This window comes from Dipteris shenzhenensis, chromosome 19 (genome assembly GCF_047967505.1).
Source record: "Dipteris shenzhenensis isolate YYH24624 ecotype China chromosome 19, Dip_SZ_1.0, whole genome shotgun sequence".
NCBI classification, from domain to species: Eukaryota; Viridiplantae; Streptophyta; class Polypodiopsida; order Gleicheniales; family Dipteridaceae; genus Dipteris; species Dipteris shenzhenensis.
This window is the reverse complement of record NC_141614.1, coordinates 37,441,484-37,585,662: the sequence shown is the minus strand read 5'-3', so window position 1 is coordinate 37,585,662 and position 144,179 is coordinate 37,441,484. Positions and strand designations below refer to the sequence as shown.

At 42.9% G+C, this 144,179-nt stretch overlaps 4 protein-coding genes across 5 annotated transcripts; 2 read left to right on the top strand and 2 right to left on the bottom strand.

Annotated features, from left to right (window-relative positions):
• The first annotated feature begins 3,882 nt into the window (after positions 1-3,882).
• On the top strand, positions 3,883-9,099 carry LOC147890432 (alpha,alpha-trehalose-phosphate synthase [UDP-forming] 5-like). Of its 2 annotated transcripts, none has more exons than XM_087390194.1 (4): positions 3,883-3,986; positions 4,774-7,824; positions 7,973-8,246; positions 8,361-9,099. In XM_087390194.1, exons 2-4 carry the CDS (start codon positions 5,834-5,836, stop codon positions 8,676-8,678), a joined length of 2,583 nt encoding a protein of 860 aa, XP_087246320.1. In that variant the 5' UTR covers positions 3,883-3,986; positions 4,774-5,833; the 3' UTR covers positions 8,679-9,099. The 2 variants fall into 2 exon arrangements, with proteins under 2 accessions (XP_087246320.1, XP_087246321.1); XM_087390195.1 differs by lacking the exon at positions 3,883-3,986 and adding an exon at positions 4,422-4,549.
• A 61,109-nt stretch (positions 9,100-70,208) lies between these two features.
• On the top strand, positions 70,209-130,730 carry LOC147890430 (V-type proton ATPase subunit d2-like). The gene is made up of 11 exons (XM_087390476.1): positions 70,209-70,440; positions 83,342-83,542; positions 83,729-83,849; positions 84,019-84,126; positions 84,400-84,502; positions 114,368-114,448; positions 114,563-114,648; positions 127,043-127,102; positions 127,238-127,286; positions 130,144-130,278; positions 130,448-130,730. Exons 2-11 carry the CDS (start codon positions 83,362-83,364, stop codon positions 130,577-130,579), a joined length of 1,056 nt encoding a protein of 351 aa, XP_087246602.1. The 5' UTR covers positions 70,209-70,440; positions 83,342-83,361; the 3' UTR covers positions 130,580-130,730.
• On the bottom strand, positions 105,746-108,355 carry LOC147890431 (uncharacterized). Its single transcript, XM_087391012.1, has 6 exons — positions 107,649-108,355; positions 106,899-107,555; positions 106,815-106,830; positions 106,292-106,449; positions 106,133-106,136; positions 105,746-106,042 (listed from the first exon to the last, which is right to left on the bottom strand). The coding sequence occupies exons 1-6, from the start codon at positions 108,353-108,355 to the stop codon at positions 105,746-105,748; spliced, it is 1,839 nt and encodes a 612-aa protein (XP_087247138.1).
• Positions 130,731-138,341: 7,611 nt separating the features above from the next.
• Positions 138,342-142,004, bottom strand: LOC147890429 (Oxidoreductase family protein). The gene is made up of 8 exons (XM_087390651.1): positions 141,621-142,004; positions 141,280-141,525; positions 141,026-141,196; positions 140,768-140,932; positions 140,509-140,673; positions 139,469-139,603; positions 139,130-139,227; positions 138,342-138,709 (listed from the first exon to the last, which is right to left on the bottom strand). The coding sequence occupies exons 2-8, from the start codon at positions 141,475-141,477 to the stop codon at positions 138,508-138,510; spliced, it is 1,134 nt and encodes a 377-aa protein (XP_087246777.1). The 5' UTR covers positions 141,478-141,525; positions 141,621-142,004; the 3' UTR covers positions 138,342-138,507.
• Between the last annotated feature and the right edge of the window lie 2,175 nt (positions 142,005-144,179).

The following is a 144,179-nucleotide window of genomic DNA, read 5'->3' as shown; positions in this document are numbered from 1 at the left end:
AAGTCCACATTTCCACTAACCCTAGCATACGCTATCATGGGACACAAATCCCAAGGTGCAACCATATCGAACAAAGCGCTGCTCATATTTCGAGGAGTGTTTGCCCCTGGCCTAGCATACGTGATGTTGTCCAAAGTGACTGAGAGAATGAGGCTGCGCATACTACATTGCCCACGTCCAGACATATTCAGACCAATTTCACAAGAGTTCTCACAGCCGACAACACAACCACGCACATAAAGGTATTCACTACCAGAGATTGAAAAAGGCAAAGACAAGTCATGAATATGTTACGTCAAACATGCATGCAAGGAAAATGGTTTTAATATCTTGTCTGTTGTCGAGAACAGGTGCAGAGAATCAGAAAGCTCGGGACATTGCAGCATAAGACATGGACACAGACAAGGTAAATTCCACCAGCATGAAAGAATCTTTTTTTCTTGAAGATTTAAAAAGACGGCTCATTTGAAAAGACGGTGTAATAAGTCATGCCTGCAACAGCTATTTGAGCTATACAAAAGCAACGCAAAGGCAACAAAACCTCCACCAGCAAAGAGGAGGTTCTTCCTAACCACAAAGCAATTCCGGCTAGCAAACAATGCAGGAGAACGTCCGGGAGCTTACATCAACGGCTTCAACACGTATGCAGAACTACGCGACTTCATTGACAACTGCAATAGGCGTTTGCCAGCTAAAAGACAGCCGGGAGGCTTGAGATTCGCAAATGGTACGTAATGCTTCCGAAAATTAAAAAAAACCGCAACAATTGAGAAAAACAATTAACGAGTTGCAAGAACAACAAACTCATCATGGATTGCACTTCTCCTGCAGGACTCCTCAAAGAGATCCTTGTCGAGCAGCTTGACATTGAGTTCGATGAGACCGATAGGATGATGGAAATTTTGGAGGGGCAGAAGCTACTAGACACGAAGACGAAAGGGATCACAGCGTATGCGTGCGAGCTGCTGCATTACGGGTACAACGTATCCTTGGAGTTGCTGAGGGACACGACGCGCGATCAAGGAACGGCTATACTCGAACAATTCATGGAACAATTTGGAGGGACGCACGACGCGACGCACCCGGTGACGACAATGGAGAAGCTTACGTATATTTTCGACAGGGACTTATACGAGGAGCGCTTCGGTATTGGAAACGATCCTTTCACGCCAACAGAGAAAAACCAGGGTAAGTAAATAAATGCATTCTATTATGGACCTCAAATGAAAAAAAAAAGACCGAAAACATCGATGACTAACGTAATTGTCAATGTTTACGCAGGTACGACATTGAAAGACACGAGCCTCGAGATGAAGGAGGAGCCTCCACTGAAGCGCCCGCACAAGGGAATCGCGCGAGCCTCGTCGTCTACTGCATCACGTGCAAGCCCAACAACAAAAAATACATAGGGAGCACGACAAACCTGCCGCGGAGGATCAAACAGCACAATAAAAAACCACCGACAAAAATGAAAGAGGACTTGCAGCGTTACAAGCCCTTCGAAGAAAATTTCGAAATCAAAGTTTTGAAAACAACAGACACTGTAGACAAAGCACGAACTTTAGAGCAGTACTACATAAGGAGCCACAACACAGTAGGTCCATTAGGTTACAACACGCTCGAGGGCCATCCGGCTAGAGCGCGGAAGTACTATTTCCTAAAGCATAGGAACATAATTTGACCCAAAAAATAAACATTTGTGCCTTCGAAAAAAGGGATCCAATGAAGTTGCAAATGGTGCTGGAACTTTTGTCATACATGCAATGCAGCTTTGGGTTTGGATTATTCCTGTCACAGTTGCATGCTTCTGTCTCAATTTGGTTTTGATTTATTATTTATACATTTCTGAAATACATCTCCCCGTCGTTCGCTCGAAGTGGAATGACAATAGATTTGCTTACAGTGCAAAGAATAGGAATTAGTCTTCCTCCGAAAAAAAGAAAAACTACGTTTTACTGTCGACATGAACAACATCAAGTGCAAGTAGGACTGGATGATAACGAAATCTCTAGAAAAGGTTGCATGCAATTGAACATCAATCTTCTGCATCATTTCTGACAACGTGACTCATGTGAACCTCAACAAGATAGCAAAAGAGAGAAGTATTCATCAAGAGCCTAGCTGGCCAAGCAATCTAGTTAATCTAAGTTCTAACTTCTTACTTTATAAGGAAACATATATGTTCAAATGAAATGTTTACTCTAGGAGCTTTAAAGAAGTGGCCAATGTTGAAGACGTACTAAGTGGGGTACTAGTAAAGTTTAACGATGGATGAAGTGTGAGCTCTCCCCACGATGTTGCAATGTCAACGTGGGCTTGTATATACTATAGATATGTGGGTAGATATGTGGGCACTGGGCATGATAGGGGGGGACAGAGAGAGAGACGGAGAAGACAAGAGATGTTATCTAGGAACTCTTTAGTGCATGGTTGGGCCCCAAAGTTGCACGCTTGTATGTAGCTAGAGGCCCATGGTGTTTACAGCAAGAGCACATGGGAACTTTCTTGGATTTTTTGAGAGAAGGGATGGAGTAGAGGCTTCAAGCATACAAGAAAAGGCAAGCACAGAAGAAAAGGCATCCATGATCCACAACATGGTAATTGGTGGGCGTGCGCCATTTGAATTTTGGCCGGTATCGCCCACGAAAAGATGAAAACAAGACATGGAGTCGTCCACCAAGGCCCCCCCCCCCGTCATGTTTTGCAACTTTTCATATGTGGACTGTCCTAATCAAGCCACAAAGTGCCTTCCGTGTGGGATTTTAATCAAGCCACAAAGTGCCTTCCGTGTGGGATTTTCTCAAGCTGGAGAGAGACGAGAAGCTGTCAATTGCTGCTGCAAGATGGTCAAGTAAAGTTCCGGAATCCTGTTTAAATGGCAACTAATGGTGAATAAGAAGATGAGAGTCAGGGGAAAAAAACGGATGAAAATGAGAAAGTAGCTTTCAGATGCTGCTTAAAAATCAGAGCCCAGGATGGATAGGAGTCTTAAGGACAGCAACGTTTCCTCCCATGTGCAGGCTACAGATTGAAACTGCTTCCTCGAGAGGGTAGTTTTGTAACGTGGCCAGTGGCCATGTCTTCTAGCTGCTGTATGTACTAGGTACACAATTGGAGGGACGTGGAGCTTGGAGGTGGCCGAACTGGCCCTGTCTTCTTCACCATTACTGCAAGTGTGGTATGGATATATATACTTTAGCTTCACAAAGAAAAAGAAAAATGATTATAGATATTAGATCTATGATCATCCCCCCTTTGCATGAGTAGTACTAATTTTTTTTGGTTGCAATGAGGGGTATGTCCGCCTACTCAACAAAAAAAATGTTTGGCTGCAATGAGGATTTCGATCGAGAATAAGTTTTTTTTGGCTGCAATAAGAGAGTGTCCCCCTTTTCAACAAAAATAAAGTTTTTGGCTGCAATGAGACAATGGGGATGATGTTACTCTTGGAGTATTTGATTCTCTTTTTTATTAATAAGCAACACCTCACCCCGTTCTCCCATGGGACCTTTTCCATTCATTCCATCCTCTGAACAAAAAAAAGTTTATGGCTGCAATGTGGCTGCAATGAGGTACAATGCTGATGATATTAAATCTTGTAGAACATAATTGGAGTATGGGGCGGTACTTAAATCAAGAGTGCTAGAAAGTTCATCTTTGCTGCATTTATTTGATTGGAGGGCGGAAAAGAGGGGGGGAGGGGAGTCCTGATTCCCGAGTCTTCGATTGTGCTGATGAACAGGGAGAAGATAAAAAGGTGAACACATGGGCACCCACAGTAGTAAGACTGCACTGATGATAGAAAGCAGCAGCAGTGACAAGAACCCATCCCAATTACAGGAATATAAACACACAAACTTAAGGAGGGAAGTAAAAATTCAGTCTTATGTTTGCAGCAGCTGCATCTTCTTCCTCTTCATCTTGCTGGCTGTTGTCATTCTCATGGTCAGTCCAATCCTTTGGCTGTATGCAAAGCAGCTAATAAGGTAAGGCAAAAGGACTGTATATCCTCTCTACAACACTCCTTTCTCTCTGTGTCTCTCTCTGCTGGATTATCTTCTTCTTCCTCTTAATCTTGCTGCTTTAGTCCCTCCTCCCTCCCATCTCTCTCTCTCTCTCTCTCTCTCTCTCTCTCGCTGCATCATCTTCTTCTTCCTCTTCATGTTTGCTGCTTCAGCCCTCCCATTTCAATTTCAATCCCCTTTGAAGCCTAAAAACCTATATATTTCCTCTCTCTCTCTCTCGCTCTCTCTCTCTTGACCATCACTACATTTTATGCTTAAACTATTCAAGCTGCCTTCATTTTAGGCTTAGACTATTCAACCTGCTTTATTCTGCTTCTTCTGCACATTAAGCTTGAAACACATCAACCTGTCTTCTTCTGCTGTTGCAACTTCTTGATCTTCCTCTGCTTTTTGTGCAGCCCCACTTCTACTCACTCACTCTGTCTTCGTCCTCTTCTGCAGATTAATAAGCTCAAACAAATCAATCTGGCTTCATTTTCTGTTGCCGGTGCTGCTACTGCTGCTTCCTCTTCCTCTGCTTTTTCGTAAGCACCCCTTTCAATCACTCGCACTCTCTCCCTCTGTCTCTCTCTCTCTCTCTTTGTTGCTTAGCTGCCTGTGCTTTGCGTAATAGTATGTGTTGTCGTTGTTGACAAGGTGGGCAGCAGCAGGCACTGCCCAAGTCTTCTGCGTGTCCCTCCCACCACGTCGCCCCTTTGTCCTCCATCCCTCCTCTCTCGACTAACTGCTTGGCTACTTCTTCTTGCAGACACAAACTCTCTTTAGGAACAAAAGCGCTCCAGCATTTGCTCTGCAACTTCTTGTTGCACACACAATTCCCTCTTTAGGATCAACCATTGGCTTCCCGAATTGGTGCACAAAAGCAACCCATAATCTTTTTCTTCACGAATTCGCTGTCTGTTTCCCTTTTGGGACTGGGAATGAAGACGAGCTGAAACGCCAAAGCTGCAGCAGGCTAGAATTCTGCCGCAGAAAGAAGGCTAAGCTGCACAAATTGCTCTCGTTGGATCCTTTTTGGCGAGAGAAATACGTTATATTGTGCTTCCGAAAGAGAGAGAGAGTGTCAAAAAGTCTCTCGTGCTCCACCCATGCTGTGCCTGCCGAATCAGGCCGCACGAAGGCTGTCCTGTTTTCAGTGGATGCTCGAAATCTGAGAGACAAATCTCTTAGTCTGTGGAATATCAGTCGGACGCGACGCAAGCTTTCTTTTATATCACACAGCGAAAAAGGAGGTGGGGGAGGGAGAGCAGACACGAGACAGTGCTGCAGGATCTGCCGGCGAAAGATCGTCGACAAAGAGAGTGGAGGAGAACCAAAGTTTTGCGCGCTCGACGGAACGTAGTGGAGGGCAAATCATCCGGCGCTTGAATCGGAAATCTATGTCTACTCCGACTTCTTCAATTCATATGTTCACCTGAAGATCTTCCCGTAGCTACTTGACTGTCCAAATCATCCGGCGCTTGAATCGGAAATCTTTGTCTACTCCGACTTCTTCAATTCATCTGTTCACCTGAAGATCTTCGTGTAGCTACTTGATTGTCTATCTTCTCAGCTCGCTCTCCCTGGTGCTTGCTTCGAGCTCTACGTAGGTCACTCTGGCATTTGAGCAGCTTGTTGATTCGTTTGTGCCGGGAATGCCTCCCTTGAGAGCCAAGATCGGCGATCTCCACCGCCTCTGCAATAGCAGGCCGCCTCAGGTTGGAGCTCCCGCAGCTTGCCGGAGGATTTTGACAAAGTGTTGTGATGCCTTCTACAGCTGAGTTACTCAATTCAATCGCCCCGAAACGCACGCCGGAAGCTCCAGCAAGATGTCTTCCCGATCGTATTCCAATCTCTTAGACCTCACATCCGACTTTCCTCCCTCCTTACCTCGAGGAACCAGACGTCTTCCCCGGGTCATGACGGTGCCTGGCATCCTCTCAGAGGTCCGCGACGACGATTACAGCAACAGTCAAACATCGGAGGTCACCTCCTCCGTCGCTCAGGACCGTTGCATCATCGCTGCAAACATTCTGCCTCTCAATGTCCAAAAGCGACCGGACAAGAAAGGTTGGTCTTTCAGTTGGGATTCCGACTCGCTTCTCTTGCAGCTGAAAGATGGACTCCCAGACGACATGGAAGTGGTCTACATCGGTTGCTTGAAGGCTGATATCGAGCCCAGTGAGCAAGACGAGGTGGCTGCACACCTCCTCGAAAATTTCAACTGCGTCCCTGCTTTCATCTCGCCAGACGTCAGAAACCGGTTTTATCACGGCTTCTGCAAACAGCAGCTTTGGCCTCTCTTCCACTACATGCTTCCCCTCACCCCTGACCATGGCGGACGCTTCGATCGCTTCCTCTGGCAAGCGTATGTCAATGTCAACAAGATCTTTGCGGAAAAGGTGATGGAGGTGATTTCTCCAGACGATGACTATGTCTGGGTTCACGATTATCACCTCATGCTTCTTCCGACATTTCTGAGGAAAAAATGGAGCAGGGTCAAACTGGGTTTCTTTCTGCACAGCCCTTTCCCGTCGTCAGAGATATACAGGACTCTTCCTGTTCGTGACGAGATGCTTAGGGCGCTTCTGAATGCAGATGTTATTGGTTTTCATACTTTTGATTATGCACGACATTTTCTTTCTTGCTGTAGAAGAATTCTTGGGCTGGAATACGAATCCAAGAGGGGTTATATAGGTTTGGAATACTATGGCCGCACAGTGAACATCAAGATAATGCCTGTTGGCATACATATGCGCCAATTGCAAGATTATCTGAACCTTCCAGATACACAGAGGAGGATTAGTGAGCTAAACAAGCAGTTCAAGGGGAAACTGGTACTTTTAGGGGTTGATGATATGGATATCTTCAAAGGCATTGGCTTGAAACTCTTAGCTATGGAGCAGTTACTGAAGGATCACTCTGAATGGAGGGGAAAAGTTGTAATGGTGCAAATTGCAAATCCAGCCAGAAGTTACGGCAAGGATGTCTTGGAAGTCAAGGCAGAAACGTATGCAACGGTTGAGAGAATTAACCAACAGTATAGTGGGGAAGGTTATCAGCCTGTTATGCTTATTGAGAGGCATGTTCCTCTTTCAGAGCGTATCGCATACTACACGGTTGCAGAGTGTTGTGTTGTAACAGCGGTGCGAGATGGAATGAATCTAATCCCATATGAGTACATTGTGTGTAGGCAGGGCAGTGCAAGCCTGGATGGTAGTGAGGCAACTTCTGCTGATCCTCCATGGAAAAGCACATTGATTGTATCCGAGTTCATTGGATGCTCACCCTCTCTTAGTGGGGCCATACGGGTGAATCCTTGGAATATAGATAGTCTGGCTGACGCACTGAACACTGCCATTACAATACCTGAGCCTGAGAAGCAGATGCGACATGAAAAGCATTATCGGTATGTGAGTACCCATGACGTGGCATATTGGGCTCAGAGTTTCATGGGAGACTTAGAAAGGACATGTAGGGATCATGCACGGAGGCGGTCATGGGGCATTGGCTTTGGATTAAGTTTCAGAGTCATGGCCTTGGATCCCAACTTTAGGAAGCTCTCACCAGAACATATTGCATCAGCCTACAAGAGAAGTTCACGCCGGGCAATCCTTCTTGACTATGATGGCACAATGATGCCACAGGCATCTATTAACAAAACTCCCAGTCCTGCAGTCCTGCACATACTAAATATACTGTGCAGTGATCCTAAGAATTGTGTTTTCATTGTGAGCGGGAGAAGACGCCAGATTCTCAGTGATTGGTTTTCATCTTGTGAACACCTTGGCATAGCAGCAGAGCATGGTTATTTTTACAGGTGTTATAAAGCATACTTTTGTTTCCTTTTGCAATCCATATGTTGCTAGCTTTTAGACTAGATTTTAATATGTCAATTTTCTGGCATTTCGGCTAAATGTTTGGATTTTACCAGGTCAGTGGGCTAATCGACAGTTTTTGCTGTGCAGATGGCATCGAGACTCTGAATGGGAGACCAGCATACCGGTTACAGATTTCAGCTGGAAAGATGTTGCAGAACCAGTCATGAATTTGTACTCTGAAACGACGGATGGCTCATTCATTGACGTGAAAGAAAGTGCTTTAGTTTGGCATTACAAAGACGCAGATCCTGACTTTGGATCTTGGCAGGCAAAGGAGCTGTTAGATCATCTAGAAAGCGTTCTAGCCAATGAGCCTGTTGCTGTCAAAAGTGGCCAGCACATTGTTGAAGTGAAGCCTCAGGTATCACGCATGCTTGAAACCACTCTTTTTGTGTGCATTCTTTAGTGACAAGTTTTACTGCGCCTCATGGTCTGAGCTTACTCTTAAGATCCAATTCTATTTTCGTTTTTGCAGGGCGTCAGCAAAGGTGTAATGGCTGAAAAGCTGCTATCGTCAATGGTGAGTCAAGGTCCACCCCCAGACTTTGTTCTATGCTGTGGGGATGATAGGTCTGATGAGGACATGTTTGAAAGTATTGCCAGTGCAATGGCAGATCCACCTCAGTCCCCCATGGCAGAAGTCTTTGCTTGTACAGTTGGTCGGAAGCCTAGCAAGGCCAAATATTATCTGGATGATACCATGGAGGTAATTAAAGTGCTAGAAGGTTTAGCTATGGCCTCTCAATCGGCAGCACGGAGTACCGGCCATGTGGTCTTTGAAAGCTCACTTTGATATATGGCCACTAGCATTGCTGTACTAGACAAAAAGATGCTTGTTCGTCTGTACAGTTCATACTTGTGCCACTAGGATTGGAAGGATGCTTGAAGAGTCTGATTTTATCGTGGCTGGAATGAAGGTGCTCTACAGAGTGAGAATATTGGGCTTTTGATGGGGGATTTGTGTATTTCTAACATCTGAAGGCAACCCAAATGTGACTTTCAGTGATGCTACTCTCCTGGGTCCAAGAGAGTGGCACGGTGAAAGGCTAAAGGTTGTCGTTGGGATTGCCTCTCTTCAACATCCAGTTCTGCCAACTATTAAGCACTCTTTCAAGGTTCAAAAATACAGTGAGATTTTAGAGCGGGTTTGCCAAGCATTTATGTACATACTACATAGTTTGATACTTTTATAAAGCTAAGGTTATCTTTTTGTACAGGGCAATCTTTTGGGATACTGAAGATCGCTAGATGAGAAATGGAATCCATTTGATTATATCAAGTAATGGCATTGAAACTTACCTGGCTGTGTTATCAAGGATGTCAATCCTTCTTTTGCAGAAGCAAAGAAGGCTCTATGCGTCAAGTTTCAATTGCTTGATGTCTCTTAGATCTTAGAGGCGTGTGAGACCGCCGTACGAGAAGGTCAGCCTGAGCACTAAAAACATAGTTTTGAACAATTTAGTCAAGCAATCGAGCACATACATCAACCTGATTTTATGGTCTGTGCAGAATGAAGTTTCTTATGGAACAATCAGGGCGTCTTGCTGTAAAGACCGGCATTGCATTTTATGGGGATACCAGAAGAGGAGGTAGGGTGTACTTCAAAGAGTTGTATAGTGAAAGGTTGTAACGATTTCACTCTTTTTTTACATACTAAAGCAAGGGGTCAAATTTTCTGTTTGAAATGCGGTGGCTTTTATCAAAAGGGACTGTCTTCTCTCTCCCGCTTCTCTTCTCCCCCCAAGCCACCCCCTTCCCCCAATTTCATTCCTCATTCCTATACTGCGCCAAGTTCTCCTCGTTAGTCTTTATATTTTTTGGGTTTCCCCCTTTTTTCAATTATAAAGCCGATCTGATTACAGGGGAGGTTAGCCCGGCAAAAAGGACCATATATACAAAATTTGGTCGAGTTACGCACGCTGCACGCAGCCATATATGATCCCCTGCCCGTCACGGACCCTAGGAGGGTACGACTCACGAGGGGATCCTTCGTCAAGGTCACCCAGCTCAGGTCTCTCAGGTTGTTTTTGTCAAGGCCACAATGGCCGATTCCCAGAACCATGTGGCTACCTTTTGCTGAAACACTATCTGATTCCTCACATCCCAAACGGCCATCATGACCGCGGCTCTTATATACGGCCAGAATACTGCCAGCGTGGAGCGCACCATGGAGAGAACGATTCTCCATTGAGATCCCAGGAAGAACTTTCTCATCAAACCCATTGCATTTTCCATCTTGAACCATATCCCTCTTTGACGACACAGTGCCACATCAGGTGGTTAGTGACCTCCGTAGATCTGCTGCATAGAGGGCAACAAGAGTTAATCGGGAGTCTTTTCTAGCTTGCCCCTGAGCGGGAGCCATTCATTAAGCACCTTCCAAAGCAGAAATCGGGCCTTTCCCGCTGCACATTGCTTCCGAATCCCTTTCAGTCTTCCCATTCACCATGTCCTGCCCCTTTGAAGCATCCATTGAGGGGAGATTTTCCGAATGTTTGTTCTTAATCACCCATTGGTTGATTTGCCACGACTCTGAGGGGCAGGTATTAGTTGGCCACGTTGCTGGGATGCTATCTATCACTCCTCTGATAAGTCCGCCTCCCCTTGACTAAGCTTGAAGCGATCACGGACTTGATTGACGGAGAGCCAGTCTGCCGTCTGCTGATCCCACAGATCAACCGTCATACCCGAATCCCTTTCGTCCATCGCCATACCCGAATTCCTCTCCTCCAGACGCTTCTTGCCCTTGCCAGGTCCAGCATGGCGAATGGATTGTTGCTCAAGCGTGAAGCTGTGCTCCACCATATGTTTCCCAGTAAGCTTACGTCCCCTCCCCTAGTGCTTGCCTGGCCCTTCCATGCCATGCTGCTCATACCTGTTTTCCACACGCTTACCAGGCCTGCGATCAAGTCCGATCCCGTTATGGGAACCCTAAGCAGATTTTGTGGTCTCTTTCCAGGCTCCAAACCCTTTGCCTGAGACAAATTCTTTCACTATTCTCGTCCAGTTCAAACGAGGCTCAAACCTCCTCCTCCAACTTCCTTGGGTCCAAACCAAGGCTCTCAGCTAACACCACTGCCAACCCTTAATAGCATGGTTGCTTCTAAGATGTCTATTATCAATAGTGCCAACCTTTAATAGCATGGTTGCTTTTGCTATATCATGATTATGATGTCTATTTCCAGATACCAGCGCGCGCGAGAGATAGGGAGAGAGAGATGAAGGGCGGGGGGCGGCGAGGTGGAGAGGGATGAGCAAGCCAGGCTACATAGAGGGAGTCCAGATGGCAGCGGCAGTCCAGTAGGAGAAAGTTGAGAGAGAGAGAGAGAGAGAGAGAGGTAACGATGAGGAGGGGGAGGGAATGTATTAAAATTGAATTAATTAGAATAAGGGTTAACCTTAGTCTAAAGTTTCAATTAGACTACCAATTATTTTTTTCAGACAATCTTGTAAACTTATCAAGCTCCATAGATCGAATGCAATTTTTGAATGCATAGACAATTGAAAGACAAAATTACAAAGGTGTTGGAACAAATCCTGTGGAAATCTCATGCTTGAATTCTTAGGTAATGAATTTTTCGAATTAGGAGACCCATTAGGAGCAACATTTAAATATCATTAAACCCCCCTTGCACATTCCCCATAGATAGAGAAAAGCCAAAACAATCGCATACGCTTTTGCCTTTGGCATGCTAAAATGTGTCTTGCCACATAGATCCTTGCCCATATGCATCTCTTTTGGTTTTTAGCGCGAACTCCCAACTCTCTCTCTCTCTATCTCTCTCCCCACACTTTTTTTTTTTTGAAATCTCTCTCTTCACCCACACACAAAGTTTGCACATCAATTTGCATTTGCAAGTGGTTGCATCATAGCACTCAAATTTTCCAATGCTTCTATGCATGGGCTTCCATCAAAGTAATCATCCATTCATCTTGACGATTGTTTACGTGGAGCAATATCTAAGGTAGTGCTCACGAGTACATGTACTTGCTCAAGAATGCACTACCTCGAGGATCTACAATGCAATGCAATAAATTGGGGCTTGATTAGGTAAAGATCTAGATTCATTCATAAGGCAATGATATGACTTGAGGACTTGTATTGAGTCATTAAGTTAGGTAAAAGACAATAGCTCATAGGTTAATAAGGGTGTTTACAAACTCTTGGTATTCTTATCTGCGCATGATGCATGCCATTGGTAGGTTGTCAGCGAGTAATCGTGCCCCTCCATGATCCATGGGCATGCCCATGATGGCGCAAGTTTGTAAAGACCCTAATTGTACTTTATTTTTTCTTGCTTTGTGTATTTGTGACAAGGGCAAGTGCAAACACTTTCAAGGAACACCATCAGATTTGTAATGCTAGTTGATATGTGACTATAAGGGGTTATATGTGCTAGCATGCACTCTCAACCTAGGATTGCTTTATTGCTAACGTTGATCCAAGATATATCCATTCAAGGTGTATCCACACCTAATTGTGGCTTATTTTGTGTGTAAGCATAGTGAATCATAATCAACAAGGGGGCATGGGGCTCAAAATCATAATCCCCAAGCAGATTGAAGGTGAAGATAAGAAGGGTACACTTAAAAGCTAGGCGCATAAGAAAGCAGAAGAACAATGTGAGATTGGAACATGGAAGAATGTTGAACATATGTTTATCTTTATCTTCCACTAAAGCTTTGAAAGAGTACATGTACTCACGTAAGGGACACTAGTCTAGATGAATATATTTGTATTCCAATATCATTAAAACTCGTAGCTAGCGTGGTCTAGGATGCATGGAAGGAAGGTTATGCAGCGTTACAATAGATTTGGTCTGTAAAAGGGCCCTAAAGTGTTAGGAATTTAACTTGACCTTACTGCAAACTTAAGCACTAAGCTAATAAGAAGGCTTGGGCATTTATAATTTGTGTGTGTGTTCTAAGAATTTATGCAATTCAATTTGTTTCACTATTTTTCATTTTCTGGTTCATTTTTCTTTGTTAGTGTTTTATTCTATTATCTCATTGTACTTACAGGATTTTAGCGAGTATTGCTTTGTTATTTTTATAGACTTTTCCTTCTAATAAAGTGTCGAGCTACCTATTAAACAAGTCTGTTGAGAACATTATGGGATTTCCATAGAGAAATTGGAAGGTAGTGTTCCCAATCTGTAAGCCTTGTTACAAGAAACATGACAAATGGACTCATGACTTCAAAGGAAGACTGACATTAAAAACACTTGAATAGCTTGTCAGCTGCATCTCAAAGAAGGAAGGCATCAAGTTGTGGCATTGCTTTCCATGGATAATTAAAGGGGAAATCCTAAAACATCAAAATAATGTACCACTACAATGAGACACAATGTTTTAAATCATACCCCAATCAATCGCCAAGGAAATTTAAAAATGAAATTATCTCCACTTGAAATACTAGTTGAGGCAAATACCCTATACTAAAGGGTACCATCCTACAGTCCCTTTGACCTCCCTATTTTTAGCATTGTTAATCACTTGATGCTCTGAGGGAGTCAAGGAGCTCATGAAAGCTTGTGCATTGCACTCACAAATATTGTTATGAACACATCCTTCAAGCATGCTCACTCAACCTACAATCATAAAATTCTGAAACAAATGAATCAACCGAATTGAATGAATACATCAATAACAAATGGAAAATTGAAACAGTCTTCATGATGAAGGGAATTAAAGGTCATTTCTTCCTTTTTAGAAAGAAAGAAATAGAACCCTTTCCTCAAAAATATTACACTTCTTACAACTAGTCCTTTCATTATCTAGTTGGTCCTCAACTAGTTTCCCAAAAAAGTAGTTGGGGTCCAAGGCCAGGGAGAAACCAATTAGAGCATGGGTGGACAACCAGTCAATGAATTTTCAAGCCTTTCTTCATCAAGGTATGTAGCAACCTTACCTTTAGAATATGAGACTTCCTAATCCGAAGATTCCATACCCTCTTGCTAAAATTCTAATGGATGGTTTGGTGATCCAATTCCACCTTGAATGTGGGTTTCTCATCGAGTCTACCTCTTGCTATGTGGGAGCCACCTTTGGGGTTGCCAGTCATCTCTATTCCTCCGATGGGACTTGTGAGTTTTCCTTTGGAATTATTGGCAGAGTCTCAGAGGGGGTCTATGGCATATCCACTTTTACCTTGCCTTTAACGTCTTCTTTCGTTTCAGCAACTACCTCATCCTTTTCTTTTCTATCTCTTTGGCCGAGGTAGTTACCTGAGCTCTCAAAGGAATTTTCTCGAGGTTCTCTTCCTCCTGAGGGATCTCGTGTGTTTCTCTACAAGCCTCCTGGGTAATGGAGGGCTGTTCAAAAACCTTCATACTTTGCAAGGGAGGTTCTCAATCGTTCTTGCTCTTTGCCACTAGGAGCGTTAAGATAACGCTATGTGAAAGGAGGGGTGAAAAGTCCTCCTTTAAAATCTTGAAGAGCCCCTAAGTAAGAGGGCCTTTAGCTCTTACACCTTCTCCTCTACGTAGCTCGTTCCATGCTTCACCTACATAGCTAAAATCCTTTTGAACAAGGAGGAGCTGAGTTCCTTGGACCAAAGAGCTTGGATTACTTTTGGAGCATAGAGTTAGGAATCATTTCTAGTTGCTAACTCTATGCTCCAAACTACATCCAAGATCTTCCAACAGTTGGAGTGTTTGAGTTCAGAGCTCGTAGTGCAACCATGATAGGAATGGCATCCTCAAAAGAATTCCAGAATTATAGGTGGTGACCATATCCTATCTTTCATATCATTGCATTCATCTCTAATTGTTGTATCCTCTAGTTTAGACACCCATCTTTGGAAAATGTTGCAATGGAAGGTGTCAATAAAAAATTTTCTATTTTTAATCAATGATTGCAATGTATGAAAATGTGTGCAAAATCTTGTTCCTGTAGGCAATTGCACATTGTGGGCCCATCTCATGAAGTGTATATTGTCTCAAGCCGTGAGGCGATCGAACAAACTTCACGAGCATCATGTATCTCCTTAAAGCACGGTATTTCGTTGTACCAATGTTTCAACATCAAGATAGAAAAGGATTCTTATGGCTCAAGAGATAAGGGCACAACTCTCACCACAAGTGCCATGGCATAACAATATTGCAAACTTTCCACAAGCAAGATCCACTAGAGGAAATTCCTTACCTAGAGACTTGGCAAAGGTGGTGGAGGTGAAGGTGGAGGTGGAGGTGGAGGTGGAGGTGTTAGAGGGGGAGGGGAAGGGGGAGGTGGAGGAATTCTTGGAGGGAGGTGTCATAGAATGTCAGGAATGAAAGCCCTTTTTTGAGATTAAAAAGTATCAAAAGAGCATAGATCTACTTGCAAGAGATCCATTTGCTCGGTTGGATAGAGAAAAAATGGAGGAATAAAAGGATGGCCAAGGAATACAATCAATAACTCTTTATTCCTACAAGAGGCATGTGAAATGGCTCTAGTACCCCAGCTTGAGGAAACAAACTTATGTGCAATCCATGTTGAGAGGGTTATGTATAAAATACTTTGGTGGTTATGTGCAATCCATGCCAAGTGACGACCCATCTCTAACGCCACAATAATTCATAAAATTTGGTGGCTATAATACACCATTAGATTTCCCCATTGGGTCTAGTCAAGAAGACTATTCTATAGTTTTGGACATTGCTTCCACAATGAAGCAACTAATAGCATTGAGTCCCAAAGTAAGGCGTGATGTGCAGTCAGGGCTTTCTACACAAAGGTCCAAAAACAAGGGAAAGTAAGAGAAATTTCATTAGTTTTTGAAGATATAGATTGCCACTAGCAACCAAATGGCACTAGAAAGAAGGATAAGTAAGAGAAATTTCATTAGTTTTTGAAGATATAGATTGCCACTAGCAACCAAATGGCACTAGAAAGAAGGATAAGTGCCACAGTAGATGGTGTCATTGATAACTACCACATCAAGAGTGTGTGTGTTGATCGTGGTGCTGCATGCAGCATCATGGTGTCCCGAATCATGAAAAAGCTGAATTTGAAATGCATCAAGTGTTTCTCAACTCGAATCTAGCATGCCTTGCCACCATGGGCTATATTGAGGATTTGCCCATCATCGTCAATGGATTGGCCACCACGGTCAATTTCTATGTGGTTGACATAGAAGCCACAGGAAGGAGCTATCCCGCCATACTGGGGCGACCTTTGCTAAGGAAGAGTGATGCAGCCAATTATTACTATAAAACATGACACATATCTTTTGGTGCTTCAAAGGGGAGGTTCATGTTCAATGTAGTGCTACCGAACCAAAAGGAGAGGAAGACCTAGGAAGTGGCAATTCCTCATCCTCGTTATATGGATCATTAGAGGATTCAAGTGGGGAAAGGAGGACTCTGAGGAAGAAATCTACATGATGGAGGTATCCCCCACCCCATTGCTTGTAGTAAGGTTGAAAGCAAGTATGTATAGGATTGTCTAAAATATTTTTTAGGTAATTCATAGTGACCTGTTCATCACAATCGTAAGTGTTGTTAAGCAAAGGATCAAGTTTTTTGATATATTGTTGTTGGATATGGTTTCGCTTTAAAGATTGTGTGTTTGTAAGTTTTTTTTCTTTTCGAAGTATGTATTGTAAGTGTTTAACTGCAAAGTAGGGTGTTATGATTAATTGTGGGTGTTCTGTTCCAAACATTGAGCATGCTTGTAACTTGGATAGTTGTTGATTTTGTTGAAATAAAGAGATCAAATCATTGTCAAGGTCATTGGTCCATGATGTAGGGATGCTTTTATGTTGTGTTTGTTTTATGCTGCTATTAGAAATATGTGGTGGCTTAAAATTTCTATGGATAGTTTCAAGGTTGTTGTATTCTTGTGTAGCATCTATGTCCACAATAGGTTCATAGTGACCATTATTTTGAAACTTATCATGATATACAAGGTTACACATATAGCTATTTTCAAAGATATACTTTAAAAAATGATTGATAATAATGTTTATATTAAGCACTTGTGCAATCCAGTATAATATTACTAAGTCACCCTATAGCCCGCTATTAGCATCATTTGTAGCCATACCTGTTAAATATTGCTTGGTAGTATCAATGTTGTGTATAGTGCTCAAGTAATCATGTGTCAAGTGTGCTTGCACAATTCATAGTGCAAGTTTAGTTTGTTGGATAAGTTCCTCTTTAAATTTTGAAGTAACTTTATTTCGTATTTCTTGGCTTGTGTGAGAAAATTTTAACGTATAAGAGATACTGTTAAAAAGACAATCTCCTACATTGTAGTTGTAATTTGGTACTCTCATTAATTTTCTTTCATGTAATATTTTGTCTAGTGTGGATATACTTATGTCTATATTCTAGGATAATGTTGCAATATTTTGTCTAGTGTGGATATACTTGTGTCTGTATTCTGGGATAATGTTAGATTTGTATAGTTGCTCGAACCTTCATTCTGATATTTTACTTTTGTATTTGGTTGGATTTTAGAAGTTTGTATTTTTAAGTCCTTTTCTAAAGTTTCAAATCTTCTTTTCATTTTATTTTTGACAGCTATTGGTCCATAGTAACCATTATTCTGGTGTGTCATAGTTCTCTAAATGCATTTTCCATAGGTTAGGATCAATATTTATTTGAAGAAATAGTTGACTTATTGCATGCGACCAAAGTATTATGATTTTTTGTATCCACTTTGCTGTCCAATGTAATATACGGAAAACACCTTTTAAACCATTAATGCTTTTACACATGTTGATGCAATATTCCTCTATGGTGCTAACCCTATGTAACTTGAAAATAAGTTCTTGGTTAAAGGAAAACTGTATGGTTTTAATTGTTGTAATATCCAAGTATTGAAATGCAAGTTGCAACTATTTAATAGCCTTGAAGCGTATACTTATTAAGAAGTAAAGCATTTTTCAAGCAAGTAAGATATATTTTCAAAAAGGGAATCTCCATCTACGTAATCATAATCTTTTGTAGAATGTGTCTTGCTAATTCCATGTCCAATTTTGTCATGCTTTGATCTTCGCATGTTGTATGTATAGAGTGGCCAAGATGTGTCAATGGCTCAAAGTGTCTTGCATGTTTTCATTGGTTATCAAATAAAATATGCAAGGAAGGCATGTGGGATTTATCAACATATGTGATGTATGGTTTTATATGAGTTCAAGACCAAAGTGCAATTGTATGGTTTTATATGAGTTGAAGACCAAAGTGTAATTGAACAAGCAAAGCACCTTACCGACTAAAAATGCAAAAATGGTCACCCCATAGTCCATTAGATGAAGCTGGTAATCGCATACGGTGAAATTCTTCTTCTCTTATATATACTCCATGTAAAGTTAAAAGGGCCAGTGTCAAGAAAGTACACATGCAAGTGGTTGCATCATGGTTTTTATTTGTAAGAGCGACTAGAAAACTATTGATTATGATTTTATGTATATTTATAGCATAGTTTTCTAGTATTTTTCTTGTGGATAGTAGTTTGTGATTCTCTCGAATGAATTGTCCATAGATTCAATTTATCCTCTCCATTAGTGGGCAAAATGAAGTTTTTTTCTTTAGTCCATATTTGTAATCACTTTGTTACATCTCCAAGTACTCTAAGAAGAAATCAGTTCACTATCTCACAAACATCAAGTTTCAATACTTGTCCACGCTCTTGCCTAGCAATATAAAAGTTTTCAAATACTTGCTCTTGCAATTTATCTAGCAGATGTTTGGTAGCTGTAATAGCTCTAATGTCCTCATTTCTCAATCCTATGACATGTTGGATTGAAAACTTGCGAATGAGCATTTGAATTTCAAACTTCAGCTCTCCTCTCTCTCTCTCTCTCTCTGTTTAGTTTTCGGATGCATCGTTGCATGGTGATCTAAACCAATCAATAATCATTATATAAGTGCTTTAGCAACAAGTAGTATGAGTAATGAAATATAAAAGTTGCACATGCTATAATGATGCCAAACAAAGTATGCATGATACAACCACTAGAATGAGCATTAATACCATCAACGTTGACACCATTGAACAGAAAACAAGTAGAAGCTTATAACCTTATAATGTAATGTTTAAATCGAGCATCCATATCACCAAATAGGAAATTGATAAAATGTGCATACATTTAGAACTTAAAATTTATAGTAGACAACACTAGATATTGTTGAGATATGGTGCCATGAGCACATGTAGAGCAAAGGTATGAGTAAAGGACAAGCTGCCACATGGCATGGAGGAGATATCCCATATGTGAGCAAGCATATGGATGTAAGTACCCTTGCCTATAAAAGGGAGGTTCATTTGAAGTAATATCAATCAAGCACTTTGCACTATCTCAAGATTCTCTTTATGAGTCCAAGCTAATCTATCTTGGAACCTAATTGACTTAAAGTACATGTGAACACTCTCTTCATCATGTCTCCACATAGATTCCATCCACCTTAGAGTGCTCCATAGATCCTGAGGTGCACATGTTTTCTCATGGTATCAGAGCATAGGTTTAGCTCTCCTAGTTTAGCTCATTAGTAGTTCACTAGTATTGCTCCCATTCCTAGATTAGTTGTAGGCATGTCTTAGGAGCTCATGTTTTTCTCCTAGGTTAGTTTTAGTTTTAGATTGAGAACAAATTTCCGTCCCTTGAGAGAGAAATTTTCCATCCATCCATTTCATGAGAGTGTTTCTTGTGAGAAAGAGGAAGGTCTCGACTCTCCATTGAGAGAGAGAGAGAAGGGCAGTTAGTTCTTTGAGATGTTCTTTGAGATTGTAAAATTCCTTAAGGTTCAAGAGGCTCTTCTTTTAGTTCTATTCTCTAGAGTGAGATAGCTTAAGAAAGCTATAGGTCAAGCTCCCCACAATGACTCCAAGCTCTTCAACGACTCCAAGCTAAAACTACGGCGACTTGCAATCAATCGATGGCAAGCAACACACACAAGCACTCCTTCAACAGTGCGTAGCAAAGCTGACCAATGAGCCAAGCAGCAGCCTCAAACAACTTCCACGGCCTAGGCTTCATCGACCAACGGTTGGCTACCAAATGACCAGCCTCTTCTGTACAATTGATCTATCTCACACGACTACAACAAAGAGCCTAAAACCCGTGAGTAGCCTATGCAACTCGGCCTCCATCGCTACTCAACCTGCCATTATAGACTCCTTCAACATACAAGCTCCTGACGTAGCTCGAACGAGTAGTGCTACACAAGCATAGCCCGACGTCCACAGAGTATCAACGATGTCTTCGATGCGTGCTTCAGTGGCTCAGAGCTCCAGCAAGCTCTAACGAGACCATCAATACCTCCCTTGCCAACTCCAGTGCCCGCTCCATGCACACGGGCTGACCATCCTCTAACTACACTCCAGCCACGGGCTAGCTCCAACCAGTCGACTACCAATCGCTTCTTCACCTACAACCATGAGCTATAGCACTTGTAACAGCTCCATTGAAGGCTCTTGGTGTTGAGATATCGAGCTCCACTCGTGATATGCCAGGGTGACCATTGTGCATTTATGTCACTGACTTGTTAGCTGCAGATGCGGTTGGTACACCGCCCACGAATAATAGCTGGATGACAGCTATCCTTATCTACTCTAGCTCGTGGCTCAGTTAGTATGCCACCTTAGTTAGTTGAGTTTGGCTTTTAGCCTCCACTTGTGTGTGTATTCCCCCATTGTGCATGTGAGAAAGCCGCAAGTGAGACTCCTTCCCTCTCTCCCACTATCTTCACATGGTATCAGAGCCTTGTTCATGGTAAGGAGCTCAAGAAAGCAAACCAAGTTCGTGGTGTCCTGTTAAGAGGACCAGTGTTGCTTTCCTATTTCGAGTTTGGGAGCAAATCTCTACAGGCAGCACAGCCAGAACTGCAAGAGTGCACTGTCTCACATTGAGACGCCCTTCGCGGTGTGGCGAGAGAGCAGTATATGCTGCGGGAGGGGACAAAGCCCTCGGTGACTTTATTTTTCTGATTCGAGGCCATTTTGGGGCCCGTTTTGAAGGCGGAAGTTCTTCACAGGCACTCAGAAAAAGGCCCTGTTTTTGCTGTGCGAACACTGCTCGACTGGTCGGTGAAAAGTTGCCACAGAAATTGCATCGTATGCCTGTGTGTAGAGATATTGGGAGTTGCAGAATCATGCTTGCTGCCTGTTGATGCAAAATCGTCACTAGGAAGTGATTGTGTGGTCAAATACCACTTTTGTCAGTTTTGCAGATCTGCCCGTGTGAGGCAAAAGCTGTGTTTTTCACAGTGACAGAATATTTTGTAGTGTTTTGTAATGGCACCTGATTATCTTTCACAGATTGTCACAGAAAAGCTTGACAAGAACAACTTCCAGGCATGGAAGTTTAGAATGACGAATTTCCTTATGGGAAAAGGCTATTGGGAGTTCATTATAGGAAATGAAGAAGAACCAGTTCTTCCTAATGTTCCCAATCAACAGGAAATGCAGACATTTAAAGGATGGTATGAGAGAGCCAGAAAAGTTATGTACTGGCTGTCTATCAGTATTTCAGATTCTATGATTGTGCATATTTAGGATCCAAGTACGCCAAAGGAGGCATGGGATACTTTGGCACACAAATACGCAAGCCAGGAAAATGCAGCTCAAACAGGAGTTGCACAATGTGCAGAGAGAAAATTTGAGCATAAATGACTACCACATGAAGGTGAAGAAAATTGCAGATGCACTTGCTTCCATTGGGTCGCCAGTGGAAGATGATGATCTAGTTTCTGTGACCTTGAATGGTCTAGGAAAGGATTATGCACAGTTCCGGACATCCATTGCCGTCCGTGAAAAATTTCTTGATTTTGAAGAGTTGTTTGCTCTTCTAATTTCTGAAGAGCAGAGAAATGGGGTTGCATCTTCTTCAGGAGGAACTTCAAAAGAAACTGTCTTCTACTCAAATGCTAGAAATCAGGCCGTGGTAGAAATCAGAATATGCAGCAAACTCAAGAAAACCAGTCCTATGGAGGAGGACGTGGTAACTCTAGAGGCAGGGGGAGCCAAAGAGGCCGTGGTGGATGGCAGAGAGGCCAAAATGCAAACAACAATGTTGAATGCTACTACTGTGGTAAAATGGGTCATATGGCTAAGGCCTGCTACAAAAAGCAGAATGACATTATGAATGGAAAATTGTAGCAAGGTAATTATGCATCTTCTAGTAGACAGGGTGATGATAGAAATGAGCATCTATTTATGGTGCAGCACATGACCAATTCTGTGACAAGTGCAGAAGAATGAAATGATGTGTGGTATGTTGACTCAGGTGCGTCAAACCACATGATAGGTCATGCAAAGTGGATGCAAGATGCAAGGAAAATGGAAAAACCAGGATTTGTGGAGACTGGTGATGATACTGCACATCCTATTGTGTAGATTGGTAAAATTCCTTTGTCTATGCAGGATGGGAAAAAGAAATACCTGTCTGATGTATTTCATGTCCTGAACATCACCAAGAACCTAGTTTCTATTGGTCAAATGGTTGAGCAGGGCTTGCAGGTCAGATTTAATCCTCATGGATGCTTTGTTGAGGATATGAAAAATAACGGTCGCTTGATAGCAAAAGGAAAGAAGAAGCGCAGGATGTTTATGTTGGATGCGGACATGCCTGAATTTGAGTGCAGCAATGTTTGCACATGGGACCGGTGTAGTTGCAGATATTGATATCTGGCATAAACGCATTGGTCATGTTAATATACAGCGACTTAAATCAATGCAAGCCCAAAATATTGTTGCACGATTGCCTAAATTCAAGGTTGCAGAAATGCATAAGGATTGTGAAGCCTGTCAATTTGGAAAACAGGCAAGGAAACCATTTCCTAGGCATGTTCAAGAGAGTAAAAAGCCATTGGAATTAATCTACTCTGATGTGTGGACTACTAAAGCTGCATCTATTGGAGGCTATCACTATTTTGTCACTTTTATTGATGACTTAAGCAGAAAAGTTTGGGTGTATTTTATGAAAAAGAAAAGTGAAGTGTTTGGGCACTTCAAAACTTTTAAAGCTATGGTTGAAAAAGAAACAGGCCAGCAAATAAAATGCCTAAGGTCAGATGGAGGGGGAGAGTACCTCTCAAATGAGTTTGCAAGGTTCCTGCAGGAGCATGGCATAAAGCAGCAATATCCATGCAGTCATACCCCACAGCAAAATGGACTTGCAGAAAGGAAAAACAGGCATATTGGAGAGGTATCTCGGGCCATGCTAAATGAGAAAGATCTACTAGATTATTATTGGGCTGAAGCAATTGCTACAGCAGTTTACATAATGAACAGGACTCCCACTGCAGCAATACATGGCATGACGCCAGAGGAGATGTATACTAGCAGGAAACCAGACATTTCTCATTTGAAAATTTTTTGTTGCATTGCCTATGTTCATGTGCCAGATGAGTTGAGGTCCAAGTTGGACCCAAATGCTGAGAAGTGCGTCTTTATTGGTTATTCTCTGTAGAGAAAGGGTATAGATGCTATAACCCTTCTACTCATAAGTTTACAGTGAGCAGAGATGTTGTTTTTGATGAGATGAGCACCTGGTATAAACCACTAAATGTGATGATTGATGTAGATGCACAAAATGGTAATGCTGCACAGAATTCACAGCAGCAATCACAAAATATCAATGGACCTGCAGTGTCTCTAGCAGTGGTTCACATACTTCGCCATGGACAGGTAGATTGAGATCAGGAGAATCTCTGCAAAGCAATGTAGATAGTGGTACGCAAGTATCACGAAAAGGAAAAGAGAAGGTAGATCAGCCCATGTTTGATGTGAATGCAAGTCACTCTTATGTGGATGGTGAATCCAATGGCTCAGAACAGAGCATTGATGATGAGTTGGGTATTCCTTCTATTGTTACACCTGGAGTAAGGAAGACCAGGGATGTTTTGAGAGCACCTGGAAGTGAGCCTATTTTGCACAGGTCTACCAGAGCTAGATATCCTGTGGATAGGCTGAAATATGATGGATTTACAGCCATTCACTATGCCTATATGGTCAAAGTGATACAGGAACCAGAACCCACTTCTTTTGAGCAAGCCATGGGAAATGAAAAATGGGAGAAAGCCATGGATGAAGAAATGGATGCCTTGGAAGCCAATGCTACATGGGAATTGGTGCCTTTGCCTAAAAACAAGAATGCAATTGGTTGTAAGTGGGTTTATAAGATCAAGCACAATGCAGATGGTTCTATGAATAGATACAAGGCAAGATTAGTTGTCAAGGGGTATGCAAAGACATATGGCATTGATGATGAAGAAACATTCAGTCCGGTTGCAAGGATAGCAACTGTAAGAGCAGTCATTGCTATGACTGCATCAAAGGGATGGTCTTTACATCAGATGGATGTAAAGAATGCCTTCTTGCATGGTGATTTGCAAGAAGAGGTCTTTATGGAGCAGCCAGCAGGTTATGTTCATGCTATTCATCTTGAGTTTGTTTGCAGGTTGAAGAAAGCCTTGTATGGCTTGAAGCAAGCACCTAGAGCATGGTCTGACAAGATAGGACAGTATCTTGTCACTATTGGCTTTCATATTTCCAAGGCAGATTTCTCACTCTATGTGAGAAAAACAGAGAAAGGGATTATGCTGCTTGTTATTTATGTTGATGATTTGATCATCACAGGTGATAGTGATGAAGATATCCTTCATGTGAAAATGCTATTGAAGCAGAAGTTTGAGATGAAGGATTTGGGAGAGCTACGTGCATTGAGGTGATTAGATCACCAAGTGGGATACAGCTCTTACAGAGGTAGTATGGATTGGACATGCTGTCCAAATATGGGATAACAGGCTGTAAGCCTATTTCAGTTCCTTTGGAGTAGAATGTGAAGCTGAGCATAGATGCAGGTGAGCTTTTGGAAGACCCTACTATGTACAGACGCATAGTAGGAAGTTTTATTTATATGACTATTACCAAGCCAAATTTAAGCTATGCTGTTGGATTGGTAAGTCAGTTTATGCAGGCTCCAAGGAAATCGCATTTGGATGCGGCTAGACGCATACTCAGGTATGTGAAGTCCACATTGCAGTATGGACTATTTTATGAGGCTGGGGTTCAGATACAGTTGCATGGATACACTGATGCTGATTGGGCTGGTAGTACTTCTGATAGACGATCTACCAGTGGATATGTGTTCTCTTTTGGGAGTGCTGCAGTCACCTGGAGCAGCAAGAAACAGCCTACAGTTGCCTTGTCGAGCATAGAGGCTGAGTACAGGGGTGCAGCAATGGCTGCATGTGAGGTAGCTTGGTTGCATAAGCTACTTTATGATATGCATCAGTCTACAGATGGGCCAGTTGTCATTTATTGTGACAACATGAGCAGTATACACTTGGCAAATAACCCAGTCTATCATGCTAGAACAAAGCACATTAAGGTGCATTATCACTATGTGTGGGAGAAGGTTTTACTAGATCTTATTGATCTAGTTTATGTCAGCACAGAGGATCAGGTAGCTGACATATTCACGAAGGCATTGGGCGCAGAGAAGCTGCGCAAGTTCAGAGACTTGCTTGGTGTGCAAGAATTGGGATTGAGCTCGAGGGGGAGTGTTGATTAATCGAGCTCCACTCGTGATATGCCAGGGTGACCATTGTGCATTTATGTCACTGACTTGTTAGCTACAGATGCGGTTGGTATACCGCCCACGAATAATAGCTGGATGACAGCTATCCTTATCTACTCTAGCTCGTGGCTCAGTTAGTATGCCACCTTAGTTAGTTGAGTTTGGTTTGAGACCCACATATAGGGTTCTTCTATTTCTTTATACTAGAGTTCTTTTGGCTTTCACAACTAAGAAGAGGAAAACTGTTTTCAGCCTCCACTTGTGTGTGTATTCCCCCATTGTGCATGTGAGAAAGCCGCAAGTGAGACTCCTTCCCTCTCTCCCACTATCTTCACACTTGGCACCACTAACGACCATTGCTCCAACAGTCTAGTACCGTAGTGCCAACACGCTCTCAAGGCCTCCTTCTCCAAACGAGCAACCTCACGGTATTCTGCAACGACTAAGCGACTCCCTCCATCTCCAAAATCGACGAATCTCTACATCACCGAATGCTCCATGTCTTCTCCATCGTCGCCAATTCTCTGTTGTCTCCAAGGTCTCAGACCTTAGGAAAAAGCCACGTGGCAGATAAGACTCAATCATGGTTTGGTTAACTTAACCCACCATTGTTAGAGTTCGGTTGGTTAACTGCCACATAAGCATGCACAATAAGCACACAGACTCTTATTAAGCACAATTTTGAATTCTGCATGTGAATCCCTGTGCCACATCATCAAAGGCCCTCTTCTTCACAGAACATTTGACAAGCCGTAACTTCCAATCCATGAGGAATTTGGAATGCTCCAAAAAGGAAAAGTGATCGTCTTTTCGAGCTCTACGTGCTTGTTAAGTCAAAATAATTGTATGCAATTAGACACTGCCAATATTGAAAGAAATCAATTGGTAAGATCTTTGCAACAAATGATAAAGCAAAGCATGAATGCACACATTGCTGTCATAAGCATGCCAAAAGCACAAGTGCATGAGATGACCATAGCATGAAGCATGGCATCCACACATAAAGCATCAAGGCACATGGAAGAACAAAGCATCATGCATGAAGCTACACCAAGCAAAGAAGCGAACGCTATCATCATCAAGCCATGAGCCAAAAGGTGACATCAATGGAATGTATTGAGAAATAAAAACCTTGCCAACCTTGCCTATATTTTGTAAATCAAACTTGGCCACCTGAGACTAGTTATGAAAGCACCCAGGGGAGGTATTGACATGTAAACCACACTTTACCACCTTAAGTAGCAATGTAAGCACTAAGGGGAGGTGATGGAATGTAACTCACATCTGACCACCTTGCAATAGCCAATGGATCATGGCACCAAGGGGAGGTGTTGAGATATGGTGCCATGAGCACATGTAGAGCAAAGGTATGAGTAAAGGGCAAGTTGCCACATGGCATGGAGGAGATATCCCACATGTGAGCAAGCATATGGATGTAAGTACCCTCACCTATAAAAGGAAGGTTCATTTGAAGTAATATCAATCAAGCACTTTGCACTATCTCAAGATTCTCTTTATGCGTCCAAGTTAATCTATCTTGGAACCTAATTGACTTGAGATACATGTCATGAGCACTCTCTTCATCATGTCTCCACATAGGTTCCATCCACCTTAGAGTGCTCCATAGATCCTGAGGCACACATGTTTTCTTAGATATTAGATAGTAGTATAAATTACATGTATCCTACATAATAGCTATCTACCTTTGAAACTTTGAAACTTCAAAACTTTTGCATCAATTACTAATTACTACTTAAGAAAATGTCATCAAGGGTAATGGGAGTCAAAACATGAAACATTTAACAGCATCCCGTAACCAAGATGATCTAGATTGTGGTTTATGATGATCACACATCTGGTTGGGAAGATTGTTATCGAGATGAACCAACTAGTAGAAACGAGCCATCACGTAACCAAGGTGATCTAGATTATTGTTTATGATCACACATCTAGTAGGGAAGATTGTTATCGAGATGAATCGACCAGTAGAAATGAGCCATCACGCAAATAACAACCAGCTCTACTTCCACCTATGTACATGTATGTGTAATATATGTACTAAATCATAACGAAGTGATTCAAATTGAAAAAAGTGAGTTGTCACCCATTCATAATTGCATATTACCTAAATAAATACATCACTCACAGCAAGTTGGTTATGACCATCATATGCGAGCCATCACTCGGTTTTGAATTATAAACATAAATATAAGTAATGTAAACATAAGTGTAGACATCTCTCTCTCTCTCTCTCTCTCTCTCTCTCTCTCTCTCTCTCTCTTATTCTCTCTTTGCACATCAACCAAGGCAAGACAAGTTCATCTTGTTCTTCTTTCTTTGTGCATCAATAAAGACAAAGTAATTTCATCTATACTAAACTTTAAGGAAAGGATCCACATGGTGATCCAAGGGCTATACCATGTGGTACCTTTTCCTTCCTTCCTCTCTTGCCACATGGCGCCTTCTCCCTCCTTCCTCTCCTTCCTTCGTGTGCCTCTCCTTCAGTTACAAGAAACCATGCAGCTTGAATCTTTGATCTTGAAGGGAACCCTATAGCTCGATCTTGGAGAGCCGCAATTGCGTTGCAGATAAAAATCCATTCTTCATGGGTAGGGGACATTAGAGTGTTGAAATTTAACATCGTGCAAACTTTTAAAGAACTCTTTTCTTGAAGGGTAGCGGTCTCAATGCACATTTTAATATGCCTGCTCACATGTATCAATGACATGCACACAATTGTCAACACTTATGTCCAGGCTCTCTCTTTGCGAACTGAAGCATGCTTTTGGGCCTTCCTTCCCTGGCGATTATATGTTGGCATAATGCATATTGCCAAGAGTATTTGTATATTAGGATCAACATAAAATAGTTGAGTCACACCTATTAGTGCGGTCACTCTCTTTTTTTCCTTGGCAAGATCATACGTCTATTGAGGATGAGCTAAAATTCAAAAGGTGATCATTGTTTTTATACGGCCTACACATCAGATTGAATGAAAGTTGAGTGTTGAAAGCAAAATTATTTTAAAAGCTCCTAAAGACATTTATTTTTAAAGCACTTTTGAAAAAAAGGACTTCTCAAGCTCAAGTTCATTTCTTTATGGGTGCCAGTGAAAACACACACACACATGCGTGCACACACACACACACACATTCTTGATGGGCAGGGGACGTTAGATCTGACCAAACGAAAGTTGAGTGTTGAAAGTTGATATGATAAATTTTTTAAAAGACTTTGAAATTATCTCTTGGATGTATTTTAAAAATCCATTCTTCATGGATAGGGGACATTCGAGTGTTGAAATTTAACATTGTGCAAACTTTTAAAGAACTCTTTTCTTGAAGGGTAGAAGTCACAATGCACATTTTAATATGCCTGCACACATGTATCCAATGACATGCACACAATTGTAGGCACTTCTGTCCGGGCACTCTCTTTGCGAATGAAAGCATGCTTTTGGGCCTTCCTTCCCTGGCGATTATATGTTAGCATAATGCATAGTGCATGAATAGCTATGGCTACATGCGTATATAAATTTTTAAAAAGGCTTCTCAAATTATCTCTTCAATTTGTTCTATGTGTGCATGCGCGCATGCGTGTGTGTGTGTGTGTGTGTGTGTGTGTGTGTGTGTACTACGATGGCTATAGCTGGAGTTTCTTTTAAGGCATACTTTTTTCAAAGATGTAAAGAGATTAATATGTTAAAAAATGATAGTTGGGCTTCTTTATTGTAGGTAGTCCAATCGGTGGCATCTTGCCAACTATTTGCATTACAAGGACACCCCCTCCACCACTTACACTTTAGGTTGGTGATGTTGATTTTTTTCCTAAATAGATTTTTAAAGCTTCTAGAGTAAATTTTTTAAAAATCTTCTCAAATTATCTCTTGAATTTATTTAAAGAATCCATTCTTCATGGGTAGGGGATCTTTGATGTGACATTCAAAGTTGAGCGGTGAAAGTTGCTAGAGTGAATTTTTTGAAAGGTTTCTCAAATTATCTCTTGAATTTATTTTAAAAAACCATTCTTCATGCGTGGGGGACCTTAGATGTGACATTGAAAGTTGAGTGTTGAAAGATAACATTGTTTTTCAAGCTTCTAAAGGAATTTGTTTGTGCAAACTTCTAAAGAAATATTTTCCTTAAGTAGGGGTCATGACACATATTTTAATCTACCAGCACACATGTACCAATGACATACACACAATTAGAAAACCAAACATGCACGTTTTTTTAAAAAATTAGCCTCTACATCAAAACCCCTTCTTTTGCATATTTAAGCCTCTTAAACCCCAACATATTAAAATGAACACAGAAAAAGAAATTATTTATTTCTTTTCTTCGCTTCAACGGTTGGTTTAGCATAGTTTAGCATAGATTAGATTGCCTTAGAGCCTATCTCCCCTAGCAATTATATGTTAGCATAATGCATAGTATCCAGAGTATTAGTATATTAGGCTCATGAAGAGAAAATAGTTGATGCACACCTATTAGTGTAGTTACACACGCACACACACACAATCACATGCATCAACATACAAAGATTTTCATAAGTTATTTTGGACGCAGTTGCAAATATGACTCCGGTCATTGTCCCAGCTGAAGAGGCCGTTCTAGATATCATAGTGTCATCTATGTGTGAACAAAAAGGCCTTCGTGCAATTAAATGACTTGCAAGGGGTGGGCCTTCCACTTATGCAACCAAGCAAACAACTAGACATAGTTCTTCAAAACAAAACACTATTTCTATTGCAAAACATTTAGATGGACGTCGAAGTCTTCGAACGATGAGACGATTCACAAGAGTGAGGCCTTCCTTAAGCCAAAATGTTGTTCCCCATCACAAAGCATTTGAAGTCCATTCATGAATTGTGTGAGCATAATGAACATGCTAATGCAATGAATGTGACATATCTCAACTCCTTATGGAGCGAAATCCATTCAGAACGTGATGGAGTAATGAGAGAGGACATGGCCACATCTAACGCTATCATCCCAAGGATTTCCCAAATCAAGAGTGGCATACAAGCCACAAATGAGAACATGCAGGATCTTTTCGGAAGGGGTGGAGAAGGTTCAATTGTATGTAATAAAGGATGTAGGCTACATGTAGATATCCTAAAGGAACAAGTGAAATTGTTGCACAGCGAGGTGTCAACATTTAAAGTTGGTTTGAATAGGTTGACAACTCTAATGACACATATGAGCCAAAAGCTAGACCAGGTTGCAATCCATCGCAATTGAATTGATACGTATGTATTGATATTGCGTTGGAGGTCAAAGTTTCCTCATCATTTGAATATCCAAAGTTTTGTATCCACTTTTCCTTTGTATAAGAAGAACACTTTCAAATTGTTGAACTTCATCTTAAGTTTTAATATAGTGGTTGTCTATATGAAAAAGTCTACATGTCTCAAATAAAATAAATGGATGAGTGGTGTATTTAATCACTTCGAAGTTTTGTATCCTCTTTTCATTTGTATCTTAACAAAACTTTAAAGTGAAAATATGGTTATTCTCTAGAGAAAAATGTGTACATATGTGTCTCAAATAAAAATAAATGGATGAGTAGCAAATTATAATCATGTAGGTGAGAGTCAAGATGCATATATGTAAGCTCATGTAGATACAGATGTGCACACATGAAAACGTACTTAGAGGCACACTCACTCATATGTCCAAATAATCAACACACACACACACACACACACACACACACACACATGCAAATATATTGCCACGTGTAATACAGACATGAATACATGAAAACATTAACTTACAAATATAGCAACACCACATTCACACACACGTCCAAAGAATTAACATATAAACATATGTGTACATATATAGGTACACACACACACACACACAAAATAATAATAATAAATTGATGAGTGGCAGATTATAATCATATAGGTGAGAGTCAAGATGCATATATGTAAGCTCATGCAGATACAGATGTACACTAGCTGATTCCAAATGAGACCTTTCAAATGTATGCAAAGAAGGTAAAGTGGTTGATAAGTAAACAAACATAACCTACTGATCCTCAAGCCAAGTTGGATAGTTCGTGAAAGGGTTTCTTGATTAAAATAGATTCTTTGCAAAGTTAGAATAGCTGGAAGCTCTCAATGCAACCATAGTCATAGCGAGGAAGATTGCTAAAAGAAGAATTCCATATGGTAGAACAAGCATACAATCATTCATGACACCATATGCAATGATGGTGGGAAATTAGCTCCTATTCCCACAAAAATCATTAGTTTCAAATCCAATGATCTTGCTAGGATTTAGCGAGAATCCCACCATGTGACACAGGCTGCAAATAATGCAATGATGTCCATTCTGTACATGAACATCACAATCCAACTAATGCTAGTCTACTACTACCAACTATGGTGCAACCACTATAAATTATGGTTGGCACTACAAGTGTTCTAATTACTCAGTACTTGCAAAAATCCATGTTGACTAATTATTTATTCCAATGTGCAGTCCTTGCCATAGATAACCATGCCGCAATTCTCTACAATACCATAGACAAATGCTATTGTAACAGTTCCATCACAATTAAGCAACATGGCTCACATGAATGTGGCAACAATTCAGCCAACTATTTCTAGCTCTCTAAGGCCTCCTAATCCTCAAAAGGTAGTTAGTGATGCCAAATAAGACAGCATTGATGCATTGATTGAACAAATTTATAATTTTTAGCTGAATTTTGTCAAAAGCCTGCATAAAGTCTAGCCCAAAATTAAGAGGGCTAATGTGTGGTGTGTCCATTATAAGGGTTATGGCCACTACTAAAATAAATTCCTTGCTCATAAGAATATGGATAAAGCCTAGTGCACCATCCAGGTATTGTGCAAATTGCAATATGACAAACCATGATAGAAATTAATGCAGGAGGAGGAACCACACTTCACCAACTCAGCCTTTGATATTGCAAATACCTTCCATGCCGATGCGAATGATGGCATATAGAACACCTAGAAGAGAGTACCAATAGTTTGTTATGACTCCAGTGGTAGCCATTGAATCTTAGTGACCCTCAAGTTATGGCAATGATGCCATAGTAGAATCCTAACATTGAAGTAAACAACAATAGGTGACAACCAAGAAGTAACGTAACTTGTTACTGTTGTGGTGAACTCAGGCATAGTTCTACCAACATTAGGAAAAAAGGGAGCTCTTTTGGGGGCCTTTTACGGTTTGGAAAAATAAGCTCTCAACCAATCAATAGAGGGCCAATGTAACATTGGAAATTCACGAAAATAAGAGAAAATAGAAAAAAGAAACAATAGTTTATGTAGGTACAAGCGTGCTACATTAATGTGGATATTGGTCTTTTATTCTCACAAGATCTTTGGACATGAAGATAGAATCTAGTCTGACATTTTATCTGACAAGGGCCTTCCCACTTCCACCTTCCTTTGAACTTTGAAATGTTGTGTTGCCTTTCCTTCAAAAGGTCTACCATTCTACACCACTGCCTCATTATGCAGCAGCCTCTTCTTTTCCAAAACTGCTCCCTTGATCCTGTTTGGCGTAGAGTAAGATGTTTCTTGTCAACTGTCTGTCTGCCCACTTTCTCTTTCTTGAAACTTCAATTTGTTATCTTGTTTACATTACTTTGCTATTGTTACAAATTCACAAGGTCTCCATGGTGAATAAAAACCATGGCTATTCTTGTGGAAGATGCTCTGTGGATGATAATGCTATGAAGGCAGAATTATACCACACATCCTTACCCCATCGACCTGCTTCTTCTATTTCTTCGGTAGAGAATTCAAGTACAGTCAAAACGGAAGGAACTTGGGAAAGGTTTAGTGTTTCGAAAGGAGCATGGGTGCTCATGCAACCTAGCAAAAGAAAAAGACCCCACAAAAAAAACATTTTCTTGGCATCATGGAAGGGAAGAGTACGAGATTTTAAAATCACCAGAGGGAAGATATCGGTGAAAGAAGTTTTGATTCAGCATGTGTACATGCATAAAGAACTTGTCTTGCGAGACTATTCAAATGATCTTCTGCAACACAAGCCTAATTGTATATTTTTCTATTGTGATTTTTTTCTTTACGAGGTGTATGGATTTTTAAGATGAAGCTTTCTTTCTTTGCTTATTGACATTCTTGTGTTGTTTTATTTCAGATTTATACCCTTCATCATATGAGACATGGCAAAACATCGATTGTATTCTGAGATTTATAGATGTTCTGCATGGATCGATAGGAGAACAACAATACCAAGGTCAATGTGCAACAGAGCTAGCTCAATCGGGTATATTTTTCACTGATCATTTTTATCAGTTGCTGGACAATGCTAACACACATGGTGTGTTAAGGAAACAAGACCTTCCAGCATGGAATTCAGTGGATTGGCCTCACCCACATTTTAGTGTTACAGAGGCATATAGGGCCAAGCTTTTCAAAGAAGTACAGAAAGCTCTGAGGCCCAATATTACCACAAGGATAATAAAAATTTCTTTATGCATGCCTCTCACAGTTTTTGTGGACTTGTTTAATACCTTTCCAATGAAGGTTTCAAAAACAATGTTCACAGTTAAAGCAACAAGTTCGGCATGCATGCCACAATTTTTGGATAAAGGTTGGGATAAGAAGACATGTAGTTTAGTGTTTTGTGAGGTTGCCCAACCTTCTATGCAACTGAAGTACATGGTTGCATCACAAAATTTTATTATAAGCGCAGTCAAATGCTAGGCACAAAACTAGTCCCAATGGATCAAGATGAAGATTCTTTTGGTGCAAAAAATAAACTTCTTGATATTGATGTTGTTGAGAATGGTGATGTGCTAGTCAATATCTCATTGCTCCCTAGCTCAATTGCGCAATGACATTCTGTTTGAGACAAAAGGTTCTGTTTCAAAGAACTTTTTATTTATCTACAATAATAAAAAGGTACGCCATCTGATTTATCCTAGTCTCATTAAGCACTGCTATTAGTTTACTTTACCCTATTGATTCATATTGCTTTTTTGCAGGTGCTCAAAAGAAGAGAGAGTTCAATAAAATGCAAAGACATTGAAAATTTGAAATTTGAGATAACACAGACTCCATAAACAAAGGTGTTGTATTCAATAAAGTAAAATTTTGTACAAAAGTGTTTAATTGTACATGTAGAACATATTCTTAACAACCATTTTCTTTTATCTACAACTTGATCCAGAGGTTGCTCTACATGGTCCAAGCTCTCCGTATCATCATTTTTTGGAGAATCTGTTTTCTGCTGCTCCATCCTATCCTGTACAGTATCTTGGTGCTGCTCCATTGTCTCCTCTACTGCCCCTGGAGCATCTGTTTGCTGCTGCTCCATCTTCTCCTCAACAACATCAGCAGTAGGTCCTTGTTCCTATGGCTTCTCCTCATCAGCACTAGGTCCTTGTTCCTGTGGCACCACATCAGCTTCATTTGTGTCATCAAGGTGTATGACACCTTCTCGGACTTTAGAGCTCTCACCCAACTCGACAATAGCTGGTACAATATGTTTGGGGGAGGCATAGCTCAAAAACTTCCAAATTGTATTAGCTCTAAAATTATATACATAGTTTGAGCTGAAGCTATCTTCTCTCATCTGCAATGGCATATGATGATTTAGAACACTTTGTACCACTATTAATTATCTTGAAGCTAAATCAAAATTATTTTTTCTTACAAGGTCTGGCTGTCCTATCTCAAAATAGCTTGAAAGTAGATATTTGGCACTGATCAGCACTCTCCATCTGTAGCTACTTGAATCATCTTGTTGTGGTGTCTGTACAGTTGGAAAGATATGTTAGAAACTGTTAGCATCTAAACCAAACAAAATTATTCAATAAGTTCAAAGGCATAGCATGAAATAGACATCAGTAGAGGAAACGACTTTTTACCTCTAGATTTACTGGCTCTATTGAATCCAAAAGAGAGACATTAGGAGGAAGTGATCCAATGCATCTAGAATCCTTCTAATACAACTTAGTTAGTATGAAATCAAAATAATGAAGATTGAAGTTAAAAAAAGCACACACACCACTTACAATTTCAGCTCTTTGTGTGTGTTTTTAAGAGAGTTGAATATAAAGCATTGCTTCTGCTGGATGTCAATAGAAACAAAACTCCAGTGGTCACTGCGTAAGGAAAAAAGCATTAAGAAATCAAAGGCTACAAGAGTTCTCAATCTTAAAGAAGAATCCCAAAAGAAGCAGTCACCCACATACCTGTTATGGTATGGAAGTAGCAAAACATTGATAACTTCAAAATTGCAGTGTCTGAACCACTTGGAAATACCGATGGGAGTTTCCTTTACATCTCTTAACTTGGAAGAAATGGCAGGATCAATAATATGAACTGTATGCTGTACAGAGTGGTGAAGCTAGCTTCTCATCATGCTGCATGGGACCAAAAAATAATTAGGATAGGGTATAAAGGAGGTACAAGGAGGTTGTTGTGTGTTCTTGAGGGTGGTCTATACTCTGACTCCTTGCATTTTGGGGAACTAGATTTGAACGATGGATGTCAAAGTTGACCGATAGGGCAACAAAGGAGAAAATGCATGACCTGAAAGAAACATTGGGATCCCCTGCATTATGGAAATGGTTTGAGGATGCCGCTAACACTATGAAACATGTTTTATGTGCGCTTAGGGCATTGGACTCAAAGTCTACAACAATCGAAAAAGCATGGATGCACTTTTGGAGTATTGAGCAAGCTCTTATTTGCAAGGAACCCCCCTGCTCGCCCGGGCCAAGAGAATGAGAGAAGACCATTTAATGCTACAAAATGCAAGGAATTGTGGCAATTGTTTAGGCTACGATGGGAGCAGGCTCATAATCCATTGCATAGTGTTGGGTACCTTTTAGACCCTGAGTGGTGGAATCTAAAGCCCGAAGAGATCCCAATTATTATGCATGATTTTCATAAGGTGGTGCGACAATATTATCCCCACAACCATGAGTTTGCAAAGTGTTGTAACGAGTTAGCCAAGTATCGATGCAAGGAGGGGTTGTTTACATCGAGCGATGTTCAAGCATTGGCAGAAACTACATCTGCTTGGAAATGGTGGATGATGAATGGTGGCACGTGTGAGCTTCTACGCCCGATTGCAATGAGGGTTCTTTCTCAGACATGCTCAAACTCGAGCTCCAAACTCAGGCTCAAAAAGAAACTGGAGTCATTACAAGTACATTCACAATACTTTACGAAATAGACTTCTAGAGGATCGAGCTCAGAAGTTAGTGTACATCTATGCTAATCATAAAATCCTAGAAACATTAGGAGATGTGGGACATGAGGAGAAAGTTCCAAACCGGACCTACGATATCCTGCCAGATGCTATACAACCTGAAGCAGTCCCATCCTTGCAAATTCTAGAACCCCAAGAAGAGGATGAAACTGGGACTGATGGTGCAACATCTGAGGAAGATAGCAATGAGGAGAATGAATCTGACGAAGATGAAGGAAATAATATTCGCTTGCCACAAGGGTCTGAGGAGATTGATGATGAACATGATGAGGATAGTGACTCGTGAATTGTGGCAATGATGGCAATAGGGTTTTGAATGTCTCATTGTATTCTGAATGTGTTCTTGTTTTTTGATTGCAGGTTGTGGTTTAGGGTTGGATAAGAATTGTCTTGTTGTGCATTGTAATTATCTTTTGCTAAGGGTTTGGGATTTCATTCTTCCTTGTCGCCATTGCATAGGCTTCTGGGTTGTAATGCCAATTGTTGTGCTCTTGACCAAGTTCAATTGATCAAGAGCATAGCAACTGGCATACCACTCTATCTCATATGCAATAAAATCCTATGCAAGGACATGAGGAAGAAGCATGTGCAAAGTTTAATTTCTTGTCTTTGGTAACATTTGTGTACAGTGACTTTAAAGATAAGTTTTAATTGAGAGAGAGAGAGAGAGAGAGAGAGAGAGAGAGAGAGAGAGAAAGAGAGAGAGAGACACATGACTTTAGGATTGCTGTAAGAATTGTCTTGATGTGCATTGTAAATGTCTTGTGTTTAGGGTTTGGGCTTTACTTCTTCCATGTCGCCATCGCATAGGCTTTTGGGTGGTTATGCCAATTGTTGTGCTCTTGACCAAGTTCAATTGATCAAGAACATGGCAATTGGCATACCACTGTCTCATATGCAATAGAATCCTATGTGAGGACGTGCGGAGGAAGCATGTGCAAAGTTTAATTTCTTGTGCAAAGTTTAATTGGGGGGGGGGGGTGTGTGTGTGTGTGTGTGTGAGAGAGAGAGAGAGAGAGAGCTTATGATGCAAGTCAATAAAATTATATTTCAATGGCAAATAGAAAATGCTTTTAAAGTTTACTTTAATAGTTTATAATTATTAAAGTTTAAAGTTTACTTTATATAGTAAGATTGCATAGTGTTTTACATTCCAAATTCCAATTGATGCAACCACAGCCTTCCTTAAATTAGTTATTATGAAATAACCATAGCCTTCCTTTATGCAATTAAATTATTTGTTTTCAATTAACCATAGCTTTTCTTAAATTATTTATTATGAAATAATATATTGACACTATTCTAATTGATGACGTTAGGATTGCATCTGATGGATTTTTTGATTGCATAGTGCAAAATAATTATGAACCTTGGATGCATTTAAATTAATTAAAATTAAGCAGTTAAATATATGAATCCCACCACATCATATAGTACACCATCATATAGCTTCAATGAACTTAAAGCAAAGGCATATATTTTCATAATAAAGACATTGTATACATGGTCATGAACTTCATTCAATGTCATGGTCCTGGATACAACTGTCCTAAGCCCAACACCATGTAGAATGCCATTGATAGTTGGGCTTTACAAAGTGGACAAATTGACCTAGTTGGCAAGTAATCTACTAGACAATAAAGATGAAATTTATGGCTGCAAGGCAAAGAGTAATAGCTAGTATAATTATCAAACAACTTGCCTATAAAGGAGAATGTTGAAAAGTTCATTGTGAGAGTGATGGTATGTGAGAACTTAGAGGACCTCCCCGCGATGGCTAGCAGGGCTGGTTCAGCCCCACTAGCAAGAAAATTATTGCGTTCCATGTTACTTTGTCAATTGAAACTCAGCCCTGCAACGCCAGTCCAGCGGGCTTGATTGAGGGCTTGCTAGCAGAGTAGTGCAATGCCCAAGCACTACTAGCATTGGGTGAAGCACTCATCTATCATCGTATTGGTCGACCAGTGTGCCAAAACCCTTTGAAGCATCGTCATTGTCCCTTTCACATCACCCAAAGCATTCGCGGGAACTTGTTACTGCCACGCTATCTCCAGCATTGGAATGCTGAGGTTTGAACTCTAGGAGGTGCGTGGGGAGGTCCTCTTATAGAATGGAAAGAATTGCTACTACGATGGAACGTGGAAGTACCTGCGGGAAGAATTCATAAGTACCAAGGGTGTTAAGGTGAGAACATAAAGCAACGCGCTCATCTTGGTGAACAAATCAAAGCAACACACGTCAACGTGCACATTTGAACTTTCAGTGTGCTTGCCTCCATTGACCATTCATAAGCATTTTGTCCAACAAATCGAAGCTCAACGAAATGTACAACTTTCCATTGGTCGATTTACAGACTTGACCGCTTTGGTCATGAAAGGAAGAATTTCCCATGTCACATCTCGTGAAGCTATTCTAGACTTCCAGTAGACGTTGCGGGCCGTGAGTCAGTACAAGAAGAGAGATTTTCACCGCGTACGACACGGGCCGGCGAAGATCATTCAACTTAAGGCTCCTCACGTTGGAATCGCAGTCTTCTACTGTAATGCCGTTGTTTTTTATACAGTTATTTGCACCATTCTCCTGCTTTCTCCTACCAGAACCAATCTCGATTTTCTGGGCAAAAGAAGCTTTTTAAAGCAGGATTTCAGAGATGTCCCTTCGTGATATACTCATTCCTTGTATAACCCGTTCGGGTGCAGTTGTGGTCGGAGATGTGGAAAGATAAGACCCTGAGAAGACGATCATAGCTATGCCTTCCGTTATAATCCTTTTCCCTCCCCTACATTGTGGTGTTCCAAGTTTGCAACCATCCTTCTTTCATTGACAATATTGTGTGATGATGAATGAGCAGCCCTGCGATCATCGACGAGCGGCCTAGATCTGTCAGATCCATCTGCCGTCTGCTGATTACGATGCTAGGGTTAGCCCTGCTGGTAGCTGCGACTGTTTTCTTGAGTTTCCGACAACCGCCTTCCCGCACGCAAAGGCATTGGCTGAAAGGTAAACGGAGGTCAGCTTTGGTGATATGAGCGCCATGGCCCAAGACCTTTTCGAAGGTAAAAGCGAATGCCCATGCTCAAGGAGAGATCCCATCGACATTTCGGATCAAGTCTATCTTTTTCCTTTCAAAACATTCGCAATAGCACCACGAAATAAGGCCAATACGACATTTACGAAAGAATATGATGATGCCACTAATTACGGTTCTTTCGAATCGAATTTGTGCTGTAACGCCCTGCTGCTTCGGCCTTCATGCGACGACCTTAACTCAACCTCGAACGTTTGCTTAAATCTACAACTTAATGTTTGGGACTACCTCTTGCAAAGTATTGAACTGGGTGGCATAACTTTTTTCAACCCTGTACAGTACATGTATAAGACGTGCGGCGTCCGATTCTCTCAAAAGTCCCTATTGCCTGTCATGAGTGTAGGCCATGGGCAGACATGCCTCTGTAGCTGGCCATGTGTACGAGTGATCTCCCTTTCAAAAGCAATCATATCCCCTTCATAGGAGTTTACTCCAGTTCAATTCTAAAAGTCGCTCATATCGAAAATTCCGAAGCTTCAAAAAAATTCCCAAGTTTTTACAGGCAAGGTGCCTCACGGGATCGTTGAACGTATGAGTGTGAGGCGTATGCGTGCTCGACCACCAGCTAGCCCGTGTGCCTACTTATCTAGGACAATCTGCCCGTAGGTGAGGCCGTGAGGGATTAGTGATGGCGAGGTTTAAAAACAGAAAAATCCAAAGCTTCATTAAATATCCTGTGGAAATTCTTAGCTGAGGGAGAGAGACCATATCCCATGTGAAAAGATTTGAATAGATCTATGAAGCATTCAATGATATTAAAGATCTGGATATGGTCAATGCTTCTGGTTTGAGGATAGCAAGGCTGGACAATGGCTTAGGGCTCTAAATCCAAATGAGAAAATTAATTAGGACACATTGTGTAAGTCATTTATAGTGTGGTTTTCTCCTAGACTAAGTGGACCTAACTAGAGCAGAATCAATTAGCTGTACGTGGATAAATAGAAAGAGACTAAATCCCTATATGACTGTATCACTAGGATAAGGTACCTAAATGTGCATTGTAAACCAACTCAACCAGCGGTGGAAAGGGGGTGCAACGAAGGAAGTTCCCAGTAATGCCCATCTATATCCAAGGTGTGACAATGTGTGCTATCCCATTAATGAGTGCCCCCATCTTAGGGCCAGGTTGACACTCTATTGTTCCATTGTGCATGCTAGGGAAATCATGATACACAATGCTATTATCCCAAATCAATTCCCCAACCCATGCACCAACAAAGGGCACGACTAACCTTGCCTACACTCCTAATCCATCCAACCAGAGCTAATTAGTAATACAAGGAGCCACACCTTCTAATCAAGAGCAATTAAGGGCTCAAAATCTTCCATTACCCCTGCCTATATTGGGACCTCAACACCTCATATCACTCCTATGAATCATATGTTGGTAGAGGTACTACCTAGTGACTAGGAAGAGTTGGACCATACCCATAGTGGAAGTGATTGCTCTCAATATGACAATGATGTGAATTAGTCCAACTTTGTGATTCATTACGTTATACCATCTCCTATCAAACCAAAGGGGGGTAAAACACTTTGTAGGGCACATGGATTACTACAAAAGATTTATATTCTACTATGCAAAATTTATTTCCCTTTGTATAAGAGTTTAATACGGTTCATCTAGACAAAGGAGTGCCAGATGACCTTAGAAACCCTTAAACTTGCATTGGCCTCATCAACTACCCTAAGGCCATTGGGACTTGATATTTCATGTCCACATTGGCATCTCAAAGTTTGCAATAGGATTCATATTGGCATAGCCAGGTGAGTATAATCTATATCATAGGGTTTATTTTGCAAGTCACTAGCTCAACAAAGCTGAAATGAATCATACAACCATGGAACGACAAGGCCTAGTGATAGTCTACACTATTAAGAAGTTTTGCCAATACTTGTTGGCCAATAAATTCTTTTTTTTTGTAGACCACCTAAAACTTCTATATTTAGTGAGCAAACCATGTATGACAGGGTGCATCACACCATGGATGTTAATATTATTGGAAATCGATTCCACTGTCACTGTTCACAAGGGCAGGGCCCATAGCTTTGCCGATCATATGTCCCAGATTCCTGATAGAGAGCCACTAATTGGAATTGATTATGATCTTCTTAATGCCACATTATTCCTCACTGATTCAAGATTGGTCATTTCCTGGCCAATGGGTTTTTGCAATATGGAGCCCTTAATAGAAGAATAGCATAAAAATTTGTCATGGATGTAGGATCATACCAACCGATTGCTTGACATCTATATTAAATGGGAAAATATGGTATCATGCATTGCTACATCCGAGAACCGTGAGTTTTTAGTTGTGTTAGAGAAAGCACATTCTAGGATAGCAGGTGGTCATTTTGCTGACGACATCAGTATTTACAAGGTATTACAAGCAAGCCTATGGGAGCCCACTCTTTTTGCAGATGCAACTAAATTTTTTTAATGTTGTGACCCTACCAAAGAGCAACTATACCACAATAGAATGAATACATGCCCCTTACTGGTGTTCTTACCAATCAATCCTTTAATAAATGAGCTATTGATTTCATCGGTCCTATAATCCTAGTGGCCAAAAGTATATAGGTGAGGTATATTATTATCGTGACTTGACTACTTTACCAAGTGGGCCAAAGCTAAGGTGACACGAAAGGTCAACACTAGAACTACGGCTAAATCATTATATCATTCTTTGGGTGTCCCTTGGAAATTGATAGTGATCTCAAGGAACTCATTTCATTAATGATACAATAAAAATACTAATGCATGAATTCTTGATTATCCATAGGAAAACCACATCCTAGTATCCCAGAGAGAATGGATAGGCCGAGAGCTCAAATAAAACTCTATGCAACGCTATGACATGCATAGTGGAGGCTAGTAGGAATGACTGGGAACATAAACTCACTATATTGCTCTGGGCATATTTCACTGCATATAAGGTTGCAACCAATAGCACACCTTTCAGCCTTGCCTTCAAAGTAGAGGTGGTGACGCCCATGGGATTTCTAGTGCCAAGACTAATAATTGTTGTAAATGAGAGAGTAACATAGGAGTCACTATTAGAGAGACTTATTGGGCTCGAGAAGCTTGATGAAAGTAGGCTAAGGTTAGCCTATGGCATGAAGGTGGAAAAACTATAGCATAAGCGATGGTTTGATTGAAGGTGGAAGAATAAAGACCTCAATGAAGGTGATCTTGTGTTATTATATAGTGTAAGAAATATTAAATATAACTTAAAATATCGAGGCATGGGTCCTTATAGGGTAGTGGAGATTACTCCACAAAGGTTAGCACACATTGTGACCCTAGATGGGTGGAGATAGAGGGTTATATTAATAGTAGCAAGGCTTAAATGCTACTATGGAACACTCACCATACCTTCGCACCATTCATTGAGATAAAGAATGGAATAAGGATCTTGAACACCTAAGAAAGAAGTTCAAGAGGAAGCTAAGGTGAGGAATGCTAAGCTTAGACAAAAAGTGCCCATGACCATCTATAATTCAACACTAAAAAATGATGACACCCTTGAAGAGATATCAATATATCTTGCCAAGTTACTTGCGCAGTTGTAGGGTTCCCTTCAAACATCAATCACAACACATCCGTTGGTGGACCTGGGTGCAAGTCACAACTTTCTTGCACAAGAGGTATGGAGTGCCTTTGCAGGTACCCCTTACAACTACTCCTATAATTATGATGGCTTTAAATGGTCAAACTATGCAAGTTATGGGGTATGTAAGCCTTAAGGCATCGATAAATGACCATGTTGTTGAGACAATAAATTCTTCATCATGCAAGCAAATAAAATGTAATCTTGAGGATAGAGCATGGTATTGGAGAATCAACTACCAAATCGATTAACAAGAGAGAACCATTTGGCCATCTTGATAAGCGGTGGCTGTACACTAGTGCTATATCTTTGCCTAGAGGCTAAGAGTGGCATATCAACTCCGATGGAAAAAGTAATTTCCTCACCATTAGCATCCATTGTTCCCTTGAACTCTACAACGTGCTCCTCATTGCAGCCTTAACAAAGTTGACCGAGAACAAAGAAAGTATGTATGAGGAAGGATGTGCTATAGGATCAACATAGGTTTCATGAAGGACAACGATTGTGGGTCCACGCAAGCCTCCCAACATGTAGTCTCATTCTAAAGGGACTCACTCGATAGAGCAAGTTAGAAGCAATCAAAGATGACAACCTTGTTGGGTGCCAAAGGACTTACTACAAGCCCAAGGGTACTACAAGCCTGAGGGTACTACGAGGGCAACTCACTACTTTGGATATCAAAGCTTCACCTGCACGACACAAAATCATCCCTTGCCACCTACCCCAAGAACATCTATGTAACTTTATGACCACAATGGCAGGAATGGAAACCTAGAAATCTTGAGGGTCCAACAACCCCAGCATATAAAAGTCACCGATAGTAGTTACACAAGAACGTGCTCCTAAAGTGGAGTAGTGCCACAAGAACCTATTGCAAAGTTTGCCCCAACCCATCCATCGCTAGCCCCATGATCTTCCACTCAATCTCAAACTGGATTACCACACAAGGACTCCAAAATATAAGGCTTTAAGGCAACATCTCGTCCATGTCCATGATAGTAGTTACACAAGAACCTACTCCTAAAAATGGAGCAGCATCATAAGAACCTATTGAGTTGGTAAAGTAAATACATCTTTTAAGGCACCATAGCTACCGCTTGAGAAAAATGTTGCACCAACTAAGGTCATCATACACGACTCAACCACACCTCTTTCCAGCAATCCATGGCCATTGTTGCTGAGAGACTCACTAATGAACACATTCAATTCCTACTCTTCCTGGTTGTCAACAAGGTATACAACATTATGACAATCTTGAACGTTTTTTTAAACTAAAGGCTAATGGATTCATAAGAACTCACCTATATTCATCACTTTTTGAGTCTAGGCAAATCCAAAAGTCATTAGGTCAAGCATATCCCTATTAAGTACATGCATTTTTCTCTCATATTGTGCATATTAGTCATGTGTATCATACCTTGGTCACATTGTAAATTTCCAAAAATGAGGTCAATGTTGAGATATGGTGCCATGAGCACATAGATTAAAGGGCAAAGGTATGTGATAAGGAAAGAATTAAAGTAGCCACCCTAGGATGTGGACTACATGATGTGGAGATGTGGATTGAGGATATCCACAAGGAGAGATGTGGATGAGAGGATCACACATGTGTTGACTATTCAAAGGGCACTCTCTATATAAGAGGCCTATCATGTATGGTTGAGAATAGCACATTGGAATAGATTGAGTGTTTCATACTTCTTGTCTCTCTCCCCATGGCTTTCCGTATTTGGTTTGATCCTCCATGATCTTTATGCTCATTAAGTGATAGATTAGGCTAGTACGATCCACACTTTGACATGGTATCAGAGCATAGGTTTAGCTCTCCTAGTTTAGCTCATTAGTAGCTCATTAGGATTGCTCCCATTCCTAGATTAGTTTTAGTTTTTAGATTGAGAGAATTCCGTCCATTGAATGAAATTTCCGCTCATTGGTTTGAGATATTTCTGTCATTCCTGATAAGAGAGAGAGAGTTCATTCCTTTTAGAGATCTATTTTGTGAGATAGATCTCTGAGGAGTTGTTCTTCTTCTTCTTCTTAGAGAGAGCTTGTGAGAAATAGAGTCTCTGTTTGTTTAATAAGTTGAGAGCTTTGAGAAAAGTCTGCTACCTCGACCATGCTACAACAGTCAGCTTTAGTGCCATCCTCCAAATGACTGACTCAAACGATAGATCAGCCATCACTGTCTCTAGCATGGGCACCTTCTTTGCAAGCTACTCATGACTCCTAGTTGCAAGCCCGACTCCCTCACATAAGTCCTTCTCCAGCGGCTACCTCTACAGCTCCAAGTTAGCACCAACTCCTTCAACAGACGAGTGGTGCGAATTGGCATCCGCAGAAGAGCTGCAACTCGCCAAAGAGTCATCGACTTTGGAGTCTCGCAAGCTATGGGAGGAGTTGAATGCTCCATAAAGCAGCTACGTCCTCAGTGGAACTAAGGTGCTGAAATTTTGGAGCTTGATATCCGACTAACAAAGACCACAGGCTCCTGCATGCGATTCAAATAAACCACTGCAGCGGCTTGGCAAGAAGTCCTGTCAACTCCGTATGAGTTTCAGACAGAGCAGCCGCTATTCTCTGCACCTCCTTCATTTGCAACGCTCTTAGCAGTCGCCCACCCTCTGCTACAACTTCTGCTGCAACTCCTATTGGATCTTCATAACCAACATCTAAGGCCAGCATCCCAGTTGCCATCCAACAACACTAAGGCGCATGCTTCAACAACTCTAGCGACAGCAGACTGCAGCAACAGCCATTGCCAACCAACGCTATCTGCCTCCAATGCGAAGGGACACACAACCACTAACCAGCTCCCCACCTCAAAGTAGCATAGAGGGTAGCGCTAAGCTGCGCGTATGTTTGCGAAGATAGAAGGAGAGTCAAGCCTTTCAAAGAGGCGAGGTCATTTGACGTCTTCACTGTTGCGCGGATGCTCCTGAGCTTGAGAGCAAAGCAAGATTCAACACCCAAATAACTCAATTGTCGCAGTTGAGTACGACCTCATGCGCTCCCCAGGCACCAACAGGCAAGGGTTCCCGATTCGAGCTCTCCAAGTAGATGAACTGCCCGCAATTCGCGTCGTCGCTGAAGAGAAGCTCCTCTCTTTCTTCTCTAAGGTTCAACCTTAGGACACGTGGCAGATAAGGCTCAATCAGGTATGGTTAACTTAACACACGATGGTTAGAATTAAGGTTAGTTAAGCCACATCAGCATGCACAGTCAGCAGTGCCTTCTAAGCACACAGCCTCTTGCTAAGCACAGTATGGAATTCAGCATGTGAATAGCCTCTGCCACATCATCAAGACCCCCTCTTCTTCACAAAAGCTTCAACAAGCCATAACTTCCAATCCAGGAAGAATTTGGACATGCTCCAAAAAGGAAAAGTGATCGTCTTTTCGAGCTCTACGCGCCTATTATGTCAGAATCATTGTATGCAATTAGACACTGCCAATATTGAAAGTATTCAATTGGTAAGACCTTTGCAACAAATGAAAAAGCAAAGCATGAATGCAAACATCGATGTAAAAAGCAAGCCAAAAGCACAAGTGCATGAGATGACCATAGCACAAAACATGGCATCCACACATAAAGCATCAAGGCACATGGAAGAACAAAGCATCATGCCGGTAGCTACACCAAGCAAAGAAGCAAACACATCGTCATCAAGCCATGAGCCAAAAGGTGACATCAATGGAATGTATTGAAAGCCAAAAACCTTGCCAACCTTGCCTATATTTTTTGTAATCAAGCCTGACCACCTGAGAGTAGCTATGAAAGCACCCAGGGGAGGTATTGACATGTAAAAGCCACACTTGACCACCTTAAGTAGCAATGCATGCACTAAGGGGAGGTGATGGAATGTAACTCACATCTGACCACCTTGCAGTAGCCAAAGGATCATGGCACCAAGGGGAGGTGTTGAGATATGGTGCCATGAGCACATAGATTAAAGGGCAAAGGTATGTGATAAGGAAAGAATTAAAGTAGCCACCCTAGGATGTGGACTACATGATGTGGAGATGTGGATTGAGGATATCCACAAGGAGAGATGTGGATGAGAGGATCACACATGTGTTGACTATTCAAAGGGCACTCTCTATATAAGAGGCCTATCATGTATGGTTGAGAATAGCACATTGGAATAGATTGAGTGTTTCATACTTCTTGTCTCTCTCCCCATGGCTTTCCGTATTTGGTTTGATCCTCCATGATCTTTATGCTCATTAAGTGATAGATTAGGCTAGTACGATCCACACTTTGACAGTCAATAGGGTACTAGGGAATCATCACACTGAGTTAAGACTAACTCAATGCCCTACATCTATATTGCATAAGGTTAGGTCATAGGATCCCCAAAGTTAGCCCTCACAATTTGTGTTTAAGGCAATCCTCTAAACTTCAGAATGAGCCCTGGACTAAACCTCCAATCCACCCACCGCCGCTCTAGGATAGATTCACTGAGTCATCTTGAAATTCATAAAATTAAGTCATTCAAGGAATTTTAATCCTTTAAAGGACTCACAAAAATCTTCATCTGAGGCCTAGAACATCCCAAACACGTACTAAAAACCTCAAACACCAAGTTTCAAAGGAGGTGTTGAATTATGGCTTGCTCAATGCCCTATAGGATAACAAAATAACTCAGCACTGTGGAGATAGGACTACTTTAGCACCCCATACTTAGACACCCCTATAACTTAGTGACCCATGGGATTATGACTAACTCAGCGCACTAAGTTAGCAAAAGTCCATAAAAGCACCCCCTAAGATAGCCCATGCTAAAGCAGCAGTTTAATTGTAACTCTACCAAAATTTCACCAGTTTTTTAAAAGATTTGAGAACCATTTCCAAGCCTCCCTAGCTATTAAAAGTCATCCTTCGAATCTCCTCAACATTCAACTTAGTTGACTTTTTCAAAGCTCTTTTTCCTATGGACACTGACCTAAACTTTGACTTCAAAGGTGACTTCACATCCCTCTACCACTCCATCCACCTCCAAAATTCCCACAATTTCTTTTCCCAAGTAGATGGACATAGAGGAACTCTGGCTCAACTAGAACTTGAACAATTGGTTCAACCTTCAACATCCAAGCCCATTAGAAAAGAAACTTGAGGTTCCACTTGCTCCTTAACTCCACATGGGTATTTTGTTCAGCTTACTACATACAATAGATGGCCCTCAATATCTTCAAATGGTAGAATAATATCACATGCTCACATCCATTGAACTCCTCCTCACCAAGTTCAATAACAACTAGATGGAACAAGAGCCAGTAGAACGGGATAGGAAGATCACTTTCATGCTGTGCTATAGGAAGCATAGAAACACCAAGAGAATGTCCAGGATGTAACGTAATCTGAAGTTAAAGAAAAATGGGTAGCAGAGAGGTCTCACTCAATCAACTTGGAAAAACAATGCCAAGAGTATCAGGCTAAAGCTACCGTGGATCTCAAGCACTATATAGAGATGGAAGCTGATTACACAACTCATAGACATGCAATAAAGTAGGAGCAAAATGCTTTCCTGAATCAAATAGAATATCTACACATTTAGCTGTGAACCAGCCACCAGCAAATCTACTACCTCCAATAATCCTTACAGTGAGCTCAACAAGTGCCCCACCTAGCACTAGAAATAGATACATGGCCAAAAGAAGAGTTAGATCAGCTCCTGACAGCATTTGCCCATCTAGGCACCCACGAACTTTACCCATGCATAGTAGAAGGCTCTTTATAGTACTACCTCACAACACTCACCACTACATTCATATAGGATTACCTTGATCTCACTAATCCCTTTGCCCAACACACCATTCTAACCCTCCTAAGATGCCACTCAAAGTATACACACCCAATCATAGCCATGGGATTCTTTAGTGGAGATCTCCCTTTTCAACAAGAATCAAACATTTCACACCTCCCTCTACACTTGATTATTTTGTAGAGGGTGGTGCTGTATCTTGTAAGAGTCATTAGTTTTATCCATGGAAGAAGGCATTTTGGAGCTAACAAAGCCTAATGACTTGGATTCTAGGTCTTGCTATCCACACTCCTTAGAAAAAGGCCTCAGATGGGGCTATAGGAGCATGGGCGCCAAGAGGCCATCTAAACTAGAGGTTACCTAGTTTACAATCATGTTATCCCATCATACTTTTGTACAATAGGGTCTTGAAAGCCATACAGTCTATGCTCCAATTGGGTGTCAAAACCTTTGAAACCATCCATTTAACTTACCTTGAAACTCTATCTACAGAAGAGGAGGATGTTCAGCTAGCAAAATTTGCCTCCACAAAACCTCCCACGCTGGATGATGCTAACACTTTCCCAAGCTATACTTGCCCTAAACCCTCTCCACTACACATATACTTAGGTGGGTTCACAATCTTTGACACTCTAGTTATGTTCGACTTAATTATGTGGCCAACCTACAAGCCGTAATCCAATTATTTCTAGCCCTAAACCCCTTACTTAACTAACTTACCCTGGGACTGTTATTCACTGCCACCTTACTGTTGCATGGGCTTCTTGCTTGTATGTTATTTATCCTCACTTCAGTTCTTCTAAATGAGGGCTCCCTAGTGACAATGCATCTTGCTACCATTTTGCCGCTCCCTTACTTCTTCAATCTCTCTCTCCACACAACTTGACTCAAGCCTTGCTTATGCTCCATGGCTTGCCCATGCTATTGGCATAGACACCCGTCAATCCTCAACATTGTCACTGTGCCAAAATTCTCTTGCAGTAGCTGCTTGCTTGTTTGTCTTAATCCCTTCTTTGTTTGTTTTGCCTTGGCCAAACCACTTTTATGATTGGCAACTCATCTACCATGCACTTCCTTGCACTCTCACGCTCTGATTTTTATTAATTTGCTCTATGGTTGGTCGAAGCATTTGTAGTCATGGTCCCCTTCCAATGGGTTGTCCTGGCCACCTTCTGACTTCTGATGATTGTTAGCCTCATGCTCTCATAAGTTTGCCCACCCTCTGTTTCTCTACATTTATCTTGTATCGTGTACACATTGTTATGCTCACGCCTCCAAGTCTGTTGCCAACTACGAGCCCTTCGTGCTCGGGACTAAGTGGGTTTATAAGATTAAACAAAAAGCTACTGGTTCAATGGACCATTACAAAGCCCATCTTATTGATAAGGGCTATGCTCTCAGCAACAAGGCATTGACTTTGAGGAGAATTTTGCTCCCTCTTCTAGGTTCACTACTACATTGTTATTGCCTTTGCTACCTTCTTTCATTGGTAGATACATCAGCTTGATATCAAGACAACTTTCCTTCATGGGCATTTGCAGGAAGAGGTCTATGTTTCCCAACCTCTTGGCTTTGAGGTTGAAGGTTCTGAAGGTAAGGTATGCTGCTTAAAGAAATCCCTTTATGGATTGAAGGAGGCACCTCAGGCTTGGTATTCTAGGATACATTATCATTTTCTCACACTTGGCTTTCAGAACAACCCTATCGAGGCTACCCTTTACATCCATAAGAGGGGGACAAATTTGCTAATTTTAGTACTCTATGTGGATGACATGCTTATGACTGGGACACATGCTGAGCAAATTGCAGCTTTTAAGCTTGACTTGCAAAAGACATTTGCTATGTCTAATCTTGGTCTTTTTCATTACTATCTGGGCATCCAATTTGCTAGCAGTGAGGAGGGCATTTTGATGTCACAATCCAAGGATACTGGATAGCTTTTCAATTTAAGGATTGCAAGCCAGTATCCACACCATTAGAGCCTTGTTTTCACTTCTCTTCTGAGGATGGCAGTGGTGCATGTGATGTAATTATCTATCAACAAGTAATTGGTTGTTTGATTTACTTATGCCATACGAGACTCGATCTTCAGTATGATGTCTCACAGTTGAGGAGATATATGCACAGCCCCTCTACACACCATTGGCATGCCGTGAACCATGTCTTTAGGTATCTCAAAGGAACTCAACATTTGGGCCCCTTTATGAGGCTGGTTCTTCACTTGTTATGCATGGATTCACTGATAGTGATTGGGCTGGCTATTCGGACACTCGTGTGTCACATAGTGGCAATTGTTTCATTCTTGGTACTTCATGTATTTCTTGGTTCAGCAAGAAGCAGACTATAGTTGCTACGAAAGTTACTTGCAGATCTTTATGCATGTCAAGCTGCTCCTACCGTCATCTTCACTAATAGTCAGATTGCTTTAGCTGTTGCACAAAATCCAGTTTTCCATGCTCATTCAAAGCATATTGAGGTTTAGTATCACTATGTCAGAGAGAGATTATGAACATGTGATATTTAGTTGTCTTATATTCCCACTCGAGACAACTTGGCAAATCTTTTTATGAAGGCTCTACCTCGACCTAAGTTTGAAGCTTTTCGGCAAGCTTCAAACTTAGTACCTTTTGTGACTTGATCTGTTGTACTCTGTACAGTCATAGGTTGCTATAACTCTATAGGATGAACATGTGCAACCATGGCATTAGATATACAAGTATCCTAATCCATGTCCACGATCTTCAACCCATACCATGGAGGGGATTTTGTAGGCCATTCTATGGCCTATCCATAGGCACCACTCATTCCTTGGTATGTGCCTTGTAGGCCTAGTTACAGTCAGTTAGGTTAGCTGGTACAATTAGAACATGTACCACCTAGGACACTTAGTCCAATTAGGGCTTTTAGCCCTAGGGTTTTGTTATGTTGGCTCCCTCTTGAGACTCCATTCATTGTACCAACATTTTCATTACAGCAAGTTCTCTTTAAGATTGTGTTTCCATTTCCTTGCTTCCTGTGTTCATTTCTTCCTACAATAGTTCTCGTTTTATACGCAACAGTGTTAACATATCACTATTAAATTATGGGGGATAGTAGAAGCTTGCATAATTGTCATTGACAAAGTGATCCAAGGGTTGCATAACATCAGGAAGCAAAGGAGCAATTATGGGACTTGTAGATAATAGACAATGCTATGCTATAATGGTCCAAAAATATAAACAGGCATCATAGCCTTGCAAACTTGCCATGTGGCAGAAGGTTGTGGAATATTCCATAGAAAAGGCCTCATAACCTGAATAACCTGAATGCTCAAGTAATATGACCCAACAATAATCCACAATAGGAGTGGCTGAACGTCTATTGGTAGGAGATGCGCTGAATCTATCATTAGCTCATCAACGAGTTGAGATAGCCTTGCCTACAAAAGATGAGATGATTAACTAGCCACTAGCTTATGATGGAGGGTAAAATCTATCAAAGGATTATGAACTATCAAATGCTAAAATAACATAAAAGTAGGTCATTTTGGTAGGACAAGATCCATTTTGGACACATATGGTGACTACAATGGCATAGATTACATTGTGTGGGATGGTAGGACTACATTGATACTAAAATGTCATAAAGGACTATAATTTGGATACATATGGTCGCTACAATGGCATAGATGATGTTATCAACTGCACTACAAAAGGAGTGCAATGTTGTAAAATGTCTTGATGCTGAGGACTAATTTGTTGATCTGGAGTGGTGGTAGAAATTGAATCCAAGAATAGAAAATGCTTCAAAATAGAGGTGAAGCATTGTAGATGGATGAAATAACAAATTCCCCTTGGAAACTAGATGCATTATGGCATAAATGGAAGGACCTATATTACCTACAAATCTACATGATCGTAAAGTGCAGTTAGATCCATGCAAGCATGTGATTGCAGTTAGACTTTGCTATGTGGGGACAAAAGGTCACTGTGCATTTACCCTAGGTATGTACAATACTCAAACACATATATAAATGAATGAAAAAGAAGATTAGGGTGTCCTGCACCCACCAAAACTTGCGTGGCTCTCTGTTTCTCTCTCTCCCTCTTCCGTTCTTGCTTCCATTGAGAGCACTTTGAACTGGTATCAGAGCCCGATTGATCTAGCTGAGTGTGCATGAATGCCTAGAAGCTCAGCAGCTTTGTGGGAGGAAGGAGAAGCTCTGTGGAAAGCTTTGTGGGTGACTTTACTTGCATCCGAGTATGTAGAGACCTTGGAGGAACCTTTGGAAAAGTCATTTTGGCTTTGCAAAGTGTTTTTGAGAGCCGGTTAAGTGCTTTCAAAGAAAAACTCGTTTTTTGAGCTTTTTCATGTTCCGTTCGATGACAAAGACTCTGTATTGACTTATAGAGGCAACTATTGCTTGCTTTTGTGTCCACTTCACTTCAGGAGCTTGGAAACACCTTCATTCTTGAATCTGGGATCATTTTATTGGATTTTTGACTCAATGTGTCAGTTCCTACGTTTTTCTGCCCGAGTGTTGGAACTCAAGTTTGGAGCAACCATTTGCAGATCTGTCAGTTTCGATGGACTCAGGAGTCTTAAAACTTCTATGTTGCTCATCATTCGCACTCCGGTGGAGTCTACAAATAGTTCTATTTCCAAAAACGTTTTTTAGTCCGTGTGTTGGACCCAATGATTGAGACCACGGTTTCTAAAACCGTCTGTCCCATTGCATTTCGGACGCCCAAAGACCCCTACCTGTCAGTTTTTGCACGATTCGGTGGAGTATTTTCAGAGTTATAGATCTCTGTGTATTTGATTTCGTCTCTCTATTGTGCATTTTTCATTCTAAGGTTTTGAAACCTTATATTTATGCCACATGGCAGTGGATAAGTGTTGACTCCCATTTCTCACTCATCAGTTGGGATTTTGGAGTTCCGACAAAAGAGAGATATTTGCAAATTTTCTTGCTAAGTCCAATTATGCGATGGTGCCCATGTTTTGAGGCATCTTATTTTCAGTAGCGGTCTTTTCTATGGGACCATGATTTCTTGAGCATACCTTATGCAGATCACTTTGGTTGCAGTTTGAGCCATGTGCGCTCATTCGTGGTGTGCATTGGGTTGCAATGGATGATTTATAGGCCATTTGGATGCATTGTGATCCTTATTGGATGCGCTGATAGGCCCAAATTGCCTTGTGGGATGCTATTTTTATGGACGCTTTGCACATGGATGCTATATTATGCTGACGAATAGCTTTGACACATTGCAGGTGATGCACTGATAGTGTTATGCTCTCTTGGATGAGATATTATTGATGCATATGCCCATGGACGGTGTTTATGCTTGAGCCATTTGGCACTTATTGGCATTTTGGATTGCCATTACAGTTGGCATTTTCTTTTGGGCCAAATTTGCTCATATGGATGCATAGTACATGCACATGAGTCAGCTGCATCTTTTGATGCTTTGAGCTTTGAGTTTTGGTGATATTTCAGTCTATTGTGGCATACACATTGGGGTGCACTTGGTATTTGGTGTGATTCTCTCTTATAGGCACTAGCATTTGGGATTTTGCTTTATTTGCATCATGGCATCCTCTTCCATGTCTGAAAAGGAGTTTTTCAACATTAAAAAGTTTGATGGGACAAACTTTTCTTTGTGGAAAGAACAAATAAGGGATGTGCTTATTCAAAAGAAGTAGATTAAACCCTTGGCAAGGATTGAAGCTAAGCCCGCAAATATGTCTGAGGATGATTGGAATGAGTTGGATGCATTAGCAAAGTCTACTATTAGACTTCATCTTGCAGAGTCAGTTTATTTCACAGTAGTAAATGAGCAGACTACAAAAGATTTGTGGAAGAAACTGTGTGCCACTTATGAGAAGGAAACTGCCTCTAATAAAGTTTACCTCATGAAGAGGCTATTTGAGCTGCAAATGAAGGAAGGGGTCTCCATTGCTTCTCACTTGAATGAATTCAATATTATTTTCAGCCAGCTTCAGGCTCAGAAGATGAATTTTGATGCAGAGACTAAGGCAATATATCTCTTATGTTCATTGCCATCCTCATGGGATACCTTCCGTACAGCTGTCAGTAACTCTGCACTTGGCAGAGTACTGAAATTTGATGATGTTGTGGGTAGCTTGTTGGCCGAGGAGATTAGACGGAAGTCTATGGATGGCAACAAGCAGGATGTAGCCTTAAATGTGCAAAGGGGTAGATCACAGTTCAGGGGGAAGTCCCAAGAAAGAGGGAAGTCTCGTAGCAAATCCAGGGCACGGAACATTGAGTGTTACCACTGTTGCAAGAAGGGCAATATGAAAAATGATTACTACAAGCTGAAAAGAGAGCAAAAGAATAAGAATAAAAATGCAAATTGGGGTGCAAATCAAAAGGAAGAGAGTCCAAGGGAGGACAAAGGAAAAGTGAAGATCGAGGAGATCAATGCAGTCACACATGATAGTGACAATGACGTTCTCTTCATGTCTAATTTATTTGCAGAATTGCTTACCACTTCAGATGATGCATATTCCCAAGATTGGATTTTGGATTCTGGTGCTTCATTCCATGTTACTTCCCATAGGGAATGGTTCTCCACTTATGACAGTGGAAAGACAGGTTGTGTGCATCTTGGAAATGACTATGCATGTGACATAGTGGGAGTAGGTGACATAAAGTTTTCTTTTGCAAATGGGTCTGCATTTATTTTGAAACATGTGAGACATGTGCCTAAGTTGACCAAAAGTCTTATTTCAGTGGGTCAGCTAGATGATGCTAGTTTTCACACCACTTTTGGTTTTCAGAGTTGGAAAATTCAGAAGGGCTCTATGCTTTTGGCCAGGGGTGCCAAGTGTGGGACTTTGTATCCCTTACATGTATCAGGGTATTTGATCATGTTGTTGAAATAACCAAGTAGCCAAGCACTTCTTTGTGGCATTGCAGGTTGGGGCACATGAGCCAAAATGGAATGAAACTCTTATACCATTTGGGTTATGTATCGCATTTGAGCTTCTCTGATTTTGAATTTTGTGAGCATTGTCTCTATGGGAAGCAGACTAAATCAGCCCATAAAAGAAGGGGAAAGAAAGAGTTTGAAAAGCTTAATTTGGTGCATTCAGACATATGTGTTCCCATGCCTACACGGTCATTAGGCGGGGCTAAATACTATGTGACGTTCATTGATGATGCAACTAGGAAAGTGTGGGCTTATGCTATAGCTCGGCAGAGTGATGTGTTCCAGGTATTTCAGAAATGGTTGGCCTTGGTTGAGAATCAGTCAGGTAGAACGCTTAAATGCCTACGGACTTACAATGGTGGAGAGTATCTCTCTCATGACTTTCAGTATTTCTGTGATACACATGGGATTAAGGGGGAGCTGACATCCCCTCGTACTCCAGAGCAAAATCCAGTTGCAGAAAAGATGAATCGTACCATTCAAGAAAGGTTGCAATGCATGCTTTCCAATGCAATTCTTTCTGGTGGTTTTTGGGCTGAGGCAATGAAGACTACAGTGCATGTGATCAATAGATCACCTAGTAAGAGTTTGGATAGTGGTATTCCTGAAGAGGCATGGAGTGGCAAGAAGCCCTCTTACTCTCATTTGCGTATATTTGGGTGTGAGGCATATGCACATGTGCCAAAAGAGCTTCGAAAGAAGCTAGATCCTAAGTCTAGGAAATGCATCTTTCTGGGTTATGGTGAAAGTGGAGAGATGGGCTATCGTCTCTGGGATCCAGAAGCAAAGAAGATCATATACAGCCATGATGTAGTCTTCAATGAGAAGAAGATGCATAAGGCACCCATGAGGGATGTTGAAATGAGGAGAATCACTTTCCAGGATGTGAATCCACCCGCATATGTTGATAGACAGGAAGCTGTCCATGCACCAAATGTGCAAGAAATGGTACCACCAAGTACTCCCATAGGTGTACAATCAAGGGTAGATGATGGATCATCTATTGGTGGAAATGATGAGCCAAATGTGGCTAATATGCAGGTGGGACAGCAAGCTGAAATGCCCTTGAGAAGATCATCTAGAGTGTCAAGACCGCCTGATAGGTTTGTTCCAGGGGTAGACTATGTGATGCTTACTGATTGCGAGGAGCCTTCTTACTACAGAGAGGCTATGATGCGCGAGGATCAATGCAAGTGGGAGTATGCTATGCAATTAGAGATGAGTTCACTTATGAAGAATAAGACTTGGGACTTGGTTTCTTTGCCACATGGAAAGAAAGCATTGCCATGTAAAGTGGCTCTACAAGATGGTCATAGGTGATGATGTGCTTAGGTACAAGGCCCGTTTGGTCGCTAAAGGGTTCAAGCAAGAGAAGAGTGTGGACTTTGATGAGATATTATCTCCGCTTGTGAAGATGACCACACTTAGATGCATGCTTGGACTAGTGGCATTAAAGGATATGGAGCTTATGCAGATGGATGTCAAAACAACTTTCTTGCATGGGGATTTGCATGAGGAAATTTACATGGTGTAGCCGGAAGGCTTTGAAGAAAATGGCAAAGAGCATTTAGTTTGCAAGCTAAAAAAGAGTCTCTATGGTCTCAAGTAAGCGCCTAGAGAATGGTATCAGAAGTTTAATGCTTTCATTCGGTCCCAGGGTTTTAGAAGGAGTGAAATTGATCACTGCCTCTACACTAAAAGGGCTAAGGATAATAGCCTGATAATCTTGGCACTATATGTGGATGATATGCTATTGGCTAGCAAGAATACTTATGAGCTAGATGCATTAAAGGCCAAGTTGCATGAGGCCTTTGATATGAAGGATTTGGGACTTGCAGGTCATGTTCTTGGTATGCGCATCACGCATGAACGGAGTAGGAAACTCCTTGGGCTTTCACAGAAGGAGTATGTTACAAAAGTATTTTAGCGTTTCAATATGAAGGGGGGGAAGGCAGTGAGTACTCCATTGCCTCCATATGTGAAACTGAGTCATACAGATAGTCCCAAATCAGATGAGGAGAGGGCCATGATGGCCAAGGTTCCTTATGCATTAGTGGTTGGGAGTCTTATGTATGCTATGATAGCTACTAGACCAGACATTGCATTTGCAGTGGGAGTTGTTAGCCGGTATATGGCTAATCTAGGAAAGAGGCATTGGGAGGCAATTAAGTGCATCATGAGGTACATGAAGGGTACCAAGGAGATGTGCATCTGCTTTGGTAAAGGAGACATGCGTGTACTTGGGTACACAGATTCAGACTATGCAGGGCATGTGGATAGTAGGAGATCCACTTTTGGTTATGTGTTCACCTTTCCAGGTGGTGCAGTGTCGTGGATGTCTCGTGCATAGAAGTGTGTTGCTTTGTCTACCACAGAGGCTGAGTATGTTGCAGCCACAGAGGGTTGCAAGGAGGCTATATGGCTTGATCGGCTAGTGGGAGATTTGGGGATTCATACAGGTGTACCGACATTGCATAGTGATTCCATGAGTGCTATTTAGCTAGCACGGAATCCGGTCTTTCATGCAAAGACCAAACACATTGAGGTCAGGTACCATTTCATCAGGGAGGTACTTGAGGACAAGCACATAGAGCTTGTCAAGGTTCATACAGATGATAACCCTGCAGATATGCTGACGAAGAGTCTACCTAGTCAGCGGTTTGAGTATTGTCGTGTATTGATGGGCATTGGATAGTATGCTCACTGGTTATTCTCCCTTAAAGGCACATTGTCCTTTGAGTGGGAGGTTGTGGGGGTTAAAGGTCACTGTGCATTTACCCTAGGTATGTACAATACTCAAACACATATATAAATGAATGAAAAAGAAGATTAGGGTGTCCTGCACCCACCAAAACTTATGGGGCTCTTTGTTTCTCTCTCTCCCTCTTCTGTTCTTGCTTCCGTTGAGAGCACTCTCATGCCATTCAGTAAGCATGTTTTGTTCTCATAGTAGAGACTAAGTCAATGCTTGTATAGGGAAGGATTTTGTAGAATTTAGCTACCATATCTTACCACTATTGCTATTTTCAATCAAGGATTTCATAACCGGAATATCATCACTAAAATCAGACAATGAGTTGCTCCATGTTGGAGATCTCTAAGGCTTTGAATTGGAGACTTACTCAATATGCGTATCAAGAGGCTTTACTAATTGAAGAAACATAAAAATTGCTTTATTATAGAGGGATTTTGGTTGGAATGGACTTACCAAAGAGTTGCTTGACAATTTGAAGACTTATGTCTAAGTATCTATTTGATTGAAATGAAATTAGAGGTACAACGCTCTTGAAGTAATTCTTTTAAATTATCTTTTTGGATCGCTCCTGCGAGCTCCCTCCCTCCTCGTCGTTCCCCGTCTACCCCCCCCTCGCTGTCTGCGCGGCCCCTCCCTCTCCTTTCGCTCTGCTGCCGCGCAGCCAGCCGCCCCCTCCTCCACACTCCTCCTTCTCTCCGCCACGCTCCCCTCCCTCGCTCCTCACAACCCCTCCGCTCGTCGCTCCCCACCCTCTCCGCTCCACGCCCCCACCCACCTGCTCACCCGCTCCGCTCCACGCTCCCCACCCCTTTCCGCTCCACTCTCCCCACCCACCCGCCTCACCCGCCCGCTCCATGCTCCCCACCCCTTCCGCTCCATGCTTCCCCACGCACCCGCCTCACCCGCCCGCTCCTCGCCCCCACCCTTGCCGCTCACCTCACTCCCTCTCCACTCACCTCACCTGACCTCCATTCCACTCATCTCACCCCACCCTCGCCTCACCTCACCTCCCCTCACTTCACCTCACTTCACTTTTTTTTTTTTTTTTTAAAACCCTCTCACCTCACCTCCCTCTCCGCTCGCGCTTCGCTTCCCATTCCTCCCCTTCCTCTTCCTTTCCTTCCCCACCTTGGGAGTTCGCAATTAGTCAAGCGATATGGCGGCTACGTGCCCAGAACCGGTGGCCCAGACGGACCCCCCCCTCCATCAGCCTATCGCATCACTTTGACAGAGCACCAGGTCTCCTTGGTGAAGCAGGCCGCCACGGACTTCTCCCAGACACATCAGTTTATGGGAGGGTCATTGGCTACTCCCCTTCACGAGCAGACATCAGGGACTGGTTGTAGTCCACCCTCTACCTCGAGGACAGTCACATTGAGGAGGTCGCACTCATGGGACGTGGCATTTTCTAGCTTAAGCTCTCCTTAGCACAGGCTGCGAGCGACATGGTCAGACGATCCCCTACCTCTGTGGGTGGGAAGATCATTCTCATGGTCCCTTGGTACAGGGGCTTCAGTGTAGCAGACTTCGACGCCCGCTTTCGTATTCCTCGACACCCAGTTACCCTTATCTTCCCAGGTCTCGCAACCGAGCTTCACCCGATCATCAAGGACCTGGGGGCGCACTTCGGTTGGCCTATGCAGGACACCTACATTGATGCGGCGGCAGCCCAAGGGGTGCCATGTGTCAAAGTGGCAGTCCTTGATCCACAGAGCATCCCCTCGGAGTTCGAGATAGAGACAGACACAGGTGTGGTGATGCAGCGCATATTCTGGTCACTGGTCGCCCAAACCAGTGTCTGAGATGCCACGGCTTCGGGCACCAGGCTCGCTCATGTCCTCGCTTCACGGGTACGAAACCTCAGAAGACCCCCAATTAGGTAGTTCAAGATACTCCGCTCCAGTCAGCAACATCCCCTCCCGAAGGGGAAGGCTGGACGGAAGTCAAACGAAAACGGAAGGGCAACAAAGCAGGCTCCAAAAAACCTTCCTAGCCACAGCAAGAGCCCCCTCAGATGATCCTTACCCATCAGCAGCCCGGTAAGGGGAAGGAGAAGGGTAAGGAGAAGGTCAGCCAGCCTCCCCCTCAGCCCTCATCCCGCCCTCCCCCCCCCTCCTCGATTCTCCGACCCCCACCCCCTCCAGGTTCCCCCCCCGCACTAGTGGTTTCCGCGCTTCTTTCTTCCTCGAGCATGATACAAAAGGAATCCCCCCCTCCTCCACTTGCACCACCTTGCAGCCCCGAAGCCAGCACAGACCTCATCCTCGTCCATCCCTCCGGGCCTGATGACGGGGAGAGGCTCTTCCCCACAGGTGGCCAGCTCCCCTCCCTTCAGTTCAGACTCCTCATCTTCATCCCCAAGCCCAAGGGCTGCTCCTAGAGCTCTTCCACTGGAGTTCTACCGAGCAGGTCCTTGGGACTACTTGGATGCAGCGGGTATCGGCTCCTTTCCCGCATGCCTAGACATCAGTATCTTCTTCCTCCGCAAGGGGGCGGAGGGTAAGGTGTCCATTCTGGCTCCGCACGATGGTCCTAGCTATTCCTTCACTATCTCCAGTGAAGGGAGTGAGCAATGGACGAATGAAAATGTTTGGGAGACGATACGAGACCAGACCCAGGAGCAGGTGTAGGATTGGATTGGTAGTAGAGCAGCGGAGCTTCTTCAGCAGCAGTGGCAGGAGGGTGATGTTCGTCTACGTTGGCGCCACAGCGCCAAACTCCTGGTCATTATTAGGCCACCGTTGGAGTGGGCCTACGTGGATGGGCTTCGTCCCTGGAGGACTTCAGAGGTTGCGGGCTTCTACGGCATCTCCCTGGCAGAGGCGTCGAGCTGGTTAGAGAGAGCTTACCACCACGGGACGAAGGGCCTTTCCCCTCTGCTGAAGGTTTTAGAGGATGGGTCCGATGATCCAACATCCCCTTCGAAACCTTCACAGAAGCGCCTCCGCCTCCACACAGGACATCCCCCAACCACTTCGACCTCGACCGCAAGCAGACAACTATTTGTGGCCCACCTTCCCTCCTCATGAGTTTACGCATTATCTCTTGGAACGTTAACGGGTTCCACTCATCAGGCACCCGTGGCCCCAGGAAGATGGTGCTCAGACAGGAGCTCCAGCCAACCTTGGTGGGGAAGGTAGATGTGCTCCTACTACAGGAACACAAGCTTTCGGCGTCACAGACCAGTATTTGTGGGAAGGTCCTCACAGGACGCTCCCACACCTACTGGGAATCTTCGATTGGCGAGCAAGGGAGAAGCGGGGGTGTCTGCACCTCCATCGACGCTTCTCTAGTTCAGCATGTGTTTGGTTTTGGCACTTTAATCCCAAGACGTGCGCTTTGGGTGGGCCTGCATATTGAGGGATCCCGCATCGGTATCCTCAATATCTACGCACCGACTGATCTCAGACGTAGATCCGTTTTTTGGAGATCCTTGACAGACCTGTTGCCAGAGATGGACTCTTGGATTGTAGGAGGAGACTTCAACAACCTTGAGACCTTAGAGGATCAGCAGGGAAGGGGCCCAGAGTTCCTCGGTATAGCTCAGGCAGAGCAGGCAGATTGGGACTCCTTCCTCTTTGCAGTGGGAGGTCGGGACAGCTGGAGGGAGCCGTCCTTTCGCAGATGGCCTGGGAGTCTGGACTTCTCTTGGGGCTACAGGAGGGAGGGAGGTAGACTCCTGGAGCGGCTGGACCGTTTTTATGTTAGTGATTGGGCGCTTGGCAGAGGAGGAGAGTCAGGAGTGGTTCCAGGGACGACACTTTCAAACCATGCCCCAGTCATCCTAGTCCTGGACTCGGCCTCTCAGTCCTCACCTCCATGCTCATGCCGGATCCCAAATTCCATCTACACCAGAGCAACGGTTCACAGTAGGATAGTGGACCTTTGGGAGCAGGAGTGGGACCCCACCAGGGATATGGCAGCACAAGTAGCTCAGGCGCTTACTGAGTCTAGCCGCATTTGCTAGCAGGAGGCGATTCAGGTCAGACAGCGGTGTTGGGCACGGGAGAGGGGTCTCAGACGTGATCTCACCTCGATTCAGAGGATGCAACAGTCCTCTCCTGGCTCTGAGGAGCTCAGACAGCAGGAGGTTCGGGCCCGAGCCATGCTAGAGGAGATTACCCAGCGTCGATCAGAGTTTTCATTTCATGCTTCCAAGTCCTTTTGGGCTAGGAAAGGCGACAGGATGTGAGCAAGATGTGCAACGAGTTCTTTAGGACTCATGGACAGAGGTCAGCAGGGGAGCAGCTCCGTTCCCTTAGGACGTAGGATGGTAGTGTCAGGACAGATCCAGATGAGGTCCGGGACTTGGCGACAGACTTTTACAGATGATTATTCCAGTAGGAGCCCCCAGACCCTCATGGCTGCATTTGCAGAGAGGAGGTGTGGAGGTCTATACCGAGACTCGTGCAGCCCAGCATGAGCTACACCCTTCTCGCTCCTTTCACTGTTGCGGAGTTGCAGGATGCGATGAGTGCTATTGATGGGCAGAAATGCCCAGGTGAGGATGGCCTCTCTAGAGCTTTCTTCACCACCTTTTGGGAGCAGATCCACCGACCCTTGCTCGCAGCCTTCCAGCACATCTTCTCTAGTGGGTAGATGCTAGAGAGCCTTGCAACAGGCCTGATTTGCCTCATCCCCAAAGGGGGGGACCGCCAGGAGATCAAACAGTGGCGCCCTATCACCCTCCTTCCGACCCTTACAAAATCCTTGCCAAGATGATCAGCAGTCGCATCCGCCCCCTGCTACACAACTTGATTCATGACATCCAGACTGGTTTTGTCCAAGATCGCAGCATCTTGGACAACATCTTCACTTTCTCAGAGGCGACGGAATGGGCCCAGCACAGTGGCCAGCACCTTGCCATACTCCTTCTTGTCTTTGAGAAGGCGTACGACAGGGTAGACTGGTCCTTCTTGGAAGGTACACTCGCTCGGTTTGGTTTCCCGGACGAGTGGATCAAAGGTATTGCTAGCCTTTACAGATCGGCCTCCAGTCGGGTTATCATTAGCGGCAGGATGGGGGAGAGATTCACACTCGAGCGCTCGGTGCGACAGGGCTGTCCATTAGCGCCTTACCTTTTCCTATTTTTTGCGGAGGCCATGACACACTTCCTTCGAGCTCGTACCACTGGTCTTCGCGGGATGCGTCTCCCTATTCGAGAGGATGCCGAGTTGTTAGACTCCGAGTATGCAGACGACACAGCTCTATATGTGCAGGATGATGTCGAGTCTCTGGAGCGAGTGAGACTATCCCTAGAGATTTTTTGCCTTGCGGCTGGGGCGAAAATCAACTGGCATAAGTCAGTTGGTTTTCTTACAGATCCGGGAGCCAGCTCACAGTGGGGTATTTTCTTGGGGTTTCGTTGGATCCCTAGAGGACAGGCGACACGTTACCTGGGATTCCAGGTAGGCCTGGACATCACACCGGCTCAGCACTTCTTGCCAGTCCTAGCCTCCATACGACGGAAGCTTGCTTTCTGGAGCACGGCTCGGCTTTCCTTGGCAGGTAGGGCCCTTGTGGTCAACCAGGTCCTTCTTGCCACTGCTTGGTATGTGACCTCTTGCTGGTGTTTTTCGAGGTCTTATGTAGCCCAGCTGAGGAGATTGGTGCGGAACTTCCTATGGTCAGGTTCAGACGATTCTGACACCACCAGAGCTAGGGTCGCCTGACAGACGGTCATTCTTCCCCAGGTAGAGGGCGGCCTTGGCATTATAGATCCAGAGCTGCAGAGTCAGGCACTTCTTGGCAAGCTAGTCATTCGCGGTCTCTGACCCCAGGAGGACAGACGTGGAAGCTCTTGCTACAGCATGGTCTCAGTGGGTGTACTCCCCAGAGAGGGGGTGTTTGGAAGCCTTCTATTCGATGGATCTTCACTTCAACTCCTTTGACTCAGCCCCATTCCCCTTTCCTCCGTAGCCTCATCTCGGTATGGAGGAAGCTACGACACAGCCTTTCTCAGGTTCCCCCTAGCTGCCGAGAGGAGACAGGCAGACAGCCCTTGATCTGGAGCAGCCAGGTGATAGATGATACAGGTCGTCAGCTTGGAGAGAGATCCCATATCCCTTGGGCGCTCTGGGCGCATGGGCCCGCATGCTTGTTCTGGGTTTGGAGGGACGTCTACAGTAGGATGAGCCCAGGCGAGCTGGCAGCAACAGTAGGTACGGCACGTGGGATCCAGGCTCGACGAGCGAAGATTGATGCTGCCATCCCTGCATGTTGGAGGATTCCCGTAGGCACCGGCGGACAGCTCTTCCCGAGAGATGAGAGGTGGCTAGGACAGTTCACTCCACGAGGCATTCCTTTGGTGGTGGCAGGCCTCTTCTCGGATTCTTCAGTACATTTCTTCTCCATCACTGATGACAGTCGCCTACAGAGCAGAGAGGCCGTGATCGACCCCCAGCTTCCCTGGCAGTGCCTTCGCATTGTAGGGCTGCAAGGGAAGACTTGGCATATAGACCCCCTAATTATGCAGGACCAGGATTGGAGACTCTAGATATGGGAGGGCCGTTCCTTGTCAAAGGTGGAGTGCGACCCAGGGGAGTGGCTTTGGCCACCGTCGGAGACCTCAGAGAACCCTACCCCCTTCTTTTCTTACAGTACACGCACGGGCCGGCGTGCTCTTGGGGCTCTCCAGCGTGGGCTACCCACACAGGCACATAGGTGGTATGCCCAGGGGATATCCTTGGTCTTTCTTCGCACCTTCTGGAAGACTCTTTGGGCTAGTTGGCGTCCGAAGAAGATCTCCTACTTCCTTTGGATGGTGGCACACAAGGGGCTTCCAGTTGGTAGCTGGCTAAGAGAGATGGGGTAGGAGGGGCATTGTCAGATGTGTCTTCAGGAGGAGGAGTCCCTGAAGCATTGCCTTTGGAGCTGCTCGCATGCGCAGACGGTTTGGAAGGGAATCATGGGGATCTTAGCTAGGGCTACACCCGAGCTAGGACCGATCACTTGGGGAGCCGTTTGTTGGTGCAGCACTGAGCCGAGACATCACTTGGCCTATGAGTTCTCTAGACAGGATCCCGTATTTTTCATCACACAGGCCACTTGGGCATACATGGACAGCTTCCCGTGGCATTTGCCAGAGATAGATGCAGGAGCAACGCCTTGGCACCCAGTTTGGGAGATCATAGGGAGCATCACAGGCTGGCATATCTGGACTTCTAGATGCGCGCAGACTGTAGGAGCTCAGACTTCTTCTACCACCCAGACCCTCGCAGATATCTGGAGCACGATCATTCACACGCTCAAGGGTCAGTGGCATCAGATTCAGGGAGAATCCCGGGCAGGGAAGGAAAAGAGACGACGTTTCCTTCGCGACTGGGACCACCGGGAGTTATTCTTCCAGCACTCCACTTAGAGTCTTCAGTGGCATTACGCCCCTCCACCGTGGCTGTTTGTCCACTCTCCGATGATTATGCCCTAGGAGGCTTGTATTTAGTTTTTGACTTCTCGGGCTGAATCCGTTTTATGATTACAGCCCGCTGGCCTTCAGGCCTTCTTGTACTCTCGCTTTCAAGTAATATAACTAGCACTACTTTTTGCGCCAAAAAAAAAAGTGATTCTTTTAAGATAGAAAATGATAGTAAAGACTTGCATCATGCTGCCTATCTATCGAGAGGAAGCTTTATGCCTTTGTAGAATTGCAATTGAGGCAATGAAAAACTATTGCTTTAGAATTCATTGAAATCATTGACAAAGCTATGGAAAAAAGGGATGAGCTTTTGCTCTTCAAGGAATTGTGACTTGAAAATAGAATTATGGCCTGAACTGTACACTACAATTCAAGGCGCAAGGCCTTGAAAAAGACATTTCATGACCTAGGAACCAAAAGGGAGCAGAGGACTCTGATCAAAGAAGCACCATGGCTTGAGTTGGTGGCTTGAGTTGGAGCGAAGGCTCACTGAAGGAATGCTTTTGTGCTTGATGAAACCATAATGGATTTGGCACTAGCTATAAATAGACCAAGAATGGATATTCGAGATGATAAATTCTTCATGATGGATTTTGATTGTAGTCTGTATCTATGGTTAGATATGGAAGCATCATGTGTTTCCTGACACATACTGTTGGGTTTGTACCGAGAAGTCAAGAAACTGAAACCAACATTGAAAGATAAATTGGAGAGCTGGGACTTGTGCCAGAATGTACCTAGTTGGAATGGAGGTATATTAAATGTGGAGCCAAAGTCTGAGATTTGAGGATGGACATTAGGAATAAGCTAGGCAAATTTGGGAATAAATGCCAAAAATATAATTTCAAGACTTGTTGAGCACCAGAAGTAGGAATCTACCCCCAAATTTGGTAGAAGTTGGGAGTAGATGTGGAAACTAGGATAAAAATCCAAGAACTGTTCCTCCAAAAATTTGGAAACCGCAAATTTGGGAATGTACCTCTAAATATGGAAATTGTCACTCCATATCTATGTCAAGGATTGTGCTTGATCCAAAATGAATGGCCTGAAACATGTCATTAGTTTTGAACACATCACAAAATTGAATTGGACATAAATTGTCCCAAAAACTAAACTCAAAATCTGAGAGCTATACTAGGATTGATAACAAACCAAAAAGAGATCTACCTGTCAAAATGTGAATCCGAGATTGAGAACTGACAAAACAAGGATCTATACTACCAATGTGGCATCTAGATTACTAAGACAATGATATTAAAGCGGTCCTATTGTCCAATCTACCTCTGTCATATAATGGAATTGTGAAGATCCTTCATGTGAGTGGTGACAATACTCTAAATGAGATGGTTGCCACCCTTTTGGACGATGAATGACATCAAAAGTTTGAAAATAGAGTCGATGAAAGTGCATAATTAATGGACAAAGGAAGCTCCCATGCATGGAAGTTCGTCCCAATAAAGATAATAAGCTTTACTACTTCAGCCTTTGATTCCATTTGGTGATAGAGGCGCTGAATTCAAGGTATCAATTAGCTTCCAAGATGAAAACAAAGCTTTCTCTCAAGTCTTTAGCTTCCATGCATGCAATGAATCACGGCACCACAAACCTTAATCATAGCGCTTTGATACCAACTACTGATTCTACACAACTAATCTCTATAGCGTAGAATGATGAAGATACACAATAATACTAAAGTAGAGAACCATTGTATTCATAGAAGAGCTTGAAAGCATCAAGTACATTGCGAGACAAGAGAGAGACTATGAACACCGAGCCATCACTAAAATAGAGGGGTGGAACATTGCCAAGAGCTAGACACCCTCCATCAACTCTGCAAGAATCATGCCTCGTGATCATCTCCTAAGATGGCGGCCTCCAAATCTTCACCATAGAGGTCCCTTATGCATGTTCATGCAATATTGTCACATGGCAATAGTTTCATCAAATTCTTGACCCATCAAAGCTTGGTTTCCAACATTTGGGTCACTTTGTCTACTATAGATTCGGAGTAGTTGGCCATGAATAGTAGACTTATGGTGGAGTCTCTAGTCTTTTTGGATAGTCTTCGAGTTTATCTGTTTTGCTGATATATCTATTAGACTGTATGGTGAAATATTAGAGTCTTTATGTAAGCCATTGTTGGGGCTAGGCCTTCTATCATCTAATGCATCTTGTAAAGAGATGAGGAGCTGTCCTTCTAGTTTTGAGCCTTCAAATATAGGTCTTCTTTGGTGCCTGTTTATCTGTCAAATCTTCTATATTGTGAGCTATATTTTATGCGAAGTGTTTCAGCAGGGAAAGCTATCAAGTTAAATGTCTTAATTTCTAACAAAACTATGCTACATATAAACCAAAGTTCCTCTCTCTCTCTCTCTCTCTCTCTCTCTCTCTCTCTCTCTCCCTCCCTCCCTCCGTCCGTCCGTCCGTCCGTCCGTCCGTCCCTCCCCCCCTCTCTCTCTCTCTCTCTCTCTCTCTCTCTCTCTCTCTCTCTCTCTCTCTTTCTCTCCCCCTCTATCTCAAACAATGAAGGATCATGGACAAATTGCAATAGCTATGGCTAGAAGAAAACATCAGCATTATGGCTAGAAATGGAAACACTCACTCACTTTGTTGCAAGAAACTATCTGCACAGTGCAAACTTGAGTCGGTTGAAGATAACTTTCGGGCTTACTGAAGAGCTCTAACTTCATGCATGGAGCTGCCCTTGATGTTTACAGAAAACATCTCATATCTTGAGATAGAACCCTCCAAATGAGCTTAATGAGAGCTCTAAAAGAAAACTTTATCTTTTTGGCCTGCCTTGGGGGTAGGCTTAAGTTAAGGTGTTTGAATTTAGGAAAGGGAAAATTGAGTATTTTTCACAATTCGTGATTGGCCGCGCAAGAGCTACTATTTTTAACTTTTTAATGATTGCTATTTTTATCCCCATTTTTTTCTCCCCCTCTCTCTCTTCTTTTTCTTCTTCTTCTTCTTCTCTCTCTCAGCTTCTAGGGCAGGCCTTTTGAATTTGTTCAACTTGTTACAAGCACCAAGGAATCTCTTCATATTCTCTTCCACTCAAAATATCATTACAAATCCTCATACAAGCACTGAGGAATCTCTTCATATTCTCTTCCACCCAAAATATCACTACAAATCCTCATACAAGAGCTCATTAAGAGCATTACAACATAAAAATGAGCAAATTCAATCATCATAGCTTAGAATGTATAGCGTCTTAAACCAAAATGTCCATTACAATTACCTTTATAAATTGTGAGTGAAACATGGATTCATGGAGCCTTGCAAGCTCAATAACACATGAAAATGGAGGTTGTGTATCTCAATTGAGATGGAGGTGGGGAGTGCTACACATGTAATGCCCCATTGGAAGGCAACGATGTGACAATGGAAAAGAATATTGTTCCATTGGGAGCACATACACACATACTCAAAGACTTCCATAACATCTTCCAACATTCATTAGGAGGATAGGCCTTTTTGGTGCTTAGGTGAAAGTGAAGTGGAGATAGGGTAAGACTTTGGTGCATACGCCTTGTTGGTGCGTAGGTGAGAGTGAAGAGGAGATAGGATAAGACTTAATGAGAGAGTACACCATGGAAACCTAATGTTTAGAACTCTATACAACTCAGTGGGGTGACACCCGACAAAAATCATTATCGGACTATGAGCTTGCTAGCCGGTCTTGGAATCCTTATGAACATAAGGGGAAGCACCACCAAGGTCACACACCCACACCCACACCCACACCTTGACCCACACCCACACCTTGACCCACACCCACACCCACACCCACATCCAAACCCACACCCACACCCACACCCACACCCAACAAACCCAAACCCAGACACATGGACATGTGCAAGGCAACGGCACGTGGCCTACATTTACAGGCAACATGGGGTTTCTCGAGGGAATCGAAGACGGAGAGGTGGGCGAACGCCCAGCTAGGCAAGCTGAGGCTACTCCGGCAAATGCCACCAAGAGGGATGAGATGCACTCATGTTTTTAGGGAGGGTAGTCCCTTAAACCTCTTAGTAAACCCGAAAAAGCCTTTCCTTGTTTGAACTTTGAATGTTCCTTCGAGAGGCATCACGACTTAGTTCAAAATCCTTTCATTTTTTCCAACACATTTTTGATCAGATCTCATGAATCACCAGCTCCATTTTTGTTGGTGATCGCTTTCAAATCCATTTGAATCTGCAATTCGCTCCCCTTCCAATCTCGCAATGCACAGCGGTACGTATCGACAGATCTCTCTCTCTCCCTCCTAAGCTTTCTTTCTTTCGACGCTGTATGAACGTTTTGACCGAACGATGGAACTGACTGCGTGTCTAAAGTCCAGCGTTGTACAATTTCGTCACATCCAATTGAATCGTAGAGACAGCGAGCTAACACAATTCGTTAGATCCTGGCATCCTTGGACAAAATGCACTGCCCGGCACAGCAGTCTCGTGGGTTTACCAGACGTATGGCTGGGTCAATCCTCAAGGTGTTTTGCTCCTCATTCCTGCCAGTGTGCATTTGGTTTTTAAAGATTCCCTTAAAAACAATCATTATCTTTATCGTTAGAGTCCTGTGGAGCATGAAACAATGAGCATATGATGTCCCATATTTTAATGGCCTTTATCACCGGTCGCGGATTAATGACTGGTAGCATTGGAAGGAGTGGAATAGGTTATGGGATTTTCATTTTCTAATATCCTGCCAATCCAGGGTGGCTAGTCACGCATTTTCTGCTGGAGGATTGGAGTGTGCCTTGTTGATAGTTTAAAGGTTCGTTCATCTTGCCGTTTTAGTGGGCCAAGAGTCCTTCCAGAGCACAAAAACCTTCTGGCAATGTTGGATGCTGGAACGGGAGCGTTTCGGGAACGGGGGAGGTTGAAAGGGAACGCCATGCCATATGACACGTCATACAGCATTTCATCATATGACAGATATACCAAAATATAAAAAAATCACTTTTTGCAGCTCTGAACTCTCCATTTCAACTTAATGTTAAGAAGTCATTCTTGGGAAGGAGACGATCAGGATAATATATGCATATAGCTCCATCATCAGCTAGGGCAAGGCGTTAAACGAGTCCTGCTTATCACCAAGGAGCCTAGGTGAGCTGTAGCGGTGGTTGTCTAAATGAGAGTATGATATTATCACACGTTCCATCTAACAAGCAATAGATCTCTTTCAAAGCCAATCCTGCAAGTTTGTGAGTTGAGAGAACATCCCAATTGCTTAAGGGAGTTTTGCGTCAAATTTAACTTGATAAGGACTCGTCTAACATGTAAGGTTCCCAAGACAGCTTGCTCACTGTTACGCTCTAGAAGATCGATTGGGGTCTCAGCATCAAGGGATCCGAAATGGTGAATCAACACATGACATGGCATGTCCAAGATCAGCCCTCAGCTTAGCACTTTCTTGAGAATCCTTCAACATTTTGCAATTGGTATTTGAGCAAGAAAAAAAAGCTCTCTTTGGAGAGGGAGCTGGTTGGACTCATTGTGGTTTTGTGTTCTTCTTTTCTACATTTTCTTAGTCTCCTTTCAATTCAAGCACGCAAGTAGCACATTGAGTAGCCTGCATGCTTGTCACCTGGACTCACGATTATGGGATGAGGTGGTATGTAATTCGCCTAAAGTGGGAAAATTGAAATAGAGGTGAATCTGAGTCACATGAAGCACTAGTGTATTGCAGCTGAAGGGGACTCAGTTTTGGTATACTGAGCAAGTGCAAGACTTCAGGCACGGTAGAGCAGTTCTTCTTCTTTTGAGAAACATCTAAGGAGGGAGAAGAGAGGTCTACCCAAACAAAGAAGTTATGTTAGTGGAATCAAACAAAATTGAAAGCACATAACAATGGATAACGAATTGGAAAATAACGAGAGACATCGAATGTTGCTTAGAACTGGTATCAAAGCAAGTTCCTGCTGGCCTCTCCTTAAGTCTTTGTCTCTTTGGGGATATTGTCTGAGTGCTTAAGTCTGCCCTTCACCTCCGGAGTGCCGACAGAAACTCAGTACGAAGACTTTGTATAAATGGATGCTCAAGTATGTGTGGGTGTGTGGATTTGTATGTGTGAGAGCATGTTTTTATACTATGGTCTACACCCACTGTTGGGCGCTGATGACGTCAGTGGGGATGTCATAGTAGCTAGTCCCTGCTATGCATGATGGAGTTTATGGTTTTCAACCTTGTGACTATCATGAGATTGAAACTGCACTATGTTGTGTTTTTAGAGGATGAGTTTTGGAATGTTTCTGGATTTTTCTAGATATATGCTTCTGCCGTATTAGCGGACATGCAAATTTCACCTTGTGAAGTTTTCGTCCAAGTTGCGGCCTGCTGGTATTGTGATAATTCTTTCTATCTTAAATGGTGCGTTGCCCTATCAACTAGATTTAGATTTAGATGCTCGTTGGGGAGAGACTAAAATGAAAATGTTTAGACTTCACAAGCAGTTGTAGCTTGAATGAAGAGTTTTTGGACTACCTTTTGATTAGCCTTCTCCTTTAGTGCTAGCCTTCATCATGGCTGAGTCTGCCCTTCACCTTCGGAGTGCCGACAGAAACTCAGTACGAAGACTTTGTATAAATGGATGCTCAAGTATGTGTGGGTGTGTGGATTTGTATGTGTGAGAGCATGTTTTTATACTATGGTCTACACCCACTGTTGGGCGCTGATGACGTCAGTGGGGATGTCATAGTAGCTAGTCCCTGCTATGCATGATGGAGTTTATGGTTTTCAACCTTGTGAGTGACTATCATGAGATTGAAACTGCACTATGTTGTGTTTTTAGAGGATGAGTTTGGGAATGTTCCTGGATTCATCTAGATATATAGATATATTGTCTGATCCCTTTATGTTTACTTAGAAGCATTGCTGTTTTTGTGTTGTGCTGATTTTGTGTTGTGCTTGTATAGTAAGTGCATGAGAATATTTGCTCACATTATGTCTTGTTGGTATTTGATTATTCTTTTGATCTTTTGTGCAAATGTGCCCATTGAGATGTATTTTAAACTTACAGCTTACGCTTTGGTACTAATGACAATATGAGCGTACTTAGTAAATATCTTTTAGGTTTTCCTCTAATTTTGATTTTGTTTAGCAGACTTTTTAAAGATGGACCCCCCCCCCCCTCTCTCTCTCTCTCTCTCTCTCTCTCTCTCTCGCTGCAACCTCCCTTCCCTGTCTGCCCTTTCTGCCGTTTCTTTCTTCTTTTCTACGAAATTTTTTCTTACTTTTACTTTTTTAATAATTCTCAAATTATTTTTCTTACTTTAGTTTTTAATAATTCTTACTTTTTGTCTTTACTGTACTTTTTAATAATTCTCAATTCGTTGATATGGAAATTCAATGTCTATAAAGGTGTTTGCCTAGTTGGGAGAGGCCAAAAGGCAAAAGAGATCAGTTGGTGAATTTTTTAAGGCCTTAATGAGTGATTGCCTTTGTCTTATGAAAACATGCCCTCTAGTAATGAAAGCAAAGAAAATGGATAATCATAACTCAGAAGGGTTGTTCAAACTGACAAAACATTTGCACGTTTTTTTTTCTCTTTTTGGCTTGGGTTGGGAACTTGTGGCTGGTAACTGTGTGGTAACATTGATTTCTCATATTGGTTACAGCCTTGGTGCAAAGTTGGTTTTGTGTGTCAATGCACCTATAGTGAGAGCTTGAATTAGCATATATCCATTTTAATCAAGATAAATCTCTTTTATAATTTTCAAGATTTTTATAGATTTCTAGATTTCTGTCCCTCTGGTTGCTTAGAATAGATGCATGTGTGCTTTCTTGTTCATTCTGACATGCTCTATGTGAGTATTGAGGCTGCTTCTTGCAAAACCAGCCAGCTACGTTCAATTTCTGATCACAACCCATGCTTGTCTAGAGCTCCATACTACTAGTCCATCTGTTGCAATTTACTCTAGGGTGTCCTACTACTCATCTGGTGCCTGAATTCCATCTCCACCGGTTGACACTTGCTCACATAATCTACAGTTTCATCTCGTTTGGGTTGTCTGTGCTCAGTTTTAGCTTACCGACAATGAGTTTCTACCAGTGCTGAGGATGGTGAAGGGATTTATGCACCACATGAGGCATCTGGCACTGACTAAAGTGGGCAACTGCTTCATATTGCTGCAGGATGAATTGCAATTTGCCCCTGTTCTCAGAGCCTGATCTAGCATCGCTTTCCGTTTTGACTTCATCTGGCATTATCCACTTGAAGATTTGACAATTCATGGCTCTTTGGGCATTGATTGAAGTTTTCACTTTGAGTTTGGGTGATGATGGAGGTTTCTACAGTGTTTTTCTACCAGTTCTTGATTTGGGTTTGAGATACTGACTAAAACTGACGTGCAAACTGACTGTGACTGTACCTTCGTGAAAGACTTGGTGGTAGAACCTTGAGTTCTTGGCTGTTTGGGCATTTATTTGAGTGTTCACTTTGAGTTTGGGTGATGATGGAGGTTTCTATATTGTTTTTCTACCAGTTCTTGATTTGGGTTAGAGATACTGCCTAAACTGACGTGCAAACTGACAGTGACTGTACCTTCGTGAAAGACTGGTAGTAGAACCTTGAGTTCTTTACTTTCAGTCCTTTCTTTGGCTGAGTTTAGGCATCATACAGAGGCTACCTGGGTTCTACCATTCTCCTGGCTTTTCCCAAGCTATTTTGGCAAAATTCCAGTGATACTTTTATTGTAATTTCCTCCTGCTTTATAAAGGACTGATAGTCTAGTTTTCTCCTAGGGTTTGCTTTTTGGTTCCATCCAGAGTTCTATAAAAAATATGTGAAGGGTTAGCTCTGACAAGGGTTGATCCTCGTTCACACTCCATGTAGTGTTGCTTCTAAGGATATCATCTAAAAAGAGGAATAGGCTCACACCAATATGCTGAGCAAAATACCGTGACATCATCTTGTTGAACGTGGGCGGTGCGTTTTTGAGACCAAAGGCATAAGAACAAAATGCGGACCTGATGGTAGCTACTTTTGAGATCAATCTTTGAAAAGTACTTTGCACTATTGATTAGCTCCAAAATGTACTCAATGTGGGGCATGGGAAATTTGTTGCTTATTGTGAGCTTGTTGAGTGCCCTATAGTCAACACATAAGCGTGCTGACGTGTCCTTTTTCTGTACGAATAGAATCGGAGCAGCAAATGGCAAAGGTGATGGTCGTAAAAAATTGGCGCGTAGTAAATGAGACAATTGTTGATCTAACTACCCCTCACTCTAACCCCCCCTCCATAGATTTGGAAAGACGATATGGGAATTTACTTGGAGGAATGGAGTCCGGATACGATGGTCTTTTGGTCTGTGTGATGAAAGATGAAGTGACAGATCGTCGCCAGCATGATATCTTGAAACTAGAACGAGGCCTTCTGAACGGTGAAAGCAAACTGAGAGGCCTGATGCGTAATTTGTGTGCGTAACCTGGGTGTGAACCCGTCCACGGCAAGCTCATGAGGTACTAGAGTGCACTCCATCTTCTTTGCTAACTAGCATCTTCTGAACTTCCCATATCAAAGAGAACAACAAATTGCTGTCCTTTAGCCGTGCCATATGCTCTAATAAGAGCCTTCTTCTGATCTGTGAGGTCGCCGTCCTCCTTACCTTCAAAGACCACCGTTGGAACGATGTTCAAAGCAGGTAAAACTGAATTGGTAGCTGAAGCTGGTGTTGGCAGAGTTGAGCCACTTGGGACAATCTTTTGTCCCATGCCCATCAATATGATGGCAATTGAAACATTGATGTTCTTGGTGGTACCGCTTATGTTCGTCAGGCTATAAGTAACTTGCTGTAATACCCACTTTAGCTTTTTCGTCTGGAGTCATCTTGGGCTTGGACTCCTTTTGACCAGAGGACTGGCCGCCTTTCCTATGATACTGGTTGTCCTTCTTTTGATCACCTTTACCTGCTAGGTTTGAGGACTGCTGCGGGGCTTGGTATCCTTTTGGATCTGCTTGGGCTTTCCTCCATTCAGCATCATTTCTTGATTCTAAGCGAGGGTCAGCGCACGCTCGTAGTTGAGCAGGTTGAAGAATTGCTTCAGCTTGTTTTCATTTGACACCCCTAATTGTTGCACTAACGTGATGACCTTGTTACCGTAAGACAACACATGCACACCATTCTAGGAGAGACAAGAGAGCTCATCTTCCAAGTTAAGCATATACTGGGGTGGCAGAAAACGAGCTTTTGACCGGCAACAAACGTAGCCTAAACGAAATTTGTGACATGCGTGTTAGGGTCAAGGTGACTGGCCCAATGGTACCACCAAGTAACTGCCTCACATGTGAGATGAGAGGCTGCAAGGCAGACTTTGTCTTGCTCATCCTGAATGCGTGCTAAAGGAATATGAGCCACAAATTGATGAATGATTTGCAATGGTGACACTTACCGTCATACTCGATGAAGTTCGGGGTGGACCACGTGAGAGGAGTAACCTTAGCTGATGTGCAGGCTGGTGCGACTCTCGGAAGTTGCTTGCGTAGTAGCCAACGTCTATTTGTGCTGGAGCAGCATGGCCTCTGAGTCAAGACGTTGCTGCTGCTCTGTCAGGGCTCTTTCTGAGTGTCGAATTGCCTCCTCATGTTTTGATACCAATGTAACCTTCTTCACACGCCAACGTCAAAATCTTGCGCTCAACTTTACTCCTCTCAAACTCTCTCACTCCCTCACTCTGCAAACAGCTAGGGCCCAGGACAACATGTCGGGCTGGACCCCCCTGAAGGTACTTTATTACTTGAGAGAAAAACTGAGTACAAGAGTTCAGCGTAGAGCCGTAGAGCTGTCTCATACAAAATCCAAACGTGAATCCCATTACATGAGCTCTTAGGCTCTCTTTCTTGGCAACAAGACACTTGTCAAATTCTACATTACTTTCCTAATTACATGCCACTAAGGGCAACTCTGGTGTCTTCGAAGCACTTGGTCACGCGAACCGCGTCCTAGATTCTTGTTAGGCTCCATTGCGCTTAGGAAAATAACTCTTCCTAGTACCTACAACAATTAATTAAAGCGCATCACCATGGCACCCATTAATTGTTAGCGTTTTGCATGCAAATAACACACTGTGGACTATTTCTAGTCATAGTGGGCGTCCCCACTGAACACACAACAAATATAAAAATATATATTTATTCTTTGGTTGACCGAAGTCATGCTCTTGATCATAATTAAGGGGCTTCGACCAAGGGTCGAGGCACCTTAATTGTAGTCAAGTCTCTCCAACTAAAGTTGGCACAACTCTCCAACTAAAGTTGGCACATCTTGGTTAACCGTAGTTAACCCTCTTGGCGCATGCCAAGTCTTGTTGACTGAAGTCAACACTCTTTGACCGTAGTCAGCTCTGTAGTTGTCTGGTTAACCGCAGTTAACCCTCTTGGTAATAAACCAAGTCTCCTCGACCGAAGTCAGGTTTACTTGACTAGAGTCAAGTATCTTTGACCGTAGTCAATTCTTTGACCATTAAAAGAACTCTTTGACCATAATTAACACATATGAAAACTCTTTAATTATGATTAGATAAATGGTCAACTGTACTTTGACTTAGGATATTTACATTTTGGTGACATGTTTGCATTCCTCATGTTTGTGTTCTTCATGCATAACCAAGACCAGTTTTTCAAAATTTGAGATGCCTTTGACTGCTCTAGCCCATGACTCCACTTTTTCTTCAAGCTCTTCTTTGCTTCATCCAACTCTCTTTGTTTGTCTTCCAGCTGCCAATAAATTTTTTCGAGCTAGGACAAGAGCAGTTAGTTTTGCTCCATAAGCTTCTGCATCATCTCCTCAGGGCTTAGCGGAAGCGTACTTTGCCGAGAACTTCGTCTTTTAAGATGTTGGATTCATCTCCTTTCCTGTTCCATGGTGCTTGGATGTGTGACCTTTCCGGATCTCAACACAACCATACACTCGTGGTACTCAAGCTGGTTTACAGACCGAAGCTCTGATACCAATGTAACATGCAACGGTGCACTCTTGAAGAGTGTAATTTGTACTTCGAAGTTCTCCAAGTTAAAAGCAAATTCTCCCCTATATTGGTGAGGGGACCCTCAGTGGGTACAGGGACCCAATCGGTTTTCGTCTCCATTGCTCCAACCTTTATCTCTCTCCCCCCTCTCTGTGGTGTATAATTACGATTCCTCGCTAAAGGTTTAAAGAAGGTCTTGCTGTGATTAAACGATCAGATAACCGTTGCATGTTACACACAAGGGCAATTTTGAAGCAAAGCCATGATGTCATATCCTTTGACAGTAGGAAGGTCACCGATAAGGAGCAGATCTACCTCACTCATGACAAAGAAATGTTGGCAATCATACTTACAATCAAGAAATGGCACCATATTTGTATGCTTTTAGTAAGGACAAATCATAGGTCTTTGAAGTATTATTATCTTAATCTTCTCTAACACCAAGGCAAAGGAGGTGGCTAGACTTTGTGCAAGGATAAAATTTTCAGATCGAGTCTGACAGGGGAAAGAAGAACATAGTGACTGATGCTGTATCCAGGATATAGGCATGCAGAGGCTATGCTACAACTACGTTGTAAGGATTGGATCCATGACTTTCAAGTGGAGTACCTTAAGGACCCTAACACAGCTTTGATACACCACTGTTTGCTGGATCCTCGTTATGACAAGCATCCATTTCTCTCTTTGAAGAATGGTTTGCTGTGGTACATGGACAGAATTTACTTGGGGAGCTCCCCTATGGCTGGACAATTTGGATTGAATAAGACCTATGAGAAGGTAAAGAAAACTTCTAGCAAAAGAGTCTTTGGAACGATGTGCTGCTGTTTGTCAAGGAATATGCTCTATGTTAGCAAAATAGAGTGAAAACTTGCATCCATTAAGTTTTTTGCAGCCATGGCCTACTTTGATAACATATATAATTTATCTTATGAAGTGGAGTTACCTCTTAATCTGAGGGTACATCCAATTTTTCATGTTTGTCATGTAAAATAGATGCTAGGCCCAGCTGATAGCTTAGTTTCTGTTGAATAGCCTGTCTAATTACTTGATCTGTCAACATATATCCCCCATGAGCCTAAAAGATTTCTAGATTATAGGGAATGGCCTCTCACGATTACGGTGTTCGTGAGATTCTCATTAAAGGGAAGGACAGATCAAGCGCTGACAACTCCTAGGGGTCTCGCGCATCTGTGCAACGACAGTTTCTGGATTTTGTAGGCCAAAACTTCCTAGTGTAAGGTTGTTTTGTGTTGGGAGAATGTTATGACCCCAAGAAGGTCATAGCATGAGTTTAGGATGAGGTTAGATCAAGGGGACTCTTTAAAAGAGTCCAATGTGACTTTTAAGTCAATACCAAGAATCTAGATGCCCTTAACTTAGGGACACCCTTGGCTGTCATGGGCATCTGTAGCCCATGGCATGGTTGCCTTGTTGGCAATTTTGCAGCACACTGCAGCCCACAGAAAGGTACAGCGGCAACACGTATGGGACAGGCCAGCAGCATCCAGTTTACGCCATATATAGGACCCAGAATAGGTCAGGCCTGGAACAGCAATATGGATTTGCAGTGGTCCTTTTATAGGCTCAGATCCTGTCTGTAACCTCACAGACTAGTTTGTGAAAATGGCAGTTACAGACCAGTCTCTGGAATATGAAGTCAAATCAGTCTGAGAGATCTAGCAGCACCACCTCCAGCAGTAGTCAGTGCAACAGAAGCCTCATCAGCCCCAGCAATAGCAGCAGCTCCAGTAAGGGCCTCAGCAAGCCTTGGTTCTTTAACAGCAGATGCAGTCCCCATAGTTTCTTCATGGATCCTTCTCTAGGGCATCCCAGGTGTCTTCTACCTCAAGTAGCCTCGCCATGACTTCCCTCCATCCTTCAGTCTCAGGGGGAGATCCATAGCATCCAAGTAGCACAGCCAGTGCACGGTGACGACCCGCTCTGACAACGACCATCAGTCCCAGAGAACAGTTTGACTCCAGCAAGGAGGAAAAGGCGGTTTCAACTCAAGAGGAAGCCCCAGCACCAGTACCTCCAGGAGCCTCCACCACCTGAGTCAAAGGTGCCCCCTTTCGATACGATTGTTGTTGATGCAAGCCATGATGCAATGCAAGTTTAGTAGTCAGAGAATGTCCTCGCTTGCATGTTACAACTTCAAGAGCTGAGAGATATGTCAGAAAACAGAGGGTGAAGGGTTGCTTGCTAAGACCAACCCTTTTTGCAGGGGAAGATAGATAAACAAGATAGTGCCCAGCAATTACATAGCATCAATTTCAAATCTCAATTCTTCCCGTGATGTGTATAATGATAGATGTGCAGATAATGAACTGTGCTAGAGAGAGATGTAGAAACAGCAATACATATTTGTTCAATTTGAACCAAATCATATACAAAAGATGAGCACAATGTACCACCCTCTATCGGTTGGGTGCTGACTAGATGTGGATCCTAGTGGCTCCCAAAAACTGTTCTCCTGCCTCCTCGTGGCACCTTCAACTCAGCCTGTGTTGCTCTCCTAGAGCTTGTGTGGGCCTCGTATTGGTAACCTGCAATCACACCTTTAGCTGCTCCCTTGGAAATCCAATCGTAAGGCAGTGCTTGCTCCTGATTGATGTCTTCCTTGCTGCTGCCATGCACCATGATCCAGCTCTTCTACACTGAATAGATCTGCCCCTTTGTGTGCTGTTGAGATATGCGAAGACCTAAGATCTTCTCTTGCTGAAAACAGTGACCTCCTACACACCTCTGAATCTGCTCCAGGGTGCTCCAGTTTGCTGTGCAGTCTGCTCCAGCCCTCTGTAGCACCTTTCAGATACTGTTCTGACCTGCAGAAGTCTCTCAATCATGGCGCCTGACTGCTGCGTGGGAGCCTTGACACCTGCGCCTATGTTTCATCCTGTTCTGACCAGCAGATCTATCCTCCTTCTAACAACCTGCAATAGGGCTTCAAAGAAACACCAAGTCTTCCCTCTCTGCCTTCCAGGAAGGCTCTCACCCTCCAATCTCTCACAACCTGAGAAACTTGAAGCACAGAATCTGCCCATAGGATGCTATTAAGGCTTGAACGAACATACAATGAATGTACATACCAGAAGATCCACCTGCTTGTTTGCGTACCTTGAAAACAAGCCATGTATCTCATCGAGGCACTCACAGCTTCCCTGTTATATTCCCTGACTCTTGAGGTCCTTCAAAAGAGACTTCCCTCTTGCAAATGATACCAGCAAAGCACCCAGAGCAATCTGAGCACACTCTGCTGCCCTTCACCTTCACAATAGATGTTGATTCTTCTCCAGACCATCTTTTACTATCAGACATACAAACTGAAGTACCAAGACCTGCATACTTCACCTTAGCAACACTCGAAGTTGTTACCAAGAAAAGCTCCTCAGTGATTACCACATTTTCTGTTGTTATCATCTCTTCTGATTCCTGACTGAAATCCTTCTTCTTTAGTTTGCTCTCTTTTTTTCCTTGTCACCATTAGAAGCGTCTCCATCATCCTCAAGACTTACCATTCTTCTTGGGCTTGTCATTGCGTGGCTTGCCCTGTCTTGTGCCTTTGATCTGTCTTTGACATTGAAGGACTTTAGTGGGATGACAGAGAAGTGAACCTTCATATTAGGCCCAGCAAACAGCATCTTAGGTGCACCATACCTTAACTGAGCGGTAGTTAGTTGGCAGTACCCCACCATTGCAGTACAAGATACAGCCCATGGCATAGCTGCCTTGGTGGCAGCTTTGCAGCATACTGCAGCCCATAGATAGGTACAGCGGCAACATGTATGGGACAGGCCAGCAGCAGCTAATCTAGGCCATATACAGGACACAGTATGGGACAGGCCCAGAACAGCAATAGGGCTCTGCAGCATCCTTTTATAGGCTCAGATTCAGTCTGTAAACTCACAGACCAGTCTGTGAAAATGGCAGTTACAGACCAGTCTGTGGAAATGGCAGTTACAAATCAGTCTGTGAGATGGCAGCTACAAGATCCTTTAGGGCTATCGAAGGAGGCCTTTCCCCTCATTCAGCTCCATCAGTAGCGTCAGTTCCAGGACAAGCTCTAGCAGCAACACCTCCAGCAGTAGTCAGTGCAGCAGGTCCCAGCAGTAGCAGCAGCTCTGGCAGGGGCCTCAGCAGACCTCAGTTCTTCAGCAGCAGATGCAATCAGACATATGCCCTCACCAACAGCTGTACAGAGGGGTGTAATTGGGCATTGCCAGGATCCAGGAATAAAATTAGTAGCGAGCATAAGCTATAACCATGATGTGATGTCTCCCAAGCAATGTCGACAGTCATCTCTCTCTCTCTCTCTCTCTCTCCAGTCAGCATTCCATGCCTCCACCTTGCCCTTTACATCTGGTGAGTCTTATATGAGCTGTGGGCTCATTTGCAGGGAATATATTAGATCTACGGCTCTGTGGTGAGATTGCCAGCTCCCCAAAATCGGTCCTTATTGACGCTTGGTGGTTTTGCAAGTTATATTTAAAGAACAGGGAATGGAAACCTCTTACAATGTAGCCCCTTAATAGACAAAATAGGCGTCCACAGAAAAAGCTAACTGCCCCAAGTACGGACGAAGCCCCTTTTATAACACGTGGGAGGGCTGCCATTTTTTCTGTAAGGTATAAATGGGCTGCTTTAAGACACGTGGCATGCTCACATTTAAATCCCCAATAACTACAGAATTAGAAGAGTATTAAAAGGACTGTAAATGGAAACCTCACAACGTAGCCCTTTAATACACAAATAGGGGTCTACAGCTAAAGCTTATTAAGCTAACATTTACTAGTGCTACATATAGTATGCTGTAGTAAGATCTCATTGAATGTGTAGGTCAGGGCTCTGGTTTTAGTTGATGTATCTCTACTTGTTTGCCTGATTTGAAAGAGTTCAGTCTTTACAGTTTATTTATTCTTTGCCATCCCACTTAATATGGTTGAATGATGCCAGTTCAGACTGTAAAATGGTTCATTTGCAGGCATCCAACACTTTTTCCGAGGGATCTATTTCTTATCATGAGGCCTCTGGGTGTGCTAGTGTTTCCTAATAGTCAAAAATAATATGGAGGCTTTGCAGTGGTTTCACCTTTGCTTGTCTACATTTTGGAAAGAAGGATCAAGGACTGTTTGAACTATGCTGTATGTTTATATGTCATCCATTTTTTTTGCAGTCTATCCTTAAGTCGAGACCATGTATGGGCTTGAGGCTTTGACATTTAATATCCATGCGGGATATCTGGAAGCAGTAGTTCGTGGCTACAAATCTGGCCTACTCAAGGCAGCTGATTATAACAATCTTTGCCAGTGTGAAACACTTGATGATATAAAGCTACATTTATCTACTACAGATTATGGACCGTACTTGCAGAATGGTAATCTTATCAGTAGGATCATATAAATTGTAGGGTATTGAGACTTATAATTACTCATATTTGTTGCTTCAGTATTTTTAAATTACACTATACTTCTCTACAGTATTTCTCTTAGAATCTCATGATGTTTTGATGCGTCTTCATTAATCTTTGGTGTGTTAATGACTCCATGTTATTCGTGGACAGAGCCATCACCCTTGCATACTACCATTATTGTGGACAAGTGTACCAAGAAGCTGGTTGACGATTTTAAATACTTGTTAGCCCAGGCAACTGAACCATTATCAACTTTTCTTGACTACATTAGGTAAAGCTTTGTTGTTTTAATGCAGTTGTTTGTTGGTATTGTTGGTGGTGCAATGGAAAGATCATGTAAATACTCTTAGCAACTGGTCACATTTCATGAAGGCAAAGTGACATTTTTGCTATCTAATCCGCAGTATTCAGATATTTTCTCACTTAAGTTTTGAAATTAGGTACGGACATATGATTGATAATGTGGTGCTTATTGTTACTGGTACATTGCATGAGAGAGATGTTCATGAGCTACTTGAAAAATGCCACCCTTTAGGTATGTTTGACAGGTATTGCTTTCAAACCATTGACCCTGTAAATTCATGCTACATCTCCTTTTTTTGTTTGTTTTTGTTTTGGTTTTTTTTTGGGGGGGCGTGGGGGGAGGGGGATACTTGTATTGGCGGTATAGAGTGCATTAGTGGTGCCAGCCCAAACATGATGTGAACGCCTGCACAGTGCGATGGTCAGCCTACCAGCTGAGCTTACCATCTGCTAGCAAATATAAGATCTTGAATATGACCATTTCAGGTTTTCACAAATTTGCTTCATTGTTCATGCAGTATAGCAACTTTAGCGGTTGCCCAAAATATGTGGGAGCTTTATCGACTTGTGCTCATAGACACTCCATTGGCTCCTTACTTTTCTGAGTGCATCACTTCTGAAGTGAGTAGATGAAAGATCTTCTCCTCTTGAACTTACTGTTGTTGGGAGTTGCTGATTTATCACAATTTTGACCCAACTTTTTGCTGTTTTTGGAATTTCTTATTTATTGCAATTGGTGATGACCCAACTTTATGACTGTCTAAAGGCCTTTTGTATCCTCCTGAGTAAGGTTGTCTTTTTGTGGGGTTGGTGTGGGCGTGTATGTATTCCACTTATATGAAAACATGCAAGTAGGCGAAGTCACAAAAATGAAGGGAAATAATACAATTGAAGAATTACCCGTCGAAGTAATAACATATTCCAAACAATGACTACGCTACTATGAACTATGGAAACAATAAGAAAGTGATTAACCCTTTCGCCCAGATTATTTATTCACTGCCTCCAGATTACTTTTGGACAGGTAAGGATAATAGTTCTTATAATAGTAGTAATTGTTTATTTTCATGTCTCATGATCTTTCTGTTAGAATGTCACTGCCCCACCTGTGAGCCCCCGATTTGAGGGGACAAGGGGGCAGGAGACTATAGGGGTAAGGGGAAGGAAAAACAGAGAATCTGCAAGAGAGACGCTTGTAGGAGTGAAGATATGGGCTGATCGTTGGTAAGCGATGGGCTGAGGCGGAGCTTCGGTTGAACCTAGGTACGGTCGGACTGCGCAGAGACCAGGAGAGCGCCATAGGCTGGAGCAGTTCGCAGCCAAGGGGCGAGTTGTGAGGTGCGCCATGGGATGGAGCAGGTCACAGGGAAGGCTGTGCTAATTCGGGGGGGGGTTTGGATGCTAAAAAAAAGCACCACCCCTCCAACTTAGGAGGGTGGGCTTTTTAGAAAGCTGAGCTATCTAAAAGTTTCGCCCACCTATTCTAGAGCATAGCGCAGCAGCAGCTCCTCGTGCGCAAGTCTCTACCCCTCTATGCCCCTCTTGACGATTCCACTCTCAGGTACCGCCTGCTGCAGATTTCCGTACAGGCCAGCAAGTAGCTCGGCTCCTGGATTGACAGCCTCCACCAGCCAGCCTCTCTCTCTCATCCCACTCTGTTTCGACAGCTTTTTTCTCTGTTCCGGTCTCCTAGTTTCGAGCCCACCTATTCCTTCTCTTCTCTCAGCCTATTTTCTTCATCAGTTCGATTCAGTTATGGCTGATTCTGTAGACCTCGAGCTTGCGATGGGAGACCATGATATGAACTACCATGCGGAGGATGACCAGGGTCTCTACGATGATCTGATTACGAAGAAAGCCTTCAGTGAATTCACCATTGCTCTTGATGGAAAGTTTGAGCAAGTTAACACAAATCAAACGGGGTTGACATAGCAACTCCAAGGGATTCAGACTACACTCACACTTTTGACTAGCACTGTTCAGGCGCTCACGCATGTGGATGCCATGGCCTCAGTGTTAGGTCCGAACATCACTCCAGATTCCTTTCCCGGAGATCAGAAGTCTCGTACCAAGGAGGTTGTTGACACTTGGTTGCACAAGTGGCAAGTACACTTCCAGTTTCACCCTTGCCCAGATGACAAGAAAATACAGCTTGCAGCAGGGTTTATGTCAGGAAAGGCTTTATTGTGGTGGAAGGAACTCCAACCCAAGCCTGCAACATGGATAGAATTCGAAGGGGTCTTCAGGAAGGAGTTTTTGAAGGAGGAAGATTACGATATCATAGGCAAGCTCAAAGCCTTCGATATGTCCAAGCTGAATCTGACTTTTGAGGTTTATCTTCAGAGGTTTCGGGATTTGCAAACCAGAGCTACAAAGATGGATCTAGTGACCTTGTTAGATTTCTTTGTGGATGGTTTGCTTGACTCGTACAAGTTACAGATCAAGAACAACAAGTGTACCACTTTGTAAGAGGCCATGAATTACGGGCGCATCTATGATGATACCATGGCCAACGCAAAGGGAACCACAGTTGCCGACACGGGTGGGAAGAACAAGAGGAAGTTCTTCTAGTCTATCACTGGTACCGGGGAGTCAAAGTCTATAGACAACGCCTCCAAGAAGGTTTACCTCCAGAACGGGCAGTAGACCATTGCATAGATTTAGTACTTGGGGCTCAATCTATTAGTGTTCCACCTTATAGGATGAGTTAGCTTGAGGAGGATGAGTTAGCTTCACAGCCATAGGATTATCTGAATATGGGCTATATTCGCCCAAGTAAATCACCTTGGGGAGCACCTGTCCTCTTAAGAAAGAAGAAAGATACTTCGTGGAGAATGTGTATAGGTTATAAACGATTGAATAAAGTGACAATTAAGAATCGATACCCTCTTCCTCGTTCCGATGATTTAATAGACCGTTTGGCCGGAGCGAAGTATTTCACTAAGATTGATTTATGTACGGGTTATCACCAAATCCGTATCTATGCTAAACACATAGATAAAACCGCATTCCGAACTAGGTATGGCCACTACGAGTTTCTCATATTACCTTTTGGTTTGACCAATGCTCCTGCCACCTTCCAGCAAATGATGAACGATTTGTTCCGAGATTTTCAGGGCAAATTCGTTGTCGTGTTCTTAGATGACATCTTGGTATGTATCTGAACGCTAGAGGATCACATGGGACACCTCTGGTTTGTCTTAGTTATTCTAAGACAGCATAAGCTTTATGCCAAGATGAGTAGATGTGACTTCTTTATGAAGGAGATCATTTACTTAGGACACAAGATTTCTTCTGAAGGTATTAGCATTGATTTGGATCGTATCTAGAAGGTTTTAGAATGGCCTATCCCTGAGACTGTGAAACAACTTCCTTCTTTCCTAGGATTCACAGTATTTCTACGGAAGTCTGTGCATGATTATTCACACATCACGGCACCCCTGACAAACATATTGAAAGGTCGCGGATGCAGGTCTACCTGATCCTACCCGGCCTTATGTTTTAGAGGCTGATGCGAGTGATTTTGCGGTTGGGGCAGCTTTATTTAAAGAGGGAAGACCTGTAGCTTTTGAGAGTAAGAAGCTAGACGACACCCAATATCGTTGGCCCACACTAGAAACAAAACTCTATGTTGTTGTGTATGCTTTGAAGCTTTGGAGACACTACTTGTATGGTTCGAAGTTTCTTGTATTGACCGATCATCAGTCAATCAAGTATGTGTGTGATGGGTCTGAATTGAGGGGACGGAAGGCTAGATGGGCAGAATTAATGCAAGATTTTCATTTTGAAATACGCTATCGAAAGGGTTCGTTGAATAGTGTGGTGGATGCTTGAAGTCGAGTCAAGTTTGTAAATGCAATGTCATTTACGGAAATATCCTCAGACCTATTTCAATCCTTGAGAGGGCTTTGCGCAGCTGATAGTCATTTCAATTCTTATTGGCAGAAAGTCCAGGATGGGAGCTCCATGGTTGACTAGAAATCAGGGATTGTGCCACCTACGGTATAGGCGGCGGGAGGTCAGTGGATGATTAGGAACGGCTTGCTGTTCCGGAATGGATAGATATGTGTGCCAGATGTTTTGGATCTTCGATCCAAGATTCTCTGGGAGTGTCATGATGCTCCTAGTGCTGGACATCCAGGTATACATCGGACTCTGTCTCTTGTGAAGCATACCTTTTATTGGCCTAAGATGTGTGCATTTATTGAACACTATGTGGTAGGTTGCCGGGTTTGTTAGGTTACGAAGGTAGAACGCCTTAGAAGCGCAGGTTTATTACAGCCATTGCAAATCTCGGGTAATAAATGGGAAAGTATTTCCATGGATTTTATTACCGGTTTGCCAAGAACGCGCGAGGGTCATGAGTCCATTTGGGTCATAGTGGACCGTCTGACAAAAATGGCTAGATTCTTACCTACTAGAACAACTATTTCAGCTGTTCAGCTAGCTCACGAGTTTGTGGACCACTTGTTTAAGCTGTATGGTTTGCCCTCTGACATAGTCAGCGACAGGGACTCCAAGTTTACAAGTAACTTTTGGACACTTGTTTTTGAGAAGTTAGAAACTACTCTAAGTATGAGTTCCTCAGATCATGCACAATCTGATGGCAGTACAGAAAAGGTTAACCAATTGGTTGAAGATATGCTTCGGGCATATGTTTCTAAGAGAGAGTTCTCATGGGAAGATTATCGCCCCATGATAGAATTTGCTTATAATAGTGCGAAGCATTCGAGTACTGGTTGCAGTCCTTTTATGCTTATGTACGGGTTTCAACCTAAGTCACCAGTTATGGTTGGGTTAAAGGGAATCCAAAATGATGCTGCAAAGACATTCTTGCAAGACATGCAAGAAATGTTGTAGTTTGTCAAAGAGTCTATTAGAAGTGCCCAAGATCGGGACAGGTTTTGTGCTAATAGACATCGTTCACCTAGAGAGTTCTCTGAAGGAACGATGGTATGTTTGCGAATTTCCAAGGAATCCAAGAGCCTAAGTATTGGTTTGGTTCCTGAAGTTATCCCTCTGATACTGTGGTCCATTCAAGGCTATTAAACGAATTAGACCCGTTGCATATAGACTAGAATTGCCTCCTGATGTTAAAGTACATGTAGTATTTCATGTCAGTAGACTGAAAGAGTTACGGGGTGCGGATGATCAAATTGTTTCTCCTCAAGAAATAATAGATGTTTCAGATTTGACTTTTATTCCACACGAACTTGAGAGTATTCTTGAATTTTGGGATAGACAGATTCGTAATAGAACTATCACGGAATACAAGATCAAGTGGAAGGATTGTGTTGAGGAGGATGCAACATGGGAGACATTACAGAACCTCCAGAGGACGTTCTCAGGTTTTTTAGCGAACTCAGAGGAGTGAGTTCTTAGAGGAGGGGGAAGTATGTCATGTGCACGGATTGGTATCTGACGTGTACTGGGTACACAAGACTAGCTCAGGTAGCCTGGGGAGGCTTAGAGCTAGGCAGGCTTGATTCTCGGGTTGAGTGGCAAGGGTACGAACCAGTTAGAGGTCTTCGCTATTTTTGGCGCTTAGGGCCCGAGTCTATATAAGGGGCCTAGAGGTTCAGTTCTCAGGAAGCCGATGGGAGCAAGTCTCGTTCCTTGGTGCTAGGTCTGATCTTGGATTGAGTTGTGGACGTGCGCCTGCATCATAGCGTAGCCCAAGGCCCTGCAACAGATCCCAGGCTTTACAGCGCCATCTGGTGGTATGGGACACCAGGCTAGTTAGGATTTGGTTGGGAGTTCGTGCCAGTAGCTCAGCTTGTGGCTCGGAGGGGACATCTCCTAAGTCGGGATTGCATCACACAGATGTCATGGTTGGGTGGTGAGCAGCTTGCTCAGTTTCTTCACGTTTGGTGTGTTCTTGTGTTTGCTTGCAGATAAGAGGTTTCAGGAGTATTGGGGTCTTGTCAAGATGGGAGCTTGGACAAGTACAAAGTGAGATTGGTGGTGAAAGGCTATGCACAGTCAGAAAGACTTGACTTCGATGAGATCTTTGCCCCCACAGCTAGGATGGTGAAACCGGCCTCTAATCACTCAGAGGGCAGTGGAACTAAACCTTTAATCACTTCAGCACTTATTTACAGCTCACAAAGCATATATCACAACCATTAACCATTGCATGATCACCATTTGGCATTTACCCATTTGTTCACAAACAAAACCACTGAAAAAGGGATGGAGGCTAGAATGCCCCTGCTCAATAAACATAGACAAGTGCACCCGATTGGCCCCAAACACCGTGGCGCCCCTTTCGGTATTTCTTTATATTTCACAGTGAAATGATTACAAGTTGCATCTGGGAGACCTTCCCTGTAACTGAGCACGCAGCCCCAATTCACTAAGCCTTCGCTAGGCTTTCAAGCATAGAACACCATCACATAAGTGCACTTAACCCATAGGCTCAACCCAAAGGCATTCTCTTTTCCGAGTGCAATTCCATTGGCTGTCCAGATGCAATCACACTGCACCCCAGCTGTACTCTCTTTGAGTGGTTTCTAGATGGCATTCACAAAGCTTTTCAAAGCTCCAAAATAAAATCAGCAAAGTATCCAACCAAAGAATGACTCATGTAGCACTGCCTGGGTACCTGTGAGCCAAGAAAGAGGCGGCACACGAGGCCAACCAATAGCTTATGGCAAAAAGAAATTGCAGTAGCAAAATCATAACTCACCAAGCCCTGAAAACTCGAACCAAGTCCTCAATCGCCAAGAGGACATAGTAGCCAATGCCCAATTGCATTCTCAGCCAAAGAGGAGTGCAAAGGCATGAAGAAAGAGCATTTACAAGAGCCGACCAGCAAGAATTCCACTGAAAAATGCGAAAAGAAGCACTTCTGTCGCGAAGAAATGGGAGTTCTTGGGCTCAAAAGAAGCGTGCTTCAGAGAGGAATGCATTGAGAAGGTTTTGGAGAAGTTTCATCGCCGGAAAGTTCTCCAAAACTGAGAAAAACCAGTCAACCAGTGCATCGGACCACTCGAAATTCAACAGAAAGCTGTAGCTTTGCAAGAGGAGAGGCCCAGGAGGCGGTAGAAGAAAAAAGGTCCAGAAAAAGCCACTTTTGCAAATTCGACCAGCAAAAGAAGTGCTCAGCTCTGCCCATTCTACCAAACGCACGGAGGGAAAAGCATATCACTACGAAGGGGAGGCAGAGGGGAAGCCATTGGGCCAAACGGAAGTCGAGGAATCCAAATGGGTGAGGAGTTATGAAGAAAAACGGAATTCAGCTGAAGGAGGTTGGAAAACCAGTCCAATATCTCAACAAAGGAAGAAGACGAGAGAGAAAACCACACATGTGAAGTTTAGAAGGCCCAGGAAGGTCCAGGAATGGCAAAGGAGCATGTAGAAGGCACTAGAGCCACCTGGAACTCTAGGGGGGCCACTGAAGGTATATGGCCCTCTAGGGGGCCCATTAAAAATGCTAGGGGGGCCACTGAAGGTACATGGCCCTCTAGGGGGCCCATTAAAAATGCCACATCATCATTTCCCAACAACCACTCTTTTAATTCCTTGGAATGCCTTTGGGCCTAGGGATTAATTACGCTATATGTGCTAGGCACCATGCCGCGTTTAATTATACATTATTAAGCCCAATCTTGGACTTTTAAAACCAAAGTTGTCACGGTCTTATAGTACATTAAAGTACTTAGAATTTCACGCCCCCGTGACATACCCCTCTCTTGAAACAGCAAACCAGAGTTTGCTGCCTCCTATAGTATACAAAGACAGTGAAAATATGGCTAGGAGAGGCATGCATCCATCCATATACACTGCTCAAAATCTATGTGATCCTCGGCGATCAATAGTTAAGATGCATCAATATCATGAAGTCTCACATCAAAAATACCGTCAGCTCAGTATCTCGGATGAAACATACAGTGTCATCAAGCGACCTCATGAAATCACGGTGAGCCCGTCTATACTGAGGGAGTGGAGGTGCTACCCCCCTCTCGAACATCAGGTAATGCTCCAGACGCTCGCTTTGCTGAACAGCCTGTAGGAGCCCAGACCGCAGTCGGCTCTAATTGGAAAGCATCAAGGTAAAGCTGCAATATCCCAGGTGAATCTGCCAGTTCACCTTCCTCCATCCATTTCGCATCAAGTGATGGGTAATTTTGAAATTTTACCAAGTAGCGACGGATAACTTTACCCTTGAGCTTTCTATCCTTGTGTGCCAGAATCTGCTCCGGGACCAAAAGTTCATCCCGTTCTTCCACTTCAGGCTGCACCTCATCAGGTAAATCCTTGGGAATATCTCCATGATATTGCTTTAATAAGCTCACATGAAAGGCATTATGTATCTTCCAATGCGGAGGCAACTTCAGCCTGTAAGCTACCTCGTTTATCTTTTCAGAAACTTGGAAAGGACCATAGTAACACATGTTCAGCTTTGTATACAACCTTTCCTTGCCTTTCTTATTTTTCAGCCTTGCCTTCTGAAAACGCAGCAAAACCCAATCACCTTCTGTGAATACCAATTCCCTGCGGTGCTTATCTGCTGCTCTTTTCTGCTTGTCCTGACTTCTTTGCAAGGCATATTTGATCTTCTTGTAAGCCTCTTCAAGGCTTTCCACAAAACGATCAGCTTCGAAGATTTTCTCTTTTGTATGCAAAATGGGAGGTATCTTCCTGGCACCTTCCACTATTTCAAAAGGTGCTTTACCTATGGATGTGTGTACCGTATTATTGTAAGCATATTCTAGCAAAGGCAAATAATGCTCCCATTTGCTTTTGTGGTCTGAGACATAGCATTTAAACATATCCAAGATGGAAGAGTTTTCCTGCTCCGAGTGTGTGAGAGAATGGAGAGTGAGAGAGAGCAAGAGAGTGAGAGCTGGAGAGCTGAAAGCTTGGAAGCTGAGTTGCAATAGAAGAGTGTAAAAAGTACAACTGAAAGTGTGAGAGATAAGGTTTTGTTCTAGTGACAAAACCTTAGTAGTCACTAACCATAGTTAGTGAACTAACTGCGGTTAGGGGGAAAAACCTCTTAAAGAGGGAAAAGTGCCCCTAACTAGCTTATTGAATTACATTGGTCACTGCTGAATTATATCTATAATTCTAACACCCCCCTGCAGTGCCAATGTCATGTACAAGGCTGATCAATCACCAAACGGATATAAGTTCAGGGCACTGCGAAATGCCTCAAACTTTTCACGTGGTAGTGCTTTGGTGAAAATATCTGCAACGTTGTCATGTGTGGACACAAAGATCATACTGATCTCTCCTGCATGCAACTTCTCTCTGACGTAGTGATAGTGAACCTCAATGTGCTTCGTGCGAGCATGAAACATTGGATTCTTTGCCACTGCAATGGCACTCTGACTATCAGTGAGAATTGGAGAAGGACCCTCCAAAGACAGATGAAGATCAGCACAAATAGACGACGCAGCCAAGCACATTCAACTGTTGCTGTGAAAGCTGCCCTGTACTCAGCTTCACATGATGAGGTAGCCACTGTAAATTGTTTCTTGCTCAGCCAGGAAATGCAAGATTTACCCAAAAAGAAACAATTGCCACTAGTGGACTGCCTAGTGTCATAATCACCAGCCCAATCTGAATCACTGTAGGCATGCATCTGCAAGTCACCCCCCTGGGAAATAGCAAGCCAAAAGACTTCGTGCCCTGCAAATAACGGAAGATGTGCTTAACTGCTTGCCAATGCATAGTTTTTGGGCTGTGCATGTACCTGCTCACCTGAGATACTGCAAACTAAATATCAAGTCTAGTGTTGCAGAGATATATGAGGCATCCAATACCCTGACTGTAAAGTGTGGCATCAACTAATTCTCCTGCATCATGCATTGTGAGTTTCAGCCCCGGCTCCATGGGAGTGGCTATGGGCTTACAATCATGCATGTTAAATCTGTCCAAGAGTTTCTGCACATACTTGGATTGAGACATAACAGTGCCACGTCTCTCATGAGAGAATTGGATCCCCAAATAAAAGTGAAGCAGCCCCAAATCTGACATGTCAAAGTTGGTTTGCAAATCAGCTTTGAAATCTGCAATTTTGTCTTCATTGGACCCTGTGAGCAGTACGTCATCGACATAAAGAAGGATGACTCATCCATCTTGATGTAGAGGGTGCTCTCAATAGGACTATTGTGCAGCCCCTTGTTGGTCAAAAAGGCATGAATCTTGGCATACCATGCACGAGGGGCCTGTTTCAACCCATATAAAGCTTTGTTGAGCTTGCATACTTGAAGTGTATTTGCTGTAATTTCAAAGCCTGGAGGTTGTTTGACATACACCTCTTCCAGCAAGTCCCCATTTAAGAAGGCTGTTTTTATGTCCAACTGATGAACATGCCACTCAAAATGTGCAGCCATTGCAATAATTGATCGGATGGTGGTCATCCGGGATGTAGGAGCGAATGTCTCCTCATAATCTATGCCCTTTTTCTGAGCATAGCCTTTAGCAACCAGCCTTGCCTTATATCTGTCAATGGAGCCATCTGGCTTCCGTTTGACCTTGAAAACCCATCGTGTGCCAATGGCATGTTTACCCGGTGGCAAGTCTACAACATCCCAAGTCTGATTTTTTTCAATGGATTGCAACTCATCGTGCATGGCATTCATCCAATGCACATTGTCCTTCGCCTCTTCGAATGTGGCAGGCTCCTCCTCATCAAGAAGAGTACCTGCATATGCTGATTCCACTGAATTAGCACCTTCCATGTGCCTTGCTGCACTGCGAGTCCTGCCAGGTAACGGAGCATCAATTTTACTCTCCCTGAGAGTCTGTAACAGCCAGTTTGGGACTGTTTTTGCTGCATGTACGTTTGCAATTTCTTGCTGCACCACCTGTTCCACTGCGTGTGGAGGGGGCAAGACATCCTGTGGCGGAACTAAAGCATCTGGAGGTGGCTGTAAATTTTGATGTGCATCAGAAATATCAGCAGGGGAACCCAAGGCAATGGGTAGCAACCCCTCAAAGACATCCTCTGAACAAGAAGGCATTTGAAATTCAGCCTGAGTGTGAGCTGAATTTTCAGCAAATATCACATCTCTACTGACTATGATCTTGCGTGTAGCAGGATTGTAGAGATGGTACCCCTTGCTTTCTGCACTGTACCCAACAAATATGCACTTAATGGCTTTATCTGACAACTTGTGCCTAAATTCAATTGGCACATGAGCATAAGCAAGGCATCCAAAGACTCGGAAGTGATCCAGTGAAGGCTTTCTCCCATACCAGACCTCATATGGAGTTTTTGTTTTTAAAGCCTTAGTGGGAGCCTGATTCAAAATGTAATTGGCACACATCAGACCCTCAAGCCAGAATTTGTGAGGCATGTGTTTGCTTTTCAGCATACATTTGTCCATTTCCATGAGAGTTCTATTTTTCCTCTCAGCTTTGCCATTTTGCTGAGGGGTCAGCCTGACTGTGAGCTGATGCACAATACCCTTGCCTTTCAGAAAAGCATCAAATTCTGCAAACAAGTATTCCCCACCTCTATCTGTGCGCAATGTCTGTATCTTGAGTCCAGTTTCATTTTCAACCATGGCTGAAAAGTGTTTAAACACCGTGAACACTTCTGATTTGCGTTTCAGCCCAAAGACCCAAGTGAAATTGGAGTAATCATCAATAAATGTAACGAAGTAGAGATGACCACCCAACGATGGAGTCCTCATGGGACAACAGACATCACTGTGTATAAGCTGTAATTTGCGGACAGCTTTAACTGAACCATCCTTCTTGAAGGAGAATCTATTCATCTTGCCTAAAATGCACCCTTCACAGGCATGTGGAGGAGGTATCTCAAGAGGTGGCAATGCATCAACCATGGAATGCTTCTGAAGTGTCATCAAGCTGTTGTAATGCATGTGGCCATATCGGGCATGCCATAATTCTGCATTCTGCATGGCAGCAGTAGGGGTAGAAACTGCAAGAGCACGGGCTGCTTTTTTCTCAAAAAGATCAAGCTGAAAAAGCCCACGCAGCAGAGTACCAAATTATCTTAAGGCATAGTCATCTTCCCTGTCTCGGACAGCACATTTGTCATCTTCAAAGATGACCTGAAATCCAGCTCTGTTAAGAGTGGACACTGAAAGAAGATTTTTGGTTATACCAGGCACATATAAGACATCTGAAAGTCTGAAAATTGAGCCATCAATGGCAGTGAGCTCAACATCTCCTGTGCCACGTACTGAATATGGATGCAAGGAAGTAAAAAGACACTTCCTAGAAGTGATGTGCTTGGATGCACTGCTGTCAAAATACCAAGTGTTCAGTGTTTCATTGACACTGAAAGCAGATGCATCCGTAGAAGAGTCATAACTGCAAGTCAAAAATGCATAAGTATCATCGATACAAGTGGCTGTACTATCCCAAGCATCTGGAGCAGCCAGCCTAGAATCTGAAATGCAAGATAAAAAGGCATAATCCTGTCCAACAAAGTTGGTTGCAGCATCCCCACTGTCAGATGCATGAGGAGCTGAATCTGAAACAGCCGTACCGGAGCTGTTTTTCTTCTCTTTTGCAAGCCTTTTCCTGCATTCTGCAGAGGGGAAGCCATCGGGCCAGACGGGTGTCGAGGAATCCAAACGGGTGAGGAGTTATGAAGAAAAACGGAATTCAGCTGAAGGAGGCTGGAAAACCAGTCCAAAATCTCAACAAAGGGAGAAGATGAGAGAGAAAACCACACATGTGAAGTTTAGAAGGCCCAGGAAGGTCCAGGAATGGGAAAGGAGCATGTAGAAGGCACTAGAGCCACCTGGAACTCTAGGGGTCCACTGAAGGTACATGGCCCTCTAGGGAGTCCATTAAAAATGCCACAACATCATTTCCCAACAACCACTCTTTTAATTCCTTGAAATGTCTTTGGGCCTAGGGATTAATTACGCTTATGTGCTAGGCACCATGCCGCGTTTAATTACACATTATTAAGCCCACGCTTGGACTTTTAAAACCAAAGTTGTCATGGTCTTGTAGTACATTAAAGTGTTGGGATATCTCAAGGTGTATGCCTCAGGCACACCTTATGTTTCTATGTGTGAGTGCTAGAGGCACAGTTAGGTGCCCACAAGCACTGTTAGGTGGTGGAAAAGCCACATAGGATGATTGAGTGAATCTAGGAGCAGATTGAGGAGATGATTGTGGAGCTTTGAGGTCATCAGTGATGTCAGTGACCTTGTATGAGGTGCCTACTTAAGGACCTCTTTCTTCTTCATTCTATAAGCAAGTATTCTGAATTTGTGTCAACTCTACTCTTTCCTTTCAGTATTCCAACATGGTATCAGAGCCCTTTGATCCCCCTTGAGCCCATTTCTGCCACATCATCATCTTCTTCTTCATCTTCTTCTTCTCCATTTTCCTCTTTCTTCCCAAAATCTTTGAGAGCTTGGTTCTCCATCTACAAACAGCCATTGCCCAAACCCTCTGAGCTGGAAACTCCTCTAGTATGGGCGAACTTCCACCTGCAAGCAATTGAAGAAAAAACGTCTGTGGTGGCTGCCATTCTCCAAACAGCGAATTTCTTCTGTTGCTCAATACTCCCTGCATACTTCGCCATTGCCTAAGCCCTCTTAGGAGTAGATGGGCGACCTCAAGACGAAGATTTTGAGCCATTTTTCAGGTCATTTGGTTCAGTAACGAGGGAGAAATCGTCAAAACGCAGTTTCAGCCTGTAGCAACTCTCCCGGGCAAAAGTGCGCACCATTTCGTCCAACCTCTGTGCTGGACCTTCTCTGGTATATGAGCTTTCTTTTGCTTCAGAAAGCCCTCTTTTCCTTGCTTTGAAGAGTGAGCTACAAGCCCTCCAAGTTCAGCTTTTCAGTTTTGACAGTTTTGGACAAGTTTTTGAAGATGATGCTACATAAAATGCTACTCTAGCATTTCTGGTTTTTTGAAGCTTTCAATAACTTAAGTACAAGTGTGGATTCAGTTTTGTTTTGACTTGCTAGACCTGGTTTTGATTGGAAAATGTTTATTTCATCCACTTCTATGAAGCATGTAAGAAGAAGCATCATTGTTTGAAATCTAGTCACTACTATTTGCTACATTAAGTGCTCATATTTTGGAAGTCTTTCAGTTATTTTTGCCTTGTAAGAGAGATAGACACTGCCCAATATCTGGGTTAGACCCTCTCATGGGTACCATATATAATCTTGAGAAGTTCAATGGAAAGGGGTTCCATACATGGCAAATGAAGGTAAAGTTTGCATTAATGCGGGAGAACTTATGGGGACTTGTCAAACCTTCTCCAACCGCTTCTTCTACGGCCTCAAATGCTGGGGAATCTTCAGCTCCGACACGACCGGCAAGGGATCCAGCAAGAGAAGAAAAAGCATATGGTATAATTGCTTTAGCTTTGGGTGATGATTACATACATCATATATCTGACTTGGAGTCTCCATCGGAAGCATGGCAGAAGCTAGATTTGATTTTTGGTGCAAGCTCTCATATTTCTAAACTATCACTTAAAATCTCTTTCTTTGAATTAAAAATGGCAAGTGATACTACTTTAGCTGCCCATGTCAACTATATGCGGAGTCTTATGACTCAGTTAGCTTCTATCAACTCTCCTATCACCCCTGATGATGCTATGGCAGTACTACTTAAGAGTATGCCTGAAAGCTTTGATCACATTGTAAGCACTTTGAAGAATCTTCCCAATCCAAACCTTGAAGGCATTATCTCAGCTCTCCAAGAAGAAGAAAGACACATGGAGTTAAGGAAAGGGAATGACACTGCTTATGTTATGAAATTCCAGAAGGGCAAGTATTCTCCTTGCAATCACTGTGGAAAGACAAATCACCTTTCAAAGGACTGCTTCAAAGTTAATCCATGTAAGCACTGTGGCAAAAACAACCATAGTGAGAAGTTCTGCAGAGACAAAGCAAAGACAGAAAATGCAAATCTACTTACAGTGAATGAGCCTCCACAAGATGAGGCATCCCATGAAGATTATGCATTTTAAAACATCTCTATGCTCCAGATCTCTCTTTTTATGTCAAGGTACTCAGCCTGGATAGTCCTCCAAAATGAATGAAAATAAACTATTGTGTTTTGTAAACACCTCTGGTCACCTTATGATGTAGGCCATGTGTATGTTTGGTTCCATGGTACCTCCTGCAGACATTGTGTGCATGTACATGCAGGGGAGATAACCATTGGAAGGTCTGTTTGTATCCCTTTCTGTTTACCTTACACCCAAGGAAACCCTTGCTAGCATGAGAACCTAGCCATAGATTTATCCTTGACCACCATGAGATGGCATGAGAAACTATGAGACTAGATGTATCCTTGACATAGCCAGAGGCATTTCCTTGAGGGGGGGTTTGTTGGGATATCTCAAGGTGTATGCCTCAGGCACACCTTATGTTTCTATGTGTGAGTGCTAGAGGCACAGTTAGGTGCCCACAAGCACAGTTAGGTGGTGGAAAAGCCACATAGGATGATTGAGTGAATCTAGGAGCAGATTGAGGAGATGATTGTGGAGCTTTGAGGTCATCAGTGATGTCAGTGACCTTGTATGAGGTGCCTACTTAAGGACCTCTTTCTTCTTCATTCTATAAGCAAGTATTCTGAATTTGTGTCAACTCTACTCTTTCCTTTCAGTATTCCAACATAAAGTACTTGGAATTTCATGCCCCCGTGACAGATGGTGACCATTCGGACAGCCATTGCCTTGGTTGCTCATCATAGTTGGCCTATTTTTCAGATGGACGTCAAGTTTGCATTTTTGAATAGAACCCTGGAGGAGGAGATATATGTGGCACAGCCACCAGGATTTCAAATTCCAGGATCCCCATCAAAAGTATGCAAACTGAAGAAGGCCTTATACGGGCTGATACAGGCCCAAGAGCATGATACCAGCTGATACATGTTTTCTTTTAGAAGATCGGGCTTCAACGGAGTCCATCTGAAGCAAATCTTTATCTCGACACAGAGGGGGATTTGCGGCTGGTATTGATCCTATATGTGGATGACCTCATCATTACAAGGGATCATACGAAGAAGATTGCTCAGGTCAAGAGACTTCTCATGGAGGAGTTCGAGATGATGGTCTTAGGCATACTTTATTACTTTCTTGGGAATGAGGTGGAGCAGGGAAAGAGTTGCATCTTTATCTCACAGGAGAAATATTGTAGGGAGGTACTCAAACACTTTCAAATGGAAGATTGCAAAGCAGCAGTGACTCTAATGGAGGCTGGTCTGAAGCTGAGTTTACATGATTTATCTCAGTCGGTTGATTCATCACTGTATCGACACATGGTGGGGAGTTTGCTTTACCTCACCAATAACATATTGGATATTTCTTTCTCAGTTGGATTGCTATGTTAGTTCTCCGCCACACCCAAGAAGGCCCATTGGGACGCATGTATGAGGGTGCTGAGGTACTTGAAAGGTACTTGCACCTATGGCATCACTTACACGAGAGGCATTGAGTTGGGAGGTTTCTGCAATAGTGATTGGGCAGGTGATAGTGACACTTAGAGATCGACTTCTGGATATTGTTCTTACTCTCATCAAGAGCTGTGTCATGGCGGAGTAAGAAACAACCTATTGTCGCCCTTTCATCTACAGAGACAGAGTACAGGGTTGCTTGTACAGCAGCATGCGAAACATTGTGGCTCAGGTGGATCTTGGAGGACATGAACGTGGCTCAAGAAGATGCGATGGTGATTATGTGCGACAACCAGAGTTGCATAGCAATCGCCAATAACCCCGTGTTTCACGCACGGATGAAGCACATCGAGGTCCTCTACCACTTTGTTCGTGAACTCATTGACGAAGGTGTCATAGAGTTGATGTACTGCCCAACCGACGACGACATCTCAGATGTCTTCATGAAGGCGCTTCCCAGGGAGCAGATGGAACCCCTCATTCGACGCATAGGGATCGACCCAGAGTTGTGTCATTGAGTGTCGCTGTCCCACTTGTGAGCCCCGATTTGAGGGGACAAGGGGGTAGGAGACTATAGGGAGCAGGGGAAGTAAAAATAGAGAACCTACCCGGCTTGGAACCCACGTAGCAAGAGGATGATGGTTGGGCATCTTAGGCGCCTCCTGAAGCAGCATGCTGGTGGCGTTTGGGGACTGCATCAGCAGTAGTCCATGTGCTGGGAACATGGGTCCCTATATAGGCTTGGCCCAAGTTGGCTAGATCAGCCAAGGAATGGCCAACTAGGCTAGTTGGTGGAGGGCCTAGAGGTCGGTGCTATAGTAGGGGGCTAACCCCCTGTTGGTCGGTTTTTTTGAGCCCAGCAATGGGCCTATATAAAGCCCCTCCTATCCCCCTCATTTCTCATCACAGCACTGACAACCTTGCACCCGAGCAAGCGTGTAGGGAGAGGAGAATACTCAGCCTTGTCATGACAAGAGAAATCACTTATCTGTGATTAGTAGACATTAAAACATTATTATATATTATACGCCAATGGGGTAATATGTATTTGTATTCATGATGGACACTGACCGATTTGTTATGGCGGTGGATCATCTGAGTAGATAGGACTAGTCAAGCTAGAGCCGTTGCTTCAAACGGCATCAAATTTGGACATGTGATACTTATTTTATTAATAAAGATATGCACACACGTGTCTAGGTCCTAGGGGCAATAGGAAGGGAAGGGTGCATTAAGGTGCATTGAATGGTAGATGCATGGGTCATAGGATAAGGGTAGGTGTAAATTTGAACTTGAGTGATCTCAAGGGACATTAATGAAAGGGTATCACCCCTTCATTGTGACTCATGTAGCATTCTTTATCCACCTTGCATTCATCCGCCATCTCTCTCCCACCTTGCATGTAGGTCGAAATAGAAACAAGTACTCTCACGAGGGTAGTTACAAATATTAGCCCATGGTACCATTTTCAAGGCTCCAATGGGCTTAAGTATACTCAAAACTCATATAGAGGTTTTTTACAAGCTAGAATTTGAGAATTCTAACCTTATAGATGGCTCTAGATGACTTATGCCGCTTGATTTGAGTACACCTCATATGAGGAAGTTATGTTAAAATTTGGGTGAATTTATCAAATTTGGAGCTCTAAATATTAGCCTCCCCAACTTGGAGAAGCTTCTAGATTCGCCATTGGGCGAATATTTACCCTTAAAATTTATCATGATTCTATCTTCTATGTACTCCTCTTCGCCAAGACAACCATCCGGCAATCCTTCCACTCATAGAATCAATTTGTTATTGACTTCAACTTCTTGCTCTTTCACTTCCTTATAAAGATAAGCTTTTTTCACCTTGCTAAGAAACAAGCTGTGGTGCTAGTGGAGATGCGTTACATTTGTATAGTTACCTATTTGATGACTTCTTGCTTTCAATTGCCATCCATATCATGGACTTTCCTTTCTATAGCTGCAAGTCGAAGCTCTTGAATTTCCTGTTGCATATAATAAATATGCTCCTTCGGATCTGAAATAGTCTTCTGTCTCTGATATGTCTTTGCATAGTGGGTGTCAGGGTAGTTAGAATGACTGACTAAGAAAACTTAATGGTTGGGGTCGAGGTAGCAAATGTCTTCGTTGGTGGGAGCTCCGTAGCAGCCTACAATAAATTGGACACCCCTCAAAAGACGTTAACCCTTGACTTGGGCCAGGGATTCAGCCTAACTCGGAGTTTAGAGATGTGCTGGAGTTTCCTACACGTGACCTAGAGCTAGACTTGGAGCTACTTGCAAGTTGGAGCTATGCATGACATGGCGTGGAGATGAAGCTACTTATGTGTGACGTGAAGCTATCTACGTGTGGTGCGATGTGGAGCTACCTCCGATATAAAGCTACCCGCCGCAACCTCACACAATGCAACTTGGAATTGAGGTTGGATTGCGCGGGCGAAGCTGGAGCTAGAGCTACGTGTGAGAGAGAGTTTATGAAAGACCGAAGCGTCTATGAGGCTGAAAAAAACCCAAACACAATAAAAGCTTAGGGTGGGCCACTAAACAGGCATCTAAGGACAAGGTTGACTTCTGATGCAAGAAAGTAGATAGGTCACGTTGTCAGTGCGAGAGAGAGAACTCCAAAGACAAAGAGGGAGATCCTTGGCCATCGGCCATTTGATCAACTATACATCCTAGGGACATGACGTGTGTATTAGTAATTAAATGCTACTGGTGCTCGACACGACTAGTTTGTTTGGGTGCCTCCATCTGTTGTAATTTCAGGAGATAGCTCGTCATATGGAAAGTGCTAGCATCACGCTAGTGGTATGTCTTTTCATGTCAAATTGGAGAGAGGAAGTGTCTACCTTCTCATGTGAGTCCATCCCAGATTGGGTCTGTCGAATTGTGCTCTTGGGTTCTCTATTGCATCTCGACCCCTACTAACCTTGGCTCTGGTCACTGAGAAAACATTAGTGATCGTCCTCTGCCTGGGCTTTGATCGTCCCTCCTGTGCTCTCCTGTGCGCTTGCAAGTGTTGATCTCTGTATCATTGGGACTCGAGAAGGGATAGCCACACGTCGCTGATCAGGGTGTGCCAAGAAACCTCTTAGTAGGCCAAAATTGCTTTTGAATAGAGAGAGAGAGAGAGAGAGAGAGAGAGAGAGAGAGAGAGAGAGAGCTTAGCGTCTTTGGGAGGCCTCGTGCCTATGAGACAAGGTACAATAAGAAAAGTCACTCATACAAGCCACTATGGGCTGAGGCAAAGGGCTCGTTAAGGTCCTTGCTGAGTGTTATATTAAGAAACTCATAACTCAAGCCTAGTGCTCAAAAAACTCAAAAAACACAAAACTCAGAAATTTTGAGATGACAGGAGATGTGATTGAGTGTTATCTATGATCTTGGTGCCATGGTAGCTCTCTGTTGGGATGCGGAGGTATCCTGTACCTCCTTCTGTTGAGTCGTCTCTTGCTAGGGTGGGGGGCATATTCTCCATGATTTGCGAGTCATCGAGAGTGATGCCTCGGCTCTGACGGTCCCCTCTAAGTAGAGCCGAGATGGGTTGGACCTCCATTGTGCGTGCTCTAGTCAACCTTTGTATCGTGCATGGTCTTTGTGTCTTTGGCTCCACCGCTCTGCGACCATCTCTTCACACTGATCCACTCTGCCCTCATATCAGCTATCTCCTCTCTCTCTTGGATTTATCCGTCATATCGCACTTTATCCCACGCAGCTTCCGACGAAGATGGCCACATATCGTGACCACTTCCTTCGGATCTCAGAGGATGGGTTTGTCGTTCCACCAGGCTATACAAGTATCCACATGTCCCACTCACTGAGGATTGCCCTTGGCCAGCTTAGAGTCTCTTCGCATCAGCTCGAGATAGAGGCTGGTAGGATGCGACGCATGGAGGATGGACGGCGACCAGGCTGAGAGACCAGGATCTGCCCTTGTTGCACCATGGGAGAGGTGGAGTCAGAGGAGCACTTCATTTGCAGATGCCCGCTATATTATGAGCTCAGAGGTAGATTCCACTGTCTCTTCACGGATGGCTTTGGACCTCTCTCACGAGTGATGGACTACGAGGATCAGCATTGCCTAGCTCTTTATGTCAGGGAGGCCACTATGCTTCGACGAGACTACCTCAGAGACCATTAGCACAGACCGGAGCGTGATAGAGCCCAGCTTGATAGAGCTCAGGCACACGCTATACCAGAGGACAGAGACCAGGAGGAGCATGAGGAGGTTAGAGCTCACACAGGACACATGCCTCCACCCTCTGGATGTACATATGAGATGGTTTGTAGACGCCGCAGGATCTTGTTACATAGGGGACGTACTCGCCGCTTCATCTCCAGACGATCCAGGATGATGGCAGCTTTTCGGAGGAGACTTACTCATGGAGATCTCGCCCCACCAGCCGCTCACCTCACCTTTGCTCAGATTTGTACTCTCATAGCAGGAGGCAGAGTCGATGGACAGGATTTCCAGTATTATTTTGGTTCTCAGACTCCGTGACACCTGGACTTGTATCTTTGCATTGGCTTATTGTACTCATCCCCCCATTTTGCACCCAGGGGCGGTTTTCTTGCATCTAGTTTACTTTGTATTTAGGCTCAGATTTGACATTATGTACTTTCACTTGCATTGTATTGCGTAGCACTTAGATGATATTCGACGATGCCTCTTCTTTGTGGCACGTTGATTTTGTGCTATCTTGTATGCAGAGTTCTTGATGTCCCATGGGCCCATTTTGGCCTTTAGTGGACAATAATACACTTTCTTTCTTTCTCTACTCCACTATGCCACGGCATTGACTTGAATGCATAGAATATGTGACATGTCGCGACTCGCTGTTCTTGATCTGTCTTTGTCTCTTGTGCATAGTTCAATGAAACGTTTCAGAACGTTGAAACGTGATGTTTTGAAACGTTTCAAAAAAATAGGCGAAGTTTCAAAAAACCAGATTGTATTTTTTTGGTCTAAAAAATATAAAATTTATGCTTGCATACATTTAGTATGCTAAAACTGTGCAGAACTAGCTAAAAACATAGAGAAAGACTTGATAGAATGCCTATAATGGCCAATGGTAGAATAGATTATAGACTCCAGATTAGAAAGGTCAATCAAGCCTTCAACTTTATCAATCAAGCCTATACTGGCCAATGCTAGAAATTAGAATAGAGTCTAGATTAGAAAGCTCAATTAAACCTTTAAATTTTAGATTTCAGTTGAGTAGATACTACTAACTAGATAGGTCGCAAAAAATCAGATTTCAGATTACAATTTACAAGCTCAAGCCTTAAACTTTATCATATTTCAGTTTTCACAAGCTCACAACCATGGAGTCTGGACATAAATCAAGTTCTCAGTTTCACTCTTGTAAATAGTCTGCGAGTCTATAGACTAGAATCTAGATTACATAACTCAAGAGTGAAGAGTGAAGGCATCAACTTTAAATTTCAAACAAAACTAGAGTTCAAACTCTACTGAAATGAAAGAAAGTAGTAATTTAATCAGCAAGATCTGTAGGTGCTTGGGCATCTTCTCCCTGGCCGTCAGCCCCCTCCTCCTCCTCCTCCTCCCCATCATCACTATCAGAATCTGCAGAAGTGGATGAATCCTCTTCTAATGCTGAGGAGGTCTCCTGCTCTTTTGGAGCAGCTGCTATTAAAGTTGGTTCTGTTCTCCCTGCTCGTCTGCATGCCTGAGATCGTGTGGCACGTGCCAACGATGCCCGCTCCTCAGTAATGAATGCATATGCATCATCATCCTCATGAACAGGATGAAGCATTTCATCGTCAGGGACCTGCACACATATCTTATCAGGATCCACCTCCTGTGGACCTTCGATGGTCTTCATTCGTCGAATAAGTCATAGATTGGCATGGACATATACAAGCCTACCATACACCAAATGAATTAACAGTAAATACATGTAGGTTGTAGCATAACTATAATTCAAATGCCAATAATGAACTGTGTTTTGAGTGCATATAAAAGAAAATAGATATGCCGAGTGCTCACACACAAAATTATCAATGCGAATATGAATTACCTATCAAGTTGTCCAGTGCCTAGTCTATTTCTTTTTTTAGTGTGTATAAGTGAGAACACACTCCAATTCCTTTCACAGGCGCTAGATGAGCAATCTTGTGAAAGGAGTTGGAGGGCAATGCGCTTCAACTCCGGCATGCCCCGACCATACTTCTCCCACTAGGTAACAGGCCTCAACTGAGCATCACGGAGACATGCACGAGCTGAGCCAAACTCCTGAAAGGAGTTCCTAAATGAGAGGAGTTGGTCCTCCAAAGCATCTTGCAATATTGCATCTTGATATGCATGTTCAAGGAAACGTGTCCACCCTGCAGTCAACTCAGCATCATCTGATTGGTCCTCCCTCCTCCATAGAGGATGCAAAATGTGTGCTACTGCATGAATAGGCCTATGGAACCATGTCCATCTTTTTTCCCACAAGGCCATAATCTTTTGCTCTCTGTAGGGTGCAAATGAAATATATTTAGGTTGCTGCAAATCTAGAATCTAGATTGTAGATTCTAAATACAAATGTAACATCATACATGCAAAGCCTTAAAGCTGCAAATAAGAAAATTAATTGCAGCCAACAGTGAATTGAAAAGTCAAGATTCCTGATTTGCATTTACCTTGTTGCATCAAGCCATGTGCACCCTTTCAATGCCTCTCCAACCTTCTCCATGAACTCATACACGAGTCCAATTGTGCATCCTTCTCTATCAACAAGTCGAAGGGTACTGAAAAGGGGCTGCACAATCCCCACAATCTCCTCAGCTGCATGCCAAAAATCACCATCAAACACAATGTCCTCAAAGGCACGTGCCTTTGGTTTGCTGGACTTATCCCAGCTCAACCATTCCTCACTGACTACCATGCGCCTTAAGCTAGGCTTCACCTTTACCAAGCGTGACAAGACTATAAAGAGATAGGCAAAGCGGGTCTTTGAGGGCTTCAGAATCTCATGGGAGCTATGCTGCCGAAAAATTGCAAGGGCTCTATGCTTCCTTGTCAAGAAAGTCACCATGCTCCGTGCCTTTTCAACCACCGAGGAAATCCAAGGAAGCTTCCCTATGTCCTCTATAAGAAGATCCAAACTGTGTGCAGCACAGGGAGTCCAAAAGATATGCGGATAGTCACTCTGAAGTAGCGCACCCATGCTCTGACAGTTACTTGCATTATCTGTAACCACCTGTACTACATTCTGAGGCCCCACATCCTCTACTGTCTTCTTAATGTGGCTGTAAATGTACTCACCTGTATGAGATTCATTTGATGCACCTATGGATCTGAAAAACATAGTACCCACTCAAGATGATACAAGAATTTTAATGAGTGGACGCCTCCCGGTATCTGACCACCCATCACACAAAATGGAGCACCCGTATCTACCCCACGATGCCTTAATACGCTGCAGATCCTTCTTAACTTGCAAGACCTCTGCTTTCAGCTCCCGAGTGCGTAAAGTCTCTGAAGATGGAGCCCTAAATGAAGGGCCAGCCTCGGCCATTGCCTGAACAAACTCCTGAAAAGCTGGAGTACAAGCAAGGTTAAAGGAAAGGTCACACTCATAAAAGAGCTTGCGAGTTGCCCGACGAGCAGATGTAAGCAAAGTTGTGACCCAACTGGCTTGTAAAGTCCTTGGCCTGGGTGGTAAGCTGGTTGAATTTGGAAACCTCTGAAGCTTCATAACTCGCACTGATGCCCGTCTAGTGGAAGCACTACCAATAGAAAAAGAAGTCCCTTGTGTAGGTGGTGAAAGTGGAGGAGGGGGTCCAGATGTCACAGATATAATGGGACTCCCGGGAGGAGATTTAGGACCTACTAGTGTTGATGAGGCCTCAACTCGTGCCCTCTTTGACGGGCCACCTGGCGTGCCTCCCAAGGAAAGAATTACATCATCTGGAACTTCTCCTACACATGGATTGACACCCTTTCCAGTGATACCAAGAAGATGTGCCCTTACCCAAGGTGCACTACCACGAAATGAGCCACCACAATGCTCACACTTCCATTGTTTCGAACCCGAAGCACCATACTGTTGCTCTACATGCACTTGCTCCCAAACAGCATCCTTTGCTCGCCCCATCTCTAAGCAATTGGCTGCTATACTATCCTAAGTCCTTGGAAGTTGGAACTGGTTACAGGTTACTTTGTAGCTCTCTGACTTTTGAGTCTTTGACCTGCGAGACAACCAATAATCCCTTTGATATATGTTGCTTCAAGCTTGCAAGACAGTATATTTTTTATTGTGAATCGTGAATGTAGTACACTGTAGTAGTAAGTAATAAGTATACTAATGAACATGACCAGCCAATTGCTTCCAATGCTCACAGCAGCTAGCTAGCTGGCAATTAGCAGCATCATGCATGCAGCAACCTACCTGCCAAGCTCCAACGCAACGACACATGACAAAAAGGGGCACGTAGAAAATCTGCCAATGTTGAACGTTCGTTGAACGATGCACGATAGAAAAATAAACAGAAGAGCTAGCGAGCTGTATACGAACAAAAGGGGCTAGTGAATCCACGGACAAAAGGGGCTAGTGTCGTCATGCACTAACGAACCTGCGTCCACGATGCACTTGCGCTCGTGTTCGTCGTTCAATTGGCGCTAGAGTAGCTATGCATGCAATCGATTGTTGCTTGTGGTACTTGCTTGCTAGCTTGCATGTATTGCATAGGGCGCTTGAGCCTTGCAATCTGCCGACGCTTGGAGATAGCTAGCGGCGCAGGTGTCGTCAAAAAGCATGAAGACCCTGCATGGCTGGTTGTTGTGTGCAAGGGATGGCCTAGTCGAGGCTAGTGGGCTTGGATTTGCAGGTAATCGAAGAGCAGGGTGTCACCTGCGCATGCACGTCGCCGTACGGGAGATTTCGCCTCTACAGTCTAGAGTCAAAAAGTACATTTTTAATCTAAACCTATAGTACCCTAGGCCACGTTTCATTGAACATGAAACGTTTCGAAATGTGCTACACGTTTCGAAACGTTTCAAATTCAATGAAACGCGTTTCATTGTGACTGTGCTCTTGTGGCAGTGTCACTCCTCGTTGTCTGATCTACCTCAATAGGGTCTCTTTGTGTCGCTGCATCTCTAGGAGATAGAGACCAATGCAGACCTAGTCATGAAAGTGGATCAGTCGAGAGAGTTGCCCAAAACCAATGCCCCTCTTGAAAGAGACAATGGTATCACCCCTGGATCTCATAATAGATTGGGCAGGTACATAGAAATACTTCTTTGTCTCCACCTCCGCTAGTCTGCACACACACACACACACACACACACACACACACACACACACACACACACATAGAGTTTATTAAAGTCTTCGAAAGATTGATGGGTCTATGAGACTGAGAGAATCCTGATACAAATAAACTGTGAGGGTGGAGCTACTAACCGAGCATCCACACCAATGTAGAATGCAAAAAGCTAGTGCTAAGTGCTAAGTATTACATAGCAGCGTGATCGACTACACATCAGTGTCATCCTCCTCATCATCATCATCAGGCATCAGTGTCATCCTCCTCATCATCATCATCAGGTTATCCAGGTGGATATGACAGCGGAAGCATGAAGTCAGCGATAGAGTGCTGTAGGCGATGTGTGTGTGTGTGTGAGAGAGAGAGAGAGAGAGAGAGAGAGAGAGAGAGAGAGAGTTGTATTAATGTCTTTGGAAAGCGTCGCGGGCTTATGAGACAAAGTACAATCAAGAAAGTAACTCGTACAAGACACTATGGGCTGAAGCAAAGGGCTCACTAATTCCCATGCTGGGTGCTAATAATATCACAATTCAAAACTCAGACATGCAAAGCTAGTGCTCGGAATACATATCCGGGTCCCATGGTGGCTCCTCGATGAGACACAAAGATGTCTCTTATCTGCATCTGTCGGCCTGTTTCTCACTGTGGTGGGGGGCATAGTCTCTGTGATCTCTGTATCCGATGGGCCACACCTTGGCTTGGACAATCTCCTTTGAGTAGAGCAGTGATGGGCTGGATCTCTATTGTGCGTGCTCCCGTCAGCATCTACATGTGAGACCCTTAAGGATCTGTGGGACTGGTGACCACTATTAATTAATAGTGATCCCTTACATCCAGTGAAAGCAGATATACAAAATATGCTATGTAGTGAGTATGTGTTGAGTTAGGTGTGGGATAGCCCTAATACCTTGTTGTGGTGTTCTAAGACTTCTTTTATGTAGCTCCCTAGTTTGTTTGCTGGCTGCTCCAGCAGATTTTTAAAATTGTTTCTGCTTTCTCCATAACATTCTCTGATGTGTGTGTAAGCTCTGCATTTTAGGAGTACATGCTGCTCATTTTCTACCTCCCTTTGGGAAAATTTTGGAGGTTCTTTCTTCTCTAGGATATCGGTTTTTGCCCACCTATCTGTCTCCACCTCTAGATCATGTGAACTAGTTCTGACTTTGCAGATGAGATGCCTTTTAAATATTGATATGTCTTCCCCCTGGCATTTCTGCATCCCATAGCTGTCCATTGAGTTAATTTCCTGTTTGTAGAATTGCATTTTTGTCCCCGGGGTCGGCCATAGCTTCTGTAGCATTTTCTGTTTCACAATCTCCCTGATTTCACATGCATCTTCTGGTATATCAGCACCTGTTATACCCCATGATTCCATCCACTTCATCCCCTCTCTTTGCCATCGTGTGCTTTGTGTAGCTTCCATCTCCTTGTATGGTATCGTACTGGGGTCCATCTTCTCAACTTTGTTGAGATAAGACATGAATTGACACATTGCCTCCCCTTCTAGAGGTATCACACATGCTTCAGCTAGTAGGATGGGGTAGAATGTGTGCGCCTTAAACCCTAACTCCCCTTTTAAGAACCATCCTATAACGTTTGTATCCTTTCCCAGTAGATCCTAGAGAATCGGGGTGCCCATGCTGGGCACCCGTGAAGGATAACTGTCTATACAAGCATAGTGTATATGAATTTTCTCATTTTTCCACTTCCACAGATATGATTTCCTGCATTTATTTTGGTAGCTATATAACGCTTACAGTCCTCCTAGTCTAGTATTTTCCTCTCCACACATGCATTCCATTTGTAGTTGTCCATGAAATCTAGCCCTAGATATTTGTGTGTTGACTGTTTCCAGGGGCTCTCCTTTGAAGGTGACATCCACTTGTTTATTAGGTGTCCCAACCACCATTACTTTTGTCTTATCTATATTAACCTGCATTCCCGAGTGTCTGTAAAATTCTCTCAATGCATCTCTCTCTCTCTCTCATAGAGAGAGAGAGAGAGAGAGAGAGAGAGAGAGAGTTTATCCAAGTCTTCGAAAGTCTCTTTGAGATTGAAAGAACCAGAGAATGAGCTGAATGGGTGGAGCCTTTAAGCAGGCATTTGCACCCAAGAGAAATACAAACACAAAAACTATAGTACAGAGTATCTGAGCCCATGGACAGGATGGGAACTGCAGTGGTATCTCTGTAAGCTATCTGAGGAACTAAGTCCACCGGGCGGTTGAGAATGGAGAAGAGGATCTTGACAGAGAGAGGCTCGGGCTATAACTAGCCTTGTACCTGCTCCAAGACCTGCTACTGCTCCTGCGCTGCCCCAACTTTTTTGTTGATATCAGCAGGTCCTGCCAGAAGATATTGGGCTGTGGTTAACCTCTGGTAGACTCTAATGTACGTAGGACCTATCTTCTATGAAAATTAAATGGCAGTGTCCACCCATGTCCTGTTAATGAGGTCTGACAAGGGTGTAAGTGCATAGTATGCTTGATAGATGCCCATACACATCTGCAATTCATGCGTTTTCATTTGGAATTTACTGCTCCGTGAAATCTTTGACCTTGGCTAACCGAACCCGTGAGGCATTGACAATTGGTGCAACAGAGGTTCCTCATCCTTTTTGGAATCCTACAGTGACAGTTTGTACATCGTCCACTATTTGTATGCTGCAATAAATTCATAATTCAGTTGAGTTTTTATAGAACTTGAATGTGTGAAGGACTTGTGTTGTGAACTTAGGGTGGGTATGCTTATGCATGTAGACCCATGTACACGTGTTCAACTTAGAGGCCATTCAGACTGCGGTCCACACTATCAACATGTGAAGACGAAAGAAAGGGGAAAAAAAAGAAAGAAATTTTATTAGAAGTCCTTGGAGGACCAAAGGGTCTATGAGACCAAAGAAACCTGATACAATGATCTAAGGGGTGGAGCCACTAAGTAGGCATCATACTTGATAGACTCATAGCAGAGGAGGCTTATTCAAGTAAAAAGGCATTTTGCTCAGCATTTTTGTGTGTTTTAGGTTCTAAATCGTATCTTCATATCCCAAATTAGACGAGGAAGAAGATGGATTCAGGAATACCGATGTGGGCTGTAAGTCAAATTTTCATCAGACATAAGGGCTCAAGATCCTTGGTTTGAAGGTGTGGCAGGCTAAGCTTAAGTTGTATGATGCTAATACAACAGCATACTTTAGGAAATCTAATGCTGGAATGCTTATTTGTGCAGCAAGTCCTTTCCTAGTACTAAAATGTTCAAGATCTTTACATATCTGATTTGAGCCAAGTTAAGGATATTGCTTATTTGTGCAGCAAGTCCTTTCCTAGTACTAAAATGTTCAAGATCTTTACATATCTGATTTGAGCCAAGTTAAGGATATTGGTTATAGCGAGTGGGAGGGTGCTTGCATGCAATCTCTGCCTGGCATGATGAGACTTTGAAGGTTTTTGTAGGAGATTCACTCTAGGTCCATTTTCTCATCTATGATGCCAAGCCTGTTGGAAAATCTAATCATCAACGTCTAGCAACGTGACTTCTGGCACCATGTTAGTGTGAGAGTTGTGAGTGCGGAAGCATACAGCAGAGAGAGACAAAGAGAGAGAGAGAGAGAGAGAGAGAGAGAGAGAATTGACACGGAGTGAGGCAATGGTAACTGTATATACAGCAGGGGAAAACCCTAAACATAAGAATAGAACAAGCTCTAGAAGATGCCCCACAATGAGTGAAGGCATGGCCATTTCTAGGCCTGGCAGTGGTTGGCCCAAGGGCTGCTGCATGGCCGACCCCAGGGTCAGTCACAGTCAACCGACCCAGGCTGGGTCAGTTGACCTGACCTGCTGGTTGGTTGACCTGGCCTGCTGGTCGGTTGACCTGACCAGGGTTAAGCCCCAAAATAGGCTGGCCCTCCTGCCCTACAAACTGGGCCATAGTGTCCTGCGATAAATAGGCATAAACACTGAGTCAAACCTATCCTGAATAGAGCGGGCTTACCCACATAAAAGCTCTCACTAACTATGAGATGCACACAATTTTAACATCCTTTCTGAAGCTCTCAAATTGAGCACTATGGACTGATCTGACCTGTAGGGTGGGCCATAATTAAATAGAAGAAGGATGCTAAGTATGCTGCCCATGTAACAGCCTGTGTGTTGCCAACATGGCAGCCTCTCTCTCCCTCCATCTTCCCCCAATCATGCTATATTTTGGGGGCTTGCAAGTGGGGATTTGACCCATCTATTCTGACAGATAACATCTAGTATATACTTACATATAAGTAATATAAAAACATACAACTAACATATACACAGCTCAGACTAGTTAATAGACTAGTTAAAGTTTACTAACATATAACTAGTTGTAGCTATAATATACTAAGATGAAACTAGTTATAGTTATAGGGAATTGAACCCTTTGTTGATTATTAGATAATCAACTATGGACATTAAAAACCGAAGGGGTGACATTGTGGCTTCTACTATGGACTGATCTGCCCTGTAGGGTGGGCCATAATTAAATAGAAGAAGGATGCTAATATGCCGCCCATGTGACAGCCTGTGTGTTGCCCACATGGCAGCCTCTCTCCCTCCATGTTCCCCCAATCATGCTATATTTTGGGGGCTTGCAAGTGGGGAGTTGACCCATCTATTCTGACAGATACTTCAAGGGTTAATCAATGCATCTCTTTGCTTTGTTATCTTATATTGTTTACATAAAAACCGAAGGGGTGACATTCTGGCTCCTTTGTTGTTGATTATTAGATAGTCAATCTCAGATTCCTGCTTTCTGTAAAAAAATCGTACAATTTTCCTTTCTTATGTAGTGCATGGCTTGATTATGCAGGATCTTGATGATATGAACATAGAAATTATGCGAAATACCTTATATAAAGCCTATCTGGAGGACTTTTATCAATTTTGCCAAGTTAGTATGGATTAAAATAACTATTGGATGATCTAAAATTGCTGAAGTACTGAGATACAAGTAAGTATGGATTAAAATAACTATTGGATGATCTAAAATTATTGGCTGTGGCAGAAACTAGGGGGAGCTACAGCAGAAATTATGCGCGATTTATTGGCATTTGAAGCTGACCGGAGGGCAGTTAACATTACAATCAATAGGCAAGTCATGTCAAATGATATTCTTATTTGGCTTGAATTACTGATGTAAGGTTTGAAAATGTAACATAGTATCATATTTCTCAGCATGCACGCGCAGCCGTGCACTTGTGAATAGCTTCTAGGATGCAAAATATGTTAGATAAGTTCTGGATGCAAAATATTAAGTGTTGTTCTTTTTCGTCTCAGGTCTATCTAGGTTTATTCATACATATGAAAAGAGAACATGAGGTATGTCATGTTGCTCTACTTTGCCCCTGCAAAGTGATACCAATTTTGTTAACATAAAAGCCTGCTAGAAGGACTACCACCTAGCCACATTGATGGTTCTCCAAGCTTCAAAATGCTTAGCCGTAACCCTTGAGTCTTGACCTTGGGTCTACACATCATGGCTTCTTTGCCACATTTAGCATGAGGGCCCTTTGGATGTCCCTTGTTCTTTTAGGCCCTATCGGACACCATTAATATGCTATCAGTCTTGTGGACATCTCATAAAAACAAAATTGACTACTTTTACACCATCACGTAAGTAAATACATAACAATGGACCCACAGGTTTATTTACATTATAGAGATCCTCGGGTCACATAACCCATACTATGGCCTGTCTACAAGCTTATGTCAATAGATCCGTGTGAGCCAATATTACTTTCTAACTGGAATATTATTCCTTGCTTAAGGAACCAAGGTTGTTGATACTAAACTTTGGGAATTCTCTTTGCCCACAATAACCCATCTCTTTGTGTGTCAATGGATGTCTTATGACACGATGCAGATCTTGGACATACCCTTCTTCCCTCATTTGAGAGAGAGTTCAATCAGCTTTGCATATATATTATTTTTTGGGGATGTCTAGTTTCCCCCTTTAAAAATGAATGCACAATACCGCCAATGTCCATCCACCAACTCTTGCCGGGCCTCCAATCTAGGATCCTTGTTACTGTGCTCTCTGCATCATCTCCATTTCTGGCAACATAACAATGTCTTCCATGAATGAATCGCTTGGTTGTAGAATCTCTTTAATAAAAAAATATGAAACATAAGATGCACCTTGCAACCTTGTGGTATGCCAAATTTAATGCCATTGCCTGTTCTTTAAGGATAAACTACAGCCCACAAAATGACTCATGAGTTTTGTTGATTTGTATGTCTGGTTATTTCAAAGCATTAATAGAACTTCCTTTTCTCTGTTTTTTAAAACAAGGCGTGTCTCCAAAATTCTTGGACCGTAAGCTCCAGAGTGCATTGTCAAGTGCGTGTCAGCATCGTCTTTCACTTGTGGACGTCCCCACCTCCACCATGCGGGCTTTAGCATCCTGCATCTGAGCTTTGAAGACGCACCAGGACTTTCCGCTCTTCTTTCGAGGAAGGCTCTCAATCTCCAATCTCTTATCACCTGAGAAACATAGCACGCTATTAAGATGTGAATGTACACACAAAGAATATACATACCAGTAGATCCATGCATTTGTGTGCTTGCTTGAAAGCAAGCGATGTACCTCATGGAGACACCCACAACTTCCCTGTGTAATCCTGAATTGATATCAGCTTTGCACTTAGAGCAATTTGAGCAATGTTGGAAATGGAAGCGAGAGAATGCGAGAGAATGGAGCTGAAGCAAGCTGGAATGAAATAGCAGCATCAACAATGAACTACAAAGCTAGGGTAGTCATAGAGATGAAACCCTAGACTAAACCCTAACTAGGGTTAAAGGTTGTGTGGTGACTAACTCACCCACAAACTCAACCTCTAACTGAGGTAAGGGGTAAAAAACCTTAATAAAGGGAAAAAGTGCCCCTAGCCCCTTATTACATAACATTGGCCACCGTCTTGGGAAATATAAATATTTCTAAGACCCCCTTGCAGTGACAATGTCACAATGTACAATGTAAAAATCAATCACCAAGGAAACATTGGCCACTGCCTTAGGAAATATAAATATTTCTAACACCCCCCTGCAGTGACAATGTCACAATGTATAAGGTAAACATCAATCACCAAATGGATGTAAGTTTAAAGCTTTGTGAAAAGCCTCAAACTTTGGATGAGCTAATGCTTTGGTGAAGAGATTTGCCACATTCTGTTGTGTAGGGCAGAAGACCAAGCTGATGTCTCGTGCATGTAGCCGCTCCTTGACATAATGATAATGAATTTCAATGTGTTACGTACGAGCATGAAACACAGGATTTTGTGCCACTGCAATAGCACTCAGACTGTCAGTGATTTATGTGAGGTGATATGGCGGGAAGCACCGCTATCAAAGTACCATGTCTTAGCCATCTCATTCATGCTAAAAATACGTGGCTCTCAAGAAGCATCATAGCTGCAAGTAAAGAAGGCCCAATCATGCTCAACAAAATGAGCAGAAGTATCCTCAGAACTTGCATGATGAGCTGAGCCTGAAACTGCCATACCGGACGCTTTCTTCTTCTCTTTTGCAAGCCTCTTGGGGCATTCATTGATGTGATGACCAGGCTTTTTGCAATAATGGCACTTGCCTTTCTTGAAAGGCTTTGAGGCAACCTTTTTATCTTTCCCATCTACATGTGCATGTCGTGAACCACTGCTAGAGGCATGACTTGGCTGAACTTTCTTTTTGCCCTTATCCTTCGCTGAAAAAGCATGCTCCCCACTACGAGAACGTGAAGCCATATTCTTTCGTCTCTGCTCCTCTTGCAACAAGAGGACGTGATTTTGATTCCCTCGCATCGAAAGGTTGAGAGATGTATGAAAAGAAAGATAAGACTCTAGCAAGAAGTTCAAAGTAATGGTAACAAGCTATGAGTCTAGAATGACCTCATCAATGTTCAAGAGTTGCTCTCGCAAATCTTGAATCGGGGTGACATGTTCTTGCATAGAGTCACCCTCATCCATGTGTACATTATCAAGCTCTCTACGAAAATATGAGACTCTCGCCTCATTACGAGCTTGATACATATGTTCCAAAATATCCTAGGCTTCTTTAATAGTCCGGCAAGACCTAATATGAGGACAATAAACCTCTTGATATTCAGTGAAATCAAAGACAAGGCTTTGGCATTACGAGTATCCCACCTCCTTTGCTCAGGGTTTAATATTTGTAGGTGCTTGCCCAACCGGGGCAGCTTTACCCACGACTTGCACCACCACCACGACCCCACTTGCTATGGAGGAGTACCTGGTGCTATAGGACCGGGACGGGCCTCATCACCTATAACATAATCCCATACGCCCTTGGCAAATTCGGTCCATATAGTTGGGGACTCGCTATTTATTCCAAAAGAGAGATAAAAATCAGTCATTTATTGCTTGCATGATGGAGTTTATGGTTTTCAACCTTGTGAGTGACTATCATGAGATTGAAACTGCACTATGTTGTGTTTTTAAAGGATGAGTTTGGGAATGTTTCTGGATTCATCTAGGTATCTGCTTCTGCCATATTAGCGGACATGCAAATTTCACCTTGTGAAGTTTTCATCCAAGTTGCGGCCTGCTGATAATTCTTTCTATCTTAAATGGTGCGTTGCTCTATCAGCTAGATTTAGATTTATATGCTCGTTGGGGAGAGACTAAAATGAAAACGTTTAGACTTCACAAGCAGTTGTAGCTTGATTGAAGAGATTTTGGACTACCTTTTGATTAGCCTTCTCCTTTAGTGCTAGCCTTCGTCATGGCTGAGTCTGCCCTTCACCTCCGGAGTGCCGACAGAAACTCAGTACGAAGACGTTGTATAAATGGATGCTCAAGTATGTGTGGGTGTGTGGATTTGTATGTGTGAGAGCATGTTTTTATACTATGGTCTACACCCAGTGTTGGGCACTAATGACGTCAGTAGGGATGTCATAGTAGCTAGTCCCTGCTATGCATGATGGAGTTTATGGTTTTCAACCTTGTGAGTGACTATCATGAGATTGAAACTGCACTATGTTGTGTTTGTAAAGGATGAGTTTGGGAATGTTCCTGGATTCATCTAGGTATATGCTTCTGCCGTATTAGCGGACATGCAAATTTCACCTTGTGAAGTTTTCGTCCAAGTTGCAGCTCCAAGTTGCAGCCTGCTGGTATTGTGATAATTCTTTCTATCTTAAATGGTGTGTTGCCCTATCAACTAGTTTTAGATTTAGATGCTCGTTGGGGAGAGACCAAAATGAAAACGTTTAGACTTCACAAGCAGTTGTAGCTTGATTGAAGAGATTTTGGACTACCTTTTGATTAGCCTTCTCCTTTAGTGCTAGCCTTCGTCATGGCTGAGTCTGCCCTTCACCTCCGGAGTGTCGACAGAAACTCAGTACGAAGACTTTGTATAAATGGATGCTCATGTATGTGTGGCTGTATGGATTTGTATGTGTGAGAGCATATTTTTATACTATGGTCTACACCCACTGTTGGGCGCTGATGACATCAGTGGGGATGTCATAGTAGCTAGTCCCTGCTATGCATGATGGAGTTTATGGTTTTCAACCTTGTGAGTGACTATCATTAGATTGAAACTGCACTATGTTGTGTTTTTAAAGGATGAGTTTGGGAATGTTCCTGGATTCATCTAGGTATATACATTTATTGCTTGCTAAGGCAAACAATTTTAGAGGAAAGTACATTTAATTCATGGGAGATCATTTTTAGTTCATCTTGGAGCTCTTTTTGGAGGCATGTGCAGCCCATTTGCTTGGGTTTTTATTTTGGTAAACTTTCAATTCTTTTACTGCTTCCATGGGGAGCTCTTTTCCCTCTCAATTGCTTGCATTTGTTGGCCCTCGTGCCACTGGGGTTTGCCTTTGCAAGTACAATCAAGCATTCGGTTGGATTTATGCCTTGTTGAGCTGCTAGCTTTTTAGGGGAAACTTGAAACTTTGAGATTGCAGCACATATGTTAGCACCGGATCTTTCTAGTGTATTTTAGGACCATCCTCAAGCCTGTATAGGCTTTGGCAGTGATATTTGTTATTTGAGTAGGGTGTTCACAAGAAGTGAATTTTGTTGAGATTATTTGCCTCTCTTCGTTTGCTCAAATGACACAACAAAATCTGAAGGATGTCTTTCAATTGCTTGCCCAAGAGGATCGGTTGGATGGCACCAACTACCCTCTTTGGAGTTTTTTGATTCGCAATCTTTGTGGTTCCTTTGTAGAGAGACGAATTGGGCCAGAACTATAAATGGCCCCAGCAGATGCACCTTGTTGCCGTTGAGAGTGGCTTTTAACTCACGCACTAGCTATTGCTAGCTAACAAAGGAAAGGGCTATGCAAGAACAAGTGATGTGGAGCACCAGCCTTAGCCACACAAAGCCACACCCACCAAGGAAAATTTGGGCAACACCTCCATTATAGCTGAAGAGACTCTCATCATAGATGAGCCAAAATCTCCCGCATAATACTCCTCTAGCATGTATGCACTGTGTGATACGAATCAACTTCACAGAACAATCACCACAATGAAGAGGATACTTGCTCCTTGGATCCACACAATCCTTTGAAAATGACGATCCAATGCTTCTTCTCACACAATAGGAGATTTCGTGTAGAACCTAACAACCTATGCATACACTGATGGAAAGCGCGAGCATGCATCAACATGCAACCACCGAGCAACACAAACACAGCTCTCGTGGAGCTCACATCCAACAAATCACCATAAACATAAACAGAAGAGGCAAGATCCGCGTGACCTCCAAGAGTAGAAGAGAGCCTGTTATGAAGCAACGTGATATTGATATTATATGCATAGAAGCAAGAAAATACATGAGGGGAGCAACACGACGTGCTCAAATTGAGTGACACAATGCTGGGAGTGCAAGAGTTGGCACATCAAGGCTAGGCGACCGCATGAGTCCAAGGGCAGCCCTAAGGCTCAATTTATAGATGTATAGGGGGCCAATTGGCAAGAACAGTCAAAAGTTTGGCTTGTATTTTACACAAGGTCTGCTTCTTTTGGAAGGCTCTTCTAACAATAGTCTAGTGCCATCTTTTTAAAAAACGAGATGCCTTCCACAAACAAGGTTTGCTTCTTTTGGAAGGCTCTTCTAACAATAGTCGAGTGCTAGCTTTTCCAAAAACGAGATGCTTTCCACGACAATATAGGTCGTGTCGTGTAATCTAGATTTTCGACCTGATATATCACGGAGTTAGATCCAGTTTTCTAATAGAAAAGAGCTCCCCAATTGGAGTTACGGATCAAAACTTATGACAGAATAGTAGCTGCTGCTTTTTTTGGAAGATGTATCCATATCTGCTTGCTTGCCTCCACGTCTCCAATGGCCTATCTTGCTTTACCTTTTCCATCCTTAGCCCACTTAAACATAATAACACCCTCTAGCACCTTCTAAAATCACCTATCCATCCAATATCCATTGTATTATCCTTGAACCCTTGCGATTTCTCATATCGTAGGACAAAATCCAGGTATCAAAAAACTATGCATCGTGATAACCACCCCCCGGTAAGATGGTGCATTCATGTACCATCGCCAAACATCTTGCTTTTCCTCAAGTGCCCGCTATTGTATTAATACCATCACGACATCAATACGGTCCTTCACCTGGATCAAATACTCGAACTTGAGTTATTGGATCGCATCCAGATCTATAAACAAAACACTTACTATGGTCATATGGCATAAGAAGAGAAGTCAGAACATCAGAAGTCAGAACATCAGTGCATGCCACAAAACCTCCAGGATCTAGGGCACTTTTTCTATCATGCCAAACAAACCAAAAACGTCATCACAAGCGTCATCTAGAGAACCACTCATCTTCTTTTTTTCCAATATAGCTTCCCCACTTGGAACTTGCTCAACATGCCGAGAAGAGGTGTAGCCACCCCCCTTGCTTTAAAACTTGCATGCTCACAAAACCAATAAAAGCTTTTGCATCACAAGCCATCTATCCTTCAAGACATCTTGCTCCATCCTATTGCATAAAACCAATTCACCATAATTTATCTTTGATGCATGTACACAAACATTCAAAAAATAGTTGTTTGCCACTTCTTATAACAACATCCAATCCACCACTCATAACCTCACATGCATTTGTAACTCAGTCTCTTTATTGTTATCCTCCTGCAACATCTCAAGCTTCAAGACCTTGGACGTTTTCTCAAGGTTCTCCTTGCCTTGCAAGGCAAACTCCCCCTTGTCTAAGCTCGCGTCCTTGGAGACAACAGACGTGTCCACACAACCCTCTATGAAAGACTCATCCATATGTCTGCCAACATCCCATACTACTATCTTTAACACATTATCACTCATGGCACCAACCGTACTATCTGAACCCTTGTCTTTACATGTATCATAACAAATACTACTACAAGCACTTTCCTTAGGATGGTTGACACGTTGGATCAAAGGCTTAAGAGCACCACACTCCATTCTCTCATCGTTACACATAGATTGGTATTCATCCTCAACAGCCTCAAAGTAGCTCGCTCCAAGAAGACCCATAGTAGGCAACCAATCCATGAAGGCAATGTCCTACATCACCCACGTGTTTTTATAGCCACGATGAGAGACATCATTGTATGCATAACTTGATCAAATTAAGCATTGCCAAGTCCCTCATTTAAGGGCATGTAACCATCCTCATGCACTAGATCTGTTGACAACTTTTCTCATCTACCTCACTATCAAGAGAAGAACTAGGCATGGAGTCCCATACCTGATCAACATCAGCATCATACTCTGGAGTGGAATCCATGTCATCTCATATAGTGTCACTGAGAGAAGTAACATTACTAACAAGCATGCTGAAAGTAGACTCCTCATAAGCATCATGTCCTTCTAGTAGAAAACTCTTCTCCGCGATCCTTCTTCTCCTTCTTCTAGCACATGATTTCTCTCTTCCTGTCTTTCTTTCTTTCTTACATATCTTGTCGGTCAGGCTTCCCCTTGAGTTGATTCTCTTTCTTTAATTGGGGTCTTCTTGGCTCCCATGGTATCCATCTCTGCAATCTTCCCTGGTTTCTCACACTCAACCATATGCACTGCTCTTCCTTCCACCTCCTGTTGAGGTCTTTGACCCTGTTGTTCTGCAACAGTTGCCACTGCTGGTCTTTGGGCTTCTTCTCTTAGGACTACTTGTGCTTGTGGATTACCCCTAGCTAAAATCTGAGGAGTCTGTGCCATAGTTTAGGATTGGCCTTCCAAGTAGGTGGATGAGGTGCCCTTCCTTTTCTATACCACGCGGATTGGCAGGAGACTTCAGAGGGACTCTCGACATGGACCCCTTCGAGCGAGAGGCATTGGGTGGCCCAGAGGGTGCTCCAAGAGGTTCGTTCCAGGTTTTGGACGCGCCCATGGTCCAGTTTGCGGTCGAGGAAGACCTCCTACTTTTTCTAGCTGGGCGCCCACAAAGGCTTGCCCATAGGCCCGTGGTTGGAGCAAATGCGGGTGGAGGGTCAAAAAAAATAGGCATACCTTGGCTTGGTTCCATTCTTGGCCAAGGGAAGTTGTACATGCTGTGTGCCATGACCCTGCAGCTCGAGCATTGCAATTGCTCTTGACCGCTCTCCATACCATTGGCTCCTCAACTCCTTCGTGCACCTTCTATTGGCACAACAGGTTCTGCATCCCTAACCTTCGTCAAATCTATAGAAAGATTTTGCATATTTTCATTTAGCCTTTCCATAATATCTAGAGTAATAGCAGGCACTACCTGATGATGGATGCCTTGTACAGGAAGCTCCTCTCTTACTTGGATCTCTAATTCTCCTCTGTTCGTGGGTGCAGGTTCCTTCACCTTGACAGCTTCATGCGAAATCCTCCTTTGCTTATACTTCTTTGCCTTATACGATACCCTATCCTCTGCTTGTTTGAAGCTTTTTGGTTTGAATTCTTCCACCTTTGCTTTCAACAAGGGATGCAGTCCCCGCTGTACATTTGTCCTTCAAAAAGTCCATCGCGTCCCCAGGGTTAGCCAAAGCTCGCAACCACCTCCCCTAGAGTGTGATGAATTTGATCTTGTATTCCATATAGTCCTCCAGCCTCCTCTGCTTCAGGTTGAAAATCTTCTGCCACATGTTTGCAGCATAATCAGCTTTGTAATAACGTGTTCTGCAAGCCGCTTCCAATGAATCAGGATCATTTCAAGTAGTTGGATGTAGATTATACCATATCCTTGCTTCTTTTCCTAGTCCGAGCACCAAGGTAGATCTTCTTTTGGCAGGAGTATCTTTGTCATTCATTACACAAAAAGTGTCCACGTTCTCTTTCAAAACCCAGAAAAAGGTGGATGACTCCCCAATAGGTATTCTACGTCCGCTGGTGTGACAGACCATTGGGTCATATCAGATCTCAGTCGCCCCTCCTTAGGTCCGTTTTGATCCCTGCCTTAGCCGGTTTGGTTGAGGGGGACAGACTGCCTCCCCTGGCCTATAAAAGAGGCCCTTTGTGGCGCTCCCAGCTTCTACACAAAGGTAGGCAGAACTAGAGGAGTCCATCCCTTAGATCTCTACCATCCTCTGAGTTCTCAGCCTTCCGTTGGCTGAAGGTTTTGCTTTCTATTTCCTGTTTGCGAGGTTATCTTGTTGAGCACTTGTGAGTGACATTTTGGAGAGATTCATTGATATCCTTCAGTTTGCCACCCTTATTTTTTGGCACCATCATCCGAGCTTGCTATTCGTGCTAGGAGTGCAAGAGTGGGGCACATCAAGGATGAGGCGACCGCATGAGTCCAAGAGCTCCCCTAAGGCTCAATTTAAAGACGTAGAGGGGGCCAAGAACAGCCAGAAGGTTAGCTTTTACCCCATACAAGGTCTGTTTTTCTCGAAAGGCTCTTCTGACAATAGTCTAGTGCAGCTTTTCCAAAAACGAGATGCCTTCCATAACAAGATGTCGTGCTGCGTAACCCGGATTGTCGACCTGATATATCACAGATTTAGATCCCAACTTCTTCTACAGAGTTGCAGATCGCAATCCCAATTTTCTAACAAAAAAATAGCTCCCCAATTGGAGTTATGGATCAAAAGTTAGGACGAAAGTAGTAACTGTTGCTTTTTCTGGAAGATGCGGCCTGCTTTAGCCAGAAGGTTATCTTGTACCCCAAACAAGGTCTGTTTTTCTCGGAAGGCTCTTCTAACAATAGTCTAGTGCAGCTTTTCCAAAAACGAGATGCCTTCCATAACAAGGTATAGTCGCGCTGCGTAACCCGGATTGTCGACCTGATATATCACAGATTTAGATCCCAACTTCTACAAAGTTGCAGATTGCAATTCCAATTTTCTAACAAAAAAAGAGCTCCCCAATTGGAGATATGGATCAAAAGTTAGGACAAAAGTAGTAACTGTTGCTTTTTCTGGAAGATGCGGCCTGCTTTTTCCATATCTGCATGCTTTGCCTCCACATCTCCAATGGCATATCCTGCTTTATCTTTTCATCCTTAGCCTGTCCCAAACATAGTACCACCTTTTAGAACCTTCTGAAATCGCCTATTCATCCAGACAATAGTAAAAAGTCTGCATTGCGCAATTTGCATCAAAATACAATAAACTTACTTATTATACATGTACGATCATTGATATAATCTTTTGAATGTAAGTGTAACATGTGTATTAGTATTTTTAATTTCTTTGCCAACACATGTATATACATGCATATATACTTTTTGCGTGCATGTGTGTACATATGTTGTATTTTACATGTATAAATTAAACATGTTCAAGGAAAAAATCCTTTGAAAATCACAAAACATATCTTTAAAAAATTTTGAAAACCGAAGTATTCAGAAGAATACCGGGGGTTTGAATCCCTCTCCATGTGTGAGTACGTCTTGAATTTGTTTCTAGAAACGTTTTTAGTGAATGTGCGCATCTTTGACAAGAAAAGGAAAATAGTTGTAGGAGTATTTCAAAGAAGGGTCTCTACACAATGATAGCTTTGACTGCTCCTCATTTGGGAGCCTTGCAAATGAGCACTAATTAGGTGTATGTCTAAAGGGAGGACCATTGATTCTTCGACATTGTATTTTGAAGTATAGAATCCATTTCAATCTTCACGGCTTCCTCCTAGCTTCGGTTCCCCTCTGACTCATGAAACATATTTGGATTCTACATATTTATTAGGCCAAATTCTACCAAGTTGGCTTGGTCTTCTTGATCTTGCAATGTGTATATATTCAATGGTAGTCTTCCTGTTGGAGTTATTTAGGTTACCTCCCCACTTGTGAGCCATTAGATGAGGAGAGCATGGGGGAGGTGTACCAGTAGAGAGTCAGAGGACTGCCATGGGTCAAAACTGAGAAGGCATGCAGGGATGCCACATGGGCAGTGGGCACCATGCTAGCTGCCATGTGGCTAGCAAGGAATTCATGGAAAACTGTCCGATGACTGCGATTGGAGCAGCATCAGTCTGGAGCAGAAGAAAACTCTGCAAGGACAGAAATGGAGCTGTCAGGGCCAGGTCAGAGGGCAGCAAACAGAGGGTCTCCTCATAGCTTTGGTTTCCCTCTTGCCTCACGAAACCTATTTGGATCCTACATATTTATTAGGTCAAATTCTACAAGTTGTCTTGGTCTTCTTGATCTTGCAATGTATCTATATTCAGGGTAGTCTTCCTGTTGGAGTTCTTTAGGTTACCTCCCCACCTGTGAGCCCCCAGATGAGGAGAGCATGGGGGAGGTGTACCAGTAGAGACTCAGAGGACTGTCACGGGGTCAAAACTGAGAAGGAATGCAGGGTTGCCACATGGGCAGAATGCTAGCTGCCATGTGGCCAGCAAGGACCTCATGGAAAACTGTCCAATGACTGCGATTGGAGCAGCATCAGTCTGGAACAGAAGAAAACTCTGGAAGGACAGAAACAGAGCTGTCAGGGCCAGGTCATAGGGCAGCAAACCGTGCTGCAGATCTGCGCAGGATCCAGGACTAGAACAGTGCAGGTTGGAGCTAATCTGGTGGTCAGGGACCAGCAGAAAATGTTTGGAGCTGGACTGACACATGGGAGCAAGGAACCTGTTCCAGGGACAGTTTGGAGCTGGCCTGCAAGCAGCAAACACCCGGGATGGAGACAGAAGCAACATGCATGGCCGATAGGTACACTTTTGGAGTGCATCTGCAGGTCAGGGCAGTCTGAGAGCATGCAGCAGACAGGAAAAATGTACAGGGCTGCCATGCGGTGATGCATGGTTTTTTGATACCCAAATTTGTCCTAGAATATGAGAAATAGTAGGAATTTAGGGACAATACAATGGATATTAGTCTCTAAAGTCATGATTTATACAAAAAAGATATCTTGACTCCGCTGTCTACATCTATAAACACGTATGAGATCACAAGATCACCACTGAAAAGGCATTAAAAAGTGCAGTAAAGTTTCTATTGTTTTATTACTTTATGGTTTCCTTTGTCTAATTACTGTAAAGTTAAACTGTAATTGCTAGATTCTGGCCTCAATATGTGTGGTTATTAATTTATACCTTGTGGCTTGTAACAGCATTGGTACAGAGCTTACACGTGATGACCGGCGTAAACTTTATTCAAATTTTGGGCTGTTGTAAGTAGTGCTTCCAGAGCCAAGGAATTAGTTTGTTAAGTATGGATAATTGGTGTTGTACAAAAATTTGAAGTTCAGGAAATAGATGTGCTCAACAGTACTGTTTAATAGGGCTGTTATGGATTTATTTGCCAGATATCCTTATGGACATGAAGAGCTTGCAGTGTGTGAGGATTTTGATCAGGTTGGTCAATTTATTTGTTTTCAGATATATGCTTGTCTTGGAAATATGGCTTCTAATTGGCCTTATTTTATGTGATCAACAATAGAGCACTTAGCACCATTATATGGTCTAATAGTTAGCTAGGTGCAATATGTCCTTGATTTTTGTCATGTATGTACTAGGACTTCTGGGCCACTAGAATAGAACTATTGGTCTTCCTAGTCTTGTCTTGCAATGGGCTAACTCTTGGTTTTGAGGCTATAGCCTCCTTACCTTCTCAAATAGTTTATGGGGCAGGGAATTGGCCTGATATTGGCTTGAATCATATAGGAGAGTTGCTTTTAACCTTACATAATTTTGAACTTTACTTCTCTAGAAGATTTGGAGTATAATTTTGGGCGTTAATCTGAGGTGTTTTATTCAACTTTAGCTTTGGTTCAATCTTTAGCTGAGGCAATTCAGTTATGGAGATGAAACTCCCCGGTTGGCTTTGGTGTCCTCTTTTATATCTCATTTTAATCAGGGCACTGAGGACGACATAACCATTGCTTTGCTTACTAAATATGTCTACCTTTAGTCTTTCAAGACTCCTCTTTCATTTTCTCTTTTATTTTATTGTTGATTTTGGACTTTAGATCAACAGAAATCAGAATTTGTACAATTGGATATGTTGCAGTCTTACAAAGGTATATCATTTTAATCTGGGATAGAATGAGGATAATTGCTCATATCTAGCAGAGAAAACATTATGAGTTTGGGATGTGGGATACAATTTGTAGCTTAAAAGCAAGGTCACTTGTCGAAAGTGAGTAATAAGGTCTATATTACAAAAAACATGCTTGGGTTGCTGTAATGGTCTCACTTCATAAACACTTTTATGTACACCAGAGCACCTTCGTTCTTATCAGCATAAAAGATAGCTGAATTTTTGGACAGTGGATGTGGTTGCTTGTTGTGGGTCTCGCTTACAGGCCTTGCAAGTGCTCTCTCATTTCCTATACCCTCAGGGTTGTTAAGTTCCATTGTGACCAATGATTGGGGTTGAGACTTGCACATATGGATACATAACTATAGCCGATAGCTGAGTCTCAATACATAACTATAGCCCATAGCCGAGTCCCAATGCAACAAGAAGTTAAATTTCTCTACCTTTGGTTGCCCCTTGATGCCCCTCTATGAACAGTTGCTCATGTGCTAGTTTGTTATGAAACAGAGGATGATTCAGCAGATGTCACATATAGCACTGTTTCTAACTTTGCAAAGGCTCATACTGACTCATACGTAATTATAACCAAATCCTTGTCACTGTCTAAAGAAAAATTTGCCAGGGGTCATTACCATTCTTGCTTATCAATTTCCTTGGCAGATTTGGCAGTCTAATTTTTTGCATTCCACCCAGCTCACTTTTCATCTTCTAAGGTGTTCTCAACAGATGTTCCTTAAAAACTCAACTGAATGAAAAATGCAGTATTTGATTCATGTTTTTAACTCTTGAAAGAATATATAATGCTTGTTGAACTTCAGCAGTAGTGAACAAAGATTTTGTTATAATTCTAATGCACACCTGGATTTTGTATATTACAACCTGACAATTTTGCAATCACATGCAAAAAATGATTCCACAAAGTGACATAAAAGGATATGGAAAAGTGGGTACATGTACAGCAAGACTACTTGCAAGAGGCTTCCCACATGGATACTGGATTGACTATGAGGAAACCCTTACCTCAGGTCCAAATATGATTAGCATCAACATTCACATGCATCATCCTCAAGGCTGTATCAAGCAATGATTAATGTGTAAACTTAGAAGAGTTTATGTATTAAACCGAGCACCAAAGTCTTGTTACTGTAGAATAAATTCTCTCATTGGTTCTGAAAGAGGGGAAGCTCATCAAGTAAAAGATGATCGCTTGTGGATGATTGCTTGTGGATGATTGAAGGGATAGGGGCCGCACCTCTTTGAAGCACTTATGAGTTCTTCTAATTTTACAGCTCAGTAATGTCTTGAGAGCTTTACATTTGAAATTTAGTTATGTGATTCTGCTGACGATGAACAACAGTGTACTGTAAAACACACTCTGGAGGTTGTCCTTACTCAAAGAGCTATGGCAAGATTTCACAGGAGGTTTAATTAACACATGTACACAGGTCTGCTCATGCACGCGCACACACACACACACAGATGCTTGCACGTATGCATCCCAACGTGTAGATGTATATGTGTACAACTGATTACAGATCTGTGCATGTTATGTAAAAGCACAGTTTGAAATGTTTGAATAAGGCATCTCAAAATGTAAGATTTCCATGTTTCAGAAAAGGAGGATTGTCCTATCTCAAAGAATTGCAGCTGTGTGGTAATGACTGGCAGTTCTTCTAATTTTACAGCTCAGTAATGTCTTGAGAGCTTTACATTTGAATTTTAGTTATGTGATTCTGCTGACGATGAACAATAGTGTACTTTAAAGCATACTCTGGAGGTTGTCCTTACTCAAAGAGCTATGGCAAGATTTCACGGGAGGTTTAATTAACACATGTACACAGGTCTGCTCATGCACGCGCTTACACACACACACACATGCTTGCACGTATGCATCCCAACGTGTAGATGTATATGCGTACAACTCATTACAGATCTGTGCATGTTATGTAAAAGCACAGTTTGAAATGTTTGAATAAGGCATCTCAAAATGTGAGATTTTAATGTTTCAGAAAAGGAGGATTGTCATATGTCAAAGAATCGCAGCTGTGTGGTACTGACTGGCAGTTGTTACCGTGTCATAGTGCAAAGTAGATGTTGCCACATCCATTCAAATTTTTGTCTGGAAAAAATACTTGATCTTAAAGGTCTTGATGAGATGACATGGTATGACAGGTCCGAGTTGCAATGGAGAAGTATCCAGCATATCAATATATATTCTTGAAGATCTCGTATGGAGAGAGTCCAATGCTTGACAAATCTTTCTACGAGGAGGAAGTAAAGCGGCTGTGTTTGGCCTTCACACAGCAGGCACGTCTCTGCTACAAATCTTGCGTTGCTGACTATAAGCCTAATGTTTACGAATGCCCTTTGTTTGCGACAATATTCTTGACACAATTCTTGCAATATTATTGTTCTTCAGTTCTTGCAATATTAAGGTCACACTTACAATTGCAGTTTTGATGTTTTCATATTGCAGTTCCACTATGCAGTTTTCTTTGCGTATGTAAGGTTGCGGGAGCAGGAGATAAGAAACTTGATGTGGATATCAGAGTGTGTAGCTCAGAATCAAAAATCACGCATCCATGATGGCATTGTACTTATCTTTTGAATCACATGCTGAAGCTGTTATAACATGCTCAAAGTACTGATTTGTGAATACTGTTTCTATCATTGTAATTTACATCGGATGCAAATCAATGCCAGCGATGTTGTAAAAAGCTTATAGATATTTTTCCAACTCAACCATGATGCATTATTTGAGATCGATTCTTCCATCGTTTGTGCTTTATTGCGCAATGTCAATGCATTCAGAGTTTCTCTCTAATTGGGTTAACCATTTACTGTAAAAACATGTACTAGGCTAAATTCATCACTAATTGTGTTAACCGTTTATTGTAAAAATAGAAACCCCCTAGGCTAGACATGGAATTGATTTGGACATCAACATTTCTTTTTTGGGGGGTTGAGTGTGTGTGTGGGAATAGAAGGGGGTTTGTAAAAAGCAAACACAAAAATTTCCAATGAAAACTATACAAGGTATAGCTTTCATTAGAGATTTAGAAGGATATTTTATTTACGAATGCGACAAGGCTGGTTTATCTACTCAAGTACTTATTTTGGAAAAAAAAATTCACTTAGAGATCTGTGAAGAGGGGTGATTGTTTGAAAAACAAAAGACCAAAATCTACATGTTTCATGTAGATGACTTTTTTGCATGTTAAGATTTAAAAGAGACTTCATTAGAAGGATAACATGTTCCGTTTCCATGTTAAAGTTGACTGTGGTACAATATAATCAAACATTATGTTTTTTTCTTGGTAGAATGAGGTTTCATCTATCGACAACTATTTATATGCACTATACACAAGTTTGTTACATTTACATCGTGATGCACTGCCCATTGTCAAAGAGAAGCCCTTTTGTTAGTGTCCTTACCTCACTAAAGGCTGGTGACGTGCATTGTACAGTGCATTGTACACAGGTCTGTTACATTTACATCGTGATGCACTGCCCATTGTTGAAGAGAAGCCCTTTTGTTAGTGTCCTTTTTTGCTAACGACGACAAACATTAAGTACAGAATGCAGTGAATGAGTCAACACCGAAAATGAGAGAGGAATGTCCAGGCATTGAAGTGGATCCTAGCATGTGTGCTTTTGTATTGCGCTGATGTAAGGATGCAAAGGCCTTGTCAGAAGGTGAGTGTGTTCATAGACAAATTATTGAGAGTGGCCTCAAGTGAAATACTATTCTGGAATCCCTGTTTGTACGAATGTGTGGCAAATGTGGGGCCCTAGAGGATGCAAAGGCCTTGTCAGAAGGTAAGCGTGTTCATAGACAAATTATTAAGAGTGTCCTCAAGCGAAATAGTATTTTGGAATCCCTGTTTGTACGAATGTATATATGCCGAATGTGGGGCCCTACAAGATGCAGTGGCGGTGTTTATTACCTTGGATGAGCGTCGTGTTTCTTTGTGGACAAATGGGATGTTGTATCTTGGATTTTGACCCCCCTAGAACAAGAACCACCCAAGATGTTGATATGGCATGTTAGCCATTTTAACACTAATACTTAAATGAAAATTACTATGTACTGAATGCAAAGTTCTATATCCCAAACTCAAATTGCTACATGCTATATACAAAATACTGTGTGTAAAATACAAAATCATACATTCCTAAATGCAAAGTACCATGTGCAAAATGTAAAGTGCTATGTTCTATATATCATGCTATATGCAAAATACTAAGTGCAAAATGCAAAATGATATGAACCCAAGGAAGGGCACGTTCCTTGGTCTTATAATTTTGGAGAGGAAATGTGCTGACTCTCCCCCCACACGAATGTGTGGTTAAGTTTATTTGTTTATGTGTTGGATACAAAGTGCTATGTGCTAAATGCAAAAATGCGAGTTGCTCAATGCTATGTGCTATATGCAAAATACTATGTACAAAATACAAAATCATACATTTCTAAAAACAAAGTACCATGTGCAAAATGCAAAAAGCTATGTTCTATATCCCAAACTCAAATTGCTACATGCTATATGCAAGCTATATGCAAAATACTATGTGCAAAATGCAAAATGATATGAACCCAAGGAAGGACACGTTCCTTGGTCTTATAATTTTTGGAGAGAAAATGTGCCGACCCCCCCCTACACGAATGTGTGGTTAAGTTTATTTGTTTATGTGTTGGATACAAAGTGCTATATGCTAAATGCAAAAATGCTAGTCGCTCAATGCTAAGTGCTAATTCTAAATGCAAAATGCTATGTATAAAATTAAGAGTGCTATATCTCAAATTCAAATTGCTACCAAATATGTACAAAGTGATAAATGAAAAGTGCTATATCCCAAATTCAAATAGCTACAAAATATATTCCAAAAAATATATGCTAAACACAAACTACTATGTGCAAAAAGAAAGAGCGAATTCCTACGTCTTTTGGTGCATCTGCATGTCACGGAAAGATCACGATTGTTTTCCTGGGTTCCTGCATCTTCTGTTTCCTTTGTGTTGTTCTTTTGAAGTCTTGCGGCATCTATTTTGGGTTTACCTTGTTGCTATGGGATTTTAGAGATGAATTGAGGGAGTTGTAAGGATTGGACTAATGTCTATAATCCTGAGCAAAGGCAAACGAAGAGTGAATTTCATGGGTGATCCATAGGCATTTAATTCCATGGTGGTAGTGATCTGGCCATACTTAATGGCCGCCACCTTTCTTGCCATATGGGGAATTAGAAACAATGTAGTGTTGATGGAGGAATTGCTTTTGGTAATAGGGCATGTGAATTCACCAAGCTGAAGAATCTACTACGCTCCAAGCTCAACTCTGCCATCACCAGCTCCTCCCCTGAGGAGATGTTAGGCTTTCACCACCATGCCCCACCTTGACCTCCACCTCTCCCCTCATCCTCGCCGATGGTGAATCCAATGATCCACTTGCTAATTTCTATTCAAAGTATTGGTGGTAAAAGCTAGGTTTTGCAAATCCTAGATTTCCAAATTTGAATTTTAGCACCCTCATGTGTTTTGCTCGTTTTCTCTTTGTGGGCACAGGTTAACATGGGAGTCATTCGAAAGATGTAAGCTTTATGGCCAATATGCAAAAATATGATTACGGTTATTGAGATCCAGGTAATGTGATAGGATCTTATCCATTTGCAAGACTTATTCTCGGCACTTATATTCTCGGTGTTTATATTCTCGACACCCAGGGAAGGACCTGTTCCCTCGAACTATAACTCTTTGGGGAAGGAAGCACACCGCCTCCGTGCCCACATTGTGTGGTTATAATTATTATATATTATATATTATCATACAAATATTTTAAATTGCTTGTCCATTCAGAATTACTTGTTTTCAATCCAGATTCTTACAACATTCATGCATGTTCTCGATGCGAGGGAGCACGGAAAGCCAACCTGGATGCAACGTCAAAAGATATCGCCACCTTAATTAGCACTAGCTCTCCTAGAGACAGTGCTTTAGGATTGAGTTGAGTGGAAGTTTTGTGATTATTCTTAGTTTTTAAAGAATTTCTAAAATTCTTACCCTCTAGTTTTAGATGGCTGTTGGCTTTTCAGCTTTTAGCTTGTGTGTGATTGTTGGCTTTTCAGTTTTTAGCTTGTGTGTGCTTTTTACCCCCCTCCAACATGGCTATAAATCGATTTAGGGGCTCCACTCTCCCTCTATACTGAAGCTCTCCCTAGAACAATTGCCTTGGCTTCCTCCAGCTATGAGTTCTCAAGTCAATTCAAGCTTTTCGATTGCTCATCCAGGTCTCGCATGTTCATTTGTGAGCAAGGCAGTAAAAGCCGATTCGCCTGTTAACTACTGCTGAAGCTGTTGCTTGAAAAAAAAATTGCTATCTAGAAAGCCGTTTATAAAAAAAGCAGGTTTGTCTATTTTAAAAAGATATGTTTTCCTATTGAAAGGACTTTATGCCAACCAAACGAGCTTTATGCATGCTGCTGTCAATAAAGCCAAAAAAATCCCCAAAAAATTGACATCAAAACTTTGCAAGTATCATTCGTAAAAACTTCAAGGAAAAATAACGCCAATTTACCTTTCTGTTTTAAATTATATATATATGTTTTGAAAAAGTAGTGGCTTTGCAGTCAGTGTGAGAACATGCAAATAACTATGAAACCTTGGCAAAGCCTAATGGATCTTGTCAGTCCTCAAAGAGTTTCTTCTTACTAAACAATCGATAGTGTCTAAAGACCCGTAAAACCCACAAGTTCGAGCCAAGTGCTTTCGTGCATACATGCACACTTGTTCATATGATTGTAGTCCATGTCACAATATTGTATACCGTGCTATGAGGATCACTTATGAGCTCTTGTGAGTGTTGCCTTATGTATGTATTTGTTGGGCTTCAACTCTCAAAATGCACAAACAATATAGACATCACTAAATCAATAATAAATCACTACCCCTGACATTGGTCTTAACGGACCCTATATCATGTCTTATGTCCAAATTTTTGATAAATTGATAGGATTCAAGTTCAATTTGGAGTTAGTAGTAACCTTCTCCACGACGGAAAGGTTGCCCGCCGCAAATCTAGTTGAGCAAAAGGCCCACAATGAAATGATGTTTGCGCAAAGGATTGGTATTTTGTGCAGCAGGCTCCAAACTGCCCGTTGTTGGGAGAGTGAAATTTTCACGTTTGTCGACCCGAGCAATGCGGTGCTAGACTTTGGCCTGGCATGCAGGGTGGGAACAATCTCAGCATGACAAAGGTTTGCCAAAAGATGGCATTTCCGCTCGACTGGCTGGTGCCGCACACGGGAAAGTCCTCTAAGGTGCTATGTCTACTAGGAGAGGAATAGATGCATTTATGAGGGGAGCCACTTTGTCCTGTTCACGCACGACCATTCGTGTGCAGCTGCACTGTGCATAGGCATGAAAATACATACTTTTGATCTTGCTATCGCTTTATCCCTGTGCCCTTTCCCCTCTCTGCTGCACACCTTCTCCTTCCCTTGGGGTTGCCTATGCTGTTCCTCCTGTCCTTTGGAGCAGCTCTCGCCCTCCTGCTTCTTTGTGGGTTTGGCTGTACTGCTTCTCCCTTTCTCACGGGTGCCCCCCTCCCTTTCCCCTTTGCGCCTATCCTCTTTCCCTCACAGCCTTTGCCCTCCTGCCCCTTTATGGGCTGTTTTTCAATCCTGTCCCGCTGCCCTAGCGTTGACATCTCACCTCAGTGGTGCACCGTAGGCAGCTTCTCTTCTAATAGAGTACTAAACGTTGAGGTGGAGGTTTAGGTAGGTAGGGTTGGACTCCTAGACTGGTGGTGCCTTCAATTTCTGATCCCAATTTAACTGCAAAACAGAACAGGACATATGCCGATAAAATTACAACAGCATATGTATTTAAGCAGAGACATGGAAGCGAAGGAGCCTTGTTAGGGCAGAGGAGTTTTCCTTTCGTCCTCTGCAGTCGTACAACCCTGGCTCTCAGGATGTTTTGAGTAGGGAGAATTGACAGTACACAAAGCAGCTTGAGTTATACAAGGCAGATGGGCTCCCACCGAAGCTGAGCCCGCCCAAGCTGCCAAAGAATTTAATGCGTGCTGCTACACATCAAGGTGCCATTGATCCTGTAACTTTTGCAGCCCACCCAAGCACGTGGGCGGGGGTTTCTTCTCACCCAAAATTAGATGCATGTGCAGCATGGCAGCATGTGGGGCTCGAACCCATGATGTGATGCCACTTACTCGACAGCTTTACTGACCATCGACTCGCGGTGAGCATGCAACTGTGCCAGCCAGCAGCCAAATTATTTTGGCTTGGAAGGGCACGTTTTGAGTGTGTAACCATGCTTAACTAACTGCTTCCACATGAGCACTAGATATGGAGAGGCTATGGAGGCTGCAGGGGCTGCCTGGGGAGAGCTGCAGACCACTGGATGAGTTCAAATGAGAGGCCACGATTTCTTTTACACACATACCCATATACATGTTAGTGTATGCGTATATATGTGTGCAAGTGTATGTATATGTGCATGCGTGCATGAACACGCGAGCGCGCACACCCAAAATATAAGGCCTACAATTGTGTTGTGGCTTCTTGGAAGGCACGATGCATACGGTGGTGTTGTAGAGATACTTCTATGCTTTATGCAGGGTACTCGAGTTGAATACACATTAGAGGACACACTAGGGCGCCTTTACCCCTATCAAGATTGGTTTGCGAAGGCTGCCCTCGTCCTATTCCCCTTTGTAGCCAAGACCCCATGATACTATTTTAGACATGAGGGCCATTGACCTCATCATAAGCAAGAACCTCTCAACCTGTCATGAGCCCTAAATTTTGAGCTCATAAACAACACAAATCTGCAGGTTGAGTGTAGTGCATGTCATGGCGTACTTGAACAATATATCATTGCTTCATGTGGCTACATCACGTAGCATCACTAGTTTAAATGGCGTGGTATGTGAGCTTTACGTGGCAGTCGACGAGGAGACTGCCTTGCACATTTTGTGTTGCTTGATGCAGTCTAGGTACGAGCGGACACCAATTGTCTCCGTGTGCATTTGGCTCAACATTGTCTACACTTTGTACTCCATTTGGGAGCAAGAAAAAGAGGATGTGAGTGACATGAACACCTTTTAGACACTTAATACTATGGATTCATCGACCAAGACCTCCACGTTGGCCCCCCAGTCAGTGCACTCAAGGTTAATGAGGCTACTCCTAGGTTCATCTCAGTAGTGAGCCAAGAACCAAGAATCTTGAATAGAAGCCTATATAGAGATGGTATGAATTACTGATTCGTTATGTTTTCTTGAAACTACACGAGTCCTTAAAACGAGGATCTTGGCTTCTTTGACAACTAATGAAGCAATTCGTTGATATTGCACACTCCTAGTAGCAATTAGTAGGGCTTCTAGCACTTTGTGGTGGTATCTTTTGTCCCATAGGGTCTACTAAGTTCTCAATTGATGTGAACACAATCATTACTATGATCGTCATAATCGCCACCACCACCACCACCACCACTGCCATCATGTTTCCTCAACTTTGTGAGGGCTTGCATGTGTGCAGACTTATGGGGATGGGTGTGGGTGAGCGTGTATTGACTAGTGCTTCGCTGCAAAGTCACATAAATTCCTTGAAACATAGTACCATTGGAAACAAAAAACTACGCTTGTAGCATAGCATAGCTAATAGAGTGCATAAATAGATTGATATCCTTGCAATCACCTACAGTTTAACAGCCATAGATACAGAACTCTGTACAGTGTGCAACCATCTGCACTCTGCTGTAGAACCCCCCTTACATCACCACGTGCAGTTCTAGGGTGAGCTTGCATGCTGCTCCCTTGTGCTCACCTGCAGTTGGAGCTCGATACTGGCTGAAGGCTGCTGCAACACTCAACTAAGGAATGCTCCACACACACACACACACACAGCCTTTTTTTTTGGGTGAAATCCATTTGCCATTACATTACAAGAAACGGTTGCAAAGAAAGAAACTTCCACTTACAAGTATCAAAATATATCATTATATGACAAAAAGGAACACACACACACCACGCGCGCACATGTGGGGGTGCACACTTCCGTGTGTACGTAAGCACACATGCACATGTGATGAACACGATGCATGAATAATGTCAGAGGAGGGCCTCATGTACATCCATAGTATGGATGTGTGTATGGAAATAAATAGGACTCCATGAGAATTTATGAGCCTTTCATACCAAGATACCACCACATACTCTTTCCTTTCTTCCCTTAGATGAGAATGAATATGGTAACATCCCAAGTGATGTTGTACTCTAGCATAGGAAAGGATTTGCAGAGGCCAAAATCTCACCAAGCTGGTCTATGCTAAAGAGAAGAGTGATACATTGTAGAATATTAGTGTCCCGGTGCGAGAATTGCAGGATTGCAGAGTTGCAGAATTGCAGAAGACAGTTTGGATAAGAACATATAAATATTGCACGACATATTGTATATAAAATATATAAGTACATGTGGAATATGAAGGAACCTCTTGGAGACTCCTACATGCCTGTGGAACATTTAGCAAGTTTTTCTTTCTAAAACTTCTGCCAGGGTGACTGGTCTTCCCAACTCAATGGATCTGTGTGCAGCAATCCCAACTGCCACAGACAGCACACCATCATATAAACTAACTGATGGTGACCGGTCACCATGACTGCGCACTGCCGCCAAGAACTCCAGATGCTCAAGGTAGCTTGATCCATGATGCAAACCCTCGTACCTACACACAGAGCAAGCCACTATTCATCGTCAAACATGCCAGCACATAGCAATTGACTGTCACAGGATATAAGCAGCACACCACCTAATGCCATTACTGATGCGGAAAGAATATGCATGCAAATCAGAACATAATACCCGGTGGAAGAGTGAACATTGTGATCAAATGGCCAAAAAAAAGAGAAAAAGATGCTGATCATAGGCAAGTAGAGTTAACAACCCTTGGTTTGTTACATGCTATGTTCTAGAATGCCAACGTCAGGTGCAAATCACAGATAGAATTTGATGTAAGGAGAGAGATTGGCCCCTCATTTGGGAAAATGAACATTGGTCCCTGGTCCCTGTTTAGGGGAAAACTGAGATGGCATGAAAAGCATACTATGTTTGCTCCAAGACAGCTGCAGACATCCATAATACTCACCGAATCCTTTCATCATGGACTGCAAGAGTTTGAACTCCCTTCCTTCCTCCTGTTCGGGTACCAATGCGAACTATGCTTTCTGGTACAAAAGCCTCTCCCTGCAAGATGTTTTGGTACACATCAAATAACTTCAGTAATCTCATTGACTCAGACCTATGCTCATTCAGCAACAAGGCCACTAGAATATCAAGGACCTTTCTCTTTAATAATAAGAAACGTTTCGAAACGTATATTGCCAAATTAAATACACAGAGACCAGCTGCTAGGACACCAAATACTTAAATAATGTGAAGTCACTGGAAAACAGTATGTAGAATTCTGAGAGAGAGAATTACACACCTTGCCAACCTGCCCAACTACACAAATTTCCTGCTCATTTTTGCCTCCCTCGGCAAACATGCAGAGATCCAACATGCCACGCATACCATTATCATATTCCACAATCACATATGCATTGTCAATGATATCAGGTACCTGCATACATGTAAGGCGATATCAGCTCAAGTGTCTCAATTCTGAATTGAAATAGTTGCGGTGTTACTATGGAAAGAAAAAACGAGAGAACATTCAGCTTTACAGTAATAATAAATCGACATGCTAGTAGGCTTATCAGATAGAATGAGAGTCTGTGAAAATGGTAGGAAATAGGGGAAAGTATATATTTTAACAAAAGCCAGCATTCACTTCTGGGACCAATCATATAACATAAATTAAGATGATCCTGTAATGCTGACTTGGAAGCCCATTAATTTCCTTGATGTTCACTCCATATACAACTGACAGAGACATTAAGGGGCAGTCCACATGGTAAAACAAAAGAACTTAAGTGACAAGTGATAAGCACCTTCTGGCTGATGAGATATAATTTTGCGTCTAGAAATTATTTGCTATACATATTCTAAAGGGTGGATATTTAACAGCTTAATTGATTATGAGATGCGTTCTCCCGAAAAGAGAAACCCTCATGAGAATACCCAAAATGATTATTCCTCCCTCTTTATTTGTAAGGTTTATATATCTTTCCTTTTCATTCAGCCATAGCGGCTCCAAAACATCAAGCATATAGTAGAATGTCTCTTCTATTCGTAATTTAAGGTCCGCACTAATATCTCTTGTATTTGCTTATAGACTTTTCAGCAACTGCTCTCTTACAACTCAAACGTGGACGGAGTTTCCAATAGATAACAAGTTTAAGGTTAACCAGGTGTATCTATAGCTATCTGTAATATATTCAAAGCTACCGTCAATCAAGTAAGGCTTTGAAATTTGCACTTTTTACTTCAAACAAAGTAGCCTTAAGCTTACGAGAAATCCTACTAGGACAGCTTAAGTTTCCTTGGCTAAACTTGACAGAGAGAGGGAGAGAGAGAGAGAGTCACCTTTCCATCGTAGGATTCATCAAGGTGATTCACGGCTTGCGAGCCTGAGGCCATGACACGAACAGGCCTAGCACCACCGATGAGATTCATCAGATCGAAGAAATGACAACATTTTTCAACCAATGTGCCCCCCGTGTTGCAATTGAAACGGTTCCAATTCTGGACCTGCAAAAATACATTCAAATATCAAACCTCCACAGTACTGACCCCTTCCCATTTTCGGTATTACAAGTCAAGATCGAAGGTGCAGACTGCTTACCTTAACGAGAAAAGGAAATCGATGCTCCCTTATGGATACCATCTTCACCCCTCCCAAAGCATTGGACTTTACAATATCAATCAGCTTCGCCACCGGAGGCATGTATCGGTACTCTAAACCTACTTGCACCAAAACTCCGGGACGTGCTTTAGCCGCTTCCAGGACCTGTAAAGCCTTGAAGATTAGAAATCTCCTCTTGCAAAATGTAACGACAAAAATCCAGTCGAATTCCTAAGGAGTCATTACTATGTTTTGTACCTTACAGCAATCTTCGATGTTTGTACACAACGGTTTCTCTACAAGAACATGGTGAGGACTGTCGTGCGTCAGAATATCAAGAAGAATCTCGGCGTGCGTATAGTTCGGAGATGAAACGACCAAGACATTACACAATCCGCTGTCTAACAAGGCCTTGTGATCAGAGAAAACCTGTGACAGAAAGTTTTGTGAGATACGAAATGGCAAAAAAAAAACGCTTCAAATGGGGTGGATCTCCGGAGATTGTCACTCACGCGCAAAGGTCGAGAGAATGCGCCTGGCAATTCTCCTTCTAAGTGAAGAGCAGCCCGTTGCGAGGGTACATGGGGGTCAGCGATAGCCACCACCTCCGCACCATCCAGAGCAGCAAGGTTGCAGATATGTTCACGACCCATCATGCCCACCCCAATAATCCCATAGGTAACAACGCCCACGCCCATTTCGAGTTTCATGATTGGAGAGGCGAACGACTACGAATCAGGTGGCAATGAAAGCAGGACCTGCAAAAAGAGATGATATATATCGAGCAAGTGAGGGACGGGACGAGGCCATAATCAAAACGGAAGAAATGCAACGATTGGGGAGAGATATGTACGTTAGAAACGGAAGGTGGTGGACGACAGTTGGGTACTGTGGAGTGGAAATGCGAGCAAGGATGCTGCATGCAGGGGATACGAAATGAGAGGCAAAGGTGGATTATATGCGAGAAAAGCTTTGTGGGTAGTGCGGGGAAGATGGGCAATGCGGGTTGGAGGTGGAAAGGAGGAAGTTTGAGTGGGAAAACACGTAGCTTTTAAGGGGCAGAGCTATGGAGACGTAAAAAATGGCTATGGTGATAGAGGAAGAAGACGTAACAAATGGATATGGCTATACCGTGAGCAGAGATTGATCGAGGAATTAGACCGATTTGGGTGCCTAAGAAATCTCTGCTCCATCTTATTTATAGAGATGAACAGACGAGCAATAGCAATAGAACACACCCGCCATAGCCGTGGAGCTCGCAAGCTCCTCCTGGTCGGGGAAGATGACGATGACTCAGCTACCCCCGCCACGTCACCCCCAATCACAACCCTCCCTCCCGCCACATCATCCGCCACGCTGGCCCGCGCGCCCCGTTCATTGAACCCGGACACTTCCGACTCTGACGTGGCGCTCAGTAATTGGGCCCGCCAGGATCCGGACTACGGCATGGCCACGTCGGATTCCGACGTGGCGATGCGGATCATAAATATGGTCTAGATAACCCTGTGGTGGCCGGGATCCCGGCCAGATACAATGTACGTGAATATGCCAGCTCAGCAGTAGAAAAGTCTACGGGATATTCTCTAGCGCCCTTTTTCGAGGGAATTATTCTTTTTCGCAACTTGCAAAGGTTTCCTATATCTTTTTCTTTTCTTCTTTTTAATAAAAATTTAAACATTTTTATATACATACTTTTTCTATTTCATCCATTGTCGGCCAACCCCCTTATTATACTCCAACAAGGATACGCCTCAAAGCTTTATTGTATCCCTAAACCAATCCTCTTTTAGCTTCTCTTGTTATTTATTTAACCTATGGTGCCCATGCATCCCTTACCTCCTTGTCACTAGAGTCTTCCCATCACTATCCATTGCCTCCGTGCATATGAGGCATTTTGGTCGTGCTCTTTAGTCTCCCCTGTCGAGGGAGCCCACATTCCTTAACATCTTCATGCAAGTAGGGTCTATATGTTGCATATGGAAAAGCTCTATCGTTACTTTACACTAGCTGCATATGGGATTTCGTTTTCAATTCATTGATACCATGCTTTTATGAACATCAATCTTGTATGACTCACTAACCATGATCTGCAGTAGGTGCCATTTACATCAACTTGTAAGGATTGTAGTTCATAAAAGATGTTGTTTGGAACATCAAGCTTTTGGAGGAGTTGTATTGCTCAATAACCATGATTTGGAGGTGCCATTACATCAACTTGTAAGGATTGCACTTCAAAAAGTATATAAACAATATGAACAATATGGATGCATATGTGCCAAAGAACCTTTTTTAAGGTTGTCTTTAGCTTGCACAATGCCACATACAATTACATATAGCTAAAAGAAGGTGCTACCATTATTGGCAACAAGCCATTAGGTGATCAATCTTTAAGAAAAAGGAACCATTGTGCAAAGTGTGATGGAAAATGGTATGTGAGAGAGAGAGAGAGAGAGAGAGAGAGAGAGAGAGAGAGAGAGAGAGAACTCCTTAAAAATGGTATGAGAGAGAGAGAGAACTGCTTAAACCTGCATATCTAGATGTAAGAAAACCAAACTCCACCAAGAATAGTGCTTTGGAATCCAAAAAGAAAACCTGTTAAGAGAGAGAGAGAGAGAGAGAGAGAGAGAGAGAGAGAGAGAGAGAGAGAGAGATCACCTAATTTACTTTATACTACATATTTAGTTATAAAAACAACCAAACTTCACCAACCCACATCAAACTTTGTGAGCACATGGATCTTATTAAAAAGGACACTTTAAAAAGCGAGAGAGAGAGAGAGAGAGAGAGATTGCCTAATTTCGCTTATTATTACATATTTAGTTGTAGAAGAACCAAACTCCACTAAAAATAATGCTTTGAAACTTCAAAAAGAGAGAGAGAGAGAGAGAGAGAGAGAGAGATTGCCTAATTTCGTTTATTATTACATATTTAGTTGTAGAAGAACCAATCTCCACTAAAAATGATGCTTTGAAACTTCAAAAAGAGAGAGACACAGAGAGAGAGAGAGAGAGAGAGAGAGAGAGAGAGAGAGAGAGAATTGTCTAATTGACTTTATACTATGTCTTTAGGTGTAAAAAGGAGAAACTCCACAAAAAATGATGCTTTGCTTTCGAAAAAGAAAACTTCAAAACAAGTTGGGAAATCCACTATAGATCTATCCTAGATAACATAAAATAGCTCAAACCCAGAAAAGAATTTCTTGATTTGTTAGTGAAAGAAGAAAAGGAGAGGAGTGAAATGGAAGGAGGCGAGAGTGAGAAAAGAGAGTGAAGGTGAAATGGAAGAAGAGACAAGAGGCATGAAAAGGGAGGAGCGGAGAGGGGTGACAAGGGGTGTGGGGGGGCAGTAAATGGGTGAATGGGTGCCCTTGCCATACGTATTACATTTAATTAGAGTGCATGTACTCCCTCCA

Coding starts and splice junctions, on each gene's coding strand:
- LOC147890432 (XM_087390194.1), top strand. CDS start 5,834: ATGTCTTCCCGATCGTATTCCAATCTCTTAGACCTCACATCCGACTTT. Junction 7,825..7,972: donor GAGCATGGTTATTTTTACAG/GTGTTATAAAGC, acceptor TTTGCTGTGCAG/ATGGCATCGAGACTCTGAAT. Junction 8,247..8,360: donor TTGTTGAAGTGAAGCCTCAG/GTATCACGCATG, acceptor TCGTTTTTGCAG/GGCGTCAGCAAAGGTGTAAT.
- LOC147890430 (XM_087390476.1), top strand. CDS start 83,362: ATGTATGGGCTTGAGGCTTTGACATTTAATATCCATGCGGGATATCTG. Junction 83,543..83,728: donor TGGACCGTACTTGCAGAATG/GTAATCTTATCA, acceptor ATTCGTGGACAG/AGCCATCACCCTTGCATACT. Junction 84,127..84,399: donor CCTTTAGGTATGTTTGACAG/GTATTGCTTTCA, acceptor TTGTTCATGCAG/TATAGCAACTTTAGCGGTTG.
- LOC147890431 (XM_087391012.1), bottom strand. CDS start 108,355: ATGGGGCGAGCAAAGGATGCTGTTTGGGAGCAAGTGCATGTAGAGCAA. Junction 107,556..107,648: donor GCATCGTGGGGTAGATACGG/GTGCTCCATTTT, acceptor TATGTTTTTCAG/ATCCATAGGTGCATCAAATG.
- LOC147890429 (XM_087390651.1), bottom strand. CDS start 141,477: ATGAAACTCGAAATGGGCGTGGGCGTTGTTACCTATGGGATTATTGGG. Junction 141,197..141,279: donor CATTCTCTCGACCTTTGCGC/GTGAGTGACAAT, acceptor TTTCTGTCACAG/GTTTTCTCTGATCACAAGGC. Junction 140,674..140,767: donor GATTTCCTTTTCTCGTTAAG/GTAAGCAGTCTG, acceptor GTATTTTTGCAG/GTCCAGAATTGGAACCGTTT.